Source organism: Oreochromis niloticus, linkage group LG7, assembly GCF_001858045.2.
Source record: "Oreochromis niloticus isolate F11D_XX linkage group LG7, O_niloticus_UMD_NMBU, whole genome shotgun sequence".
Classification (NCBI taxonomy): domain Eukaryota; kingdom Metazoa; phylum Chordata; class Actinopteri; order Cichliformes; family Cichlidae; genus Oreochromis; species Oreochromis niloticus.
In genome coordinates, this window is record NC_031972.2 from 47,539,847 (window position 1) to 47,684,025 (window position 144,179).

Consider the following 144,179-nt stretch of genomic DNA (forward strand, 5'->3'; position numbering starts at 1 on the left):
CCTTTGATCAGAGGTACTCTCAGATCTTCAGCAACTTCCCTGCCATTTAGACCTGTTTACACAACTCCACAACTCCTCTAACAAGCACAGGGATAATACCTGGAAGACTGGTTTCAAGACCTGGTATAGTGGGCAACTCATAATGAAGTCTGACCTGGGTTTGGCCTCTTTTTCAGTTCATTGTTAACATTGCTGTTATTCTGATTGCTGTCATGTTTGTATTCTCCTTCACTTCCTTTGTTATTAATCTATGTGAAACTGTCTGTAGTTTCATAAAAAGATAAAATAAAAATGCAGTAGCTTTCTACAAAAATATATCACTACACATGAAAAGTACCACTCATATTTCCTTTTTTGCTTTTCTGCAGTAATAATCTAACCCCACAGCTGCAAAACCACAGACTACATGACGGAAAACACAGTCCATCATGGTTCCTATCATGCTTAATACAGATTCGGCCATGTTTCATGAGCTGCAACGCTCTGGTAAATACCACCATAAAGCACATAGTCGAAGTGGATAGACAGGAGATCAGAACCGGATGGAAGCTGTGATGACCATGTGCTGAGCTCTTACAGCAGCTCACAGGTCCCCTGATGGGGGTAGAAGGCTAAATGAAGACCACCTGTACTGGGGCTAATCCCCCAAACACCATCCTCCTCCTCCGGAGGAGGACTGCTTCATGGACTCATGCCATAGGATTTACACTGTTTTGAATTTGAACCAGTCCCTTTTGCCCCCCCTTTTCTCTTCCACTTGAAGTATGGGTAAGGGTGGCGAAAGGAAGGAAGGGGGTGCAGAGCGTTTTTCTTTTGTGTCGCTGATGTCAAGCTAAAGGTCACAGCTCACACATCTGACAGAATATTGTGTTCTGTTGGAGGTAACTGATGTGTAATCATAAAATTGTTTTGTGTTCATGTGCTCAATCACCGCTATCTGTTTTGGATTACGTTGCATCTCTTAAGTTTGCTCAATAAAGGAAAAATAAAGTTTCTCATTATGAAACAATTGTTCCACGTCCTTTTGTGCATTTGCAAAAGTTTTATGTTTGTATCTGGGTTTTGTTTTGTTTTTTGCCCAAATGTATCTGTTATCAAATCGTGGGAATACTTGACACAATTGCAAGTTAAAATGAACGCATGGAGAATTGAGCGCTTCGCTGCACTGTGCGCAATCAAGATTAGATCCGCAGATTCAAGGGCTTTGAAGCTGTGTATATGATGAAGGTCGCAAACAATATCTGACATCAGATTTTAACCTTGTTGTAGCGAGAAGTGAAGCACATACAAAGCGCACACACAAACATACACACAGACAAGCAAGCACATGCACATTAAGATTACACGATTCCATGAGCTAAGGAGACTGGCTGTCTACTTGTGTTTCGAGATAACGTATAAAAAAAGGGACAGTTTCCAGGTGTTGAACGCATCCACCCCCCCCCCACCCCCACCCCTTTTTGGCTATAGGTAGTCTCAGTGTGAAAGAGAGGAAGTGATTTACAGAGTTATTATATTTTGGGGTTCTTTCTTTTTTGTTGTTGAATTTTGGCTTGAGTTCATTAAGTTTTCTCACTGGATTTACTTGTTTTAATTTATTCATTGTTTAAAAATGTTCAATATAGATTCAATACTGGCATTTAAGTACTACACATAAATATAAATGCAAGTTCTGTAATGTGCTATAGTCCTGTAGCCTAATGCTTATCATGGCCTCTGCTTTATATTAATAAAATGAATGAAAAATGGGAAGTTAATGTTATTAATATTTAAGATAGTAAAGTTGGTACATAGCCAAATGTCTCAGACACTGGATACACACAATGAATGTGCACTCCATTGGTAGCAGAGGGTTTTAATTTCAAGCTCACTTCTGTGGAGTGTTGAATGCTTGAAAACACTTGACCACTTGGCAGTCACAAGGTTATGTTAGTGCATGGTTGTAATGCTATTAGTGCTGGTAAAGTTTTATTGAGTTTGATAGCATCCTTATATTGTGCACAACTGTACGGTTGACCTGTGTGCCGTATGGTGTCTTCCTTGTTGGAGAACTCTCAGCGAGGTTTAAACAGTCTGTCTGTTATATCTCTTTCTCTCTTGCTCGCTCACAGTGTAAGATACTCAAAGAGCAGCAGAGGGTTGTGAGCAAAGTGACTACCAGTGTGCAGTGTGAATTCTCAGGCTTTCTTATCATGAAGGATTTTGATAACACTAATTTTAGACCTCCTAATATCTCAGAGACCAGGTTATCTGTGCCTGTAAGGTTCCTGGGCTCACAAAAAGCTGCCATCTTTCACTGTGAAAGAACCAGGTCTTCATCAGCGGACACATTGGCTCAGTGAAAGCCTGGTTTGACAGATTCGACTCAGGCAGACAGCGTATGTGTGTGTTTCAAGGACAGGATCCTCACAACTAAATAAGGAGAAGTACAGAAGATGTTAAGATATGTTTATAATAAACAGTTTGGCTCTGAACTTTGTTAATGCCATATCATTTTAAGCTTAGAGATTTAGTCAGAGCCAGAAATTCAGATGGGATTATAGAAATTGGGATTAAATTTCAAAATAAATGAGGTGCCGGTAGGATTTTGGGTCTTTTGCACACAGCCTGGCGAGCAGTTTACTTATGTTTCCAGTCTGCATGATGAACTGAACCAATGTATTGGTGGCTGTTGCTTTTTATTTAGTCTTTCTTTTCATTCAACTATTGTTTTAAGAATTTAGCTCAATGAAACAGTATCTTACTCTAAACTAAAATAAGTTTTTGGTCTCCGAGAAAGAAGGTTTAAAAAGAAAGAAGAAAAAAAAGCCTTGCGCATGTGTGTTTATGTCTGTGCAACACTTTCATGCTCCAGGCCCTAATCCTTCTGTGAGGGAATGAAATGAGGCGAAAAGCAAAGTGATTCTTTGTGTGAGTGCCGAATAGCAGTGAGCTCAGCGGGTGTGTAAAAGGATGAGCCCTGCTTTAGACAGACTGACACTGTCAAAGCTTACAAATGATTTGCCATGTCTCACGTACAACTCGTGGCCTTCAGTAATACCGGTATTACTTCTGAAAAAACTGATTTGAAATCAATGATTGGACTTACCAACAGTACAGATCAAATTTTAATCGCAAGTATTTTTCTTTTCCATTTTCTCATTTTATAAAGCTTAACAACAAATCCCCTGATACTAAATTTTCTGGTTGGAAGATATTTAATTATATTACACATTTAATGAAAACTTTGATCTATGATAAAGTATTATAGGCTGGTCTTCTCAGGGAGTACCTGAATTTTGCTTCATGTCATCTGGGATAAGCTCCAGCACCACCGCAACAATATTAGATGTGTTTGTTTGCACTGAATAAATAAATGATAAATCCCATTAATTACATTTACTGTTCATAAATGAAGACGATTGGGATTGTGAGGCAGACCAGAGGCAAGTCTGACAAAAACAAAGCTTTCTTTGCATTAACATTGACAAACCCTAAAACATCACTTATGGACAATCAATGCCACAACTGTGAATATCCACTTTCTCTCTTTCCTACATCAGACGTCATTGCTGCTTATTTTTGGGTCTTTCTGCATTATGTTTTGTATTTAATAACTGAACGCATGCACTGTTTGGCTGACATCAGGTGACTTTCTTGGCTATTGAAGAATATCCCATTTCTTTGCCTTGAGAAACTCTTGGGTTGTTTTTGCAGTGCTTTGGGTCATTATCCATTTGCACTGTGCAGAACTGCCTGATCAGTTTTGGTGAATCTGAACAGAGAGCACAGCTGCTGTACACTTCACAACTCAACCTGCTGATTCTGTCAGCAGTCACATCATCAATAAACACTAGTTGCCCAGGCCCACTGGCAGCCACACATGCCCATTTCATAACATTTCTTTCACCCCCTTTGACAGATGATGTGCTATGCTTGCACTTTGTGGTAATCCTATGTATTTTCATGAAGGTGTTTCTTGATTCTAGACTGTGAAAATGACGCCTACCTTCTCAAGCTTGTTCCTGACTTGGTTGTTAACCATGGAAATAATTCTGTCATCATACCCTTTAGTATATTCTTTGATCTTTTTTGGCCTTTTGGTGTTGCTGAGCAGTTTTTGCTCTGTCTGAACGGTTTATTTGCAACATTGGTGCTGTTAATTCAATTTTATTAAATTCATTTACATTTCATTTATATCATGCCAAATATAAAATATAGGAGAGAGAAAACATAAATTCACGTCATGCAAGACTGGCATAAAAAAAACACAGAAAAGTACACACAGGAAAAAGGAGGAGATGTGCTCACTACATGGGAAATCCCCCAGCAGCCTGAGCCTATAGCAGCATAAATAAGGGATGTTTAAGGCTTCCTTGATCTGGCCTTGACTATAAGCTTTGCTGAAAAGGTGTCTGTCTCCCAAATCCAAACTGGACTTGGGAAGTATCCAGTTTCCTGTCAATAAGACAATAGAGCACTGAAGCAAGCTTGGAATCTTCTTAATGTAGTGTATGTTAATGTATTTATTTTGCCAGTCAGTCTTGCCTCATCCTCCCATTTTTTTTTTCTTGTCTAACATGACAGTTTTTCTCCAAAGGCAGGTTCAAGTTTTGGCTCTTTATTATGGAAGTGGAGAACCTCCAGACCAGGCATGTTATCTATTTTCACCCCAACCTCACTGTTATTTTGGTTGCTGGTCACAAATAGTAGGGCAGTTGTCCTGTCTGTGGCTCATGGGGATTGTACTCTGTAAATTACCCTCTGCAGTTGGAATGGTCAGGATTTAGCATCCTAGTCATATTTTAAGAAAAACACGATGGTTACTGGTGAACAGTGTGGCATTCGGTCATGGTATGGTATCAGATGGCAGATTGATGGCTGCGGTAAATGTTAGCGGTTGATGCTAAAATGCTAGTTCTTGCCCACTGATCAAACAACAAGGGTTAAAAAGCTGAGTTTGATTAAATTGACCGCATCATATCAACACATTCATGCTATTTCCATTTGCCACAGTGGACAAAGACATTTTTCAGAAATAAAATAAATCAACACTGGCGTGGCCAGCTGTCAAAAGAAATCAACACCCACTATTTTTATTAAGGGGTGTGGATGCACGATTGCCTGTTGACAAGTGCAAAAAAGGGAACACATTTCTCGGTGAAATTTAATCAGAAAGACAGTCACATGACCCATGTCGCAAGTGTCATGTTGTGAGCGTGGCCACACCGGATACACCACGGGTGTGAAACGGTCGAATGCCTTCTGTTTAGATCATCATCTGCTCTCCATAACATTTATTAGTGTGATGTCTTTTTGCAGTTTAGTGACACGTCCCTGGTGTCTGATCTTTTTAAAGTCAATTTTGCCATTAAACATGATCTCACTTCACTCAGCTGTATGATTTGCCTTCTCATTTTAGCGTAATTGATACAATCATGTGAGGAATTAAATTTGGCCTTTATGGCAGCAGACCTTAACCTTGACAACACCCTTCTCCTAATTTAAAGACACATGCTTTGTCTCACTCCTGTTTGCTCAAGCTCTTTACTAGTCAGTGGAACTAGAGTGCGGAAGCAGACACTTTCTATTAATGGAAAAAAGAGTGTTAGGAAGTCAGAGACTGGAACTGGAATTAGGCTGATTGTTTCCTTATACAGTGCAGTCTAAGCCTTCCTTGTTAGGCCTTTGCTTGTCATGTAATGAGCTCAGCAGCACAGTTATAAACACAGTGTCCCAACCATGAAAAGAGGACATCAAAATACAAAATTTGTACTTATAAAACAGCAAGAATTCACCATGTTTTCACTCATTTGGCTTTGCAACCATTGCTATAATGTAAAATTAAAGCCTTTGCCGTCTGATCTATTTCAGCAAAGAAGAATCCTTTTTGGGGTTTTTTGTATAATAAGATAATTCATCAGTGAGTCAGCCCTCAGAAGATGGGTGACAGAGTGTGCTTTAACATTGTTTTACAGCTGTCTGCAGAGCTGAGGCAGACAATGCCTCACTCAGTGGGAGTATGGAAAAGGTTGACAGACTGCTGTGTTTAAACGGAACTAAGAATTCAGCATCTCATGAAGCTGCGTTGAGGAAATGGGGGGGGCTTCTTGATCAATGCACCATGAGAACCACCTGAATGGTCACAGACCGGGGATTGCATATTCAGTGTGTTATGCTAACTCTTTGAGGGACACAGTAACTCCCCTATCCACCTCCCAGTGACTTTTTTATTGAATTTTCCTCTGAGCTGATTCAGTATCGCCATGTTAATTATAGTACAGTGATAAGAGTTCATTATACGCATGCACTGCAACAGCGGACATTGCAACACTGCACAACAATAAAGGATTCTGTGGACGGTCATGGAGGAACTTATGGTCAACAATCCATTACCCTCCTGGGAGGAACGATTCTCTGTTGTCATGTTACAATCTTTGCACTTGACACTGCTTACATGTACAAATATGTGTCAAATAAAGAAGATTTTGCAACACCACGAGAAGAGGCTGGTTCAGGCAAGGCTGGGTGATTTGTATCAGAAGGTATAGATCACTGTTATGACTGCAGAGTTCAAAACCAGCGACCCATGAGAGGCACAGCGGCTCTGGAACTGCTTGAGCTTTCGAGCTTAGGCTTTGCTTAAGTTTGGGGTACAGCAGAGAGGGGAGGGAAGTTCAGACTTTGGTTGATAAATTACCTGAATTGTTGGTGAGCTTCCACTACTGTCTTTGATTAGTGTACACTTTAACTAGTACTTTGAAGAGTGTAAGGATTCTTGCAGAGCTCCAAATGTGCTAAGGATACACCAGTGCCATTTTTTCATTATTAATTCAGTTTACCGAAAGATTTTATGTTTTTTTGCATTCTTTTCCCCATAAAAACAGTATTTGACAACTTCCCCTGTAACAAATGATGAATTTTGCCACCTCAGAATATATCAATCAAGAAGTGGTTTGATGACCATTAGTATAGATACAGTGTTTTTCCAAGAACCTGGACCTATACTGTTAAGCTGATCACTAAATTATTATGTAGACCAAGTCATTTTGTCCTGGAAGCAGGTCTGAAATTACACATATTGATCAAATCAGAAAAGAGAAACGAGGTTTACCCCTGCTAGGCCTCCGAGGGCGAAAGAATTAAAGACATAAATCAGTGTCAGAACAAAATACTTGATACAGACAATGAATGACCAAGGGAAGAAACAAGAAGCACTGACATGTATAAAGAGGCAAATCATTCAATGACTTCTTTTTTTTACTGGGTTTTAAATAACAGTAACATAGACAAAGGTTTCGGAGGTACACCAACTAAACTTTCTGCATCATTTCCCACTTCCTGCTTTCGCTCCTATCTCTCTATTATCATGGAAAAGGGCAGACACTTGTAAAGGGAGTGAAATATTTAGATGGCAGTGAATATAACACAATTTTTACCTTATTTTTTTATAACCTAAATCAAGATCATTCTTGGTCATTATCATTCATTTAACAATACCTTATGCATGTCTTTCCCTTCACTAAAAAGGTAGAGTCAGGCCAGAGACCAAACAAGCAATACAACACATAAAAAACATATAATAATAATAATGATTCACGTTTAAAAAAAACGATAATAAACAATAAATAATAACCAGCAAACTCCTAACCATAACTTTTTCACACTGCAAGCAACAGTCAGGGTATCAAGAGCCAACCTCGTGTGATGCATTTTTATGAAAATGACTCTTCACAATAAATAATTCAAATAAGAAAGATGGTGTAGATGTACAAATGTATAGATGATTACAACAGAAAACTGACGTGCAGATTTTGAGCAGACCCTGCGATATCTTGGAAACTACGCAGATATTGCAGATGTTTAGCCAAAACATCTGTCTGGAATAACAAGCACGTGAGTAGCTAGACTAAACCTAAATAAGCTATTTAGTGCAGGCATGTGGCTAACTCTAAAATGCACCATAGATTATAAAAGCTGGTTAGTGGATGGGCGGATGAAGAGGTGTTAAAATGATAGCTAGAGGCACTGGCACCTGTGTGCCATACAGCGGTTGTTGCAGTATAAGAAAGCTGCACATCTGGGACTTATCGTTCTCTTCATAGAATTAAACTCAGTCTTTTCTTTCCCCCTAAAATCGAAACATATAATTAGTAAAAATAGAAGATTTAAGCACCAAATGAGTCTTTTTTATGTGGCTTTAAAGCTGAACATTTCAAATATTTCATAAGAGAATTTGTTTCTTCTGTCACTATGTAAATCTGCTTTTCTTTGCCATAACCGGTTTGTCTCAAACCCAGTTCTTTTTTGCACATACCCAGTGAAAGAGCTGGGACACTGGACAAGAGGACTGAAAAGCCTCACAGGAGGTTTGAAGAGGGAATGAATAACACATCAGGGAGGCATCAGAGGAGTTACAGTGGGGAGATTTTTACTGAAAATAACAATAACTTCATCCCAGAAGGTTGAAATTCATAATCAGATTAGACAGCCTGACTTCAACACTGAGTAACTATTCTTTTAAAATATTGTCAGCTTTTAGGAACTGGAATGTGTGAATCCTGCATTTTTATTGAGAAGTTTGACCCTGTTTCCAGATGCGTTCTTGGTCTTGTTTCATTCTTTTGTGTAAGTTTATTTCAAAAACTTTCATCATCTGAGATGCTTACATATTTAACAGAAGCCTGGACTGACTGTTAAGAAGAATATAGTTCTTTCTACTTAACATTTATTGTAATATGTGAAAAATTATGCAATTAACAAAAAAGTTGTGGTAAACCTCTGTTTGGCCTACCGCCGGCCACACCACCGCTCTGTTAGCAGATATGTGTCGATGAAATAAAAGCTCTTGGAAGAGAGGGAAAAGGAAAAGTCAGAGAGACTTCAAAAAGTAATAGCCATGACTTGAAGACTAGATGTTTTGTGTCAAAGAAAGAGCTTTTGGTATCCGAAAGTGTTTCCGGTGAGACCACTGCGTCTAATTACTAACAATGCTGTGACATCAGTCTTCAAAGGACAAGATTTCTTTCACACATCCATCAACTTTGTGGACCACTTTACGTGCCCAAATGATTAACGAGAAGCTGGTCACTTCACAGCCAAGGAAATCCACTTCCTCCAATAGATGACAGTGAAGAATGGCTCATGATGCCTTCTATCCTCATTATTTTGTGCTTTGATTTCCTCAATGCTTTTCTCAAGTTGTAACTAAATAGTCATTTTTATGGTAGTTTCATTTTAATAGAGAGAGACAGAATATCAACCAAAAATAAAAACAAAAAACACACATACACATTACTTAAATATTATACAGTAAGTGATTTGTATGTCAGTGAATGAATAAATGTTTGATCATCAAGCAAAATTAGGACTTGGTGGAGAAACTCTAGTAGGGAGCGCAGTGGTAAGACATTTGACCTGAGCTACAACCACCCCTAAATCCCCTAGATCCATCCACAACCTATCTTCAGTGATCTGGCTGAGAGTGATACACGGCCCTCAACAGATCACTGACCAATAATGTCCTTGGTGACTGTGGTTCCAACAGATCATTAAAAGCTCCCACGATAATCCATAGTTTTGGGCTGTGTTACGGTTGCTCACCTCTAGGTCGTCTCCATATTTATGTTGCGGCTTTTGAGCCAGATCGTAACAGGCCGATCCACCACCTTTCTCCCCATGAGGTAACATCTTACACGGAGCTCCTGGTCAATAGCTGGTCATTTTATTTGTCTTTCATTTTCAAATAATAATAGCAACAGTTATCCTAACAGGTCTATAATCTTGTCCCTGGTGTCTTTGGTCTTGGCCATGGTGGTGAAGAGCTTGGAATAAAAGAAACTGATTCTGTGGACAGATGTGCTTTATATACATAACGAGATGAGATCAAGAGTATGTATAATTGATTGACTGATTGTCCTACATCAGGGATGTCCAACTCCAGGCCTCGAGGGCCGGTGTCCTGCAGGTTCTAGATGTGTCCTTGATCCAACACAGCTGATTTAAAGGCCAGATTACCTCCTCAACATATCTTGAAGTTCTCCAGAGGCCTGGTAATGAACTAATCATTTGATTTAGGTGTGTTGACCCAGGGTGATATCTTAAACCTGCAGGACACCGGCCCTTGAGGCCTGGAATTGGACACCTCTGTCCTACATGGTCACACAGTCAATCTATGGGAGCTAGAATTCAAATAATTATCAAACAATTATCCCCCTTTTATATGATGCTGAATAAGTGCTTAAACTCAGGCCTACTATCACAAATGGACAGGTTCTATTTCTTCAGCAAGATGTACATACAGTATAGCTGAGCAACATAATACTAAAATGGTAGTATTACACATTTTTACTGTTGTAGACAGTGCTGCTGATACCATGGAACATGTAAGAAGCTGTATGCACTGAGTTCCTAGTTTATCAGGGATGAGTTTGCAGCTCCATAACGTGCTGTTCAGTTAACTAAGATTTAACTTCATTAATTCAGATATCACATTAATTTCACTTGATTTCTCTTACTTGTCAGCAACAATAATAACTTAATGATCTGACTCATACTGTAATTTGAGCAGTGTTTGTATATTCATAATTATCCACAGTAGGTTCTGACTGTTCTCATTCGAATATTTTTTCCTGCCCACAGACAAATGATGCTAATGGCTACAATGAGTCATTGATGATCTCTGGCTGTTTAAGCAAAGGTTAGTAATGTTGAAAGTGTCAGTCATCACAGCATAGTCTATTTTATCCCACCTGAGACTAAATCGTTTTAGATGCTAATAATATCAATGTGTAAGTTAAAAATATCTCACATATTATCCAATATGTGTTAATATTGACGTCTTTCCCCTAATAAGTACTCTTTAAAATTTGTTATTTTTTCTGAGTTAATTAAAATATAACTATTTACTCTTTTACTTTAAACTTGCAAAGCTTTTTTATTACTAACTAATTACTTTTGTTGTTGGATCTAGGTCAGTCAAGGCTCTATTAAACACACATATATCACATTCTTTGTATATCATTAGATAAAATAAGATATTTCAATTTTACCAAGCAGCCAGGATGGGGTTTTTCTTTAATGTTTGATTTTTTCTGATCATCAGCAACACAAACACTTGAACTCCGAGGAAAACCAGCTGACTGCTGGGTGTTTCTCAGTACTCGCTGACATTTGGCAGCTGAGAAAAAACAATACGAAGCATGAAGTTAGTTCAGGCAGGCGTTCAAGTCGAGCTCTGCCAGTCCTTGCATATCAGCTGATCTCGATGCCAGTCCACATTAGCTAACGGTCCAGCTCATTTCATATGGGGCATACTGTTCAGGGTGCTTTAGCCTGCACACGGCCACTTTGCAACCCACATCTGGTCGTCTGTTCATGCTGTATCTGACTTATTTTGTTGAATATCTGTTGCCCTTGATACCTGCTCTGCAGTGTGCCGGGGTTTTCTTACCTCATTCTTTTCCACATAGCTACATGCAGGGGGCTTGGAGTTCATTGAACAGAGCAATACAGATTAATATAAACTATTAATTAAAGCCTTTTTTAATGCAAAAATGGTTTATGAATTCATTAAGACCAGCCTGTATGCGCTTCTTCGTATGTGTGTGTGTGCCATAAAACCTATATATTATCAGCCATAGTTATTATCTGCTAGCATGCTGGCCTGGCCAGTATAACAGTCTGGGTTTGAAGCCTAGCCTGTAAATCCAATATGACTTCATTGTTTGGCATCTCAGTTACATCACGACTCTTTATAATAACAGCCTAATATAGAATCAAGGAAATTTAGTGCTGCATGGCACAGCTTCAAAGTGTGGCTTACTTTCCTCAGAGTGTGCCTTTGTGTGTGTGAGAGTGACAAAGCTCGAAATAGCAAGAATCACGGCTGAAAACAAAAAGAAATCACCGGACTTTCACTTCGTTTTACCGTTTTGGCTGATTTTTTGCAACATGACCGGTCTCAGCACTGCAACACTCCAGCCTGTACCTTGTGTGGTGGCCGAGGCGCACTCACTATTGGCTCGAGATTGTAGGGGCGTTGCTTCGCAGTTAGTGAGTGCTTAGGGTGCACGGGGTGTTCTAGGGATGGCTAAGGGAAAGCTTACTTGGCACTGATCCCTCCTTTCAGTATAGACTGCAATTAACATTAGGCAGCACTTTTTTCCGAGTGGGGGGGATGAATGTGTCATAAATAGTTCGCCTTTATAGAGGGCAGTGGATGCATGTTGAGCAATGCGATGAGGCCAGTGCACTTTGCAAGACTTGCGCTGCAGAGAGCCTCCACGGATCCCACGACCTGCTGCTGACAAGCCGGGGGGAAAGGAGAGGCAGAGGGGGAGCCGCTCGGAGAGAGATTGAGGGTACTGCCTTGGAGACGACAGCCCGGGTTTCTTTGCGGAGGGAATCATGCAGTTTGCAATCTGGCTGGTTGGACTAATGTGTCATCTGTCAGCTTTTGTCCGGGAGACTCTGCAATACCAGTTGCATCCGAAACAAGGTAGTGTTTTCTTTTGGCTTGCGAGTACGATTAAGTGATACTGTTGAAATGTGTTTCAACATTATTAACGGTGATTGAGCATGATTCCCGGCGAGCGGTAGGCTTGTCACCTTGCATCTGCATTTAGTCCGTTACACAGGCTCTAGGCTGTTTGTTACCGTTGCTTTGTCTCTCAGTCCCAACTTTCTCTGACTTTTTTTGAGCAGAAAGCTTCATCAAGCAGCTGTCATCGTATGAAATCGTCAAGCCGCTACGTGTGAATGACTTCGGAGAGTCGTTCCCCCACAAACTGCACTACAGAAGGAGACGACGGAGTTTAAACGATGACCTGTCCGGTTTACGGCTTCACTACAGGATTGATGCTTTCGGGGAACGCTTTCATCTCAATCTAACCGCAGACTCCAGCTTTATCGCGCCCTCTTACACGGTGACACACTTGGGCGAGGAGCAGAGCAACGACACGGACTCCCAGTCCACTGACCCCGGCGATATGCGCCACTGCTTTTTCCGTGGACACGTCAACGCCAGGAGCGAGTACCCTGCCGTCTTCAGCCTGTGCACTGGTCTGGTGAGTACTTGCTTTCCACTCCGCTATCTTCAAACTTCTTTTTTGGGAAGCTTTAATCACTCTGACGTGCTTTCTTCCATTTCAACGAATTCCATCCACGCACGCACAGCCCACAGCTCAATCATGTGTGTAAGTGTGGATCGAGAGCAAGTGTTACTGGACTAGTGACAATGGGAAGCCCTGCACCTTTGTGCCTGTGGGGATGGTGGGATGGGATGGATGTGAGGGCTGGTTGTTATGGTTGGGATTGGGGCTGATTTGACAACAAGCCACTCTGTTGAAGTGTCCGTCAGCAAACACACTAAAACCCTGATGTGGTCATAGAGGATTTTCACACAGAAATGGATTATTAGTTATTTGGTGTCATGCTTGTGCTTGCTCATGCTTGTGAAACAGAGATGCCAAACTCATTTTACAGGCCATATACAGCCCACATTGGACCAGTGAAATTACATGATAAATGTGTCAAATGTTCTGGTAGTTCATTGCCCTTTTTTGTCATTTAACTAATAGTTAATTACTCTGTTTTAGTATGAATGGCAGTGGGGAGGAGGGGGGTCTTAATCAATTGGAAAAGCTGTAAAAGGTATGAAAATACAGTTAAAAGTTCAAAATCTATTTACATTCTTTGGGCTGATTTTGGGCCCGGGCCTTAGGTTTGACACCCCAATTTTAAAGCAGTCCAGTTTTTAATTTTATTAATAAAAATGCTGAACATTTCCTTGTTCCAGCTTCTTTAATGTTTGTAATATGATACTCAAATCATCATAAGTTTGACCCATAGACAAATAGGTCTTTTGAAGATGCCACCATGTAGTTCCTGGAACTCGCTTCTCTTGTGGTCACTCTTCATAGCCTAAAGAGGCATGTTCATTAATTGACAGAAGAAAAGAAGATGCTCATTGATGAAAATGTATCACATTTTTCCGCCCCGCCAACTTTATAGGGGTGTAATGGAATAAGTGGGTAATGAGGGGGTTTATGGGACTTATATATGCCAGAGTCATTTAGTTTGCTGACTCCTATGTGAGGGAATCTGATAACTGTTGACAGCGATGACTTCATGGGTCACATAAGGTTACTGGTACAGGGGCAGGGGGTTGACCTTAGTCGCGCCAGGCGGATTCTGGCATAGACTGTGCCTGGGGATGGGGCTGGGTGGGTGAGCAGGGGTTGTTAGAGTGGACAGATAGAGTGACCATAGCCTTAAAGTCTTCCTCCTGCCTTAGGCCATTATCAGTGATGGTTATCCTTATTTTAGATGTACAGCACAAGAATAGCATGTCATATAGTTATTTGCCCATTCAGTTAAAAATCACAAGTCTTTGTATTATCACTTTGCAAGAATTGACTCACAGCAGTGCAGCTATCAAAAAATAAAATAAAGTCAAATAAAGTGTTTTTTCTGTTTATTCACCAATTTAAGACACAAGGTGTTCTCCATTTATCAGGGAAGCCTTTAATTGCCTTCTCTGATATATGACTCACTTACACAAACATGTGTGCATCCTTTTTTTCAGCAAACCTTCTTGCTTCCTTGCAACATCAGTCATTGAGAATGACAGGACAATGGATACACCACCAGAGGCTATTGGGTCATAAATGTTTCCGTGTCTGATCACTGGGGTTTAATGGCCCGGGCACATTTTGTTGAGATGAGGTCATTAAGGAATAATTAGGCCCTAAAACAAAGGAGTCATTCTGGAAAAAGCAGTTTCCCCTTTCGTCCAATGTTGCTCAAAGCTATCACCAGGGGGCAATTGAGGAGAGCTTGGGGGAGGCAGGGTTGAGGAGCTTTTGGCCTTTTCAAAGTGAGTCATGATGGGCAGAAAAGAGGAGAAATGCCCCGAAGAGGAGACAGCTGCCAATGAAGGATGCGGAGGAGACTTAAAGATTGCTCACACCGTGGGAAATTTGGGTTCCTTGAGGAGCCGGGTCTTTCAGTCCACTCACATAATAAAAGTGTAGGTTAAGTCAGGCTGTTCTGACAAATGCATCTGTTTTACTTCCAGCACAGAATGAAGCAGCTCTGCACAAAGATCAGGTCATGGCACCTTCATGCCGTAAGATATTTAACAGAGACCGACTGCAGGTGTCTGCAGCCACAGAAAATCATAGTGTCTTTGAGAGATTTCATAATAGAGCTGTGTGCCAGCAGTCGGTCCACTCATGTCATGAATGTGACCTCGCTTCAAAAAGGGGTCTCTCAGTTGTAAGGTCCAGTTCAGCACCCAGTACTGAACAGCAGCCATTGTGTCTGCCCAAACCTTTGTCAGATTTGCTGCTGAGCTAATGCTGGGAAACCCTGAATCTCTTCCTCTCCGCTGACTAAAGGGAGCATTTATCTGTTCAGCTTTCTGTTAACACTACACGAAACTTTAGACCGGATCACCCGTAATTACCTAATTAAAGTTAATTCACCATAGACAGTGATTTACAAGACACCGGCAAACATCTACCAATTTTTGCATTGTATAAATCATTCATTATATTTAGATTATGACGGCAGTGGTTTGAAAAAGGCTGCAGTACTCATATGTTGAACAGGTATATTTAAACAGAGAGTTTTATTTTCACAACCAGATGAGACGAAAGTGAATGTTTTGAGCCTGCTGTGAACAAAGAGGACATTACATCGACAGTTTGATGACAACAGAGTAATCTCCACCTGCTCAAGATCTGCACTGAAACGAACCAGAGCATGTACCAAATGAACCTTGTGCTTGGAATATTTTTTCGTAGTTCCAAGGTCAAGAATGAAGTAATATCTGACTGTTATTCAGTAATCATTTTTTGAAACACAAAGGAAAACATTCTTTGCAGTGGATAATTCCTGATGCGTTTTAGCCACATAAATTTGTTTTTTACTCGACCGTGCAAATGTAAGAAAATGTAGTCGTGTATGCCTGAGTGGATTGACTCTTATTTTGACTGCAAAGACCATTTCATGAAGACTGTTTATTCAGTATCAGCTTCTCTGGCGAGTTGTTGTCACAGCATGTTTTGTGTCTATGATGAGTGATTGGTGGACTTTAGGACTTAAAGAAAAGAGTCACATCATCTCAAAATCATTCATACAAACGCATCAGTTCATGCTGTCTTCTCTCAAATTTCACCGCTGGATTTGAAAGCTACTTCTATTTTGTTTCTGCATTGAAGAAGCAACTTCACTGGCTTCTCAGAACTGAAGAACCAGTACTGATCCAGGACAGAGGGGGGGGTGAAAATGTTCAAGTGTAAGGTCTGCTTCAACAAGTGAAGGCGTTTTTATCCTGTGCATTGTTTATGCAAGTTTGGACACTATTGCACTGAACCCACATCCATATGTTTTTGGAAAATGGCACAGTTATTCTAAATCAAAGAATTAATATGTGATTGAAGTCCAGACTCTCAGCTTTTATTCAAGCAATTAAGCAAAAGTATTGCATTAAGTTTTCAGGAATTACAGCCACTTTTATACACCCCTCCCTTATTTTCAGAGGCTCAAACTGATTTGGGTAGACTAACATAATTTTAAATATCAGGACTGTTTTTCATACTTTGGTAGGTTCTAGACTGCCTGAAGTCTCTGTTAGGCCTTTACTGTAAGCCACCTTAGATTGTTGCTTGTATGTGGGTCTCTTTGCCTTCAGCTTTGTCTTCAGAAAGTTGAGTTGACAGAGTCCTAGGTTATCTTTGCAGTATGCTTTGGGTCATTTAACTATTTGCACTGTCTGATCTGTTTTGAAGTGTTTGGCTGAATCTGAGCAGATCCTGAGCAGATCCTGCTGATTCTGTCAATAAGTCACGTTATCAATAAACACCAGCAAACTTGTTCTGTTGACAGTGATAGTTGCCCATACCATAACATAGCCTTGTCTTCTAGTCCTTCTGGTGTTGCTGAGCTGGCTGGTGCATTCCTTATTTTTAAGAATGTAGCAGACTGTTGATTTAACCACTCTTAAAGTTTTTGTTATCTCTTTAATAGTTTTATGTTTTGTTTTTCAGCCCAATGATGGCCTCATTCACCTAAACTGATATCTCTTTGACCTTCATATAGTTCCAGTTAACATCTAAGTAATGAAAGTGCAACACTTGGAATCAACTCCAGAACTTTTATCTGCCAAATTTGTTGTGGAACGACGCGGAAACAGGCCTCACTTGGCCGTGAAACTGCCTTCACATCTTGATTGGAATTGAATGACATACAAAGGCAAAAATTACACAAATTGTGCCACTTTCCAAATACCTAACTGTACAACTTAGTGCCTTTAACCCTTTTCAGGAGCTATAGTATAAACCTGCAAGGGATCTAATCCCTCACTTTTTGAAAAGTAGGGAGGAAAAGTGCAGTTCCAGTTTGTACTTGTTTTCCACGTCCGAGTTGTATCTTTTCCATTGTCAAATGTCCATCACTCGGGGATGGTTGTGGCGTAATGCTGCCTTAAAGATAACATTCCAGCCTCCAATATCCTGTTTAAGTGTGCGCATGAAATTACCATGCAAACACCAGTGTGCCTCATGGCTGAGTGAGCTAAGAAGCTTTGTGAGGGACCGAGCTGCCAAATCAATATTAGCATTCCTCTGTCAGCAGCTTGGTCCGTGTATGATGATGTCACTCTTCCCAGTGCCAGGGTTTTAAGGGAAAAAGGCATTTTGACACTTACCGGCCTAATAACCTGTGCATAAATGTGTGAAACGGTTTACTGAATTGCAACAGCGCCCTGATAAATGTATCATGCAAAAGACTTAAAATGTTTCAAAACTCGCCTTCATTGTCATGGAATGAGATTATCGGGGCTAAAACTTCAACAATAACTGACATGAAAATGGTTACGGATATTCTGTTGCCTTTTCAATCAGCATGTTCTTTCCATACACACCTGTCAAAAGAGCTTATTTAAAAGCATGGAAATAATGTGAACCCTGGTGCCAGAGGCTAGGACAGAGTGACTGCAAAGAGACCACAACCTGTGTAAATGAAACTGTGAAATAAACAGACACACATACAGTAGAATATGCACACATGCATGTGCATGCTTTGTACCGGTGACATCTCCTGGCTTTTCCCCCCTTATAGATTGGAACTTTTACGACACAACATGGCGAATTCTTCTTGGAACCCCTTTTAAACGCTGCGGGGGAGGAATACGATGAAGAACACAACAAACCTCATCTCGTCTATCGACATGAGAGGAAAAGAAACATCTCCAAAACTGACAACAATGCAGAGCCCTGTGCTGCCTCAGGTAATAGACTGCCTAAGTATTCTACCTGTAACCACAGTCTGTCTGACTTTCACCCACAAACACTTACCTCCTTATCTCCTGAATTTTCTTTCTGAACCGTGGCAATAAACACTGCCCTAAAATGTAAATTATACTCAGTCACGATCTTTGGCTTGCAGATTTCAGCCTTGATTAGTGGCTGTTACTTGTGCACTGCGTGGTGGTTTCATGCCTCTTCTGCTGGAACATTGAGTCCCAGGTCTGTAGCAGGAGCTCAGAGGGTAGGTGCGATAACTTTTTAGTTTGCAGTTGAAAAGAACTGGGGAGGTTTTCCACTTGGGAGGCTGCTGGAAAGTTCCCCCAATTTCATTTGAATTTTTATGGTTGAGGCCCTGCGGGTGGTGGAGAGGCCCTCAAGAGAAAAGCAGGGTGACTGAGTGAAGTTCACCTCGATGGAAGACCTTAAAGTTGTCCTCACAAGGATCTCCGCGGGGGGCCTTTGTTGAGTGACGCGATAAATCTTTTATATGCCGACTGCTTGATTTGTTTGTTGTCTGAACGCAGCCATTGTCGCCCGGTGGTGGCCTTTGTGTGTGGCGGTGGGTTAAAAAAACTTGGACAGGCCAGCGCCGCCTCAATATGCTCAACCCTTTCACTCGCTCAGTCTGTGTGAGGCAAACAGAGACCCAGCATTCGCTGAAAGCTTTCTGTATATATATCTATTAACCCCCTGACTTTTAATGTTTTAAGAACATCCATTTCCACCATTCAGTTTAAGTGTGTAAACCAGTTTAATGTGTAGTTAACATGAAATGAGAAGCATCCTGAAATAGCTTCTCATGACCTCTACTGTGAAATGAAATCCTTTTGTTCAGTGTACAGCAGGAGGTAGCTGGGATGTAGGTGTTTAAAGTGTTAGAGACACCTGCGGGGCCTCATCAAAGGATAGCAAGTAAACAATGAGCAAGGGATTAAAAGAAGCAGTGGGCCTGGGTTAGGACTGTGAGGTGTCCCCAGATTGTGCCATTATCAGAAAGGGCCATCTCCACATGTTGTGAAAAATTGGTTCTTTGAAGGCTTCACTGAGCACAGACTAATAGGCTTGTCCTGTCTTTTTATGACACACAGCGCAGTGCAGGTTACATATAAACACTAACTTGACGCGTGTCGTCCTGCTTCCAGAACACTTGCAGTTCTTTCTCCTGGTCTTTGGGCATTTTCCTTCTGGCTTTGGATTGAACCTCTTGCCATTTTCTTGCAGTATTTCTGCACATTGATGTCTGAGAATGCAAATTGTCCACTTAATTTTCTTCATCAGACTAAACTGACTTCTAAATATGATAAAATAAATGTCAACACACTCAGGCTGTCAGCTTGTCATCGTGTTTGAAAGATTGGAAAGCTTTATTATTGGGTTAGAGGAGAGCATAGGCATCACACAAGACCACATTTTAAGCATTTCAGGATGAGTCAAGTCTAAAACAGATCATTTTGTTTTCAGTTAAAAAGCATTTCAGTTGTTTGCTTACTATCCACAGACTCTGATTCACAGCAAGAAGCACATAGATTACCCCCCCAAAAACCTGTGATATTAGCAAGAGAGCCGATTCCAATCTGCTTTCTTTTTGACCAGCTCTAAAAGGATTCTCTGTCAAGGTCAATGCGATCTTATGACTCTGTTTTTCTCTTTGTCATTTTCTCTTCCATATTCGTGTTTTTTGTGGAGAGAACATTTGAGCCACACAGAGAAGTGTTGATGGCCTTCCAAGCAGCCACTCTGATTTGCAAAAAAAAATAGTTTTTGCAAGACATATGGTGATTTTATTCCATATCCACCCCCCTCTTTTTGCTGTTCCCTGAAGCAAAACATATTTTTGAAAACGATAAAGATGAAACAAACTGCGCTTTATCAAACACACCTTCAGGAAACAGCATGTGTATCAGCAGAACGATACCTCTGGTAAGATAAGAGTTTCCTTTAGAAATGCTGGCTCAGAATACCTCCCTCGTGCACTGCGCAGTGTGCCAGAACAACGGAGACTTCTGTATCTACTGTCTTAAGACAAGTAAGAGTTTCCAAGATCTCTGAAAGAAAAAAATGCTGAAAGGAGAGGAAAGCGATGTTTCCACATAGAAACATTTCACAAAGATGACGCTCTGTTTTGAGCTTTGAGCTTGTCATCTCCGACACGTACAAATACTTGACTTATTCATACTTGCGCTGTCACTGCTTGTGAGATGTCAGATGTAGAAGTGGACTGATAAGACTAAAGTGTTACCTTGATGGAAAATTATATTTTGTTATTTTAACAGTCAGGACACGTCTGTCTTCAGCTGCTTTTCTTCACGACATGTGTTCATGCTCTGTTGATAAAGCGAGAGGCTGTTATTGTAATGTTGTGTTGAATGGATGGAAGTTTATATGACATTTTTAAATGTAAATTCATCCTACTGAACCACTGATGCCAGTGTCTTTGATGGACATTGCTTGCAGCTGTATCAGTTTCCTTTCTCTGTCAGCCAACCTGGGTGGCTTTCCTTCTGTTTAGAATACCTTTACTGAAGTAGATAGCTGTTGAGTGGGTGATTAATGTTTTAAAGTCACAGAGTGCCTTGTTGTGCCTCGCTCTGAATTTTGAAAGCATAGAGGGAATAAAGCTTAACAGGCTCAAACCACAACACGGCTCCGACCCCTAATGACACATTCTACAGGGTATCAGTCTGTCGGCTTGCATGTGAATCCCCGTGTCATCCTTTGATAGAGATAAGTGCAGAAATGAGGGTGGCTGCAGGTAGGGGTAGATTCTTCTGTCGCTCTGCTCCCTTTGCTTTTTAAAAATCCATGTGAAGACAAGCAAAAGGCGAAGGGAAGCGGGAATTGCAAAGAATCTCTTTCACCAAGCCACTGGCTGCAAGTCCAGAGCTGTGGGGTGTCATATTTTGTCTGAATTAGAAACAGTGAAAAGACTAAAAGACAGCTTGACACCAAACTGAAACCCAACTACCCAAAGTCCTGTTCCAGCGTCGGCTCTCAAGCAGCTTGCCTGATTTCTTGATGGGTAACCGAGGGCAGCTTGGAGACCGAATTGCCTGGCGTTGATGTGGCAATACTTGGCACAGATGGCATCTGTGCCCCCTGACCCTTAGCACAATCATCGTATAGGATTCCCCTCTCGGTGCCCACTGTGTATACATGGTAGCTCAAATGCTAGCATCAGGTTTTTGGTCAATGGGTTCATTTACATGGAAAAATGTCCTCCCCCGCCTGCGGTTTGAACTAGCCGACTTGAATCGGTGCCTGCCCTCCCTTTGCGCTTTCATGTATGTGAATGGAGGCACTTGTTGATTGTGACCTCACTTCCCTCTTTGTTTGGAGTCACTCACTGGATGAGTTGATGTGACCTTGAACTTTTCCCTCCTAGAGGTGCGTGGATTCTGGGCTTGGCGGCTTGTTTGCCGGGCCTCACTTGGAACTATGTATGCATTAAACCCTTTGTTTTCCTCTGAAGCACGGCTCTTGACAGGGGTCAGGAAAGGTGGTCAGATAGGGTGTGATGGGCGAACAGCAATTACTCTGTCATCTTTACCATCTTTCTTTAGATTGTGTGGAACTTCTGGGTGTCACATGGCTCCAAAGGGCTTAGGCTTATTTTGTGGCCTTATGGCCCTTGCACTGACTCAACCTCCTGCATTCCAGGAAGTACCTATTGTGGCAAAGAATAAAAACAGAGTTTGTTTTGGGGCTTTTGTGTTCGTGTGTAAATGTGGTTTTCTTGTGAATGTGTTTTTGTGAAAGTGCATGTCATCTCCTTGGCCTGTCAGTGAATGAAGTGTCCCACTGAGTGCTCAGAATTGCTGAGCAAGAGTGGCGAGGAATGGGGAAACTAACTTCTTTCTTTGTGAGTTCTGGCCTGCACTGCATGTGCCTGTCTGTCTTGCTTCAGAGCTTGGCAGTGGCCCTTGCCTTTTCTCAAGCTCCCACTGCCTGCTTTTCTTCTTTTACACCTGCTTCTATAAAGTAGCTTTCTTACTCACTGCATTGCTGTTGGCCCTCATTTGAAAAAGACTCATTTCTCTTGTCTTTTTGAATGGCAGTTGAATATTTGTGTCTTTTGAATCACTGTGATCTGAACACTAGCCTTAAAATGTGTCAGATGAGTCTAAAAAAACCTGATTTTTCATGCATTGATTGCGAGTTTGAGCCACCACATGTGCTATTTGTGTGTAATGAGTGAGTTTTCCCTTCAGGCAGGATGCTCTGTTGAGTTACTGCCTCAAATTTCATAACACTCCATGACAGATAATGCAAGCAGCTAATAATTTGGTCCATTGCACTCGCTGATTTTAGGATAACAGATACTCCGGACAGGGCTAAGTAGGGCTGGGTACACACACAGTCTGTAACTTTAATAGCTGCCATGTGCCTACCCTGAGGCCACAGCCCTATTGAACCCAGTGTGTTGGGTGTGTTGCTCAGATTCCAACTTGAGCTATTTTCTGCCACTGAATACTGTCTGGGCATTCTTAACAGACTTGAGCTTATTCAAACAACTTGAGTGACAGTGACTAACTGCATGGTGGCATGGATGCCGGAAGAGCAAGTTTCCCACTAAGGGCAAACCCAAGAGATGACAGGGAAATCATCAGTGGCATGGCCAGGGTCGCGGGCTGTTTACTATCATAGAGGCCAGACATCCTTCAAAAACACAGAGCTACTTTTTTAATGTAAAGATCAATTATAGTTCAGTATCTAAAGTAGGGGTTTCTTTTAAAATATGGCAGACGTAATTAAGTCATCCATACTGATTGTCTTGGAGTAAAATCAACATCTCGATATTTAAATGGTTCCTTGAACAGATCTGTAGTCATTGTTGAGTCACAAATGGTCGTCTTCAAGGAAAAGAAAAATGAGGCCTTGTATATGTCCTTATCAGATAGGATTTTAACATTACGTATCAACATGTGATTGCATAAATTGCAGTGTTGAGGTTGATGCTGCTCTTTAGGAATGCGTTTCACAAAACCTGAAGATCCTGTTTAATTTGCTGCTTTGCATTTTATTAGCATCCTGTGTGTGCAAATCTCCGATTGGGCTGGTTCTGTGTACCTGTGTACATACATGTGTAAAACCAAGGTTAGTATGGCCTTCACTCAAGCAAAATGTTAGCAGTATTTATCCCTGCAAAATAAGACCTTAAAATATGCTGCCCCTTTTTTTCATAGAATAATCTACAGAAGGACAGGAAACTGTCCAGAATAGTTACTGTCGGGGAGTTTCAAAGGATCGAGAACATAGTGCTCATTGTTAATGTCTTTGCTCTTGAAGTGGCACTAGCTCTGTGTTATTGTATATACAACATTGTATATCATGTATATGTTGTGTTCACTCGCTTGTTTTGTATGTCAGTACAAGTAGAAACTTTTTATTAATGTTTAGAATGACTAAATCTTTGCCTCTGTCTTGACCAGATCACTTTTGAAAAAGGATCTTTTAATCTCAATGGGACTTTTATTTGGATAAATAAAAGTTAATATTATTAGAGACTTTTCATCAAATCTTTGACACATTTTGAAGAGCTTTAGAAAATGATGTATTTGCTCTTCATTGGCACTTCCTTGTAAAATGCCAACATCTCTCCTATAAACTATTGACTCTGTCTTCCAGATGTAACCAAATTACTGTAAGATTTGAAGACGTGTATTCAACAAAGAGGAAGGGTTGCTTCTTGCGTATCCCAATCCAAACATTTTCAACTGAATTCAAATGGCATCCATAATGATTTAATCTTTAGTATATTTGGATGAACCTCTTTAAACTAGACATCGGGAGTATCTTGGTTTGGCTAAGATAACACTCCAGGCTACTACCCGTCACAGTTCTGATCCACAAGTAGTGTTTCGTCATTTGAGGAGGTCTGCAGCCGACCACTATGCTGTCTTTATCTCTGAACTGAAAATATCAGCCGAGTGGACTGCAAGTGTACAAAGACCATACTTCTAGTGATGTCGACAGCCACGCCACTTCACTTTTAAAAGCCTTCTTCAGCAGAAGCAATTAGCTGCCTTACTTCTCCACTGTCTAGCCGCAGAATTGCACTTAATTGGGCCTCTGTCTGCGGTGGTTTCAAAGTTTTTCCCCTCTTAACTTGTATTCCAATAACCACGCTGTCTGATTTTTTTTAAGTAGCAGGCACTACCTGTACTCAATGGAAAGTGTACTGTCTGTTTAATGTGTAGCCAAAGATGACAACTCTCAGAAGGCCAGCAAAACACTGTAAAACAATGGTTATTAGTTCAACTACGTATGTGTTGGTTCTTGGCATTTGTCATGAAAGAGCAGCTCTATGTTAAAATCTCATTGAGATCCTTTTGGACAGGCTGGTATACATATATGGACTCAGACTAAAAGTCTATGCAACAGTAAAATATTTCCACGCTTTAATGTTTATGGATTAATGTAAATAAATGCTTAACTGTTAACATATGTGGCAGTTCAAACCCAATCAAAATGTCTAGATATGTTTAAAAGTGTTCAGTCATTGTGTGTATGGGTTATTTTGTCTGCAATTATTCATGGCATTGAGTGAATACATAAACAGAGTAATGTTCATTGTTTTGATTGTGTTTTGGCACAGTGATATAAAGATTTACACATCCACAAGTCAATTAGGTGTTGGAACATAGAAGTGAGTGTGTTCTGTTGGTACATTTTAGCTGTGTGTACATTGGAATCGACTAGATTATAAGTTGGAAATGCCTGCACTCATGCCATGCAGGGCCCCTTTTTAATGTTCCCGATCATGAGAAACCTCTGAAGTTCGATTTTATTGGCTAATGCTTATGACAGTTTTCAAAGTGTGAAAAGAAATAATATCTATCAGGTTCTTTTTGATAGTAAATTCCAACATGCAGAGCCCAGAGATATAAAGACCTTCTGTGGCTGATTTTTCCAGTGCCCAGTGGGTGATGTAATGTCTCTGTGCGTACAGCGGGTCAGTCACCCCTGTCTTCTCATGGTGTAAGTAGCAGCTCACTACCTAGCGAGAGGGGGATTTCAACCTAAGGCGATTTGGGAAGGTAGTGTGTGGCTAATCTGCACTGATTCAAAGGCTATTATAGCAGAAGACAATATTTTCACCTCCTCCTCTTTTTTTTTTCCATCACACACTTGCTTACTCTGAGTCTTAACACCAATTTCTGTGCTTTGATAATCCCTTTGATGTCGGACTGTCTGCAGCGATGAGTCTGTTTAAGGGGTTTAGTGCGGTGGGTTTTGGCCTTTGAGACTTTTCTTTCCCTGGAAAATACAAAGCTCCGTGCTGGCCCAGCTGCCCGGGCTGCGTGCACGGGCACAGACCGGCTTGGCGCTGGCTTGGATGCTGGTTCTGGCATGGGGTTGGGCCTCACGGCGGCAAGAGCTGTGGGCCATTGTGCCAGGGAGTCACGCTTCGCCTCGTGTGCCCACTGGGGGCATCGCTTGAATACTCACGGAGCACTGAATGAGTTTTCCCTTTCTCTTTTTTTCGCTAATCTAACAGTTACACACAATCTGTCTCTGTGTGACTGTCTGGAAAGATTGAGTTTACAGAACACAATGGAAGTCTTCACTGTAATCGGGTTATCCAAAGTCGAGGAGGATGACGGATTCCAAACTATGCTTGGATCGTAAGCACTAGTGGTCTTACTTAAAGTAATTACTCAGGCAGTGTAATTTTTTTTAGCAACTTTTGCTACATTGTGTCCCTTTTGCTGCTTGGTTTAATGGAGGCAAAAGAAAAATAGTACACCTATATGTACAAACATTTATTAAAAATTACAGCAATTTGAGTTTTGACAAAATAGGATATTGACAGTGAAATCTTTCATTGTCATTTCATAGCTATATCATCAGTGGCTCCTGATATTTTTCTCTGCTACTTCCTCTGGTCTTCTTTTTCTTCTTTCAGCTGGTCCTTTTTGGGGTGGCCACAGCAGATCATTTATTTCCATCTCACCCTATCCCCACTTCTTCTGTCACACCAACCCTCTGCATGTCCTCCTGCACTACATTCATGAATCTTCTTTTTGATCGTTCTCTTCCGCCCGCCTGGCATACGTTAAATCAATCTTTCCTCAGCAGGGCGACAGGTGAAACTGCTTTAAGCAAGCTTTCTTACACTATATCATGGATGTGCGCCAAAGCGACAGTGGAAATCAGGAGAGCATAATAACCGACCTGCATGCTCCCGTCCTGGACTTCTCACAAAATGTAGTGTAAAGTTATACAGCGCTGATTGACTGCTTAAGCCTTTTGATGTTCATAGTTGATACGTACAGTTTATCTGCCCCTCCATTGGTCATCATTTTCAGTCAGGAGAATCTGGGGACATTGCAGAAAACAAACTCAACCCTTTTTTGTGATTTGGATTGTTCCTGTAGTGTGACTGGAAAACCTCTTGCTGTTTTTTCCACTCTCTTTTTATTCAGACCTCCAGGGTTCTTATTAATGTGCAATCAACGCTACTTCATTTTCAAGTACAGCAAGTTTTTCTTGCCTTGCCTCTAATAATATAGGCAATCGGTCTGTGTCTCTGCCTCTGTGTTCCTCTTTTAACTTCACTCTGTCATGATGATGGAATCTACCGTTTGTAGCCAGCACAACACGTGCGCTTCAGCTGAGAGGAGTGAGCCATTTGAGTGTGCACAGTGTATGGCTGTCATTCTGGGTCTGAGGCTGCTGTTGGAGGCGGCGTATGAATGGAACTGTTTCAGTGTTAATGTGTTCCTTTCACCACGATTGTAACAATTTACCAAAATAATACAATGACTGGGGTATCCAGAGTGGAATACATTGAGGATTTTTACATACCTCTGCATGGCGTAAACTGAGCCTAGTCTCTGTGATTCAGTAAAGTGCTGTTAAGGGATTTCTTGGTTTGTGTGGCTTCGTTTGAGACAGGAGAATCCAGATTGCCTGAGGTAAAACACAGGCTCAAAGCTCACCAGTGACTCTGTGTCTCTGGTTCAACTTCTTTCCTGAACACTTGAATGAGACGGTTTATGGCAGGTGTCTGCCACAGAAGTCCAGTTACGTAATTGGAACTAAGCTGAGCCAGAGCACGGCACTGAACTGTAGATGTAGCTTGCTCTCTTAGGAAACACCTTTATGACATTAAGTAGTCCATTAAAGAAAAGGCTAATTACCACATCAAGAATATTTTCTTTCTTAAACAGAGAACTTGAAGAAGCCAGCCTCTTCAGAGATGAGAGGGACCATGAGAGAGGAGCTAGAATCTCTCAGAGCCACAGTAGAGGACCAACGCGTGCATGAGAACAACTCCACCAGCCCACACCCAAGATCGCCCCGCAGGCGCAAGCGTTTCCTGTCCTATCCTCGCTACGTTGAGCTGATGGTGACAGCAGATGCCAAAATGGTGCGTCACCATGGACGCAACCTAGAGCACTACATTCTAACAATCATGTCAGTAGTAAGTAAAATAATGTTTCTAATTTTTTTTCAGTGTTTAAATTTGTTTTTCCTCAGTATTATTTGCAGCATTGCCTTCCTTTATGAACATATTTACATTACTCTTTATGCTCACCTGTGTTGGGATTACATGCTACTAAAAGGTCTTTAACATACGGTGGGGTTAGTTGCTCAAGACCTTGTATGTGAGGAGAAGGGTTTTAAAATCAGCTGTTAAACCAATTTAACCAAACATCAATGACTGAAAGATTTAGAGTTTCATTTAAAATACTGAAAAGTAACAAAACAAACTTCTCAGTGTTAGCCATGATGATTGTTCACAGCAGATTTCACAAGTCATTGAATCGTTTAAATTTGAGACTTGTAGACTTATAAAATAGTCAGTTAAATTTGAATCAAATGTAGGTTGCTTGGTTGCTAAAGACGAGCTAAATGCATATTTTTTTCCAAGCAATGTTTAACTCTTTGTGGCCATGTTCTTTGGCTGTATGCTCAGCTTGCTGTTTCCCCATGTGCAAATAAGCATCTCAAACTAGATCAAAATTAGGCTTGATGGAATACACTTACAAACATTAACCTTTCCACTAGATGGATCTGATTTAATTGATGACACGTCTACAGCAGAGCTGTATTGAATTTAATGTGGTTTACACAAAGATGGAAATTTACATTGAAAACATGCATAGTCTTTTTCTAATTGTGACAGATCTCTAGAAAATGACCATTACACCCTAAGCCTTAATAAATATATGTATATATGTATATTTTTAATTCAGCCTGAAAAGTCATTTCCAAACAACTTCAGATAAGAAACTTCTTATGATGATCGTCTCCATCATGAGGGTCAGATTTTAATAATAAATCAATGACACTCATGCTATTAACCCTTTTTAAAAATGATAACCTCTGCTGAAATTAATGCAACAGAAATAAAGTGCAATCTGAGATTTTGGTCACAGTAGTATTCAGAAGCTTTTCAGTGAATGTGCCTCATATGACAACATTTTAAAAAATTACAGTTCTGATGTATACGCCACATACTCTGTGATATATTTCTTTCCACTATTAAAGCAATTGCCCAGTGTAAACTGCAGTCCAGGTCTGTGTTTTTCTAGTCTCAGATTTTACTGTTTGGCATTTTTGGTCGTTAACCCCGATGTAACCTCAGCATGCTTCTGCATATGCCAAACAAACCCTGTTAGCCTGTCCAGCACCTTGACCTCTTTATGATTCCTACTTTTGACTGTGAAGGAAGGCTGGTAATTAAGCCAGTGACACTGTGATGGACTGGGTAGTAAAACGTCTCAACTCAGGACGGGTTATTAATTGAACTGAGTCAAGTATCTGCTGTCTCTCTACACCATTACAGGCAAAATGTTTGAAACACTCATTTACTTGCAGAGGAGTAATGATTGTCAGTGGAGTGTCCTTAAGAAAGGTTGCTGGAGTATAGTGAGTGTTGCACTGGCCAGTTTTTTGTTTTTTTTTGCAAAGTTCGACAGCAAATCATGTTTATGTCTGCAGACCAGGGAGCAGCCATACACAAATGCATGCTTTTTCCCCCTGTCCTCTTTCAAATGGTTACATTTGCTCTACTTTTGCCACAATTTATCCAAACTTAGCATATTTTTTTCTATTGGTCATGCCGATAAACTGTATAGATATGAGCCCTGAGAGAGAGAGTATGCCTTACTGTTATTTTAAGAAGGTAGCTTTTAACCATGTAAAAAATGTTGCACATGTAGCAAAATATAAATTCTAAGAAGTCCAAAAAACAACATCGGCTCCTGAATGCATTTTGCAGTAATTTATGGTGTCGTCCCCCTCGCTTCTGGCTGTTAGACTGATTGCATGAGAGCATAAACTGGAGGTGAGAGTCTAATGAGCGGGGTCATGTGTCACCGTTGGATGACGTGCATACAAAGACAGCCTCGTTTTTTTTACTCAACCTGGGCAAGCCTGGGCTACGTTTTCTTCCCTCTATGTTACGATGAGCTAAATGTTTATAGTAACTAATAAGTTCCTGTCATGAGGCGTACCCTGTTTCGGGGGACTGCTGGCTGACCGTGACACGGGTGCACGAGAAACGCAAGAGTAGCAGAGGGGAAAAGAGTTGGAATGTTTTGCTGTCCTCACAGAGAGGCTGCTTCACATTTGTAGCCAGGTCCAGTTTCCTTATTTTCTTTTTCCTTTTCTATGGTCTTCTGGGTGGGGTGGGGTGGGGGTGGGGGTGGGGTGGGTGGGGGGTTGTAATTGGTTTAAATACTCTGTTGATTAAACTTACCCTCAAGGAGGCACTTTGTGCTTTCTTTTGACTTTGGTGAGCTGCTGCTATTTTGATTAAACCAAAATAGAGCTTAGCTAAAAGAGCCTTGACTGTGTGTTCCCATTCCAAGTATTTTAACTAATACATGACTCTAGCTCTGCTCTCAGGTTAGTGGAGGTTTGCATTTTTTTTGTCTGTGTGTTTTGTCTTTGTTACAGGTAGCAGCAGTGTACAGGGACCCCAGCATAGGAAACCTCATCAGCATCAAGATAGTCAAGCTTGTCATCATCCACAATGAACAGGTGAGTACGGGGTCTTGAATGCTCCGTGTACGCGGGTCATCTGCGCGTGGCTGACGTCATTGCAGGTGTCTTTGGCTTGGCTTTTTTTTCTCTGTGGGGCCTCTTTGAAAGGACACTGTCTTTCTTGTCGGGCTTATGTGGAATACAAATCATACTGTATTAAGGCTGCTAGCCACCTGCAAATGAAATGCTCTGTTATCAGTTTTTGAATAAGTAGGCATTTGCTGAGGCATTTTCTTTGGTTAGTTTGGTCACGGTGAGATTTTCCTCACGACCTCTGTTATTGAAAGGACCACAAGAAAGAACATAAGTTTGTTCCAGGTTGCAGGAAGTCACTAAAAAATGACCAATTTATGTCCTTCTTTCCAAAAATCCAGTACCTAAATCTTTAGTCCAACCATTATAATCATAATGGACAAAAACATAAGACATTAAGACAGGCTGACACATTAAAGATTCTTTCAACATGATGTTCTAATATGTCTATACCACCATTATTAAAAAAGGTTACTGTATGTAAGCCCAGTTTGCTGGTCACAACCCCATTGTTGTTTCTTGCAAAACAGGAAGGTCCCACTGTGAGCTTCAACGCTGCCACCACTCTGCACAACTTCTGTGTCTGGCAGCAGAGCCACAACGTCCAGGACGACAGCCATCCTTCCCACCACGACACTGCGCTCCTCATAACCAGGTATCTGCATTTCCCACCCCTCACCCCTCACCTCCTTTTCGAAAGGAAGTCGCTCAAGCACGCTGCCCTGTTCAGAAGGGATTTACAGGATGGTGTTTTTTCTTTTTCACAGGGAAGACATCTGCCGCGCTAAAGACAAATGTGACACATTAGGTAAAATTTTGGCTTTTCATGCAAAAATATCTGCACATAAAGTTCTTTTACAGTGAACTTTCCGCTCCACTGACCACAGCTCATGAACTGTGCTGTAATGAGTTTATGGCAAGCTGTCAGCTAATAATATTATCGTGACAGAACAGAGTGGTAGAACTGGGAGGAGGGAGATTTGGCAGTGCTAATCTCTCTTAGGAAACAGAAGTTTTGATGCCTTTAATCATCTCAAACACTCAAGCAACTAATTTTCCTCCAGACACACTTGGCTTGTATATGTTTATGCGGATCTGTGTGTTTTCCTATGTGTGCGTGTGGGTGTGTGTTGACCCTGTAGGGCTTGCTGAGCTGGGGACCATGTGCGACCCGTACCGGAGCTGCTCCATTAGTGAGGAGAATGGAATTAGTGCCTCCTTCACCATCGCTCATGAGCTGGGCCATGTGTAAGTTGCAGTTCTAAACCTGTGGCCGCACCACCACCCCCATAACTCTCACACACACACACATAGGACGTATGTCACCACTCAAAGCCAAGCTCGACTACAAAAGCCCTCTTATCAAGAGACACAGAGTGCAGCAGACACAGGTGCAAAACATAATAAAGAAAAAAAACCTTGACTTTTAATAACATGCCAGCCTACAATGCCTTACTATAGATCTCAGGACGTCAACCCTCCATTCATCCGAGCTTTACCTTGATAGCTATAAGCTCAAAGACACAATTTTATGTGGATGCCATAAAAAAACCCTCAAAAATCCTAATAATAATTGGACCTGGCATTGATGAACAACAACAAAGATTGTCTTGGAAATGGAGCAAGTACAAAGCTAAATATTGTATTTAGTACTTGGAAAGCCTTCCACCCCACCCCACCCCCACTTCTCAGCGCCAAAGACGGGTAAAACAAACTGGAGATGTCACATCGCCATCATGTGCGGCTTGCCTTCGAGCGGGTAATAGCGGGGTTATCACAACATGCCTTTCTGCCACAGAGTGTTTTCACAACAAGCAAATACTGCCACATGTGTGGAGTGAAGAAAGACTCGTACGCATAATCTGTCTTCAAATGACCGAGTCAAAACACATGACTTTATCTCTCGTATGAAGCGATGTTTATTCCAAACATCCATTTGTGGCGAAATTATGATAAATAACTCATTACCTTCTCATTCTTGCGAACGCTCCAGGTGATTTAAAACAGAGAGCTTACTTTTGGATAAACACAAGGCCTCTATCTTTGTTTTTTTTTCTTGTCTGCTTCTCTCCATCTGGGTAGTAAAAAGGCGCACTGTCAGTGTGAGCCTGTGAGGTAATAGTTAAGAATGAAAGATATTTCTTTTAGTTCCTCTGCCACGGTCACACATTTTTCCAGTGGAGAGACTGGACCAGAGCAGCAGCAGATGGACCGAACTTACACCCTCCCCTTTTTACTTCGAGTCTCATGTGGATCTGTTTATGCTAAAGTTCAAGCAGCTGGAGGCCCACTTGGCTCTGTCTCTTGGCATGGCGGATCGCTGTGTTTGCAGGCGTGAGCTCTCATGAGTGTTTAGCGCTCTGAGAAAGCCAGTGTCAGGTAATGGGACCCACTCAAGAGCACTGCAGATTAATCAGAGACTTAGGCTAATGGATGGGAGGCCTTTCTCAGATAACTGCGAGAATGTGCGATTACTAATAGGCAGCGCAGGGATTTTTAGGTGGCGTGGCATCACTTGATAGCTCCTCAAAGGTGCCATGTATGAGGACTTAAAAAGTTTGTCTGGCTTCAGATGTCCCAGATCAAAAATAAATCTTCCTGACATTTTGCAAAAAAAGTATATCAAGTGTGTAAAGTGCACACAAAAAACCCCCAAAACAGAAAGCTAATGGGATAAAATCACTGGGATTGTTAAAGATGGTTTCTTCTCGTGGACAATTCAGAGCAGCTAAGATGTGTAGTTCACAGACAGTGAGCTCTGCCTCTCTTGAAGTGCTTTTCAAAGGGTTTTAATCAAAGAAATACTTTTTTTAATGCTGAAGATCCATCAAATAGGGTGGCAGAGCAGCACGGGGACAGTGATGTGCACAGAGCGATGCAGTTATTTTGTTAAGAACTTAAAGTGAGTGGGCTCGGATGCATGTAAATCACTGAAATTGGTTCCTCTATTGATCTAGCCACAAAACTGCCTGATTTATAACCTCATTACAGTAAAAGGCTCTCATCTCAGGATTTTAAGGTTGTATTCTCATTTCTATCCTTCGGATCTGGTTCAAATAACTCATCATAGCATCCACAATTGCCGGATCACCCATCATCAAAATGACAAAATCGACTTATTTGACGCAACATATCCAGTTTTATGTTTTCTCTCCTTTTTTTTGTGAAACTCAATTCAATTCACTTTTTTTTTACATCATAAGTGACAAAAAATCTTTTGCATAATACCAGTTGATTCAGTTTGGATGTTGTGAGTATTATCCAACGGCTTGGTTTGTGTGCAGAGCTTATTACTGTGCCAGAGGCTTAATTATTTCCTGGGTGTTTGCCCTCGGGCCCTCCGTCTCCCGTAGGGTGGGCTTCATGCCAGCCATGCTAGATCTTGTTTGTGTGCTGGTATGGATTGACCCTCAGCTCCAGCCCAGAGCACAGCACTGCCCCACATCCTGGCGTAAACATCTCAAGACATCATACAGCTGCATGGGATCCTGTGTGTATAAATACATGTGCACTCACGCGTGCATGTATTTATGGGTAATGCGCCAAACCGCAGTACAAAACAGGACATCTATGCTGGAGTGCACTGTTCTGGACATGATCAAGAAAACCTGCTCTATGAGACTGCCAGCTACAGACAGCCTGGATGAATTCATTAGTTTGCAGTTTCCATGCCTCATTACGTACAGTTATTCTTTTGCAAAGACTCCCGTCTCACTGCTTGATCGCTAAAGACAAATGCTCAAACAATTAGCTGGTTAACTGATTTTTGGACTTGCAGAAAATACAGGAAATATTATTATCTCAGCAGATGTTTGTGACAATGTTATTGCAGCTTTATTGGTAAGATTGTGTAGACATCAGTCTTGTTCTCCTGTCTGTGAGAGCAACTGATGTGTGAGGTGCTATTGCCCCCGGCCTTTTCTAAGCATTAAGCCCTTTGAGAATGTGAGACGGTGAACTTTGACCTCTAAGCTGGAGGTAGATCTCACTAGCATGTTGTTCTCGATGTTGAAGCCAATAGATGTTGATAGATGGAGTGTGACATTTTAAAGACAATGTTGCACCACCTACTGGCCAGTTGGAGTTTTCTTGAAACTTTTAAAGGATTTTACTCTATAAATATTTAGCAAATAATACAAATAAGGATGTGCATGTATTTGGAAGTGGAAAACAAACAGACCAGTAGAGGAAAAGTGCAAAGTGTGAGGCATAACTAAAAGGTATTGCCGGATCTGCGGGCTGGTTGTGTTGTGACACCCTGCTACAAAAGACTGGGAGTCGATCTTAGACATTTATCCTTTTTACTGTGGCATATCTAATAATCGGATGATAACCACTTTTTGTGTTTTTGTTATATATACCCCTCACAATCTCTAAATTCCCCCTTTTTTTTGTTCTGCACCAGGTTCAACATGCCTCATGATGACAACCCCAAATGCCGGGAGGCAGGGATAAAGCACCAGTATCACGTCATGGCTCCTACACTTAACTACGATACCAACCCTTGGTCGTGGTCCAAGTGCAGTCGCAAGTACATCACCGATTTTCTTGAGTAGGTATCTGCAGCTCTCCTATCTGGTTCTAAATTGCTTCATAATCAAAACACATGACTCATTACGAGCTCTTCTGACGGGAGAGAAAGTGATGGTTTTTCCAACTGCGGCATGAACTTTTACATCTAACTGCTTCCAGTCTCCCACAGAACTCTGCAGACAGGTCAGTGTAATGTAAACTGTGTGGAGTTGTTATTGCCTTGTGTTGAAAGAGTATTTCCTGTTTGAATTTGGGGGTCTTCCTCAGCTGACCTGAGCGATGGATCTCCTGAAGTCCTTCATCTGTCTCCCTGCTCAGACAGAGCTATTTTGTAAAGAAGCTGGCCAAACAGTAATCTAGTCACTAATCCCATTTGATCACCACAACCTTGTGCATGGGGAGGTGGCTGATTCAGCTACTCCAAGCCCGCACCCACGGATGCTGATCCTGACTTCGATTTAAAATGGGAAATGTCAGTTATAATTACATCTTCCCTGAACATGACCCTTTAATCTTTGCCTCCTTTCCTCTGTTAATTGTAGAGGCCTTCACAAAGGACAGCCTTGTTGACCAGATGCGTCTCGAGAGTTAGGCGATGGCCTCATATGGAGTTTTAAGGCCATGCTCTTTGCATAGTTTCCAGCCAGCCCGGACCTCAGCATCCAGTGGTTGGAACTTACAGCCAAAGTTGAGAAGAATGTCCATCTGTCTCTTTATTGTTTGGATAAAGCTGTGTTGCTCTTCTGTTTGTATCTAATTACTACACAAAAAAACAGGAAGAGCATGACGTGAACATCAGACGCATTCATGCTAAACTGTAACATTTGTTAGTCACTTTGGATGTAACACACAGTGCAGGTATCGAGAAAGAAGCGCTGGCTTCGGTGTGGGAGCCGCAGTGGTGGGAAAGGCTCTTGAGAGTGCAGTCCAAGTGCTTTTGAAGTTTTTCGCCAGCCAACAATGAGGAGCATTGATTGAAAGTAGCACTTCTGCAGCACCACTCCTGCTGAGTGGACCGACCTGGTCAAGTATATCAGTGTTTTGACTGCCCATTCTTCCCGTAGAGTAAATTCAACCTGTAACAGTTTACAAAAAGAAAGGCCGTGCCACCTCTCAAACATCCCTTTTCAAACAGCAACGGATTCCCCAATGCGGTCCCTCTTGTCTGAATATTGTTGTAATAATATGCACTCAAGTCCCGTACCTGAAAGCTGATGAAATCTGTACTGTTGTAGTGCAGTGTCATTGTGTCCCATCTGCTGCATAAAGACACTATTCATTGCTACTCTGGCACTGTGCCATTTGATTTAACCCACAACATCCAAATATAAAATTTAAATGCAACTCTTTGACTATTCCTACCCTCTAGTTCTTGTTCATTTTGGGGAAACCCTATCGATTTCCTATGTACACCTCAAATTTTGCCTAAGCAGAAACAACTCTTATAAAGTATAATGTGAAATCATTATAAATAATCCATCAGCATCTATTTTCTTGACGAAAACTAGGAGCTACTACATCTACTTTGTGTTTATTCATATATAACTCTAATTCAAATCAATTCAATTTTATTTATATAGCACCAAATCACAATAACAGTTGACTTAAAGCACTTTTATTTTAAAGTAAAGACATGATACAGCGAAAAACTCAACAATCACATGACCCCTTTTTAGCAAGCACTTGGTGACAGTGGGAAGGAAAAACTCCCTTTTAACAGGAAGAAATCTCAGGCAGGACCAGGCTCAGGGAGGGACAGCCATCTGGTTGGGGATGAGGAAGATAAAGACAATCTTCATACAGTTGAAGACAGAATTATCAGCCTCCCCCCATGAGAGTAGTCACATATTCTTTCTTTATGATTCCTTCCACTTTGAGATGCACTTATACATCCCTACAACTTAATACCACCACTACTGTGTTTCACGCCTCTCCCGTCTTACTCCAAACATAAACACTGTCTCTTTAGTCAAACACGCAGTTTAGTCTCATTTGACCAAAGGACCCACTTCCAGTATCTTTCTCCAGGTTGTTCCTGGCATATTTAGGTCTGGCTTGAAGTGGTTTCTTCTGCAGTGAAGAGCAGTTTTGCTTGGTCTGTGAATTCAGTCCATTCCTGCACAAAGTTCTAGTGATTAACTTCCTTGAAACCACTATCCCTGACCTGACTAAATTGTTAACTAGTGTCTTGGCAGTTGTTCTGGGGTTTTTAGACACATCTCTGCCAGGCTTGTTCTGTACTGTGTGACTCTTTGAATTTCTTGATGTTACTTCTCACTATAGATCTTGACACAACGCTGTGATAAATTTGTAAATCCATCTCCTGCTTTGTGAGCATCATCTAAACTGATTTCTTTTGTTTTTGGCATGATTCGTTCTGAAGTGACAGCTCAAAACCTTGCTGATGTTTTTACACTCAATTGTAAGAGAACCTTAAGTTTTACCTTGGTTTTACAAGTTTTAAGCACCACAAAGTAAAAGCACATCTTTGCACAGCAGTAGTTTGTCCTATGGCTCAATGAAAAGGCCGTTTTTTTAGGGGATCCTGATTTTATTTTATGAAATAATTCTGTTTTTGTGTGCAAATATAAACAAATTTATACTTTCTAAAATAAGCTAGTATGTTTAGAAATGTTTTGTTAAAAAAACACTTGTAAAATGTGAACAATAAAAACAATGTCGCCCTCATCGTTAGCTTTGTATTTATCTTGCTTCATATCCTCAAGTGCAACAATAATTCATTCTGTCAGGCGAAACGCTGACATGACAGACTTGCTACCGTTTGATCGAACACTGCACATGTCATTTAGCTCTTTGTAGAAGCCTCCAATCTGTCATGAGCTGACCTCTTGACATCTTGCCTTTATGGTGTACAGGAAAACTGTTATTGTTTAGTCTCATGTGACAAGCACACAATAACCAAGTCACCTTGTAAATAAACACACTTTCAAGTCTCCCAAAGGCTTCCAGGTGTGAGAGCTCTTGTTTCCAGATGGGAATTGGCTCACCGTCTTGAATCCACACAGCTGATTTTTTTGTCCCCCCTTCCCCAGAACATAGATGTTTCATTTAAAATATGACCACAATGACCCCTTCTCCCTCGGTCTGTCTCGGTCTTAATAATAATTCCATTAAGTTCCAGTGCACCGATTAGACAGATGACCAACTGCTGAAAGACACCGTAATATGGGACTGTCTGAATGATTCCTCGACAGGCTGCTATGTGTTTTGCATTCAGTGTCTTCAACTGCTGCTGTTTTCTTCTTGAGTAATCATCCCCTCCTCTTGCCACAAGCCAGCATTTGCTACAATTTCTTACATTATGGCTGGAAATGAAAGGGTAAAGAAACAAAGTAATGGTAACGGAGGATAATCCTGTGTAATTATTGGCCTGTCACATCAGCTGGTGCTTTGTTGAGCAGGTGTTTTAGGGCTCGATCCAGGATGAAATTTGTCAGAGCAGTGCAGACATGTTGTCTAATTACACATCTATACCTGTCTCATCTGAAAGTTTCCTTTTCCCAAAGTAAACAAAGCGAGAGAAGATCCTTTGTGGCTCGCCTTGCTCTGCTAACATGTTTCATTTGTGCCCATTCACGGCCGTAAATGCTGATGATTTTATACGCAGGCTGCTGGTGGATAAGTCCAGCTGTGCTTTTGTTGTCTCTTTTATTGTGTCATGGCTCAGGGTGTGGCTCATATACGGCACAATCTGTCATTATACTGCAGCGCTGGGGCTGGTGCAGATTTATTTAACTTAATCATGGTGCTTTAGCATTCTAAATGTTCTTGTTTGCCTTCAGCAGAGGAAAATACATCTGATACAAATGTGATCAGTAAGCAGATCCCTTTTTTTGTCTCCATCAAAATACTGTTTTATTCAGTCTGTGGCGCCTAACTCCAGTTTCACAGTGACAGCGTTTGCTATTAGGCTTTTAAGGGGGAAGCGGTATCAGTCTCTCTGCTCGGTAACGTTACAGACCACCCACAAGGAAAACACATGTGAGGATGATCACAGACAGTGACACAGAGATGTTTACCTTGCTTTTATGAAAGAGATGAAGTGTGCTGATACATTTTAGGGTTGAAATTACTACATTGTTATGAAGAATTCTGTACTGTGAAAGTCTGCCTGTTGAATGTGTACATGATTTCTTTTGAATGTATTTATTTATTTTTTCATTTTTTAGCACCGGCTATGGGGAGTGCCTCCTTGATGAGCCTGTGGGCAGAACATATGACATGCCCACCCTCCTCCCTGGTCAGCTCTACAATGCCAACAGACAGTGTGAACTGATGTTTGGTCCCGGTTCCCAAATTTGTCCTTACTTGGTAAGTTGCCTTGCTATCAAAATAGATTAAAAAGCCATGGTAAAAAATGGAAGTAAAACATTTCTTTACCTGAAACATTTGAGGGGACAAAAATAAGGCCAAGGGGCCAAAACTGACCCACCGAAGGCTCCAATCTGACCCACTGGACACTTGGGCCAAAACATTTGAAGCAGGGCTTAATTTTTGGACTTTTAACTGAATTTATTTGAATTTTATAGCTTTTCTTACTGAAACTCCGACACGGCCATTCTTATTACTCAAACCTAAGTAAGATATAAAAACTTCCTGTTTTCTCACTATTTTTATAGTTTTGTAGTAGTATAGTTAATAAAAGAGGAAAAAGGTAAACAAGGACATTTTCTGTGAATGAACAAAACTTTCTTACAGTGTGTTTTAAGGAGCTACCACATATTTTTCTGTAATTTTACACACTTATTTCTTATGATTATTTCTTACTGTCATATATCTTCCATTTACTACAGCAGCATTTATTTATCATGTAGGAAAACTGTTAAAATTGCACATCTTCGTTCTTATATTAAGATATCTGAGGGATTCAGTGTGTAGTTAACCCCTTAAAGCCTGAACCATGAAGTAATCAGGAGAAAACTGTAGTGTTAATTGAACCTCCTGACAAATTAAAACAAGGAAACTAAATATCAGTTTGCATAATTGAGTTTGAATTTGTATCATTTTTGCTACATTCTTCATTTTAGTGTGATTTAATTGCTCATAGTAGCATACTGCTACTGTCTCATAGTATATATCAGGTATTTTAGGAGAAAATGAATCACACTGTTGATGTAGAGGTCTTAAAAACTCATGTATCAAATATGATAGACTTGCCATTATGGGGTCAAACTTCTTTACACTGACCGAAAGGGGAATCAGAAAAAGTCGACTACCAGCTGCTTGGATTGAAATGTTTGTAGAATTCCGTTAACATACTGGGACTACAACCACATGCTTTATCTCTCTTATGTAAGACCAATATGGCTGAAGCAATTATTTCTTCTGTTATTCAGTGTTGTTGAAAAAAATATTTTGGCATAAGAGGTGTTTTGTACGTGCTTTGAAAGCTTGCAGGATATTCACATCACAGAAAAGCTCTTTTCCTGTTAATTCCCAAATGATTTTCTGCTTGCGTTTGTTTCTTTTTCCCCCCACAGAAACAGTGCAAGAGACTGTGGTGTACGAGTGCGGAGGGGGACCACAAAGGGTGCCGTACACAGCACATGCCACTCGCTGATGGCACTGACTGTGGACATGGAATGGTAAGTCTCTCCATGTATAGATTATGTGAAATCATCTACACCAAAATGCTAACAATTTTAAGGAAGACACTTAGGGTGTCCCAGCTGATATTCAAGACTTGCCCGTTTGAGAATGTAAGTGTAGATAAAGCCGCTGCTCAACCTCTAGTGTAGGTTAAAGGTGCAGCACAGAAAACAGTCGTTGAACACTGAGCTCCGTAGGATTTTTTCCACCTTCTTGCACAGTGGAAGGAAAACACATGTCTCTCATCTAGTAAATGGACACGATTAATTACTTTGATGCAGTGAAGGCTACCAATTTGATATTTCTGTCAATGCATTTAAATTAATGACACAAGCCAAACCTCTAATGGAGTTCTGTTTTGAATCATGTTGCCTTTCCCTGCTAGTTCATTTCCTCTGCCAAGAAAAAGGAATAATTTATCATGTATTACTCTGCTGTCGCCACATTGATTGTAGAAACCTGCTCGAGTGGGTTCAGGTGATGGTCCTTGTTAGAAACTTGAAGCTGTACTCTAAGTGTTTTATGGAGACCCAACCCCCCCATTAGCCTTAGTGTTCCCCTCGCTCTGGGATGCTATGCTAATTAGGCCTGAGACGGGTCAGTTACTGAAGATATGTGGAGAAAAGGGTGAAAAAGGAGAAACGAAAATGTAAAGGAAAGAGGGAGAGAGAGCCTTGATAGGGAAAGGTAAATACATGGGCCCTTTGAAAAAGGATGCCGACCGCCGTTCACAGTTGAGTCACCTTGTTGTGAACCCACGACCCCAAAACCTCTTTAAAAGGCGGGTGATTGGGTCAGTGGTCAGGCCGTAACAGAGCCAGTCTGAGGCCAGCCAGCGCTCTCACAAAAGACCTCACATCAGTGATTCTGCTGGGCAGGAGGTGGGGAGGAGAGGGCTGAGGAAAGCAAGGAGGAGTTGAAGGAGGCTGTTATGGTGGGCTGGTGTTTAGCATTCAAAACATGCTGGAGAGGAGGAAAGAGAGGGAGTGAGAGAAGGAGGGCTCTCTTTTTCTCCTTAACCTTATGCCCTCCAGCAGTCTTGTACTGTGGACCCATGTAAATCTCGTATCCCTTGTATCCTTTCATCTTGCTCCGTCTCCCTCCTCACCATGTTAGGTCCTGGATCAGCCCAGTCTAGCGAAGAAAGGTTAACAGGGGATAGCTAACATCTTAATCCAACTACAACAACCAGACTAAACAGTAATGGTCCTGGGATTGCAGCTCCCATACTGCTCTCGACCTGAATGTGGGAGAAACACATAGAGTTCAATCAGACACGGGTTTGCTTTATTAAAATTCAACCCCTCACTGGAGCTGATTTAGCTAGATTACCACTGATGCCTGATCTTTAGTGGACACTGTAGTCTAAATCAGAATTCATTTAAGGTTTAAAGAGACTAGGTTTTTTATGCGTAACAGAGTTATACAAGAAACTACTTGACACTGAAATATACTGTATGTGTATCATGTATAGTTACATTTTAAACAGATTTAGCTGTGGTTTAATCTAGCCCACAACTAATTTCTATTTCAAACTCAAAATTACTTTGGTTACTCTTTCACTCTACAACAATAAAAGAGTCCACTGGCAACTTTGTGAAGCACTATGTAGGCATACACTGCTTTGAGCTAAATGCTTAAGATACCACCTTGCCTACATCGGCATAGGTAATAAATCTAGACACATGCTTTCGCAGGCCACTTTTGTAGGTATGAAGTACTGGAAACCACTGGAAACAATTTGATCGATGTTGACATGACAGCATCACACACATAAAGCAAATCTCCTGTTCCATTACGTCCCAATGGTGCTCTATTGGGCCGAGATCAGGTGACTGTGGAGACTATTTGAGTACAGTGAACTGTGCACTGTGGTCATACAGGGATGAATATGGTCAGCAACAAATAACCCAGGTTTTTCCCATCATCTATTGTTCCATTTTGGTGAAACTGTGCAAAGTTCAGTTTTCTAATCTGAGACTGACAGGTCCCGCTGTGGTCTTCTGCTGTTGTGGCCCATCTGTTTCAAGGGTTCCACATGTTTTGTGTTCAGTGATGCTCTTCTGCATACCTTGGACGTAATGAGTGGTTGAGTTACTGTCGCCTTCCTGTCAGCTCGAAGCAGCTTGGCCATTCTCCTCTGACCTCTGGTATCAAACAAGGCATTTTCACCCAGAGAACTGCTGCTCACTGAATGTTTCCTCCTTTTCTCTTTTTTTCTGGAATAACAAATCAGAGAAAAATGTTCTTTCATTTCTGCCTGTGTGTGCGTCAGCAGTGGCACCACCTTTGTTTGTGGTGCCGAGGCCCAGATTCATCTTCATGCAGGGTGCTCTTTGAAGTGGCGTTAGTTGAAAGAGCAGGGGACCCTACACCAACGCTCACCTGCCCACACAAGTGCTCTTTAATGTGGTGTCTGAGTGGGGTGTGCTTGTGTGTCTTTGAGCATGTTTAAAGTCTGATAATCTGCATGCCCAGATGACTCCTCTTCATTCTTTTGTGTCAGAATTGCGTTGCTCCTTCTTTACATGTCTTGGTTCTGCTTTTGCGTTGGTCCGTGGTTAGGTTCAAGTGTTAGGCTCTGCACGGGCCTTGGCTTTTAGCTGTCAGATCTGTAGGATTGCAGCTATGGTCTCTGGGATAGGGGTCAGGGTGGGGGGGTTTGGGACTGAGGAGCCCAGCTCTTTTCAGATACGTGTTTTGTTGCTTACTGTGTCGTTCTGAGCGATTCCATGTCATCTCGTAAACTAATTTTCCCTCTTGCGCTTCTGTGTTGTTTGGGAAGAAGTTTTGCTCTCTCCAGTTATGAAACAAAGTTTTGACCACATTGGGTAATTGAGGTCGGTGCCTCAAATAGTGGGAGAGTGGCATGTCCTGTAAATGAAAGAGGGAGGTGGAGAAAAACTTTGTTTGTATACTGCTCAGTTAAATCAGGGCATTGGGCAGCGCAGGGTTCATGGGTAGTTTTCTGTCTCTCTCTCTCTCTCTGTTCCCTTCTTCTCTGAATATCTCCAATCCTGCCTTTTTGTCTTCCTCCCACCCTCTCTCCCCATCTTTTGCTTTCACTGGGTGCCGGAGTGAGTAATGCGGTCACATGACCTCGTGGCCGCTGCGTCTGTCATCTGGCTCAGTGGGCCGTGCGCTAACGAGGGCATCCCATCACTTGTTGTCTATAAATACCACCACCACTCTTCCTCCCTCCTTCCCCCTCCATCCTCTCTTTTCTTGCCCTCTCTCCTTTGCTCTTCCCCGTTTCAGTCCCCTCACCCTTCAAAAGGATGCCGCTTTCACGCCTGGCTGCGACTGTTTGCGTGTGTGTTTTAATTGTGTGCTTCAATGTGTGCGTTTATTGGAGAAGTACTTGTTTTTAAGTGTGAGCAGATGCACATGTGTAGATGTGTGCATGCAACTATGTGTGTTTGTGTGTGCATAGATTAGGAGCCAGCCTGCATGGTCAATAAGTGTCAAGCTGAAGTGCAGGATTGCTTGGCCTTGTATCAGTATCCTACCCTTTGAAGATCCCAGTGCTGCTTCTCACCACGTTGTGGCTCAGTGGGTGGCAGAGGGGCAAAGGAGAGGCAACAGAGCTTAAGCTGGCTCTGTTTTTTCTGGATGAAGGTTTTGACCTAAAGCATCTCAGCAAGAAATGATGAAGTATTCAATGATTTATTTTTTTTATTTTTTTTTAATTTAACGTGGTGGGTGCTAGCCAAGTTTTTAGTGTGTGAAATATTTAAAAGAAAGATTTCTACATACTCTTGTTCGTGGCTTAATTGAACATTAGTGTAAATTTAGAAACAGGAAGTTGCTTTTGTTTGGAAAAGAATGACGACTCGCTCTGGTTTCAGCCATTTAGAGTTGAGATAGTGGGGTCTTGAAAAGTGAAGCCGGGGCAGAATGGAGTATGCTGGCGGAGGCAATGAGTGTTGGCTGGATCTCCGCTGGCAGCTTGACAGACTTGTTGTACGATGCCGGGACAGGCAGTGCGTTTGTGTGCACTCTTGTGCGAGTGTGCACGTCTGCATGGGAGCTCGGGATCGCGAGGCCAGTATCAGTGTTACTCTCAGCTAATCTCTGGGTATTTGCAGGATGTTGCCACTTTGATTTGCTATCATCGCAGACATATCTGTGGGTTTGGGGTAACAAGAGGATTGTTGTTTTCGCATTCATGCAGTTTGCCGATTGAAATACTGTGTCCGGATACCACTGAGTGGAGCTTTCATTGCATGTGTATTTGCTTGATTACGGTATAGTGTGGTGACATTTAAACCCGTCGCTGTGTGGAAGGCGATATATTCAGTGGAACTTGGAAAGAGTTACAAGATAATGGGAACACAGCAAGAAGCTGAAAATACAGCATCCGACTGTAGCAGTGATCCCACTTCCTCCACAAGCCCAAGCACAGACTTAACGTAGAAAGCCTTTATTACCTTAAGAGGAGGTCATGTTTTTGGTCGAGTTTGTGTGTCATTATTTCTGTAAACATGATAGCTCAAATACTTTGCACACAACTGAACTGCCCAGTGCACTGGGGCACATGTGTATCAAACTTAAACAAGCTTTTCTTGCTTGAGCAGGACTCAAAGCCTATGGATGCTCTATGTTACATTCCAAGTATGAGAGTCCTCAAAGTCCCAGGATGTAACTATATAAGAAGAGACATGTTGATTAGTCCATGTGCAGTCATTTTGCCAGTCAACCCTCCCTGGCTTGTACAAGGATGGTTCAGGGAGACACTTATGAGAGTATTCTCTTTGAATCACACTGACGTACACAATAATGTCTCTGGCTAACTTGTTAGCAGGCAGTTGTCTCTTTACACGTCTTACAACGACCCAACATAAGCAATCATTTAGAGTTAACATATGTGCCTAACAATTGTATTTGTAGTCTCCACCACTTCCTGAGGATGTTTGAGTTCAACTTTACTAAAAATAACCAATAAACAAATAATTGCTGACTCTGCCTGTCTGTTGTTTGGTAAGTTTACCTGATCTATTTTTGCTCACACAGATGCATGCTTCTGAGTAAAACGAGTCTGAAGTTGAGCTTGTTTGTTACAGCTGTTAGCAGGAACCTTTTGTGCATTTGTATGTAGATTGTGTAATTGTATATCTAAAACTAGGTGAGCACATATATAGGTAAGCACTCACTAGTCATGGGCTTGAGAACAGTATCACAGCCAACTATGGAAGACTGCACAAAAGTGTGTCTTGCATAGATCTTCGTTTTAGCAGTGCCTGTCCAAAGTCAGAGACATATAGAAACCGATGAACATGTGACCACTCGCTGGTAGATCCAGCTGCAGTTTCTCCGTGACCACATTTTGCCATAATGACACATGAAAACACACATATACACCGCAGCTGCACGAGTGTTACAGTAGTTACCTGGACACAGGATCTGTCGGGATTAAACAGCAAATGGTATTGTGTACTTTTATACCCTTGAGTGGCATTGTGACATTGTGGCTTTTCAGTTCTAATCACAGATTGGGTTTATATTTAAAGTTTTTTTTTCTCAAAAAGGGTGATCAATTCACTAAAATCAGGCCCTTTTTTATTACGGAAATGTTATTTACGCTCCTTGGAAAGACGGAGACCACAGTGAGGTGGCAAATGAGGACAGGAAGCTAAGAGAAGATAAAATTAGAGGTTGTTGTTTCTCCTGCTGTCTGTCACACCTTCCTCTGTGTCTTCTTATTTCTCTGTCTTGTCTTATGTTCTTTTAAGACCAAGGCCAAAGAGGAGACTCGAGGAACTGACAGTGAAAACACATGCATGGGCCAAAAAATGAGTCTGTGTGTATCGACTCTGTTAAAGCAGCTGTAAGGTGACTGATTTCCAGTCGTATGGCCAGCAAATGGAAGTGCTGCCAACAATCCTATGTTGTCATGGCTGGATAGCCTCTACAGCATCCCTCACCTCCAGGTCAAGCGATAAAACACATAAAACGTAATGACGCCATATTGAAAATCAACAGCGGTGGTCCATGCCGTCGCATTTTGAGGGGTTGCTCCAGATGTTTCTAGCATTTCTAAGATTGCAGTCTGTTTTAATTTTGCATTGTTGGGAGGAAAGGGGGCTCACAGCTGCTGGAGACAAATACACAAACCCCCAACCATCCGAGGTGAACTCCTAACCCAGAGGCATGAGAAAGGCACTGCCAGCATGAAAGGTGATGACTTTTGGAAATGGCCGTGTTAAAATGAAAGAGCGGAGTGCTTTTAAAATCAGTCCTCTACCTTCTCATTCCTCTTGTGATGTATGGCTTGGGTTCAGAAATGAGGCGCTCTCTGCAACAGTTTCCTGGCAATTACAGGGCGCTAACTTCCAAAGCAGCTGAGGTGCTCAGAGCAGATGCTGCTGTCCTTACTATTTTCACTGTTTGAGTTAGCATGCTGGCAACTGCTCTCTGTGACTCCATGGGCTACTCATTTAAACTTTATTGAGTATGTTGTTGAGGGCCAAGAGGCAAAGGTATTATGTATATTTCAGCTTGCATGATCTATATATGTACATGCATGCAATATAGGTGTATGCACATATGCATACTTTGATATGAGCTGGTAAGTTAGCTTGAACCTTTGTGAAATTTCTAATTTGAAACACATGCTAGTCACAGCTGGACGGGTTTCTCTCACGGGAACTCCAAGTGTCTCAACACATTCCCAGCTGAGGGCAAAATTTGACAATCTTTTTAGCAAAAAGAGGCTCGCCTGGTGTCCTTAATGGGGACTTGGGCTTTGCTAAGTGCGCCTTTTTATTTCAGTGTTTTCCAAATGTGTATATGCGCTTTGGTAAGAAGCTAATTGGAACTGAGTGTGGATCCCAGAAGCCTTCAGACCCAAAGCAGTCATTCTTAACACTTAATACACATTCACATTTGCACACTTATGTGTGTTTTTTTTTCTTTTTTTTTTGTTTCCACTCCCCTCCCCATTCCTCCTTCCTTTTTTTCACCACATCACCTTTTCAGGCCAAACAAAACGGATGTTAACAGAGGGTGCCAGCATGGATAGTGGAATGCCTCAGAGGCTTACACAGTCCCTGGTCCTCTGTGACAGACAGTCAGCCTTGTGTTTGACAGCTCCTTGGGTCCTGCTGCCTGTCTGCACTCTGGTGGTCTCCGCTCGGCCTTTGCAATTCACCGTGAGGGGATAAGGGGGGATGGGTAGCCCTGGAGAAGAGGGATGCTCAGGTCTGGGCTGACACTCCTCAAGTTGAGCGTGGGGGGCTGTAAGGGGAGGGGAAACTATTTGCTCTAACAAAGGAAAGCTTTTGGACTTACTGCCTAAATGTGTTTCTTTGACAATTCCATGAACCCGGTGAGCTCCAAAGTCCAGCACCTGTTTGCCTTTTTCTGTGGCGTGGAAACTATTTCCACTAATGCACATGTTTTATCAAATTCTTTTCAACGCTTTCCATTTTATTCCTTTTCTTAATTCGTTGTTTGCGCTCTAACAGAATTATCGGCGCCTTCAGTTTGCATTTACGCTGGACTCGGACTCAGGAGGAGTGAGCCCGGGAATTCTTCAAACTAGGCCTGGATTATGGAAATGTTTGTAGCTTGTTTAGTCCATACCCTGCAGCTCTTAACACCTGCCTGCCATTGTGTACAGACTTTACACTCCATCATTAAAGACCCACAAGTGTGTAAAACACACATGCAAACAAAGCCAGGATAGCAGAAGCAGCCAAATAGTACGTGCTTCCATGTGGTTCTGTGTATGCCCTTTTGCATTTGTACATCTGAGGTAATGAATACATGTTGTTAATTTGTGTTAAAGCAGAAATTAGCCAGGTCAGCCATTGCCCAGGAGCTACCTCTGATTGATTGACCGATCTCACTGGTTAATGAGCTCAAATGATAAAATTCCAGTCGAGTAAATGTTGCACAGTTTTGTTTCCATTTTCTCATGAGTCTTCAGAACATGACGCAGGGGCTCAAATGCCTCGCAGTGGAAAAAGGATTAGAGATAGTAGATTCATTTCTCAGCTGATCGGAGCTGGGGGTGGGAGTAACAGCATGGACACGAAGCTCCCATGGCAAACGGAGTGCAGTCAAAATAAACACTGTGAGGTGTCCAGAAAGAGCATTCTCCTTTTCTGGTTAAAGGATAAAGAAACTGAGCAGGAGAAGGGAGCTGCTGATGTCAGGCTAGTAATGAACTTTCTTCCTCTTGTTATCACGACTCTAGAGTTTCCTTATCATGGTGCCACTGCTCCCCTCGCCTGTGTGCCCGGACGGCGGGCTACGTACCCAGACAGACGCCGTCTTGTCCTGCATTCTTTCTGTGAACAGGACCCTCTGATATCTTAGTCACTGAGAGGAGGATTTGGTTACACACAAAGGGAAATGTGCGTGCTGTGCTTTGCTTATGAAAGCGGTATTAGCTCTTTTTGGCAAAAGTTGCTTAGAGGGTATACACTGCTTGACACTGGATGCCTTATTTGTGGGATAATTGGGTCTGTTGCATGAAAGCTCTGTGTTCCTGTATTTTGTTTTTTAATTCCGAAGATGGCTTATAAAATAGAAAGTTTGGAATACAGGGGTCAAGTTAGAGATACACTAAATCACTTTTGTGAGTGTCAAATTACCATTGTGTTCATTAAATTTCCTCTTACTATCGATTGTGTTGTGGAAATGCAATTTTCTCTTGTGGGACTAAAAATCTAATAAGCAGATGACCGAGATGGCGAAGAGAAACACTGTGCCCAGGTGTGCTGTACTAGATTATGTTGCCTTCAGTAATGCAGGGGTTGCTTTTATACATTTTAACATGCTCTCTTCTTGCTTGTGTGTGTTCCACTTCAGTATTGCAGACATGGGATGTGTGTAAACAAAGATTTGGACCTGCAACCAGTCCATGGCGAGTGGGGTCCCTGGGGGCCCTACAGTGTTTGCTCCAGGTCCTGTGGTGGAGGAACAAGAAGCACCTCTAGAGACTGCAACAAGCCTGAGTAAGAAATAATGAGACTGTTATTGACGGTCATAGCGCAAATATGTGTGTGATAACTGTGATTTGGATGTGAACAAGATGTGTAAAGATCATTTAATGTGATCTTTAAGTTCAAACTTTGCGTAGCGCCTCTGTGATCTTTAATTTTCCCGTTGTTGTAGGCCCAGAAACGGCGGTAAGTTCTGTGTGGGTCGCAGAATGAAGTTCCGCTCCTGCAACACTGAGCCATGCCCACGAGGACAGAAGGATTTCCGGGAAGAGCAGTGCTCTCAGTTTGACGGCAAGCACTTCAACATCAACGGTCTACCTCCCACCGTCCGCTGGGTCCCCAAGTACAGTGGCAGTGAGTATACCCAAACCATGCATCCAGGGCTACCCCATCGGCAATACACACGATTTAAATCCAACTGCGCATGTAGTTTTAACTTAACTTAAACATTCAACTTAAACACCACATCCCACATTTTTAAAGTGATTTTTGTTTGCATCCAATTACTCACAGTTTGCACGAATACGTAAGACAGACAATTTTTGTTAAGAAATTGGTGAATGTATGATACAAATCTACAGCAGTATCTTTTTTTTAAGGTGTCCTTATGTAAACCTTTAATTGACACTAATCAAGGGCAACATAAAGTCTTTCCATATGAACTTCCTGGCAGCTTTCTCTTACAAATGTATGTCAGGCCCTGCCTAAATAGTCTGCCCTATGAGATTACCATCTGGCAAAGTTGCTGCAAGTGATTCGTTTAGTTAATTGATGCTGTTGAAGCAACAAGCCGAGCCCCGGAGCGGGTACACTGTCAGATACCATGTGATACAATCTAAATATAAGAGATAAAGCAAGAGTCTGCTGAGAGTCACAAAGAAGTAAATTGGTTTAAGTTAATCCTAAGCATTGGCAGAATTTCACTGAAAATGTATTTTTATTGCTCAGAATTTTAATTTAATTATTTTCTTTGTATCCTTTAAGTATTAATGAAGGATCGGTGCAAGCTCTTTTGCCGGGTTGCTGGGACTACGGCATACTATCAGCTGAAGGACCGCGTCATCGACGGCACACCGTGCGGGCCAGACACTTACGACATCTGTGTGCAGGGCCTCTGCAGGGTATGTCTGCGTGCTCCTTGTTTTTCCCGATTACACTCAGAGCAATATTTGCTCACATACCCGCCGACGCCGTCAGCTTCAGCTTAGTTGCGCGCTGTCAGGAGCTTCACTCTAAAGCACACATTTCTATCTTTTCTATCTTCTGCACTTCTGCAGCAAGCGGGCTGCGATCACGTGCTGAACTCAAAGGCCAGGAACGACAAGTGCGGCGTGTGTGGCGGCGACAACTCATCGTGCAAAACTCTGGAAGGAACCTTCAATGATGCTCAGTATGGTAAGTCCCTCTCAGCTCAGATTGCACGCCCTGTCCATTAATAACTGACTGTTCCACAAAACATTCGGTATGTCAGCACATTCTGCAAATAAATAGGCTGTTATAAATTGTATATGCAGCAAACATAGACGAGCTTAGATGCGGCTTAGTTATATGCGGCTACAACATTGACATTCAATATGTTCATATTAGGCACTGATGTCATGTATGGGTATGGTTAACATATTAAGCTTGATATGAAGAACAATGTATGCTTTGGACAAATTTGGGGGGAAAAAATACATGAAAGCTCTAAAGTTTTACAAACTGTGTTCATGTCACTCGGTCTGGTCTTTTGATAGCAAACACAAACCTGACGTCATCCCCTTTCAACTGTGTTGCTTAAAGCAGTGCCTCACTGTGGGCCAACTGCTGATTACATCCAATCCTTTTTAAGTCTGGGCAGTAAAACAGGACCAGTATTAGCATAAAAAGCTATGGGTGTGGCCTCTGCCATTTGTACTGTGCTAGTTTGGCACTCAACTTTAGCATCTCTATCCATCTTCCTTTTTCTGCGCTCCTTTGACTCAGGGGTGGCAAAGTGTTTGAGGACTGTATTCAACCAAATCAGGCACTGACCTCAGCCCTGGAAATCTGGCTTAACCATAAGAAAGACAAAAAGAAAAAAGGAGTGGGAGTGTAGCCCAGGCAGGATATCCCTCTGCTCCTGTCTTGAGTCTGAGCCTGTCTTCTTGCCATTGAACCTTTTATTCTTTTTCTTTTCATGTCTCTTGATTTATTCCTTTTTTTGTCCGCGTTTCATTCATTGTGTTTACTTAGTTTTCCCCTTAATCCTTCTTCACCAGCCTACACAAAATGATGAACTGTCAAGCATAAGTCTGGTTCCTTTTACTTGTAAACAAATATCTTTATGTTCTCAATACAATTTGTATTAAACATGTTTTTGTAGCTACCACCAAGGCCTGAAAAAACTTTGTTAAAACACAGGAATTGGTGACTCACTTACATTAACTGTTGATAGTTATTTTGAATCAAGCCCCCACGCAGCGTCCACCTTTTACTGAAGTTTTCTCAATGTTCTTTACTTAAAATGAAAATAATCTGTACACAAAATACTTAAGGGATTAAAAACACAAGCTGATTTTCTTTAGCAAAGAAAATACTATATAGTATTCTTTCTCGCTAGTGTCAGAGAGTAGCCTGTACGAGGTAAACCAAATCATTCCACAAGTGCAAGTTTCTTTTGTTTTGTTTTTAACCTCAGGGTGTTGTATTTACTATTCTTTTCTGGGTCACTCTGTGGTGAGGGCTGATTGTGTGTGCGGTCAGTCGCTAAGCTAGGGGATACCACGTAGCCTCAGGGAGGGACTAGTGTTGCCTGTTCCTCATGTATTTCTGTGGGCCTGTGAGCTTATCGATCCCCAAGTGGCTCTAGGTAGTGAATGTGACATAGCACTTAAAAGCAGTAACAGTGAACTCAAAAGACAACTTTGGCAAGGTTTTTGTTTTGTTTCACGCAAATCTTTATGAGTGAAAAGTGTCAAGACAAAAAAACCTCATTGTCTGTCATCTCTGTTTGGTGCAGCTCATTTCAAATCAAGGGGAGGCAAGACTAACAGACAGAAAGAGAAAGACCTACATGTCTGCGTGCATGAATGTGTGAGATCTACAAGGCTGATGAGAAGAAGATATGTAAAACAAGTGCTGCCCCCGAGTGGCTTAAGGTGTCAGGCTAATTGTCAGATCGCATCAAACCCACCTCTTGTATTTTATTCCTTTCACTTCTCACTTGTGACTCTGTAGCTGAACCGTTATTAAAAAGGAAATGAGTAAATATTAAATCGTGTACCTTTCCACCACCTGTGGCAAACATTAGACTAAAGGCAGTCTATTAGAGAGACCAAAAGTGCAAGACAATGGTTGCGCCAAACAGCTGCTCATTATGAATGCAGTTTGGATATTTATATTAATCTAAAAATTCATATCTGTGTTAAATTAAAGTAGCTAAATGTGACACATCAAATTCTGGTCCCAGTTAAACGTTCATACCTGCATCTCGGTTATCATATTGTGGTCTTCACAGGCTCTTTCTCTTGCTCATGCTCAGTCGCCTTCTCTGTTAGTTTATCATGGGACAACAGGCCTGGTGTAGTAATTACAGGCCAAAGGTAAGTCCAGGGAATAATTACATATAATTTCACGGTCAGGCCTCTGAGACTATAACAGGGCCTCCTGCAGGTTATTTGAGATGACTAGACTTTTTTTTGTATTTTTCCAAGTGTGACATTTAAATCCCTAGTGGTTGGAACTTCCCTAAGAGGAATTTGGTGTAGCATAGTGAAGCTATTACGGAAATCACAGTGGGGAGTGTTCAGTGCATTGGTGTTATCGTAGCTACGTTTTTCCCTCTTGAAAGTTCTTAAAAATGGTCTCACTCTCTTGTTTGCCTGGTTTTGTGTCTTTCTTCTTCTTTAGGTTACAACACAGTGGTTCGGATTCCAGCTGGAGCCATGAACATTGATATCAAACAGGTCAGCTACTCCGGAAAACCAGAAGATGACAACTACCTCGGTGAGTGTACCAGTAAGAAGGTGTGGTTTTTAAAGCATTCAGTCTGAATGGAGTGGTAGTCCAAACCAGTCAGATGTGTACATTACATTTCTTCGGTTCTCATCTCATAGGTCAATGCCATTACCCCGAACATAACCATAAACCGCGCTGACTCGATGACCCAGAGCAGTAAAGGCAGACGTTAATGAAAGAGGGGTTGAACTCGAGAAACGAGCCAAGTTACTGTCAAACTGTTTTCAAAAATGAAAGGAAAATGACTTTTTTTTTCTCTTTTTTTACTGAGCACGTATATCGAGGAAATGTGAGGAGCGTTGGTTGAGGGTTCATCGGGAAAGCAAATGGAGTGTCAACCACTCAGAAAGATAAATGAGGCAGCAATAAGTGCTAATTAGATGCATGTGGAGCTTGAGCTGCATGGAAGTAGAAATAAGGGTTTTAGGGTCAGATGGATCTATTCTGTGCTTGCATGTGAGCAAGAGGAGGACACAGGAAAACAAAAAAGACAAGCAACAGAGAAGAGAGAGGGTTTTTTGCTTCATTTGTAAAGTGTACAGGCACCCATATTTCAGATGAATCAAGTTGTCTTCAGGATGTTTTAATTCCAATTGTCAGAAGAAATTTCTGGTGGACCTCTTTTGCCCTGCAAATTCTGGGAGTGCTGTGTGTATTAAATATGGTCAATGTTTGCAACACCCTTTCAGTTTTGCCACTTCAGCTGGTGCAATATGGAGGAATTTGTTTAGAGAATATCAGGGTGACATAAAAGGGTGTCAGTGGCTTTGAAGTTCAAGCGCCATTCTTCTCCATTTATTACTTGTATATTGTGACAATGTTTCAAAATACTTCAACGAAACACGTTGAAAAACAAAAATCATGTAAATACAGTGTTTGCGCTGTGCCGAGAGTCGAGAACAGCCTTTCAGAGCTGGTGAAACATCAGACGTCTCTGTCACCAGTACTCCGAGTATGCTCTGAATGAGTGCTACTTTGAATTCAGTAAATAAACATAATTGCTTTCTCATTTGGCTACTCTCATGGGTGCTATCAATCTTTCTCCCTTTTTCTTCGCTCTTTTTTTCCCCCTTGTGTAATGAAAACTGCACATTAACTTCTTTTCTTCATTGTTGTTCATTTAAGCGTACGCGATTCTGGACAGTGCACAGATTCTTCTGGTCAGGCATAAGAAATATGTGATTTGTTGCCATAAGTTATCTGCGTGCATCATTGTCAGTTCTCTCTGATTATCTGGGATCGCGCAACTTGCAGATTTAAATGCAAAACAACAAAAGTTCTTACTAGGCTTGATTAGATGCATTGTTTTGGCATGTACTCACAGACTGTAATTCAGAGGTGGTTGTTTAGGTATTTGTGTGTATTTGCAATCAGTGAAGATCCTTTGTTTCCACTCCAGTGTCAATCACCGAGGAGAGTCCCGGAGTCTGACTCCACATAAATGCAATTTAGTGTCACCGCTGTTTCAACATACGGTACCTCCTCGGACGGCAGAACAATAGGTTGGCAGCTGTCTGCCAGACTGTTTACTTTAAATGTAGGCTGAAAGTGACAAATGCCGTCTCGCGCATTCCCCAAACTTCAAATTGCGAGGGCAAAGCTTTCCTTCTTCTGTCTCTTGTGGTGAAATGTGTCATTCTCTTCGAATGTCATTTCAGCATTATCCGATAGCCAGTCCAACTTCCTCCTGAATGGAAACTTTGTGGTGGCCATGTTTAAAAGGGAAATCAACTTCAAGGGAACCGTCATTGATTACAGCGGCTCAGACACAAAAGTTGAGCGCATTAACTGCACTGACCGTATTGAGGAGGAGCTCATTCTGCAGGTATTAACAGGAAGTTTTTTTTCTTTTAATGCTTAAATCATATTTATGTTATTACTATGTCAGTTCTGCTTTGATTATTTGCATACTGTGTGTTCTTCTGTTAACGTTTCTCCTCACACCGCTTCAGTTTTCACCTCTGCGTCCTGTTCTGCAAAAGTTTGCTTTCGTTCTCACCTAGTGACACACTGATCTTAATCCCTCTTTTAAAGAGGTGAGAACTCTGTGTGGACAAAATAATAAGCATGTCAGACCTTTGACCTCGCCTTTTCCAACGTTATTCCCACAGGTCCTGTGTGTGGGAAACCTCTACAACCCAGATGTTCGTTACTCCTTTAACATACCCATTGAGGAACACAGGGAGCAGTTTGTCTGGGATCCCTCAGGCTCCTGGCTCGAGTGCAACCGCATCTGCCAGGGTAAGATCTCTTGGCTTCCAAATCTCCACACATGAAGAACAGGATCATTTTTCATTGGCTTCTGTGAATTTAAAACGACTTCAGAAATGGGGGGAAAAAAATGGACCCTTTTGAGCTGCTGGGATGCCTTCATAAATACATAAATGAATATTTTTTAAGCTCAGTGTTGTTCAAAATGTGCAATATTTGTCTTTGTGAAGAGTCAATGGCTAAACACTCCAAAAGTGTGAAGTATACAGGATCAAAATGTGTAATGTGAGCTTCAGTGCAAATAGTATTATTAATTAATATTAGATTTAATATTAGATTTTAAAAACGTACTCAATCAGCCTCTGGTTTATAAAACCCCCCTTCCTTACAACCCCAGTCTGATCCCAGGTAATCACATTAGCTGACACCTTCACCTTCGCCTGGTTTTTACTATACCCCACAAATTTCCGTTTTAGTAGCAAGGTAGTCAGTTTCCCAGTGGATCAGAGTGCACAGCATGTGTTTGAGGGGTGTGAGACCTGCACACCCCTAAGGCTGAAGGATTGAATGTTAAAAAGCTAGCAAGACTTGCTAGAGGTGATGAAATGTGATATTTTTAAGTAAAGTGACTACCAGATGTTGTACGATCTGAACGTTGCTTTATTTCACTGTTTGTGTGCGTGTGTGTGTAGGTGAGCGAAGACGAAAGAGAGTGTGTGTACGTAAGAGCGATCACCTTGAGGTGTCGGAGCAACGCTGTGAACATTTACCTCATCCCGAAGCCGTCAACGAGCCATGCAACACAGACTGTGAAGTCAGGTGTGTATTAAGGTCCCACGGTCCCACTCCCACTGCACGCCCACAATCAGACACTTCATGACAACCCTTCTCTGTCTCGCAGGTGGCACGTTGCTGGAAAAAGCGAATGTTCAGCTAAATGTGGCCCAGGCTACCGCAACCTGGATGTTCAGTGTATGAAGTACAACCTGATGAAAAGACAGAGCGAGAGAACGGAGGCCAGTGCCTGTGCAGACATCCCCAAACCTCCGACCAGAGAGCCCTGCCACGGTGACTGTCTGCTGAAGAGCTGGCAGTACAGCGCCTGGTCACAGGTACAGTCGGGGGAAATTACATTGTACATTGTGAGGGCCTAGCCCAGTTAAGGACGTTTAAGGCATCCAACCTACATGACTTTTCCATATGCAGTGTTCTAAGACATGTGGACGTGGCAGCCGGAGCAGGGAGTCTTACTGCATGAACAATTTGGGCCGTCGGCTCGTGGACAGAGAATGCAATGAATACCAGAGGGTGGTAACTGAAACCTGCAACGACCACCCGTGTCCGAAATGGATTGTCAGTGAGTGGAGTGAGGTGAGCCTGGATGCTCTTAGACATGCAGATATCACCACACAGAAACAGATATCCTAGAATAGAAATGATTTATTCCTCAGAATGAGAAGATGAGTTCAACACACCTCATAAAAGTAAGCTTCTGCCAAGCCACATGCAAGTAATAAACAATCAAATTACTGGCGTACTATATATAGTGTATATGTGATGTAATACAGGGGATACCCTGAGCCTGCAGCTTGAATTGTAACTGTTTCTCTTATAGTGTTCACACCAATGACATAAATAGGACAGGACAATTAGCATAAAAATGTGTACTCACCATCGACTGTTTCGTAGATTTTCAGTAACTTTATAAAAAGCAAACAAACCTCAACCTACAACTCTCCTACCACCAGTGCCTGGTGACTTGTGGGAAAGGGATGAGGCACAGACAAGTGTCCTGCAGCATGGGAGCCAGGGAGGAGAAGCTGAGCGAGCACCTCTGCGACATGTCCAGCAAACCCCCTGCCGTGGGAAGCTGCGAGCTGCCTGAGTGTGCATCTTGGCAAGTTGGCGTCTGGGGAGCGGTGAGTCGTGCGCACGCACACGAGTAAGACACACACACGTACACAGCGGGGCGAGGTGACTCCATTCAGTGTTTGACTAAGGAAATGGGTTGCATGTGTGAGTGCCTAGGAGTTACTCTGTGTATGTGGTTGTGGATATGTGTGTGGTCAAAGAGAGAGAATGTGGCAGTAGGAGACTTAGTGTAGATTTGTAGTGTGTGTGTGTGTAACCTGATATAGCTGCAAGTTACAGCAAAGTGTGCTTACTGTGACACCAGCTGCCATTTCCTTTATGCTACTTTCACTTTGCCCTCATATCCTGTAAGACTAAACCTGACCCACACTATTAGAGACACACATGCACATTCAAATGTACAATTTTCCCACTGTCTCTGGGTAGATTTAACTACATTTTAGTAAAGAACAAACTAAATAAAACAGGCATGAATGGGCGTTTTTCACAATTCATAGTGTAGTTTACATGTAACTAATAATGCACTCCCAGACATGTTTGTATTAAGTCAGATAGTAGTATTTACAGAGCTGGAATATATCGACTCATTACTGCCTGGGTAATTTGCAGTTCAAATAAACCTATCTTGTGGCACTTCCTGTGCTCGCGTGTGGTACCTAAACATGATGGGAGAGCCTTGTATGTGAATTAAGAACTGGGTAAAGGGTCGAGTTGTGGCTCTGGGTGTGTATGTGAATGGATGTCTGTGTGTACGTGTCAGGGTCTCTGCTGAGCAGGACCTTGACTGAGGCCCTGTCTAAGATATCAACCTTCAACCTCCAACTTCAGTAGAGTTGGCATAGGTGCGCATGTGTGTAATTTATTTTTTTCTTTTAGTGTTCAGTGACCTGTGACCATGGCTACCAGATGAGAGCTGTAAGGTGTGTGTCGGGGGATTACGGCGACACAGTAGATGACAGAGAGTGCAATGCTGCAGCGATGCCCAGAGACAGTCAGGTAAAAAGAAACCTAAGATCGTGCATCATCTTAAGTCAAGAGGAAACCATAAAGAGTCTTAATTAATAGTTTTTAAATGGATTTTACCTTAATTTCACCATAATATGAAATATTTCGCAAACAGTTGTTTTTTATGGGACTACTCCCTGAAAATATATTGTAATATGACCTTCAAATATAAACACACACACACACACACACACACACACACACACACACACACACACACAACGCTCATTACTACTGTAAATCCGGCAAGTGGCACGCACAATTTACATTACTGATGAGTTTATGTTCGTAAGCCAATTTAAAGCAGCATTAAGTAATTTCTGATTACTTTGGAGGAAGTGGAAAAAGCACTAAAGGAATCTGTATTTTGTCACCGTTAGAAACACGTCTTCTATCTGAACAACCACCAGGCATGAAGCAGTGTCACAACACAGAGTCAATCTCTTGTCAGAGCTGCAAATGAATGTTAATATATCAGCATTAAATCCAACATTAACCTTCCTGTTTTGGCTTTACCAGCTCCCAATGGGAAGTCTAGCACTTTAAATTGCTAAACGCTTTATTATGTTCCCCATCTTGTTCCCCATCTACTTGCCAACTGATTGTGGTTTGGTGCTGGTCAGGTAACACAAATGTAAAGTGGGTTTATCAGAGCCTTTTGAGTGAAAACAGCTGCCTGCTGTGGCTAGAAAGGAGGTTGACAAGAGTGATGGAACTGATCTAAACACTGCAGCTGTGGGTCAACAATGAGCTAAAAGTTGTGGTAAGGCCTGATATGGCAGATTATTTTTTTAAGATATAGACATGGACAAGTGCCGCTTTAAATCTTACTAGATTTTGCTTGAAAACTAATATAATAGTGCCTACACCTCCTCTCTAGCTAAATATACCTACTTGTTACCGACTTAATATTTACTGTTAGATACAGTTTGTTTCCAGCATCGCTTTCCCAAATCTTCTCTTCACACTAGTGCAAGTTTAGTTTGGCTTCCAAACAAGCTGAGGTCATAAATTTTGCTCAAAGGTACCCTCCCTTTACTCAGATTTTAGATGCGTATAAAGAAACTAGAATTTAGGTAGAGTCTTTTAGTGTCAGTCTTGGAACATGCATAATTCTGCAGAATGAAGGGAAACATACAGGTAACACTGACTTAAAAAACCTTTTTGATGCCTTGTAAGGGTTCATTGACAATGATGGAGACTCAAGGCATTTGACTGATCTTAAAGTTTATAGATAAGTGATCGTTTCTAGGTGTTTGATTTAAGGCTGTCTTCAACAGTACTAACTTTTAGGGTTCTAGAGCTTAGAAATGGAAAGATATACATTTTTGGGGTATATCATAACTTATTGTATAAATAACCATATTTTGCCCCAATTTGTTTCCTTTACCCTATTCCTTTAAGACAACTTAAGATCCTTGCATATTTGCTTATTAGCTCATCACAGGGCAGTTTGTTACAATGTTTGTCATTGAAGGACTGTGAGATGCCATCATGTCCACGAGCCTCTCCAGCACAAAGCACGCCTCGTCCAGACAACTCTGCGCAGTTCCTGACTCAGTGGAGATACGGCTCTTGGACCGCGGTAAGGAAATAACTTGAGGTTGATGGGTCTGTTAGAGCATATTCCAGTGAGCATAATAAACGCAGTGTTTTGTTAACTTGTAAACAAATCTTTGTACTGTTCTGTTCATCACTGTGTGTGTAGATTGAGTAAAAGTAGGACTGTAGGGCTCTGACAAAGAATGAAAAATAAGAATATTGATGGAGCAATTTGCATGTGGTTTGTGTGTGTGTGTCTCAACCACACTCAAGTCATGTTATGTGTTTATGAATATTAGGTTGACATATTCAACTTCACCGTATATCCCAACATTCCTCTAGAAATTACATACTGCACAAAACTACAATCCTCTTTTGCATTGTCTGTTTTACCCCCTGCTGTATCTACACACTCACACAGACATACAATATGCAGACACGTGCAGGCTCCAGTGTCTTGGCAAAGAGGTCCCTCCGCCTTTCTAATACTTTGCATTGTTATTCGGAGCAAATGGGAACCAGATTTCATCTAAACACGAGTCTTCGGTTTCTGAGATTGAACCCCATCTGTCAATCTGAAAAACCGGTGTGAGCTCACATGTCAGAGGCCAGCGCCAGTATGGTCTTTCAGACACACATGCTCCACATGCACATATATACATGCATGCATTCACCAAGGAGCAGAATTGCCATCCTCAGAGTGACATTGATATGAAAGCGATATTAATGTTTCTGTTTGAGCTAGAGCTGCTTGATTGCATTAGATATTCATCTCTTCAGAAATGTTTCCATGGTGTCGCGCTGAGATGGCAGAAGTATACCTACAGAGCATGATTATGAGTGCTGAGGGAGTTATGTCAGGATACCAGTGACAATGAATTCATTTGTAAGGTGAAGAAGTCACAGTATATAAGTTTCAAAAAAATAATAAAATTGCCCCTTTCCTGCACAAAAAAGCCAGATTATTACTGTAATGAAATTAGGCAACAATACTTTAAACATGGCCAAAAGATCCACATCAGTGACTTGAATTAGATGAGGTAAAGTTGAACCCTTTATCATAAGTATCATGCCATACAGCACTCCTGGATGTATTTTGTATTCTAATTCTCATCTCTCGGGAACCATTTGAATTTTCTCTCTAGCCCAAAATGGTCGAGGGGTTACAGTAAAGTGGAGCACACAAATCTAGAGCTGATTTTTCTGTCCATGTTCAAACAGCAGTGAATGCTTGTGAATGCTTTGTGCTACCAAATATCACAGTAAAGCGTGCCCTTCCTTCTTTACAAAACCATTAGAATTTTCTCTCTAGCACACATTGTAGCAGAGTTACTGTTATTTAAAGAGCGCTTATAAAATGGGCCTGCTAACAAAAGGGTTGGCACACAGCTATGCCAATAGGAGAGAATTGGTAACAATAATGATAATGAATAATACAAGTTAAATTAAATAATAAAGAAAACAAAAGAAAAATATTGACTGTCATGAAGAAGAGAAAGCAGAGACCAAAGCCTTTTTGTACCAGGCTGCAAATATGTTTGTTTCTGCTGTAAAGTTAGGCAATTTATAATGAGATTCTTTTTTAGGAAGCCTCAAGTGGCAATAGGAGGAAATGCAGTATTCAACACTCTTTTGTTTGTACTTTCAAATATTGTGTCTGACATCATATAACTAAGAAAAGATAAGAAAGATATGAGAAAAAGTATGAGTTGTTCATCCAGAAATAGTATGGTATAACTTTTGCACAACTGGTGAAAATCCAAGTTCACGAAAACGCATATTTCCCTGGAAATATAATGTGTACCTTGTATATATATATATAAATATAAATACTATATAGAGTATGCTCACATAATTGTGTGATGCAGTGGGTGGTATCGCTTTGAAAACAAGAAACAAAAAACAAACAAGGTTGAAAGATTTTTTTTTTTCAAATTCCATGTGAGAGAGCTCTGCTTGTATGTGCCTGTCCTGCAGTGCTCCGTGTCCTGTGGCAAGGGAAAGCGGGCTCGTTATGTCAGCTGCCGAGATGTCCACGGAGGAGTGGCAGACGAATCCTACTGCGCCCACCTGCCCCGCCCCGCTGAGTTTGCCACCTGCTTCAGCCCCTGTGGGCAATGGCACGCCGGTGAATGGTCACCTGTAAGTAAAACATCCAGCTGTGTCCAATAGAAACAGATGTTTCCAACAATTTTCAAATCGTGTTGAAACACAATGAGCTGTAAACAGCACTGTTCATGACGTCACTAAACCAGCATTTGCGTTGAGTCAGTGATGAGCTGTAGTTATTGCATGAATTTTCTTGCGTGAAAAACAAATTCCTTATACTATTGGAACCCAAGTGAGATTTCTTTGATTTACAGTTTATGGTGGGACCAACCTGCTAACTCTATATTGTCTGTTGATTTCTCACTCATCATGTTTTTCCCCTTTGGTCTCTACGCGCCACAGCTGGCTGAGGCGGGCGGCTGCCTTTCCTGTGCATAGTTTTGTGGGAGGATTTTCTTGTTAAAAGGGAGTTTCCCATTGTCCCCCTAATTGCATTACATTTTAATGTCACATAATGTTGATTTCTACTCTTGTTGTATTCATGTTGTTAGTCTCATGGGGACTTCCCATCAAAAGAACTCACCATGAATTACCGCAAATCTGTTCATGGGAACATCAGTGAAAACAACACTGCTCAAATGTAATTCAGAAAATGGAAAACCTCCAACAAAAATGTCATGAGAGAGATAAATTACAAAAAAAAATCTTGAAATTGATCAAAAGCAAAATTTTAAAAAAGGGTAAGCAGTCATTCACTATCCAGACATAACGAGTATATAGAAAATGTTTGGTTACTAGTGTAACCACGGTTCTCTGCTAAACAATATTCCACAGTGCTCGTGGAAGTGGAGGCATCCCAGCGATTCCTCTGTGTGGTTTATACCCAGGTGATGCCTGAGGGGATGGGTCAACCCACAAGCAGCTGGGCAAGGGCAAGACGCCACCAGTGGTTACCTGACAATATTCAGTGGTAGCAGTAATCACTAATGCTCAGCTAGCAATAGCTAAACAAATATAAAACTCAAGCTATTTGATGTGTTTCAGTTATGCAACAACCACTACTAGAAGAATATATTCTCTTGATGTAAATATATACTACAAATATAATTTAGTAGTTATTCCTGAAACTAGAAATACCCACATTAATGGTCTAGCCTTGATGGTTACATCAGCATAAGGTGGATCATTTTGGCCCAGGACTGCTGAGGAGTTCTTGTGATCTTTGTAGGGAAGAAAGCAGGAATGCATGGTTTGGGGCTAGGGGCTATTATTAAGGGGGTTCTGGGAACCTGTGTCCTTGAGGTGATTGGTCTGTCTTGGTCAGACTAGTAGTGGTGGTGGTCGTGGAGCTTCCGCAATTGGTCACACAAGACGGCGCTTCTCATAGTGCGAAGGTTTGAAAGACGACATTGAGTCTTTCTTAAGGTATCCAAAAGCCCACATTTTTCTGTCTTATGAAAACATCATATGGTTCGCAGAGCTTTGCAGAACATGCAGTAGATTTTCTTTTTTCCAAGCATTTTTTTTCTCGTTAAAAATCACAGCTCTTCATCATCTTTCACCTTTGTTTAAAACTCTTTGGCTCTCTGTTCCCTTCCCACAGTGTTCAGTGACTTGTGGTGTAGGAAGAACCACCAGACAAGTGGTTTGCTCCAACTACCCCCAGCCAGTGGACCAGTCTTTCTGTGACCTGGATGAGAGGCCCGTGACAGAACAGGAGTGTACTGCTGCACCCTGTCCTTCTGTTTACCAACGCCAACGCATTAATGACCAGCCCTACGAATATCCTCAGGATCCAGGACGTCACCCAGGGCACAGCAGCTGGAATGTGCCTTCAGCAGACAACCAATGGAGGACCGGACCTTGGGGCGCAGTATGTTCAGCATGAGATAGTTGAAGAAATAGCAGAGTTCAAATATATTTTGTCAAAGTTCCTTTTAATGCATTTGGGTTATTAATGTCTTTTTTTACGTACAAAATAAGTAAACTTTCATATTAAGGTAGAACCAGCAGTGTATATACAGACCATACCTATATAACATGTTGTTGAGAGACCTTTGTGTGTGTGTGTGTGTGTGTGTGTGTGTGTGTGTGTGTGTGTGTGTAAACACATTCTTGCGAACACATCTAGTAGGAGTGAGGTAGCAGTTGTTTTCATTTCCCAGGGCAGAAGGCCATACATGGTAAAGGACTTTATGGACAGCTTAAAAGGAATACTGAAGGCTGCAGTGTATACATAGTATATGTCATATTTCATGTCAGTGTCAGTGACTGGTATTTAGCAATACCGAAAAAACAATACGGTATCAAAAGTGTTGTTTTTGATGGTCCCATGAACAGAGTCAAAAGGTAGTGCCTTGATTCCTTGGCTGAAATTAGTTCAGCATGAACAAATCCAAATAGTTTGAGGCAGTTGAGGCTCTTAATATACTTGGCTTTGAATCGGGTTGGCCCAAATTCAGATAGAATGCCATGTTTCATTTCTTCTTTTAATCCTTTTAACCTTGTTTGGTAGTTTTACATCTGCATAGTGTTTACATGTGTGGAGGAAGGTCAGTGTAGGTGTGGTTGTCCCTGTTGGTAGTAGTGTTATTGTTAGTGTTATCTAAAAAGCACTTTTTACATGCATTTGGCATGAAATTGCTCATGTGTTTCCAACCAATTACCAGTGTGAAGCCAAATACAGTGTTACATATGGGTCACTTGTAGTCAAATTGTCCCTATTGGGATTATGTATGTACTCTTACACTTCATAAATAATGGGTGCGGTGGAGACTGAAAGTTGGGAGTTACTTCTTTAGACTCATGTAAACATGATACTGCTGCAAACAGATTCTATAAAGAGACCTTACATTTGTTTTATGTTAGATGTGAATTCAAGAGCTTGGTAGTCCAATCATTTTTAATTAATCATAATCATTGTCTGAATATAATTGCATATTTTGTGTGCTCTCCAGTGTTCCAGCACCTGCGCAGGAGGCTTCCAGAGGCGGGTGGTTGTTTGTCAGGATGCTGATGGACGCAGCAACAACTACTGTGATGAGAGGGTTAAACCTGCTGAGTCCAAGAACTGCGATTCTGGGCCATGTCCTCTGTGGAACTACGGTGTTTGGGGAGAGGTGAGACCATATTTATAGTTAGAAGTGCAGTTCGCTCGTCTCTTTTGTTTTCCATTGATCATGTATGCGATCCCCATCTGTGTTTGTGTCTTTTTTATCATACACAAACAGGGACTTGGTGTAAAAATCTGGTAGTCAAAGCAAACTGATCTGGAATCCAAAAAACAGAACATTTTGTTTGCTGTTCCCCTCAGTGTACCCAAACTTGTGGTGGAGGAAGGAGAACTCGCTTGGTGGTATGTCAAAGGCCCAATGGACAGAGGCTCAATGACTACAACTGTGACATCCTAGACAAGCCACCTGACATGGAGCAGTGCAACTTGCAGTCCTGCCCAGGCTCTGCCTCCTGGCACCGTGACCCATGGAAGCCGGTATGATAGTACTAACTAATTTACCTTCAGTGCTTATTCTTCCTCAAGAGAGGTGTGTGCTGCACTTACTTCAGATCTGCGTTCTCAGTGTGTTTTCAGCCTGAAACTATCAAAGGTTCTGAAGCAAGAGCTGGGTTATCTCGCACCACTGTTGCCTACCCAGCTCGAGCCCACCCAGATGGGCCCTGCAGTGGCATGGGGCTGATTACAATTTAAAAAAAAGGAGGAAAAACATACACAAAACAACACTGCTCCACTTAGGGAATCATTAAAAACACATGGATCCCATTTATGAGCCAAGGCTCCAAATTAAAACGTATAAATCAGGACAGTGTTGTCTAACAATGCCATATATTTCTAACTCCAGAAAATATTTATTTTATACATGAGGCGTGAAGTAAATGATTTATGTTGTTATTGCTGTCTTCACCCTGTGCCCAAAGTACACAAGTGTATATTTGTGTATAAGAGTTAATATTATGACCTTTATTGAACAGCAACAACAACGACTATCAGTGCATTTTGTGTGTGTATTTTTGTACAGTATGATGATATTTTGCAAGTAGCTGGTTATATTTAATATTTCGCTGGTGCTCTTGGTCAAACCTCTCGTGTCTCTCAATGAATACTGACATTTTGTACAGAGGAAAATATTTTCCGTCATTTGTTTTGACTTAGATTTTAATGCGTCTCTGTTGGGTTAAACTGAAAATATATGCAGTAATGTTTAAGGGAAAAAAGAGAATTTCACAAAAGGACGTAAAAGGTCGTTTTGAAATTATATTTAAAACCTAAAATTAAAATGCAAAGTTATTCAACAAGAGGCATTATAGTAAAGGTTGTTTAATATATGATATAATGTACGTCACACGGGAGAATTCCGTACTTTCCAACCACTTTCAAAGACGTGTCCCAGTTCTCACTGTGTATACTTCATCTTCCAGTTAGAAGGGGATACGTCATCATAATAAGGTGCTAATAACTTAATTTTAAATATTGATGACTTATCGGTATTGTGAAGATTGAATTTTTATCATATTTCCAGGCTTAGAAATTATTTATTTATTCTGTTTCTGGTTGATAGCATCAGTTCAGCTTAGTCAGTGTGCAGTAAATCAAAACCGTCAAGGAAAGCACGCAGATACCTCCTTTGTGTAAAATTACAGTCGATTGTTGTTGTTTCTCTTTCATCCTTTGGCCAGTTTTATTTCTGAAGGATTTCGTTCAAATGAATCATATTTATTTGTTCACAGTGCATTATTAATTGTTGCAACTTTAATATTTTGTTGCAGTTTAGACTTGTGTAATGCTTCACTTGAATTATTTGACATTTTTCACACGTCCGCCAAATAATTCTGCATTTGGAGGGTTATTAATGTCATTTTTTTTTACGTACAAAAAAAAAGTAAGCAAAGTATGCAAAGACGAAATTCTGCCTTGGTCTTTGCATACTTTGCTACACTGAGAGGCAACATGTTCAAAGAGCCACATCGTTTCCAAATTCGGCTGTCAGGTAAAAAGTATGTTATATATTAGTATGAAGACTAAATATTATTTCAGAAATATGTTTGCTGCTCTTATTGTTATAATCTTTAAAGAGCAACTAAACACCCGAACCTTGAAGCCATTTTTTCTTTAACATTTCATCTTTCGTTAGTAATGTTGAAGTGAAGGCGTGTTTGTGTCATTACAGGTGCAACTAGGCACACATTCAACCTTAATATGGATGAAAGACTTGAAATGTTTAACTAAGTAAAAGACGGCTCTTCAGTCCGGTATTAGTAACGTAAACTGTGAACACTTTGTAACTTATCCAGGTAAACACAGTGCATTTGCCATATACAGTCTGAGTATGTGTTGGACTTACACACTGTGCAGGGATTGAATCTATATTTGCAGAGTCAGGCTTCCACAAACACTTAATTACCAGTCATACACTGTAACATGTGTAAATCCTCCGAGTTACATTTGGATTAAGCCAACATAAAATTATCATGACAAATATTTCAGGTGAAGTGTTGCAGCTTGGTCTCTGTTTATGTTGGTATCCTTCCCAGTGGAGGAGGATCGCAGTCTCCCTCTTTTTGTGTTTTTTTTTTTTTTTTTTTTTGCTTCTCTCCCTGCGTATTTGTGTGAAGACTTTCCACTACAACCGAGACTCCTCACCCATGGCAGTTTCACTCCCAGTCGTTTTATTAAACTCTGTGGTGCAAAGTTGCACAAACCCAAAGGGCCAACTCTGCTTTATTTTGCATATTTTGGTACGTTGTTGTTCTTGTTGCTATTTATTTCATTCACATGCGAAATATATAAATATGTTAAATTAGCTGTTTCCAACTGTAAAGAACATTAAAGAAACATAACTGTGAAATTTGTGTTGTTTCTCACTGTAATATTTTATTGACAAACAAACAAACAAAAAAACAACACTGGACTTTAGTGAATGTCATAAGGCCAAAAATGTTGCACAAGGAACGGCAAGACAGAAAAAAACACGTTGCTTTGCAAGGGTTAAAGGTAAATAGCCACTGACTTTACAAAGAGTTTGTTTTCATGTACAGTGACTTTTTATATACAGTACATTTATATGCTCTACATACTGCGTACATGCAATACACACACAGTTTATGTACAAAGTTAACATGCAGCACCCCATAGAAAAGATGTGATCTGCAGGCCATTAGGGATATTTTGGTATTTGACCCTCAATTTGACTTTACTGTTTTGTTTTTCAGTAATCCTTTAAATAATTTAAACTTAAACTCTGCTTCTATAGTGTTTCACATACCTTGGCACATTACAGTGTAATAACACTCCAGGCCCTTTCCCTTTTATGTGTTTTAACATTTTCTTCTGTAATCTCTTTGGAGAAAAACATGCAGAGTCCAAATTAAACCGTAGCGCTGGGTGGCACATCTGTTTACCATTGTATTAATAGTGCTCTCTGTAATGCATTTGGCTGGAGACAGTGTAATATTATCTTTTTGTTTTTTAACCGCAACAATAATTGGTATTAATTTTTTTCTGGCAAGTCTTGTTTAGTTTTTGGAAAAAGGAGTAGAAATTCTGAAAAAAAAAAACCCCAAACACTATTTGCAAAATGCAGGCAATTATAATCTTTGAAGTATTGTCAAACTCTATATTTAAATTAGTATTTCAACAAAGCCTTCAAATAACCCATAATATGCCAGAATTACTAAATTCTTTAAAAGTAAATGATTATTTGACCTATTGACCCGCAAAGCACCAATGTACACAACACAATAATTATTATTGTCTTTTTCTATTCAAAATTACAATTATCAATACATCTTCTGTAATGCATAAAGTGTTATATAATATAGGAATTCGCAATGACTCAAAACGTACTTGTTGTTCATGCAAACAAACCTTTTTTGTTCAGGTGAAATAGGAGAGGCAGGTGAAATAGGCAGCGTGGTGGGGAGGTGGGGGGCAGGCAGTTGTTTTAATTAACATTTCAAATATTGCTCATGGCTTTGGATTTATCTTACCTTATGTAAAAGCATCTTACCTTTGTAATATCCACCAAATCTTTTTTTTATAATTTTCAACCTTCAGTTTTATACATATCAGTTTGGAGCAGTAGTTCATATGTTAGTTGTTATATGTTACATCATAAATCAAATATATTCAAACACCCACCTTTTTTCTGTCAAAACATTTCATAAGAGACTGTAGTATTAAAATCCTTTAATCTTGCAGAGACACCCTTAATTGCCATCCATTTTAATCAAGCCCTCTCAATATTTTTAAATCAGACTACAAACCTGGAAATAAACCTGACTGCATACTACCATCTTGAAAACATTCATAAATGAGCTCTGCCTCTCTCTCTCTCTCTGCCTCTCGATTTATAAAATCTTTACACTCTTAAACTGACTTTTCAAAACTCACCTTTTCAGATTGAGACTTGATCTCAGACACTAATCTTGCTTGTTGTGCCCTTGATTTCATTTTTGTTTTCCTTTTTGGCACCTTCTGCATATTAAAAAATATATCTTGATAAATTAAACTGTTTACTTGCTTCTTCACTGATTGACTGACTGACTTAGGTGTCTTTCCATCGATCTGTTTTAAGTAACCAGAAAGGCCTGACTGATTAGTTACTGTCAAAGCCATATTCATTTTCCCAATACACGCCATCAGAGAGTATTTTAAAAAGAGAAAAAGACACAAAACAATTACCACATTTATTGCACAGGTTCCGGATTTCAGGCACACAGTTCAACATAAACTTTTAGGAACATAAATATCCATTAGCTAATGGTAATTACCTTAAAAGCAATCTTGATGTCAGCTGGGTGTAAGGACCAGCGATACGACTGTGTTGCACCACTTATGTGATTTATGCCTGTTTGTTGTTAACAAAAACATACCATTTCCCGTCGAGTGTGGGTTTCCCATGGAGGGGGGATCACAGTAAAGCGTCTGCACGCTAATCATGCTGCTTCAAATGAAATCCACATGTAGAGCATTGACATACTTGACTCCAGTTTGAGGGCAACAGGGGGGAAACCTCTTCCAAACCTGTCACTTTGGGGTCAGTTGTTTGTGACATCATCAGCCTTGTGATTCCTTATGCTGCCCGTGTGCTAGTTGAGTTTAGGTTGTTGGAGCAGCGGCTGAAAAGTTCTCCCTGGTGCTGGTCACTAGAACAATCATTGCTGTGCTAAATTGGTATCTGAGAAAAGACTTTAACATAAAGGATCAATCACTGGGGCTTACACATTTTGCCAAACCGCTAAGGTTTAGGTGGCACTGATGCTGTGAGATGATATCAGAAGATATCTTGCACAAGTATCGTCATGATCTAGTTTAGTTTAATGAGTAGTTAGGAGAAGTCTCCTAACTACTCATTGTGCTCCTGCTGAAGCACAGTGAGTGTGTGAAAGCTACTGAAAGAAAATAAAGAGTCCATTTAGTGAGCGTAGCTGTTGTGGGTGATCCAGCTTGGGAGCTGATGCAGTGAGATGAACAGAGAGGAGACAGGGATTGAAGGTCTCTGGAAGCATTTAATTTGGTCTTCTCCAGGCTGGCTGAATGGCAGAGAACATGATCGTGTTTTCACACAGGTACAGAACATCTGCTTTTTCTCATTCCTTTAAGCGAAGCACTGTGAAGTGTTTTTAAACCCACAGGAGTTCTTCATAGACTCCACTTACATGAAAAGTCCTCTCACATGAGGCTACCACCACAGACTTAATGGGGCCTGTTCATGTTTGGGCATGTCGATGCTATCAAGTGATGAAATGAAATGGAGCTGTTTCCCCTCTTGTGGGAGCGATAATGATAGATACTGTGTTCTAGCTCAGTTTCAGAGAGCATATAGCGTTTTGCTTCAGCTTTTAGCTAAAATAAAAACCTAAATATATGTTTTTGATCAGACTGTACTGTAAATGCTATATCACCACCTTGTAGGTCTGTTTCTTTTTTTAAGTTATAAAGGATGTTAATTCCACCTCACCACATGACCCCTGCATGATGCATTTGGATTGACGGAGGAACTCTGACTATTATCTGTTCTCCTTCATTGTTGTTATTTACTTTCTGTCTTGATTCCTATTGTATTTTTCCTCCGGTGGAAAATTTTTCCTTTGCTGAGAATTGATACCATCCTTGGACTTGGCTAAAATGAGGTACAGTGTTGCAGAGCTACAAAACAAAAAGAAAATGATGGTGAAAGAGAGGAAAACAATTTATAAGGTAAACAAGGCAATCTCCACACAAAGGCTAAAAACACAACTGAATACCACTTTGAAAATATGCATTAAGAATAAGATTCCTTTGCATCAGTTCCTTGTACATTTCTTTTTCCTAGAAAAAAAGGTTCAGATCTTTCTCTTCTCTGAGCTTTTCCATACATTGCTGTTTGTAATGACAGACAGAAAAGCAGCTGCGTAACATTTAGCAGGAAGGGGAAGTTTGACTTGGCTGCCCCGTGTCACAGGTCACTACTTTATGACTTGTAACTTATCTGCTGTTTGTGTTTTTCCAAGTTGTGCCATCAAGAATTTTCTTTATTCTTATGTTTATATGAGTACTCTTCATTTTTGGCTGTGTTCATTATAGCGCTCATTGCAGGATGTTTAACAAGCTCATTGAGAAATCGCTCAGTGGAATCTTTAGAGTTGGAAAAATTGGCTGGATAGTCCATTTTTTTCCTAATGTCACTTGTTATATTCTATCTGAGTGGTGTTGACTTGAAAAGGAAACTGTGTTGGAGACTGTTGTACATGCCGCTCAACCTGCTGTTTATTTAACTCTTTATGGCAAGTTCATACTTACGCGTTTAGTCAGAATGTGCTGTTTAGTTTTAGCCGTTCGGAAGTTCAATGTGGATCTTGCGTCAGAACGTCTGTCAAAAACTGGACAGACAGAAATTATTTCCACATTATAAAGTCAACTGCATCTGTGGATGAATAATATGGCAAAATCAGCTTGCAAAATTTCAAATTCATGTTATGGCAATATATTGAACGGCAGTCTCATCTGCAGATACTGTATGTGCATTGTCATTGTTCTTATTTCAAATAATCTTATAAACTTGGTTGGAGTTGGATATTCAGTATAAATGAATGAAACTAGGATGGGCAAGTCTGATTGGTTGTTTTAGCCTGTTGGCTAGAAAAGATCTATGACTCTTGACATTCCTCTGCCCAATGACGCCACACTGACCAGCTGTTCCCGTGTTGATAACATATGTTTTGGCTTCTGTCTCTGAAACCTCCCTGAAAAACAAGACCATGAACAGAAAGTCCTGAATGTTCTGTGACACCACGTCTTCCTCTTCTCCTTATCTGAACTTGGTGTGTTCTGCTGCATGCCAAGAACATAGTTACTCGCTATGTCAACTACGTCAGCGTTTGTTCAGTTCCCACCTATTAAAAGGATCCTACCAGGTTAAGACTCTGCTGGGTTAGCATGGTTAATCAGGACAAGTCAACTTTGCTCAACTGAGTGCTACTTTATCACTCAGCCTTGACAACATGTGCTTGAGAGTATGATTCCACACTCTGTTCTTCCTCCAGGTCGGCACTGAGCTCCTTTGAAGACTGTATGCGACTACAGTTTGCCATATGCTTGGTATTACCATCCCCTTGCATTGTGAGCATGCTGCAATGTGATTGGAATGCAACCATGGTGCTCACATTTTAAGATGTGTACTCAGAACCACTTACTGTAGTCAATATACAACACCATAATTGTCCCTGTTCCTCTATTAGGATTTATATATACAAAGCTATTTTAAACGCTAAAGATATACTTTGTTTATTGTCCTATGATCCAGTTTAGTTTCATTAAAAAAAGCTACTATGATGATATATTACTCTAAGAAAAAAGCTGAAATTCTGGGATAAACCAGCATGCAGACAAATTTCGATGGATTTAGAAGGAGGTACATAATATTTTTCAGTTCCAACATAAAACAAACCTGAATTCTGCTTTTATCGCCAAACAAAACCTCTTCATCTCGTAATTATAGTTCAAGCAGCAGTAAATGTTTGCTGCTTAAGGCCATGATGACAAACTAGTCTGTCTGAGCGAGGTGGTTACTTGGTTTTGTGGAATTTTCTTTCCTCTCTGCAAGGTACTGCAAGGTCATATCCATTTATTAGCAGTGTGACACAGTTTTAAACTACAGTCAAGGTTCCCTGGAGTGTTTTAACAATTTCCATGTGTTCTGTTGGCTTACCTGTTTAGATTAAAGGAGTAGGTTGGGTCATCTCGAGGTTTCTGCCTGCCAGTCCTAGACAAAGGCATTGATGCACAAAAAGGTATCTGATATCAGTTTGATTATCCAGTTGGAGTTGCATCCATATGAAATCATAGTGTTCACTTAATCAAAATCAGAGGTCTGTATTTTGTAGTTTCGTAGCATGCAAAAAAGGAGAAAAATGGCATGAATTAGCTGGGTTTGGTTTAGCACTCAATTATGCGATTTGTGGTAGAACTGTGAATCTTGATCAACTCAAAAAGGCTGCTTTAGAGCCACTAAGCAAAATAATGAAAAGCTGTCTCTTTGTTACATGTGGCTGTAAATATTAATTATGTCTTCCTCTGGAGAAGTTTTGTTCTGCATGGGGAAAAAAAGAAAACCTGTTTAACAAAAGCTGTTTTATTTGGCTGATTTTCAACTGCCAAATCTAAAGCTGTTGAGTCGTTCCATTTTAGAGTAATCCACATTATGCCTAAATGAACCTCACTGGATTACAGTAGGCTTAGCCCGCCAAATCATCTGAAATTAATTGCTGGGACAACGTGGGAGGGCAAATCTGTCTCAAGAGGGTTTAATTTCTCTCCCGTGTGACCTGTTGATTTATACGTTTTTCCCAAGGAACTGTGAACCTGTATTCAAAACACTGCTACACCTTAGCACACCTGAATAATACTAGAAGTCCCACACTACTAATAAAACATACAGTACATAAGTAGAGGTTCAGATGAAGCAATTTTTCATCAGTAAAATGCACTAAAAACTAACATAAGTATGTGTGTTGATGTATTTTCCACCAAGAAAATAAAAAAACAGATACATTTTAAGTTTGACACTGTACAAATGCAGGATATAAAAGACAAGCAGCAGGCTGAATGATAGGGAAAATGGTCTTACCTGAGTGGGTGCTGGTGAGTGAAGCAACCCAGCTGTAGATCGCTGAATCAGAGGTCCCTGAGTCCTTGCCCTCCTCTTGCTCTCAGAGGTGAAACTGTCTTTTGGTCCCACGCGCTGTGCCAGCTCTCTGTGCTCTGTGTTATCGGCCATGATTAAGTAATGGCTGACAGATGAGGCTGGCCGGGTTGCAGGAGGAGCGCGATGCCATATAATGTCTTTTCTCTCACTGTTAAAACGCAGATAGAGTTCAGCTGGGGGAGCGTAGCTCGTATGGCTGTGATTTCCTTTTTTTCCCTACCCCTTTTTTTTTTGCCTTTCTCTTTCTTCCTGCTTCTTTTACAAGAATGAGGAGGGGCCAGCCCCACTCCTCATTCCCCCCCCTCCAACTTGTTTGCCTCTCTCTGCTCTTGTCTGAGGTAAAGGGGAGTTCTGTTTTCCTTTTTGAATGAGCGTGCAGCAGGTATGTGAATCTGCCGTGCTCGGGGACTAGTCACTCAGGCTCTGGCCCTCGGCTTTGATGTCGTCTGTCAGCTGAGCAGGCCCTGTGTTTAAAATGCCTTGATAATTACAATGTGTATGATGCGTGTGTGTGCAGTGTCAACCTCTACCCGCACCATACTTACGAAGAAAAGGCAGGATGAGGTGGCTTTGTTGAAAGTCTTTGAATGGAGCATATGATTATTAGATTGTTTAAACAGGAAAACATTCCTCTACCTCCCAGAATGTGAAGAAAAACACAAACTCCACATCTGCAAAGCCCATAGGTCACCATCTCTGAGTTATGCAATAATCTGAGATCATAATTAGAGGACAGTAAAATATAATGTTCATTATCTGGACTGGAAAAAATGCTAAGGCAAAATCTCATCTGGTGTATTTGATTCTAGCATCCCATTTTTTTGGAGTGGCTTTGTATACAGGCACTCACTCAGCAAGAAGAAATAGGCACCCTAATCGCTGTCTGTACCATCTCAGGCAAAGGCCATTTCAGATCTTTTTATTGGTGTGTCTGGTTTTTATTTTTCATGCCTTTTTTTGCGTCCTCTTGCCTCATTGTCTAAATTTCCTGAAGTGTATCTAAGTTCCTTATTGGTGCCAGATGAATGTCTCGCGTGTGCATCTACAGTGTGCTTTGCATTGCATCCCTTGTCCCTCCTTCCCGTGCCTCTGCTGCTCTAAAAGCAATCCCTGTGTTTACAGGTTCAATTGTTTCGCTGTATTCCATCAGCATGGCTGTTTAACATAAAGGTTTTTCATCACCTTTTTGGGTTGCTTAGTTAAATTTGTTTTAAATTTGTGTTCAGTTGGCCTTTAAGTGTTGGGTCAAAAGGGTGTTCTTCTGTTGAGGCCTTAAGTTCTGCATTAAGTGCAATTGTTTATGCTTATTGATCTGAGGCTATGTTCCCATTTTGATGGGTTAATTCATCCACAATACAAGAGAGCCTATTGTTAATGAATGAGATTTCTGGTTAACAGAATGTGGTTGCCTTAAAAAAATCAGTCTCTTCTGGTTTTCAGTGTGGTAACTTGTACTTAAGACTTTATTTTCAGTTGACTTACTTTTCGAGGAACTTCTGTACAGAAATGTTTACATGGTGTAATCACAAGCATGAGCGCTAATCGAGCTATGAGTTGGACTTTACTGTGTTTCACTAAACTTTGTCTTGTTCTCTGTCCAACACCCATCCCCCTTCCCTGCAATTTCCTCCCCAGTGTTCAGTAAGCTGTGGCCGAGGGACCAAACAGCGGGATGTAGTCTGTGTATATCAGAACCAAACCAAAATAGAAGAGAAGCACTGCAGTCATCTGCCCCGGCCTCGGACACAGAAGGCCTGTCGGGCTCGAGGATGCCCCAGTTGGAAAGCTAACAGATGGAGGGAGGTATGTTTGTTCTTCTTGCTATCTTCTGGGGCTTAGATAATAGCCAAAAGTCTCCGAGAGGCCATGCTGTGAGTAACTGCAGCTGAGGCACAAACACGAAATCTTTCTAGAGATTGCAGATGTAGGACATGTACACAGAGAGCACCTGTCCAATCACCACTCAGTTTGCTCTTTTTGAAGATTTATGCGTCATTCCCAAAAGTGTAAACCAAACTCTAAAGGCCAAGACTGTTTATGTACAGTACTGTGCAAAATTCTAACAAGCTTCAGAGTCAATAATAGTGATGACCACCTTCATTCCTCAACACAGCCTGAACTCTCTGAGTTCACTCTCAGCTTCTTTTATAATTTGTTTAAGAAGTCTTCAGGAATAGTTCTCAGGCTTCTTTAACGGCATTCAAAGCTCTTCTTTAGATGTTGGCTGCCTTTTGTTCCATTTTCTGTCACGATTGTCCCACACTGCTTGAATAATGTTGAGGTCCAGAATCTGGGGAGGCCAACCCATGACTGATGCTGTTCCAAGTGTGCTTGTACTGCACTGGCAATGTGATTGGGATCGTTGTGATAATGAGAAATGATGTAATACTACTGGATGCTTTGCAGATGGTGTTGTTTTTGTTTATGCCTGATATCTCATCTTTTGACCTCCACATGTCAACTTTCCTCAGTTTTTTTAAGGACAAATTGGACAGCATACCAAGATATGTCAAAGTTTGAGTTAATAGCTCTAAAGATGCTATTTCAAATTGGTTCTTAGTTTAGGTTTCTGTTATGCATAGACACAAAAGTGGTTCATCCCTTGAGTTAGATGCCTTTTTATTCTTGATCTATTCATAGGTCAGTGTTAAATGGTTCAATAAACAAAAACCAAATGCTCTGTAAATGGACAGGCACAAGGACTGGACTAAAGTGCAAAACGCAGTCAGTGTCCAAAGAAAAACTTTGAAAACATTCAAAAAGCCTGAAGAACTGTTGCTCAAGACCACTTTAAAAATGACAAGAAAGTCTGGCTTCTTGGAAGATATAAAGAAATGAGGACTGACACGAGACTTTTGTGCACTACTATAGCACACTTAGTGTAACATTTGTATTTGTGGTTTCAAATATTCAGGGAACATTTTAAAAATCCTATCTTAGAGTACAGTTGTATGGAGTTCTTCTATGAAAGCTTTTTGTCAGACCACACACTGACCATGTAAATCTGTCAAAATGAAAAGTGATAAACATGGCAGCTGATGCAGCCAAGTTTGTTGTGCATGCGCATGCAAACAGGGTGGGAAGGGGATAAATATCTGAATTACAGGAGGTTTCTGTACTAATTGGTGACTTGGACACTGCATACTTTCATAGCAGTTCATGAAAAGCCTCTCATGCATGCTTGGAAAGTATAAAATGTAAATGTAAAATCCCCAAAGGTCCTGCAAGGCTTACATTTGCTCCCCCTTCACAAGACTCCTGCCACTCCCCACTCTTTGAGCCTTTCCTCCTCCCCTCTCACTTTTTCTCTCGCTGGTGTCTGGAAGCAATCATCTTCCTCCACATACCACCAGCAACCATGAAATCCTCAACTAGAGCATAAAGACATGTTTTATATCTTAATGTCCGTGCATGTGACAACTTTGAAACCTCAGCACCCAGTGCCTGAGTTATTCTGAAGCTACCCAGCACTCTCAGTCACCTCTGACTGCGAATGTAATAGACAATATATTAGAGGAGCTGGGGAGAGGAGGGGGTGCTTCCCATTGGGAATTGGATTGGTCTTCAAGGACAGAATTCTCTCCACTTGCTATTCGAAATACCATGTTACACATGTTTATTGTAAAGTGAAGTTGAAAGGATGATTCAGTTTCTTATTTATTTGGTTGTCTTATTTTAATTTTATATTTTAATTGCATGTTTCTCAGAAATTATTGAATTATTTTGTTTTAATAAAAAGAAGGTGAATGATTTTGTTTATATGTTAAAATATATGTTTACTTAAAAAAATGATAAAGAACAAGTTTCATTTAATTCCACTATACGAAGCTTTACAGTACAGGAAAAATGCCTTTTTAAATGAAATGAACTGACCCTTTAAACTGCTTACTAAACACTGTGATTAAAGAGCGCACACTTTTTAAAGTTGGGTTATGCTGCATCACTTAACAGCAACTAGAATCACTTGAACAGCAGGTTCTATTTTCATGCTTGATGCAAGTTTTTTTTTTTTTTTTTGTTTTTTTGCTTTTTAAAGGCATATTTTGATTTGAAGGTCAGATTTCCTGCAGTGCTTTTTGTTCTTTCTCCAAACTCAAAGAGTTGAACCTTCACATCCAAGGATAAACTCTGCAATGATAACAGAAGTTGCAGCAAAGAAAAGAACGCCATAAATTGATCTGTAATTTTCAGGAATTTGATACTTTCTGGATCGTACGCTGATTTTTATGAATGTGTAATGTGTGGCGGGCAAGCTGAGAAATCAGCGTGGTCAGCTCAAATCTTACAGAGCGCTACCTTAGTATGCAGGCATGCTTCTCAAAGAACATCAAAGAGATGTCTGAGATAGATCTTTGTGTGATCCCAGATACACAGCTCACAGAATAGGAAGAAACCCATTTCTGGATTCATGAAGTGCATTGAACCGGAGCATCAAAGCAGCATATCTTAACTCGGCAGACCAAACAAACGTTATAAAAATATCGCCTGTGAGAAGCCTATGAAACTTAGGAGAGAAAAACCAACAGAATTATAAGATGGATTTTGCTGTCTCACCTAAATTACTCTGTCAACACATCTTTTCTTAGCATATTTGTTAAAATGGTAGTATGCAATACATAAGCATCTCAGAAAACAAGGGCAAATTCAATAAACCATTATCTTGTAACTGCTCCTTGTAGCAGCTGCTGCTGAGCAGACATTATATAGTCTAAATTTAAATAGGTAGGTCCATGATTTAGAGATATATGAAGCATCATATGGTCCTAAAATGCAACTCAACTGTCAGTTCTTACTACTGACCCCCAGAACTCCTAAATAGCGACTTGTTCTAAACCGTACTCACATACAATTTTAAGTCTAAATTCCAGGGCAACATACCTCCAATGACAAAATCAAGGTTAATAACGAAATGTGTTGTACAGCTGTTTTCTCATGTCAAGGAAATTGGATTTAATGTGTAAAATCAGTGTGTCTGTGTAGGTCTTCAGTCATCCAGGTCATGGTAGTCTTAAGAGTTTGAAAAATCAAGAAAAGGAGCTCTTAGAAGATTTGGCTGACCCAACTGGACCTTCATCAAATCAGAGAAATCTTTGAAATCTTTAGCCTCCACTCACATCTTACCTCAGATGACCTCAACAGATCGTGTGATAGGGTGGGGCAAGGTCACACAGTGGTTTCACCCGTAACCCCCTGTGATGGTAATGACCCCTTTTATCAGACTTTGGCTCATCTGATGACACACAGGATCAATAGTGGGTCAGCGACCCTCAGCACCACCTCCAAAGTGGACAGCCCCCACTAAAGGTTAAATGCTTGGAACTCTCCACCATTTGTTTTAAGAACCAAAGAAGCCAAAGAGGCGAAACATCTTTACGGACTTAAAGAAGTTCAGTTGCCTTCTTTTTTAAGCTTTTAAGACTGTGTGACATCAGCTTAGTGCCCCTTTAAGGTCAGCTCTACAACAGAACTGAGTTTAAAAAGCCACAAAAATGAATACTTTGCATTTATAGCCTTATTGCTGCCGGAGAAAAATAAGCTTCCTTTAGCGTCATTTCCCACTTCTTGCCATGTTTTTGAAATAAGATGTGTGTTTTGTGTGTGTTTTACTAGTGTTCTGTCACCTGTGGGGTTGGAGTTCAGAACCGCGATGTTTACTGCAGGCTAAAAAGTACGGGACGAGTCCTCGAGGATCTGTGTGACGCTCGCGTGCGTCCTCCTACTGCGCGACCGTGCCAAACTGCAGAGTGCACACGTTACACTTGGGTCGCTGATGAATGGAAAGAAGTAAGTAACTTGTTTATTCTCTTTCTTCCTATCTGTGACGACCTATTTCCTTTGCTCGCTCTCCAAGTGTGAAACAGATGTTCAGATGTTTAAGCATCTTATTAAGGCTTTTATTGGCTGCAATCTCCACTTTGTCGCTAACTCTGTCTCTCTGCACCATTAGATGGGCGTCCTGCGTACACCCTTTATCTCTCGCATCGGTCGCGAGGGCTTTAGCGTTAACCATCACAACTAAATATGATACAAATCAATGATATCCAAACTTCAGAGTACTGATGGCCATCGCCCCTTCTGTGCTACTGAACGGCACTGCTCTGTGTCACGCTAGCAGACTGTTTTCTTCCTGGCTCATCTTTCTTTAATGTGACGTGCTTTGTCCTCAAAGCGAGGCATTAAAAAAAAGGGACATCCTGTAGGGACATAGCACTGCTTGAATCTTTGCAGTGTTTAGATCTCTGTCTGTGCTGCTGCGAAAACTTTGAACCTTCTTTCTTTCACAGTGTGCCGCTGAAATCCTCTCTGTTCTTATGAAATATAAAGAAAGTGAAAAGAAAAACACATGAATTTTCAAATCCCGATCCATTTTATGACTTTTAAGCCATTACTGAAACCTGTTTTAACTTATATCTTTAACACTAACATTGTCAAGAGCACGTTTGGCATTGTGTTAGTGTTCCAGTCGTTACTCAACACTTTCCTCCATTTGTGTAAACTTTTAATAGGGATGTGCATTTATTGTCATCTGGAGGCCTAAAGGGATGCCCCCCCCCGCGCGCTTCTGTAGACTCACCAACCCTGTGTGTGATTTTTTTTTTCAGTGTAATGCAACATGCGGAGAAGGCGTGAGAAGCAGGAAAGTGGTGTGCATGGATCCAGGAATCACACCTGCTCAGGATGATTACTGTGATCCATTAGCCCGACCTCCATTGCTCCAGCCCTGCAAAGAAGCTCCTTGTCACTACATGTGGATAACAGGAGAATGGTCAATGGTAAGAACATAAAAAATATAAGGAATAAGTTTCAGTATTGGTATCAAATAATTCATAAATTTCTCTAAAATGGAAAGAAATAATTTAGTGCTTAAGACTGAAGGAACTTTGTCTCATCTTTTTCTTTTTTCAAACAACTGTCTGAACCGAAAAGGTGTTAACTTGAAAATTAGATAGAAAGGAGAAACTGTGTCTATTTAGAGCTGTCTTCTTGTTTCTCACATACAAATATTCTAATAGTCATAGAGAGATATGCTGCGTATGTACAAAAAAAGCTCACAAGATGCTGATGAAAATTTGGCATTTATTTGTATGATACGTTTCAAATTGTTCATTAAATAAAACACGAAAACGTTTGACATCTTCTGCTAATTTAATTTTCATCGTAATCAACTAATTGCTTCAAAACGTCTGCATTTCAGTAGAATCGGGCTCATTAAAATGGGGAAGGCTTTTAAACGAGCAAGGTCATAAATTCTCATCAGCAGTGCCAATGAGGCCCCGTTCTACTGCACAAAAGCTTCTTCTAAAGCCAGTGCTTTTAACCCACTCTGTGTATTTTCGTGTGGCTTAGTGCTCTGCCAGCTGCGGTGTTGGCTACCAGCAGCGTATTGTCTCCTGCTCCCTGATGCCCACCTCTCCCGCTCAGGGTGTGTACACTCAGTCCTCCTTTGCCGGCACGAATTGTCCTGAGCCTCGCCCTCCTGGCACCCGGCCGTGCCTCCTCACGGAATGCCCTCACATGTCCTACTGGAAAGTTGGCCCGTGGAGCAAGGTGAGTCAGAAAAGGCTTGTTAGACAGCAAGAAATCCTCCTCAGCTAATCACAGTTTTAACAATACATTTTGATGACTTGTGGATTTTTAATAAATCTCATTTGTGGATTTGGACTGGAGCCTTTTTGACTTTGTAAGGGAATGAGTTTGTGTATGTGTGTGTTTTTACCAGTGCTCGCAGACCTGTGGGGCAGGAGTGATGGAGCGCAGAGTGGAGTGCGTGACCTCAAAAGGACAAACGTCCAAACTCTGTCGTCTGTCAGAGAGACCTGAGTCTCAGGCTGCATGTCAGGAAAGAGAATGTGAGTGGTAAAATGTAATGGTCACTGTTGGTGCTTTATGTGGAAACAACCATATCTGATTCTAAAAACTCTGTGTCGTGCTTTGTTTTTACACAATAAACTACTTAAAGCTTCTTGGAGTGATCACTTAGAGGAACAATAAACAGACAGTCAGCAGTTTTCTGCAAATTGTGAAATGGACAGTCTGTCAGAATGCCTCAAGGGCTTCAGCTGAGCCAGGCATTATTGTGGATTTGGAAAGTGCTGTAAAACAGCAAGCCAAAGTTCACAGGGTTAATCATTCCTGACTTAGATTCTGCCAAGTCAGGCACTGATGAAATTGAAAGGATGTACTGGACAGCCAGTTCTCTGGTCAAGTATTAATCTTAAGTAGCTAATCAACTCGATATGAGCTCTGCAACACAAACAAGACTATTACAACACCTCTAGCTTGGGAAGAATAGATCCAAGTCACAATCCGCTTTAGGGAGAAGTGCTTAGTTTTTTTAGCTTTTAAAATTTTTTCAACTTTCAAAATGAGGGGCTAAATACTCCAGCTTTTAAAAACTGTCGACAGCTCCCACTGTTGCACTGAAAGCTCGTCTTCCTCACTCCCTCTCCCAGGCCAGTTGTTCAGTACGTGCCGAGAGGTCCAGATGAGACAGGGCGTGAGGATAGATGGTGAATACTATCTCAAAGTCAAATCCCGGATCCTACAGGTGTGTATGTTCTGTCAGAATTACTCCGGCACACGCCATGATTCAAGCAGCAGCAGCAGCAGCAAACTCATGGGATCTCATCCTTTGCCTCAACGTGTTTGCTCCTAGATTTACTGTGCTGAGATGCAGACTGATTTCCCCAAGGAGTATGTGACCTTGCGCAGCGGTCAGACCGATAACTACTCCGAGGTGTATGGCCACAGGTGCGTATGATGTGGAGATGACTCGCTGTATGGTTACGTAATGTGTGAAATATGGTTATTGTGCTGTTTGCACTGAGTTCCCGTATTTCTTTAAACGCACAGGTTGCTGAACCCATTTCAATGCCCGTATAACGGCAGCCGAAAACAGGACTGTGAGTGTAGGAACGACTACTCAGCAGCGGGATACACACTCTTCCACAAAGTTCGTCTGGACCTAAACTCCCTGAGGATAACAAGTGAGTAATTACTTCATGATTGCCTTACGCCGTGCACTGTATCGAGACCACACATGGGTGTTTTTTAACCCTCACACGCCTCGCTCCAAAGCGCTAATGCCACATCCAGAACCCAGTCCAAATGAAAGTCAGCCTTGCCCCACGCTCTCTCCTCCCAAATGAAAATAATGAGATTTCAGCACTGTGTGTTCGCGTCACTGGGCGAGGACTTGAAACCGTGCCCGTCAGCACCCATCCATCCTTTTGCATCAGAAATAAAACATGTCCTCACGCTTGCATGCAAGCAATCATACAATTACAATGTGCACACATGCACATCTTCAGGCCATATTCCTCTGCTCATTATTTAACACAGCTCCACCTGCCCTATTTTGTCCAAGTATGCTTTTGATTATATGAAACAATGTAGATTACTGTGCTGTTTTTTTTGTTTTTCTTTTGTCTTTGCGTGTGTGTGGGTGTGTGTTAGTGTGTGTTTTATTATATTCTCAGGGCCCAAAAGCTGAGACACAATTATACTTGTGGTTTCAGGCAGATTTGTTGGAGCCAAATTGCAGGACTGTGCAAGTTTGAGTGGCTGTTTGATTGCTAAACCTTAGCTACTAGGTTAAATTTAGAATTAGGTTATGGTGAGAATAAAGGTAATGGGTAGGATTAGACGTTCCGCTTTTAATTAGCTATAGGAATATCTAAAGAAAGGCGTTATTGCAATAAAAACAGGTAAACACAAGATGTGTCTGCATGAGTTTGCATGCTTGAGAAGCTGGATTAGTACCTACGCCATCATCCTCCCGTTTCCTTCATCTCATCTGGGTCCTTACAGCACATGTTCCCACACCCCGTCTGCGCAGCACTCATTTAGTTTTCAGGTGGTTTAAAGAGAGCCGAGGAGAAATAATGAGTTCAAGATGAGGGGCAGAATATGAAGAAGTGCTAATGTGGTGTGCCTTTTGCAATATTGTAAACGTTACTTGCATGCAGTCAAACAGTATTTGAATTTCAGTAAACAATTAGAAAATGTAACATAAAGATTTCTTATAGGTAAATGTGTTTTAAAAAGTAGGATTTTGCTAATTTGGTTTTAGATTTAAGCAAATTCACTATAGTAGGAAAAGATGTTGGAAAATATCTTCTTGCAGAAAGTAAAATCTTAGTTGTTGATACTCTACAGCCATGTGGTTACCTTCCTTTGCACGGATGTTTTCAGTCAATTTTTTTTCTGCTTGTGGTCACTGTGACTCTAAATCAGTGTCTTTGGTATCTGTTTACCAGTCACAGACCTCCGGTTTTCCCAGACACCTCTTGGTCAACCAGTGCCCTTTGGTACAGCGGGGGATTGTTATAGTGCAGCCAAATGTCCACAGGTTAGTGGAAAAAAAGAAAGACAGTTTTGCTTTTTTGGTTGTGTGTTTTATATTATTTTACCTTACCTGTTAGAGAACTTCTATGAAATAAATCTCTTTTGTGTTTTCAGGGCCAGTTCAGCATCAATCTAATTGGCACTGGCTTCAAAGTGGCTCAGGCCACCAAGTGGACATCTCAGGGCAACTATGTTTCAGTCAAAGTCCACAGATCGGAGGTAAAAACAAAACGTTCCAAGTGAACTCTTATAATGCTTGCCTTTAGTGTGGGTCATGCTGGGTGTATTTTAAGTAATGGATCACTGTTTTCATTTTGCTCGGGTGGACTGAGCCTCATGCTGGATCACTCCAGTTGTGGAGTGAGGCTGTAGTTCTGAAATGTCATCAATGTGATTCACTGAGCAGGAATCCCTTCATGACATTTATGAAGATTTCATTCTCTGCCCTTTGCCCACTTTTTCCTCTCTCATTTGTCTCTGTCTGTAGGATGGGACAAGAATCTACGGCCGCTGTGGTGGTTTCTGTGGGAAGTGCATTCCCCAGGCTCACAACGGCCTACTTCTTCAAGTCCACTGAGAGCTGTGCAGAGACCAAACCACCTAAATCTGTCTGGAATAAGATACCGGCAATAAGAGAGATTTGATCCTGCAGTCATCTGTGAGTGTCAGAGGGGGACCATTTAACAATTATTATCCCACAGTAATATCCTCAATTCCCAAACGGCAGCTAGAACAGACAGGACGCTACATATAGTGCAGTGCTACAGGGCCACCATCAGGTACTTCACCCAAACTGCTAACACTTAAGAGGAGTCAGCAGTTGTGCAGACGTCGTCATGCACTCATGCGCTTTGGAGACTAAATTATTTTGCATGTCGCTGTTATGGATTTTTTTGTATCATAACACGGGATGCAGGACTGAAAACACTGGGAAAACAAATACAGAGACGGGAGGAAAAGAAATATCCTCTCGTCTGATAAGGAACTTTTTCCAAACTTAGACAGACACAAAACACTTGGGCTCTGATCCAACTGATATGGTAGTCAGCAAGATAGTATAAAAGGAGACATGCTGTCCTTGCAATCCTACTGTGGTTAAAAAGAAGGTCTATACACAGACTATGGAAGAGTATGTAAGGAATAGTTGTGTTATTGTTTTACATTGTGACAGATTAAGAAAAAAGATGGCTACAGGAACTGGCTGGTACATATATGAGAGTGTTACAAATCTTCTTCTCAGCAACAGATGAGAAGGAATGATTCCCATATGGAAAAGAAATGGAGCGAAAGTAGTTCAGGTTCCTGTTTAAACTTATGTCTCATCCTGGGATTTACTCAGGAGGTGGCCCCTTTTCCCATTTGCGTTTTCACTTGCAACACAATAATGAGAATAACGTGTAAATCAAATAACCATTATTTTTTAACCTGAAAAATGTGAAAGGGGCCACTTGCATGAGTAATGACATAGTTTGAGACGTACAAACATTTAGGGTCGGTGGAATGAGAAATTCTTATGCTTCTTTTGTTTTTGCGGCTCAAGACTCTGAAATGTATCAGCGTGCAACTGAGTACTGATATCCTTCCAGACCTGCCTCGTGTCAGAGGTCAAACGTTAGGAGAACATCAGGAGCCTTTAGAATAACTACAGATAACGTTTTGTTTTCGTTGTCGTGTACTTTGTGAGTCTGTCTGCTGTCATCTGTTGTCAGGTATTTTTAACAAAACTACTGAAACCCGCGTAGACAGTCCACTGACTGACACTGATGCACGACTGTCAGAGTAAACACTAGTGCTGTGAGGAAATAGCTGAACTATTTCCATATTTGCTGGTGTTGAAGTACAATTTTTTCTGTTTTGTGTGTGTGCGTGCGTGTGTGTTTCATAGTTAGATTGTTATTGGTGTTTCTCTTTGTCACACGAGTTCTCGTCTGTTACACCTTGACACAGTATCAGGTGTGTGTATGCGTGCGCGTCTCACCTCACACCCTCCGTTGGGCCTACTGTAGGTGCCTGCAAAACCCTACCTCTCATAGACATCCATACTCGGTTGAGATATGTGTTGTAATATATTTATGTTTGAACATATTTATTCTGCATTGACTTGTAGATATGTTCTGTATGACGGTACAATGACTACTACCAACGGAGAAGCCATTGTCTGATATGTTTTGTCCGTTGTCTGCTAAAATAGGTATTAGCCAACTATTTGTAGCATATAACCACTAATCTTGAATGAGGATCTTTTAAAAGGTGCTTTTGAACTACTGGAATTACCTCTAATCTTGAGAAGGAAAATGGACTCGATAGGGCAGAGATTCAACTCTTTCTAGCGGACTCCCTAGGATCTCCTTATAGCGCCTGTTGTGGTCCTTTTATGAACAGAGCTAATGTTTTAGATGCAAGATTGCCCGATAAAACAGACCAGCGACTGTGCGAAGGACTCTCCCATTGAGCAGTACTTACTGTAATGCATCATATCTGGCTTTTACCACGACCGCAATTACAACTGTCAACCAACTGAACACGCGGATTCGCTAATGTTAAGCTTTAACCAAAGTTAGGCAGTAGATGCAGACTGTTTTTCTTTTCCTCTCAGACAATGCCGCTTCTTTTCATTTAAAGAATGGCTGAAAATAATAAAAGTCAGTGAGCAGCTAGAAAACCTTTGGCTGTCATTCATTTTATGATGGTCAATTGTGCTATGAGGTCTGTATCAGAAATTTAAAGAATACTTGATGCACTGTGTGCTATCAGTTTTGTAGAAATGTAATCCTGTTTTTTGTTTTTTTGTAATAACCATTAAGATTTGTAACTTATGATATATGTGTATTTGTAATATTCATACTTGAATTGCAAACTGTGTGCTAAAATATTGAACGGGCATTGGTACTGAGTAGAGAAACGGTGTGCTTGTTTGCCATGCTTTATCCAAAGATGTTTAAAAGAATCCTATGTACCTACAGTATGTATGCAGCCTGTATAAAAGAAACAAATGATTTTGGTGCTATACTAATTGTACTATTACTTGTATGTCTTGCTACTACACTAATGTTAAAGAATAAGTAAGAATAAAACTTGCTTTCCAACAGACTCGTTGATGAACAAAGTGATGGTGTGGTTCTTTATATTTGCAATTTTCAGTTTTGATACTTTGCTATTTTCTTGCTGTTTTTAGAAAATTGGATACGTGACACGTGACGTTAAACTGCTAGGAGGGTCAGATCTGGGTCTCTCACATCAAGGCTCAATGCAGTTTAAAAATATTGATTTTAAAAAGTATCAAATCCCAAATCACAGTCTATAAATATCTATACTGTAACACTATTATAGTTTTGTATTTTGTTTATGTATTTCATTTTGACTTTTTATTTTTGATTCAATTTAATTTCAGGTAGTGGAGAGTGGATTTTCTTGTTTCAGTTTAGTTTTAATTTTTTTTTAAAACATCTTGTTTAGTTTTTATGAGTTTCGATGTTTGTTTTACTCCTTTTAATTAATATGTTAGTATGATGATGGGCATGTGTTAGAGGCAAGCTCAGTACAGATATTACAATAAAAACACTTTATAATACAGCCCGCGACTACGACTGACTTGTTATACCCTTATTCTACAGTAACTACCTTTAAATATTTTTAAGTAAATATGATTACACTGTAATTTTAAATAAAATAAATTGAAATTTCATTTAATTACAGGGAATTAAGCTCTTAGTCACAAGCTATATCAATAAACACATCCATGAATTTCTAATCATCCAAGTTGCAAAACAATTTTTAACCAAACGTTGACAAAATCATTTCAATTGGTTTTCACAAGTCTACTTTTTATTTTTATTTTAGTGAACTAAAACAATATGCAACATAATTTATATAAATAATCCTTCAAACAGATCAAGTCATTGCCCTGTTTTCTAATATAATCATGTGCACATAGATTTAAACTCAAAATCTAAGGTCAAACTCCATATACATTCTGTATGCAGCAAAGTAAATATATTAAATGAAATAAGTTGGTCCTTCTCAAGGTTCAAGGTTCTTTATTATTTATTATTATTTATTATTCTTTATTATTCTTATCACTACAGCAGTTTCTGTCTGCCACAGAGTCAGCTGGTTTCTAAAGAAGGGCAGCAGGTCAGCTCTGGCTGGGTTTTTTGCTCACCACATTGTGGCTCCATGTGGATTCACTTAGTGATGCAGACTGCTTTTCCACAACATGACTTTCAAGAGTTCAGTTCCACTTAAGAGACATATAAACAGAGCAAATACCTTTTAAAACCATTGCTCACTAATATATATGTACTCTTGAGATCTAGAAACACCTAAAGCTGTCAACTCCAGAGCGAATCATCAAAGTTGTGTCAAAATCCAGGAATGAGGTAAGTTTCATGTAAACCCCAGAAAGAAGTGGAAAGGATCCTTTCCAGGGAATTATGTCACCAAATTCCCTTGGTAATAAAGGTGCAGGTACTTCAGGAAAAAGTGGAGTGCTTATATATAAGCCACTTTTCTAGGGCTCATTGCACCAAGATAGCTTTGTACATTAAATGAAAACAGATACTGCAGTGCCTCAAAAGTTGCTTTGATTTCTTGCCAAAAGCCTGCTTTGGTTCCTAAAATCTAATCTAAGGATTTGGAATAGTCCTGAAGCACGACAACAACTCCCTTCAAGAGCAGTTTTCCAGTGAAATCAAGCTGTGATGAGGTCTTTTCAGACTTCCCAGGATGTGGACAAGTTGGGAAACAACTCCTCTTGCCTTAATGTTTTCATAAACCAGATATCGCTAATGATGGAGCTGAAAAACACAAACCTTGCAGAGAATCCTCATAAAAAGCACTAATGATTGATGTTTACCACGGAGCACAGTCTGCTATGAGGTAACGGCACAGACATTCTGGTATAATCTACAGCTGCAACCTAAAGGGCATATGCCAGAATTACCTATGAAAAATAAAAATAAATCTGTAATAAAAACTTAATTTTAAATGTTTGTTTTATGTGTACTGTATGTCTCATATAGCTTATATAGTCCTTATAATACTTATTATTATTATAAGGAATGACACTCCTGCCAGCTAAGAACAGGAAAATGATGCTACAATTTTGACAGGTTCACCAAAGTTGAACAGAATACTACAAAAACATTGCCTGGTCTCATGAGTGTTGGTTTCTGCTGCAGCATGATTGTCTAAATGTCACAGTGTACCTGAGTGCTGCTGTTGTTGATCACATCCATCGCTTTATGACCCCACTGCACCCATCTTATGATGGCATTATGTCACAAAGCCGAAATAATCTCAAACTGGTTTCTTGAACATGAGTTCACTGTGCACTGAACCAGCTTCCAGTTTGGATTCAGGAGACAGACACTATCTCTACTTTTAAGATTACGCTTAAAACTTTCCTTTTTGCTAAAACATATAGTTAGGGCTGGATCAGGTGACCCTGAACCCTCCTTTAGTTGTGCTGCAATAGGTGTAGGCTGCTGGGGGATTCCCATGATGCATTGAGTATTTCTTCTTTTTCTTTTTTTTTTTTTTTTTTAATTTGTTCATTTCAGGCACAACAATAAAGTTGAACATAAAGTGCACAAAAAACAAAAACAAACAACAAAATGTACCTGAAAAGGAGTGGGATGAAGAAAACTTATTAAATCCCACCCCTATATTCACTTATCAACAGAAACAATAAACTTCCCGCAGCTACGCCCAAGCAAAACAAATAGAACCTTCATAACTGAATACAGAATATATTAATTATAAATTGCGTTACCACAGGTAACAGGCAATAATAATTACAAGTAACAAACACACATACATATACATACATACATATATATCTACACACACATGTACATATATATACATACATACACACAAACTTTTTTTTTTTTTTTTTTTTTTTTTTTTTGAATCCATACCAGCAATGGTAAGAGAACAGACATTTCAGAGCACACTAACACCATCATTGATTATACTGTGACCAGACCAACTGTTTGTAGAGAAATTTAAATCTATGAATATTTTTGCATTGTTTCAGTTGTAAACTCAGACTGTTCCAGATTTTCACACCACATACAGACACACAAAAACCTTTACGGGTTGTTCGAGTTCTGGGTAATTTGAATTGTCCAAAGCCTCTCACATTATAAGCCCTTTCTCGAATTTCAAATATAGATTGTAAATTTGCAGGTAGAAGTTTATTAAAGGCTTTGTATAAAATTATGGATGTATTGTAATTAACCAGATCCTGGAATTTAAGTAACTTTGCCTGAAGAAAGAGTTTGTGAGTATGATCTAGATAACCAGCCTTGTGAATAATACGCAGTGCTCGTTTCTGTACTGTGACTAATGGATTAGTTGTGTTTTTATATGTGTTTCCCCACACTTCCACACAATATGTAAAATATGGAAGAACCAGAGTACAGTACAGAGTACGAAGTGCATCTTTATCAAGGTATGGTTTCACTTTATTCAAAACTGCGAGGCTTCTGGAAATTTTGGTTTTTATGTGTCTGACGTGGGGTTTCCATGAAATTTTGTTATCAATTATGACTCCCAAAAATTTGTTTTCACTCACATTATCAATGGGTACACCTTCTATAGTAATTGGTAATTCTATATTATATTTTAAATTACCAAAAAACATTGCCTTAGTTTTATTTATATTTAATGATAATTTATTTATATCCATCCATTTTTTAATTAATTTTAGCTCCCTGTTTACGGTCATTACAAGATCGGTATAATCATCGCTACTGAAAAATATGTTAGGATCATCTGCGAACAGTATGAGTTTAAGTACTTGAGAAACATCAAAAATATCATTTATGTAAACATTGAAAAGTTTTGGTCCCAACACTGACCCTTGGGGAACACCACATGTAATACCAAGTTTCTCTGAATGGTAATGCCCTATACTAACATATTGTTCCCGACCCGTTAGGTAACTTTTTAACCAGTTTCCAGCTTTCCCTCGAACACCATATCTTTCCAATTCTTCAGTCACCTTTCTCACTCACTATGTGTTAATAGACCTTTTCTGCACTGAATCATACTTATTATAGTTATTAACCTCTGTGTCTCTTCCACAGCATGTCTGTTATCCTGTTTTCCTTCTCTCACCCCAACTGGTCGCTGCAGATGGCCCCGCCCCTCCCTGAGCCTGGTTCTGCCGGAGGTTTCTTCCTGTTAAAAGGGAGTTTTTCCTTCCCACTGTTGCCAAAGTGCTTGCTCATAGGGGGTCATGTGATTGTTGGGTTTTTCTCTGTATGTATTATTGTAGGGTCTACTTTGCAATGTAAAGTGCCTTGAGGCGACTGTTGTATAAATAAAATTTAATTGAACTGAATTGTACTCAAATGGTCTCTACAGTCACCTGATCTCAATCCAACAGAGCACCTCTGGGATGCGGTGGAACTCAAAATGTGCATTATGGATGTGTTACCAACTTTGTGATGCTATCATGAAAGCCAAAGAAGTTACAACCCAGTACTAGGAAGATGTAACTTACCAACTTAACCAAGTGGTTGATGAGTGTGTGAAACATTAAAAAGTTGGTTTACAAGTTTACTACTGAGGCAAAGAAAAAAGCTCCAAGTTTAAATTTAGCAGTAGAAAAGCTACTGAGAATCTGCACTGAAATCTAAGAAGGGATCATTTTCTGGCCTGAGAAACAAACATTTCCCAAACTGAGAGAACAGTGACCCCTACCGTCCACAACATAGAACTACACACGAGTCTTAACGAATGAATTATTACGTCTATAATTACGAGGACAATGAATAATTGATTACTGGGATATTTGATTGCATTTTTCTCAAGTTTTGTTATGCAAATTGGGTTTAAGTTACTTTTGAGCATAAAATAGACCCTACTGCATTGCACAACTGGAACATTTTTGCTGGCATTGTGACAAGTTTATGAATGTAGTCTACGAGAAAGTGCTGGACAGAAACAGTAAAAACAATGCAAAACCCCTTTCCTATCATTATTATTATTGTTGTTGTTGTTGTTGTTGTTGTTGTTGTTTCTTTATGTGTACAAAATGTTTTGCTAAATGTTATGTTAAACTGCCTTGGACTTGGGTTTCATCCGTGAAGACTCATCATTGTAGGAAAACAGAAGTGTTACTAACGACATCAGTGATTTTATTATTTACAGCTTTGCTCGTCCTACTGCAACATATGGTCTTCTTCAATAAGGTGAACATGGGTTACCTTATCAGTAAAAGGGGGATCTTCATGAAGAACATAAATGAGGTTTGAATATAAATATATACGACAAATATTAAATGATTGAGAATTGGTGGAAAATGTTTTAATCAAGTTATTTCATATTAAATGTTATTGCAGCTTATCTTATTTATAGTAGTTTTAAGCTGTGGTACTAAGACTTTCAACTGAGATGGACTGGGTCGGTGCAAAGCCTATAGTGCACCTTTACTGCTGACCAGCAGATGGTGGTAAAGCATTAGAAAAACCACTGGCTTATCTCATTATGGCTTACATGTGAAAGATTAACTGTAAAGTAAAGAAGCAAGAACAGTGTATTGTAAACATACAGTGCTCAGTGCAGTGTCTCATATAAGTTCAATTTCGGTTCAGTTTTACTTACATCAAAACATCACAACAGTAGTTGTCTCAAGGTGCTTTATACTGTAAGGTAAAGACCCTGCAATAATACAAAGAAAAAATATAAGTGACATATTTGTGAGGTCTTGTTTTTGATTATGCAAAGTCTTTTTTTGTCTTTTTGTATGAGTCTTCAAATGTTCATGTACTCCAGCTTTTATTTATTTTCTTTTAAATATCTGGGCAAATGCAAGGATGCACATATACTGGATAAAGAGTCGTGAGCACAAACCCAGCAGTTGTTTCCCAGTAAAAGCTTTTGCAGGAGGAGTACGAGGTTGTTTAAGCAAGCTCAAATCCCGTAAACCTCACACATAACCCCCTTTTCCACTCCTCACACACATCCTGTAGTGGAACAGTTGGCCTTGAACAGTATCAGTTTCATCTTTTGATGCACCATGTCTGTGTCAAAATCTAACAAAACCATGCACAATTTTGAAGTACTCTACACTGCCAACTGGGCCATCGGTTGTTGAGGGGTAGAAGCTGTTGGCACGTTGCCTTCTGGGCATTATAGACACTACTGTCAGGCTCTCTGTCAGCTCTTTTTAAAGAAATTGTGCCAGCTTTGACTTTAACAGGTTGAGACTGAATGAGGTCATTTTTAGGTGTTGTGTTACATGTCTAAAGTGTCCACTTTGTAACAGCTGCATGCGATGTGTGGGGGACTGCATCCTTGGTCCAGCATTGACCACCTATTCACTGGTATGCTGGGTGGTATGTTGTCAGAAACGGGCATAGTCCAAGCGAGGGGAGGGGGGTATGGAGGGGGTGGTTGGTTAGTGTTGGGGCCCTGGGGTCCTGCAAGTATGTGCCAACAGCCTATGTGCACATGTGGTGTGGTGAAAAATGGACTTGCATTGTTTGATCCATGAATGTGAGACCCCAGCGTGACTCACACATTAAGGCTAGCAGTGAACAGAACACACTCCCTGAAGGATTTCCACTTCGGTTTAGGGATCTTCGTGGCATACAATACAGCAAGGCTTTCTTTGACAGCTTTTATTTTGTAGCTCATATTGTTGTTGTTTGTTTTTTACCTTACATTTGAAGCTCAAAGTTCTCACAGTGAAGGAATTATAAAAACCTGCTGAAAGTTATTTAATAAATGCACACATTATGGCCAGTGGTAGTGTTTTTATTGTAGAAAATACTTTCCCATTGTAAAACTTGGGCTGTTAAGAAGCCTGGAAAATGTTGCCCCATGTCAGCATACTTAGAATGACTTGAGGCAAAGGCCAGACACGACTATAGCTGTGAGCTGTGGGCAGTCTTTTGTGAGTGAAACTCGACTCACGATAAGGTGGGAGGGGGGGAAGCTAATTATTTTTAACAGCTTTACAGTCCAATTAATCCGGAGACTTTTTACACACTGTTGTGGCTCATGTCACCAGGGAATATCAAACCTCTTAACAGAATGTCTCCTTTGTTTTTGCATTTCACAAGAAGTCAGTGAGAACTGCATATACAGTACAACCCACACATACCCACACATTATGTGATGACACAGAGAGCACACAGTTCAAGCAGCTGAAACTCTTTCAGATTATTGTGGCTTCAGCATCTTATGGGTTTAATGCTATATGAAGGGGAAAAGGGTGAAATGTATGTGTCTTCAATGGAAATGTTTGCAAAGGTAATGAAAAAAGATTCTGGAGGTCAAGGGGGAATTACTTTCCAGGTAGATCAGAATAGATGAGAGGCATTTTTACAAATCCAGCTGTTTTCCTCTGTATTCTAGGACCAGCGCTTTCTTCACAAATCAGTAGCAGGGTAAGCTACTTTACTTAGTTAAAGTAACTTTTTGTTATAGAGTAATCACCTGTTTTTGTTAACAGAAAAAGACAGAAAGAAAAATGGGGAAAAGGTGATTTACATGCAAACATGCAAGGAATTACAGTGTATAAGTCAAAGACAGCATTTGAAAGTCAGTATTTAGTAAGGCCACCTTCATTGTTCAACAAAGCCTGAGCTCTCTTAGAAAAGCTTTCTTGTAATTTCTTTAGTAGTCTTCAGGAATAGTTCTTCAGGCTTCAAAGCTCTTCTTTGGATGCTGGCTGTCTTTTATTTTGTTCCCTGTCAAGATGATCCCACACTGCTTCAATGATGTTGAGGTCCTGTGTTTTTCTATCCAGGTATGCTTTTCATTGCACTGGCAATGGTCTTTAGATTACTGTCTTGCTGAAACACTCATTGTTGTAACTCTCTCTCGATCTCCTCAGTGTATACTGATGACAATTTGAACCAAAAATTTCAACTTTGGATTCATTTCTCCATAAGACCTGTTTCTGTTGAGTTTAATTCCAGTTGTTGTATAACGTTGCAACTGACAGGCCAGATACATCTCTCAGGTCCTGTGTCATGTTTTTGATGGTCACTACTTTCAGATACTGTTCATCTGCTTTATATAGATTTTTAGGCCTGCCATTGCTTATTTTCTCCTCCACATCCAGTTTCCTCAGATTTTTTTTATGTAAACAGTGCATACCATGCTAAAATATGACAAGTTTTTGGGTAATAGCTTATTGGGAATGACAATGTTGGTACAAAAAGAATTTCTGCCCATCATATTGTGTTATCTTTGGCATTTATCATACATTTAACTAAAGAAATGCAACAAACGATGTGTTTTTACAACAGGCTGTTACTAGTATTTTTTCTAAAACTCTGGAAAACTACTGTGCAAACTTTAAAAGTAAGTTTTACAAAAGTTTTACAGGCAAGTCAGGCTCCTTAGAAGGAAAGTATATTTAAAAAACGAGGGGCGACTCAAGACTTGTGCACAGTAAGTTTCATAACTAAAACATTTCTTGGTTATATCGTCAGCAGCATCTTTGATTATTTTTTTTTTAATTAGGATATTCTTAGAAAAATCTATACTGTGTCTTTGCTTAGTATGAGCTAATGATGGCACTGTTGCCTTCAGCAAACATGCACTGAACTGTAGCTCTACTGCTACTAGAAAGGGAAAGCAAAGAGTGTATCACTCTGCTCTAACAGTGGTAGGTAAGACTATTTGGAACTGATCTATCGCTGGTGGTGGATTGATCCATAACTTTGCATCTGACAGAGTAATCTCAAATCAGTTCTTTCTGAATTTGGAACCAGAACTTCTTTTTTTGTGCTCATCTAAGTAATATGTTCTACTTTCTTGTACTTGAGAGACATAAACTAACCCATAAACTGAGTAAGATACAATCTGTGGACAGGAGGAAATGAGGGGAAAAAAGAATAAAAGAAAAAGTAAATAAAGAAATCACTTCTGTTGTAATTATTATTCATTCTGTCTTTGGAAAAGGATGTGACCATGTTTAACCCACAAAAAAGCACCACTATCATTGCGCTATTCATCCTTCAAAAGGCCCTCAAAACCTCAGCCGTGTCCCTCCCCCCAAAACATCTCCATCCCTTTGTGTACCTGCTCTAATTGAGAGTCACTCCAAGTGATGCTGTCTTCTTCTAAACATGTCGTTCTGTCTGGACTACAGACCACAGACTGTACGTGTCTGGGGAAGTCTTTGTGTTTGATAATGTGCATGTGCTTCACACACATTTAAATATGACCACAGTCTCTTTCCCGGACACACACACACACACAAACATCTAATCTATTAGCTTAGTAAGAGGGGCACTTATTCCAATCTTACTCGATGCTCTCAGCTGCTCAAACACAGAAAACCACTTCAGTACACCAGCATAATAGCCAAGGACAAGCTTTTAAGCTCTCCAGCCTCATTTTGCCATGTGAAAATCTTTATTTTTTTTACAGTAGAAAATAAGTACCTTCAGTTGTAGCCCATTGATATTATATTAAAGTACGTCTGCAGTAGTATACACAGTGCTCATGACACTTCACTTTGGGAAGAGGGAAAAAGGAGTGTTTAACGGGAAAGCTGGCCTCCAAAATTGTCTCTATTAAACTGGGTTTTGAAGAACAGTGTATTATAAGTATTTTGTCTGTTAGGGTTTCCTCTGGAATTTCTGCTTTACTTTCACAGTCCAAAACATGCAGACAAATTGCCTGTTTTGGGACTCTAAAATCCCAAATTACGAGCGTGAATTGTATGACTGTAAATGATTGCTTGGCAATATATATTAGCCATGGAACAGATCCTTCTGGGGAGTGCACCCAGTGTCACTCTGCATGTCTTATATTGGGCTTCAGCTGCTTGTACTTACAGTCCAAAAGGCTGCAAATCAGCAGCTATTTTATTGTCTGAAAAAGGGGGGAAAGCATCACTTAAACAGATCCAAGTTCCTTTCTTTCTTTTTTTTTTAAACAAATCGGTTGGCTTAAAAAAAAACCCACGACACCAAAACCCATAATTTTAAGTAGGGATGTGTTTTTCAAGTAATTAAACTCCTGTTTTGGGTGTGAGATGTGTAACAGATGGCTTTTTTTCCAAAACTGCAAGAACATTAAAACTCATTCTCTGAACTAAATGCTGAACCTGTTCATTAAATGAGTCTTTTGTAAGACAGTAAATAGCTCACCGAGACACAGTTTGCACTTTTCATGTACTGTTTACGTGTTTATTAAGAAACATATTCGTCATCACTTTCACTTAATCACTGAAACACTCGTGGCTGTGTTGGCAGTTGCAACCACAGGTAGCGGAAGTTCAGCAAAATTACAGCACAGATGCAATTGTTTGCACACAACAACGCAAAGTTGTTCACACTGCTCGTTACAGATTTGGTTGAGTGCGGAGGCAGCAGGGGTGATTTGAGGGTTGAAACCAGCGGTGGATGGAAATAATATGAGAGGCAGAGAGGAGAGAGTGAGAGCAAAAGGGAATGGGAGAGAAGGAAGATGAGAAGCAAATTTCAAATTTAGTAGCTGTGAGAGAAAGGGTGTTTTCGTTTACAGTTTTGGTGGATGGATGGATGGATGGATGGATATATATACAGCGATGCAAAGAGGAGAACAGCAATTGTCTTCATAGGAAAAGGGGGTACAAAAAGGACTTTGAATATCTCAGTATTGATGCATGGATGTAAAATGACACAGCAAACATGGAACAGCTCTCATTCAGCTTTTGTTAAAACTGCTTTTATTGAGATATTTGGCATATTTTCACCTTGAAAATTCTCAGCTAATGAAAAGAATAGGTTTTGGTATGTTTTGTAAAGGTGGAGTAAATGAACTTTATGGCCCTTCTGAACCAAGCAAACTACCCAGCAGTCATTTCTCTCTGATGCTTCAGGTGAATCTTACTGCTACCACTCTAAAATGAATGATTGCTACCTACCTACAATTCAAGGCTTTATTGTATTCATCTCAAAAGAACCTTAAAGCCTTGTTCCTTGGACCTCATGGTGGCATTTTGCACATGGGCAGTGTTGAGTGAGCTATAACGTGTCATGCAGTATAAGAAAGAATTAACAGTGTTTCACATGTCTTGGTAGCAGCAGGATTTATTCAGTTTTAACACTCCATATGGTTGGCTATTGTAGCTCAGCAGCATACCCCACCCAGCTGCTTGTGACACATTTTGCTGGCACAGAGTGCAGCATCAGAGGCCACTTTTATCAGACTGTCTGTCAGTTGCCATAAGGACAAGACTTGACTGAGAAGAAGGCCAAAAAGACTTGTTAGACACATAATTAGATGTCTTCTAATTAGACAGTCATGCTTCATTGTAAGATTTTACATACTAATTTGCAGTTCTTTCCTCATAAAAAGCATTTATCACAGTATAGTAGATCATAAACCTAGATATTATCTGCTTCTTTGTCCTCTGTGACCTCCCCGACAGATAAAAAGGGCACAAAAATAGGGCATATTGTTGCTGTTTTTCTTAAAGACAATCGCATGTAGAGATGACTGAATGACAGATGTGTTGTAGATATATATTTGATCCTGCTCTTGTGTTTATTTTTCTGTACATTTCTCTCAACCAGATGGTTTCCATAGCAGCAATTAATAACCCACACACACGCTGCAAAACGCACCTTTTTTTAAAGCGCTTATCTGTTGTGGTGATAAAATACTTTTCAAGACAATTTTCCAGTAATGCCGCCTTTCGAAAGTGTTTGAAGAAACTGAGGCCACACAGCGAGGCCATTGGGGTGTTGTGCTGATGCTTTGTTAGATAGTCATGCCACAGCCAAAGCAAAACCTTGTGTTGTTAGTTCTCTTTTGCACCCTTACACCTTTCTCATCTTGAACTATTGTTGCACGGGCCATCACTGACATGCTATTATTCCCGCATGAAAGAACACTGACAATAAGGCTAAAGGGATCCTTTTCTCTGAGAGGCGCTAGGCTCATAGACCAAGACAAGGGCTTCAAACTACCCAAAATCATCTCTTCTGGGTGTTCCTCAGTAGGTATAGCTATTTGGCAGACTCATCTTAGATGTTCATGCCCTGCATGTCAAAGCAGAACGTCTTACTGTGCAAAATGTACATCATAAGTACATGTGTTGATGTCCTTATTCTTGTAATTTCATGTTGGCAAATACATAACACTGTATCTCCAAGAATGTTACAGAAATGTTTGATCTTTGCATGAACGCTGAATCTGTGTGCACAAGATGCTTATTAGAGCAGAAAGTGGAATTTTTCCTCCATCTGATTTACATCAGGTGCAAGACCATGGAAGGGTAATTTCGCTGATAGAAATATTTTTATTATAGAGTTCTAGTTGTAGTGGAAATGATAGGTCTACTTTACAGCATTTGCGGACTCCAGCTTACCCCCCTTTTCTTTTGTCTACGACTGATTATCCTGGAATGTTTGTTTAGACTCATCCCCTGTATGGGAGCGTCACCTGGAATTTGTAGTAGTGCCCTAGATGAAGACGAGCTCTCAGATACACCTGGTGAGGGACAACAAAGAGAAGAGATTAACCATCCTGTAAGGGATCTTTTAACCACGGATGACATCTCTCACATGATCCACACGCAGTCGCACTGAAAGTAACGTAAGCAATAAAGATGCCAAATAGAGAAAACTCATAAAGTAAGTAAAAAAATAAAGGTTGTCATTTTAAAACAAGGACTGAAGTCAGCATTTAAAGTACTTTTTCAACTGTTTGGTTCTTGGATCACTGTTCATTTAAACCCATTTTAAATTTGTACAAAACAACACTTACTTTATGCTGAAAGTCAATTTCCAGTCAGTGGATGATTCTTAGACTAAAATAAACATGATCAGAGAAGCCAAAACAGGGTTTTGTACTGGAAAGCATTTAAAATTGTTACTCATAATGAGGAATAATTGTAAAAAGCACAACCAGGGTTTAGGTAGGTATCAAAACAAATGTAATTTAACAGACTAGTTCCGTTCACATATACTGTAGCCTCAGGGTATTAATTCATTTGCACATGTAGCTTCAGAGTATTCAGTGATTTATTTATTTATTTAGCTAGCTTTGCACGCACTCCCCTCCAAAATAAAAATATTATGTCCTAAGCTGTTCACGTGTGAAGATTCACATGTTGATATGCATGCAGATATGAGGCAGATGAAAAGAAAACAATATTTGTACTTGGAAATATTAAATATAGAATTCTTAACCATTTTTTAAATCCTGAAATTTCTTTGCTTTACTGAACTACTTGTGAACTTTTTTCCTGCGGACGGGATGCAATGTACATATTTTTTTTTCACATTCCTTCCTGAGTACTAATGCTTGTAGAGATCCTTTCTAGGTCTGTGTCTGACAAAGGGCTGTTGTTTTCCCAGCTTTTTCTCTTTTCACACGCCAGCTTCTTTGGCTCAGAACAGCTGCTGAGGCATTAGAATAAAATTAAGGGAATATTTTTTTTTCGCTCACTGCTGATGTGGTTGTAACATTGATTCTGTTCTTCTCTCCTTCCTCCTGTGTGACCTCTGTTCCTCGTTTCCTGGACTCTTACGGTATCTACTGATTTATACATGCATTCCTAACCACAGTAGATTAATATTTTTTGACTTATCTAGTAATGACTCAGTAGACATCTGTTGGGAAAGTCTGTCAAAAGTCAAACAGTCAAAAGTTACCTATGTATCAACCTTAGTTTCTTGTTAAGGCGCAAGAGGTCTGGGACTCCTATTTGTGACAGAAACACTAACCTGTGAAGTTATAACGTGCGATTATAGATATTGCACAATGACTAATATGTTACAAGTACAACCCTGGACCCAAAAAAGTTGGAATGCAGCAACATGTCTCAAAAAATTCAGATGGGGCAACAAAAAATAAGTGGTACTAAAAGGAAACAGCTGGAGGAACATTCTGCAGCTAATTAGATTAACTGGCAACAGGTCAGTAACATGACCGGGAATAAAAAGAACATCTTAGAGAAGCAGAGTTTCTCAGAAGTAAACATGGTTCACCAGTCTACAAAAATTGTGGGACAATTTTAGAATAATGATCCTCATGCCAGAAATCACTAAAAAGGACAAGGAGCATTTGCCATGTTGTCAGCGCTCATTTCAAAAGCCTGCATCTCTGATTGTACAGTATGGTGGTGCATTAGTGACTATGAAATTTGCAGCTTATATATCTGGAAAGCCAAATCAACGCTGAAAGGTTTGTGCAAATTTTAGACCAAAATGTTCTCATCCAGATCTTTTTCGGTGACGACCTTGCTTATTTCAGCAAGACAATGCTAAACACCATACTGCAACTATTACAACAGCACGGCTTCGTTAAGTGAAAATTACAACAAAGAAGACCCCAAACTGCTCATCAGTGAGAATCCTATATCAGACAAGAATGGGACAACATTCCTCTCCAAAGAAATTAAACACCTGAACTCCAAACTCAGGTGTTTATGGACTGCTGTTTAAAGACAAGGGGATGCTATGCAGTGGTAGTGCCAGTCTTTTATGTTGTTTTTTCTAACCTATAGCCCAAATTCACAAAAAAGAAAAAAAAACTAGACCTTCATGCGTGTCTGTGAACTATTTTGCCTCCAATGACAAGTTGTTTTTGGAATTTCGTCATGCTACAGTGATTTGTGAATTGCCTTTGATTAGACAGCCTCCTGAAACTTGCAGAAGTCTTTCTTGTTAAAACATTCTTTAGTTTTAAGGTAACCGAAATGGTTAAGACACGTTTTTTTAAACTAGTTTTTACAAGAATGTTGCAAGGAGCCACACACCACCTGGTGCAACCCAGTGAAGGATCATTGCTTAATGCAGCCAACATCATATTCAGATGAAAAGGTTAATTTCCCTTTAAAGACATAATCTTTTAGCGAGAAACGTGAGAGCTGGTTAGAAACACCGTGCACGCTGAGTAGTTCTTTGACATGCAGTGTATTTCGGCTTGCTGAAGTCTGGAAAGTATTCTACTTTCATAGAAAAAAAAAATCAGTTCTGCCAGATCTCTCAGCAAATTTGTAAGATTGTGTTGCACTCACCCACAGACTGTGCAGAGACAGCCAGCAAACTGCATGTGCTGTGTGGGGGAGCGAAAGTGTGAGGTGCACAGATGGAGAAGAATAACATCAATAGGACTGGTGCGCTGACAGATACTGTAAATCTGATACTTAATGAGACATTCGAATAAAGAATTTAACACCACTTTTCTCTTATGTATACAGCAAGACCACGAACTACAGTTTCTACTTACTTTACACGATGAATGATTTTTAAAGGCAGTGAGAGCAAACAAAAGTGCATTCACTTTGAGGGTTTTTTTTCTAAGAGTAATTGGCCATGTTTCCTTTTCAATAAATTGGAGCTTGATTTGAAAGACTGTGATTTCAGCTCGCTCGATGTGTTGTATACTTTACGTGTCAGTAATGGACGGAGGTCAAAGTGGGAGAAAATGGTAACAGAAGGCTAATGTTTGTGTTTTCAGAAAAATCTGATGAAAAACGCCATTGCACTGGCTGACTTTTGATGTTCTGATTTCCTTAGACTTGGCAGCCCCCGACAACAAGAGAACCTTAACAGAAATGATTTGACACAATACTTTCCAAGGGTAATTGACCCTTTTCCTGGACACACACACCAAGATCAAAAGGGTGTATCCTCTAGACTCCAAGAGCCACTGATTAAGCATAATTTACAGTAGAAGTATTTCCCTTCCACTTCCAGGGTAGACCTGGAATAGTCATATGAGATGTGTTTCATTAAACTGTATAATGGTCCCATGTAAATGACAATGCATGGTGCACATGTACGCTCGTGTGTGTTGCTTCATCTCCATCTATGTATGTTGTGCACGGTTTAAGCTGGTGACTGGATGTGGCAAGTTGCCAGCCAAGACTCAGTGTTTCTTGGGAAATGGAGAAAAAAAGGGGCATTGTTCCAGGAGCAGATACCAGCTTTACTGCCAAATTCAGCTGGACTGAAATTTTTTTGCCATGTATAGAGAGCAGGAGTGGAGCGGGACCTGACAAAAGATGACATTGGTTTGTAAGTTTTAGGCAATGACGCTCAGGGGGAATCCATTATGTGGCTGTCACACAGCATTAGGCGAGACAGCAAACACTTTCATGTGTGGATTACCATTTACCCGTTGGAGATAATAGATATTTGCCTTAGCTAATCCATTTCTCTATTGATTTTTTTTCCCCCTTTAATAACTTCTTGCAAGCAAGCAAATTTTAATAAGTGCAAGAATGCTGACATGTAAGAAGCTCGGACAAAGGGCTGTGTTTGACACAGATAAGCTGTTTAATGTAGTTTTCCATGCAAATATGTGGTACAAGATCATTTTGACAGCTTTATTTATTTCAAACAACATATACTGTTTGTAAGCACACATTGTGATTACATGTAAGATTATTGTGTGAGTGGGGTATTTTTTAAACAAGATTTCAGAAGTAGGTCAAATGGTGACTGATCATTTCTTTGACAGAAGAGGTCATTCCTCTTGTTGAAATAATTTCTAAAGCCTAATAATAATAAATCTCATGCCACAGCTTATAATATTCATGAAAAAACAAAAAGCCTGGCAATGTTCTCCTCATTTCAAAGATAAAACCAGTGGATGATTTCATGTTAGTAATTACTGTCTGTGTATCCTAATGCTGATATAAACCACTTTTGTCCTAGATCTATTAATAGAACAGTTGCTATTCCTGCTTTGCTAAAGAAAAATACATACATAAATACTGTGTAAGTCCCAACACTTTACTTCTGTTAGATAAATCTAAAAAAAACTGTTTTCTAAAATGATTTAGTAAGCTTGAAGTACCTTTTTGTGGGAGTGCCTAACAGCAAGACGATTACAGAATATTACAAGCATTATGCATCATTTCTATGATGTCAATTATGACTAGTTGCTTACATCGTCAGACTGAATTACCTCTGGAATTAGATCATTCATGATATAACAGCTAAGACTGTCAGTAATGAATGACACATTGATTTAATCACATAACATGGAATTGAAAAGGAAATAAATATCGTGTTATTTTAAGTTTTAGCTTAAAGACCTGCAAAACCAAAACATGAATATACTCGACATGTAAATAATAGTGACAATGAGTGTGAGCAAAGATAATAAGGACATTTTCCACAAACATTATTTTTGGTCACAACTCCAAAAACTCATTGTGATGTCAGGTGTTTACTTGTTGGAAGTTCCTGGTCCTTGGTTTCGGCACAGGTGAAGGTTGTGGTCTGTCAGGAACTTCGTGCACCCGTGGAGGGCTGTTTTCAGTCTGAACTTCAAGCTGAGGAACATTCTGGTAATATGTTCTTGGTGAAGGCTGTGGTTTCAGCGGTGGAGTGACAACCTCTGTTGGGTGGTTATTCTCGTGCTCTGGACTTACAGAGTGAGTCTCCTGCTTCTGTAGAGAAAGCATCCTCAGTTCGCCTTTATCCCTGGGACTCGTTTGGCTTTTGTTGCGTCTGAGTAAACAACACAATCCAACGATAACGAAGAGCAGAAAAAGAATCAGACCTCCTCCTCCTGCTAGCACTGCCATAACAGTTTGACGTTTAAAAGAAAGTAAAGGTGGACAAGTTGGCCGAACCTTGTCGCTACTCGCCTTGCTCACTTTGTTTGCCACATCACATGTGAAACTTCTCTCACCTTTCAGATGGTTAAGAGATATGCTCAGTGTTTGTTTTGTTTCACTTTTTAACGTCTCCTTATCGAGCGTCCATGAAAACACCAAACCCTCAGGTTTGGTAACGTGGCAATTAAGATTAACAGCCATAGAGCTGAAGTCACAAGTATAACTGAGCTGAGGTTTTGATACTTTGTCCAGCACGCAGAGGCGCCCAGTCCATGTTTTAGCAGATGTACCACTGGGGTGCAGTACATGTACTTGGTAAATCCCTTGACTTGAAAGCTCAATTTTCTTAAGCACGAGTGATCCATTTGAAGTAATGTCCTCTGGTTTTCCAGGTGACACTTTTCCTTTCCTGTAGAAAATGGTTTTATTGTTGTGAACCCATTCCAGGATATGAGAGTTTGTCAGTCGTTCATAGGCAAACGGCAGAGTCAGACTCTGCCCAGGAGTGGCATAGAGATCACACGTATCTTCTTTTGCCATTAAAAGGTTGATGAATCCCAAAAGAACTGCAGCACCAAACATGGCTTTAAAATATGCCATGAGATCCAGAAGTATGCCCCAGCTAGCAATTATCCAAAAGGATCAAGTTTTTGAAGTTGGGATGTTTTCCAAGCCTCGCTCCAGGACCCGTTCTACCAAAATGGGAGTGATACATTTGCAACTCAGAATTTATCTGACACATTAACAAGAAATTTGGGAAGTGAATCTTCAGTAGTGTGGAAAGAACTTCTTAAAAGTCTACTTTCAGTTCTGTAAAGCGGACTAAACGCGCTGTCAGAGTCATGTGGTTCATGTGACATGAATACGCAGCATGACGTGGTGGAGAAAGAGTTTTGGTCAAAATGCCACTTAATAAACCATTACAAAAAGTAATGCCTTTTAAATGCTATTTATAAAAGCCACAGAGGATTCACTGTTTGCATCACATAACTCCCTCTAACCATAGCTCTCCAATGAGGAACAGCTCCACACCAAAACCCCAAGATAAAGCAACTGAGGATCTCTCTTTAAGACGAAAATACAAAAAGTAGATACAAACAAGTACCAAGTAGTAGTACCAGTAATCACAATGAAGATGCCAAAAATCAATACTCAATATGTTAAACTTATCATCTGTGCTTATTTAAAAGCGTTTTTTATTTGCAGATGCAGAAACGTCACCCATACTGGAAAAGATTAGAAGACATTCAAAGAGCAACACCATCATAATAAATGACTTGATCTGTGCTCTGTAAAAAGAACACATCCAGCAATAGTATAATATTTCAAAAAGGTAATATACATGCTATATTAGATTACTGAAAATAACATGAAAAATCACCAGTAAGATATTTCCCCGCTGGCCTTTGCTTTATATATTCTAGTTATTGGTTTTTGCCTGTCGAAGAATACAAATGACTTTTATTTGTGGAGTCTAAATTGGTTTAGTCATGGCCGCCTTTTCTGATAAAGCAAATGAGTAATGAGACCACTGCCTCATGTTAATATTTGTTACAAATGCCTTTGTTTCAGTGGCTTCAGTTAAACCGCTCAGCTTGTGTATTTTGTAATTATAAATGGTGCCCCTTGAAACTATAAGTCTTTTCGAGAAGCTTTCCTTTGAGAGTAGACCTCTTCTGCAGAAAGTCACACAACAGTATTTTCCTTTGAACAGTAACAGTCTGACCTTATTTGCCTGATTAGTTTGAGTTCAACAAGTGTCCAGGTGGCACACGGCTTCAGCTACTTTCACGGTCTTTAGGTTTTTTAATTTGGTAGATGTGAAAATGAGCTGGCTTTTTTCTTTCCTCGTGCCATTAAATAAACTATTTGCTATTGAAATGCACTTCAGTCATCACAATCGAGGGAGCGCTCTGTAAATCCTCCCCACAGCATTCCCGGTAAACACTGTTCATTGTTCATTTAACGCACAACACACCTCTGTCATTCCACAATTCGTGCCATCTATAACCCTTCAAGGTACTGCAATTACTGCGGTGGCTTATGCTGCACTGGCATGAGTTCATTTTGCACCCCACAACTATAATTTCATGCCATTAGCGGTGATTCACAATCTTTCTGTAACTCTCAGCACCTTCAAAGAAACGCTTGGCGAGAAGAACACCTGTTTCTTCTAGTTTCACCGTCATTACACTTTTTCCTACCCCGAGGGAACAGATTGATGTAAAATATTAGCTATTCAACTGAGTGTGTGCAGAGGGCTGAATGCAATAAATTCCTAGTTACAAATGTTGTAAAGATTACACGTGCTTGTTTGTGTGATGAATTGAAAGCAGCAGGTTCACAGACACGGGTGAAAATAGTCAAACAAACATATGGTGTCCTTGCGTTTTATATCATAGCTGACATGAAGCAAAGAACGTGCTTATTTCAAATTCTCCACCTTTTTGATTAGTGTCTTTAATACAGTACCTGGCAACAAACACTTACGCAGAGATGTATTTAATAAAGCTGTCGGCTTGAGGAGTTTTGCAGCTTTGCTGCATTGACGGGCGTGGCAGCAATTGTGTCAGTAGGATCATCAAAATCAAGTTGCGAAAATGTTTCAGCTGAGACTTCTTGTGTTCCTGACCATAAAGGTTTTTAGGCTTTCCCATACAAACACTATAATTCCTTTTTCTTCCCTTTCCCAGAAGGTAAGCCCCACTGCAAGGGTGTTTTCAGGATTTTCTTTAAAAACAGGATGCTCAGCAATAAATACCAAATCAACTGAGAACTGTCTGAAACTTCACCAAATTCATTTAATTCTATCTTATGTGTGTCTCTATAAACATGCATTAAAAGACAAGGTTGCTCTGTAACATTTTGGCAGTTTCTCTGAAGCACAGCATTCAGCCCAGAGGTAATGGTGCTAACAAAATCTTTACAACATTTTTTTCTATTGAGTGGTAAAAGAAATGAACAATGAACATAACCTTTCCTTGTTTAAAGTAAAGGAGTCACCAAACCATAGTGAAGTATTTGGGAGGGAAGAGATTAAGTGATATATTAGATCTGTATCTGATTGTAATATTAGCATTATGTATACAGTTATGTTTTTAGGCTTTCTAATTTGTTAAGGAGCCGTTAATCATTTAAGAAGATGGATGGATGGATGGATGGATGGATGGATGGATGGATGGATGGATGGATGGGTGGATGGGTGGATGGATGGATTCAAAGAGGAGGACAGCAATTGCTTTTCTAAGAAAAGGCCACATAAGCTGTCCCTTTTCCAGTGTCTGGGGTGGAAATGTAGGTTTTATAGGGGGAATTTGCCTGCCCCTACTACACTGGTCATATGGTCCATATCATTATGAACACTCCCAAACACACTCAAAGCTGAATGTCAGCACCTTGACCACATAGCATGTGTTTCATTTCTATTTCAGTGTGCTGGAGTAGAGCCAAACAATGAAAAACATATTCGTTCTTATACTTAGACACTGCTCTGTGTAATGATAAATCCTGGACATATTATTCGAAATGTTTAACGGCACCACTCAGTGAAGTGAAAGCTAAATCAAACTTTGCCTGCATCCTGTTACATTGCAAATGATTTTCCATGTCACAGTCTAATAAGCTAGGTTAGACTGGGCCACAACTGTGATCATTTCCATCTGTTGCAAAGGCAAAAAAAATTACTTCCTGATTTCTTTTCACTTCTGCCCTTCTCTTCGTTGTGTTTCATGTCCTTGTCTCATCTGCAGAAGTATTTCTTCATAGTATATAGAAAAGTGGAAAAGAAGACAAAGTAGTATTTGATGATGTACTGACACAATGTGGCAAGTCAAAAACAGATTTTGCAAGTGCAGTATTTAGTGGTTATACTTAAAAGGTTTTGTTATTCTATAAATTATTCAAGGGAAATTTTGTTGGGGCCCTAAAATACCCACTTATTAATCATGATTATCCTTGGCATTTTTATTTAGTTGGATTATGCAGACTGTAATCACAGCCAGGGACAAAATGTTCTCCTCCAGTCGCTGTGATTTTATGCAAATGGTGTCCAGTGTTCCTGATGTCGAGTCAGAACCCAACCGTTTTATCATCTTTTGACATGCCCTCCTAATTGGCTACACAGTAAGAGCTGAATAGACCAGGCATGGGTTAATTGGCCTCAGTTTCTCATCCCTCAAGCTCTGGGGCAGGGAGCCCGTCTGCCTAGATGATGTTTAATTCAGGGGTCCAGATGGAGGTGTAACAGCCTGGCTGTGAGATCTTTGACTCACACTTTATCCAGACATGGCTGTGGCCGTGGACAGCCTCTGGGGATGGCCCCTCCTACTCGTCAATGTAGTCCCAGGGACAGTGATATCACTCTGAGCCAAGGTGTGGTCCTTTGAACTGGATAATACCAGATCATTGGAAAATAAATGAATTTATTAGGAGATTTGAGCATAAAATGAAACTTAATGAATAAAAATTTGTGGCGTAACCTCGTGGATATTAATCGTTAGTGTTGACATTTGGAAGAACTGAGAGCCAAGGAGTGCAAAAGAGAAGTCATACATTCAATTTTACATAACTAATCCACCAACAACAGTTCTGTGTCAGTTGTAAGACCAAAACAAAAAAAACCAATGTCTATTGGTTTGCATAAATCAATGCATTCTCATATACTTAGATCAATTAAAAATATATGGAAATGGGCGCCGGTTTGTGGTCTGCCATGTATGTGCTTAGCGTACGTCATGTAGCGAGGCAATTGCAAAGACACATTTTAATTTGCATCTGCACCGTCAGAGTCAAGAAGTCATGTTTTATCATCTGATTATATTTTATCATCCCTCTTATACCAAAGAAGTGAAAACCCAAAGGAAGGAGATAGCATGATTGGCATCTCAATAAAATGTAATTCTCCACCTCACCTCAAGCCTCGTCTCTTGGACTGAAGTCAGGGCTCTAACACAAAAAACTGTGCGTATACATGCTTATTTATTTCTGATAATGTCGTAATTACTAACTTCTCAACAGATTAGCCATGTGACCCTCCTGTCTTCAGAAAATGAGCTGAAAATTGAAAGCTAGAGAAACAACAACAACAGATGGTTATAAGCTAAAGTTATTCAATTCAATTCAAATCCAAATCACAGCAACACTCCCCTCAAGGCGCTTTATATTGTAAGGTGGATCGTACAAGAATACATACAGAGAAAAACCCAGCAATCATCTGACCCCCTATGAGCAAGCACTTTGGCGACAGTGGGAAGGAAAAACTCCCATTCAACAGGAAGAAACCTCCAGCAAAAGCAGGCTCAGGAAGGGGCGGCCATCTGGTGGTTTCACGAAAAAGAGTGAAAGGAGGAAGACAGGACAAAAGACAAGCAAAGAGTTTGACAGATTAAATTCTCATATCATGTGAGTTTATTTGGCAACAGTCCAACAGTGTTACATCCATTTCAAAGAAAGTTTAATTAATGGCAGCTAACAGCAGCTAAAAGAGAGAAACAGAGGCTAACAACACCTCAATATCAATATCACTGAGAAGTGAGCTTCACTGACTCATCGACTTATACTGGACTCCCTTCACAAGGTTTTACAAACTAGATTAATCTAGAAAAATACAGCAAACTGAGGGTCTACACTTACTACAGCTGACATTGTAGCTAGGATCATGTGCTTGAATTTGGAGGGATATGAAAACAGAGTTATAATAATAATAATGATAATGATAATACCTTTATTTGTACAGAACTTCTCAAAACACAGGGTTAAAGAGCATTTCATAGTTTGAGAACTCAGTTGACTGCAATCTGCAATCTACTGAAATCTAGCGGTAAGATTTTACACACTATAACTTTAAGTAAGACAATAAACTGTTAAAATCAGTGCCTTGAGTGAGAGTGAAATTGTAGACTATATTGCAGTGTAACTGTTAAGAAGTTCCTTTCTCAGTGTGCTGATTCACAACTTCACAGCTCTTTCTGAATATTCATCTTAGTTAATCCTTATTTGACTAAAGTGCGCTGGATTAATTCGAGAATAGGCTTTAAAATGTTTTACTAAAAGCTCACAGGTGACATGTGACCTGCATTTCCATAATATAAGCGTATTAGTGAACTTAGTGAACACAGTAACCAGTGCCAAAAGAGTGTAGCCTACCGCATGTGCAAACAAAAATCATATCAGCCCCTTTAATGACATAATGCCGTGTAATCCTTTGCAGAGCTCTATCCTTGTGACCTTGTAATTTTGTTTGGACTATATTAGAAGGATGGCATTACAAAAATGTATTCCTTCTCCTCTTCTCTGATACGTTTGACTTCAGGCACACACTTTGGGAAACAAATGAGCTTAAAATCTTTATGTTTTGAAAAGGATCTTATGTGTACAAATATGAACTTTTGCTTCTGGCAGACTCTGAAGAGGGATCCCTGCTTGCTCTGTTATGCATGCCTCAAGCACTGTCAGCTAAATCCAACAGGAAATTGTGCAATTGAAAGTGTTTACCTCCACTTTTTTTCCTGTATACATGCAACGTCTGCAGATTGTAAAGCCTGGAGGGTCCTTCTTAGTACACTTTCTTGTCACATTGCTGTCAAATTCTGCACCCATAAAATCAGACTTAAAAAAATCATTTTAAATATGTCTGGTTTACAGGTCCTAGTGTTTTAAAGGAGGAAGACTTCTTTAGACATTTAGATCATGCTCTTACGATTTTACAGGTCATTCGTTGCCAGTTAAAATCACACTCGCTACTTCTCCAAAATGGTTGTCGTGACGAAAGCCAGAACTCTTTTTTTGACAGGGTTCAAGAGATCGCAGTTTATATTTCCTCTTGCAGTACACGAGGCGGTAACTTGTCTGTTTTTGGTGGTGCTAGTAGTGCGGTGAGAGGACAGGTGGGGTAAAACGGGGAGATGGTAGAGTAAGAGGGTTTCGGGTGGGGGGCTTATGCACTTCAAACAATATATAGGCTGCTTATCATTGTTGACTGCAGTGGTGCCGCCCCTAAGGAGGAAGCTGCTTATATCATCTTTGTTTTGCTTGGGCCCAGCTGTTTTTGCTCACTGGGGTGACCAGCTATCTGCTAATGCTGGTGATCTTTGATGTGCACAGGGAGGCTCTGTATACAGGGGAAGCACTCTGGCACCATTCACCCCAAAACCTACCTCCCATCAGCCTGCTGGAGTTCAAGTTTAAACAAATTAGAAGGGCTGTTTTTGTTCTCCTTTTCACTTTATGACTGCAGGGCATCTGTTCTCTGTTGTCCTCCCCTGCAAAACTGAGGAGGACACTTAAGTGAGATGCTTTGTCGTTGACTATGTGCTGCAGACATAAGCAACTCTCCGTTGCATGAATGTTGCAGTGTATGACTTAGAAAAAGAAAGGCAACATTTCCTAGAAGTACCAAATCTGTCCCTTAACAATTCTTTCTTTTTAGTTCTTTATTTGTTTTAATCCAAACAGGATTTTAGGTCCAGGAAAGCCACCTCAAAAATGCTGTTAAAACAAAGTTTGTTGGACAGCTGGGAAGAATGAACAAACACTTGTTTTCTGAGATTTCGCCACAGATTATGTCATTTGTACTTGCCTGAAGGTTATCCTGTCCACACTTTGCTTTTGTGACTAATGAAACACTTAATCCTCTGCAGATGAAGAATTCACTTGATCTAGGAGTTTTCTTTGTTGTTTTCTGTATGCTAGCATGCTGCCAATTCAGAAAGCAATAACAAAGACCAGTGTGCTACATGGTGATTTTGACTTTTGATCCTTTCATCCCTTTTTTTCTGTGAGTGTGTGTGTTCTGGCCTTTGTCTGCCTATTGAGTCACAGTGTATCATTTCAAGCCCCTTGTTTTCCATTTAAAGTTATATTGTTTTTTTCCTGCTTTTACTTGCAGTATAACATCTTTATGTGTTTTTTTAAAGCACAGTTAAAATCTTTAAATTCACTAATTATCTACAAGCTGATTAAATCTGTCAAGCTGTGAATCTTGACAAACAGCAGAACTCTCAGTGGTGCAGGTTAAGGCTTGGGGTCAGTGTTAAAACCTGTGATTAACTGCTTGTTTGCCTGCTTAAGTGATTCTGTTGAACAAGTGAAAATAGTGTGCAAAACTGGTCAACATAGATGCAGACCTGGACTGTAAATCACTGCACACCATGAGGTAAGAAAGCTGGTTGAGTGTAACAGAAGTTCTTGCTGTTGTTTAAAACAGAAAGGTAAAAAAAACTCATTTTGTTTTTCTTTAAATGATCAATTATATATACGTTCCCTTTAGTTTTTCACAAGGCTAGCTGGTCAGTCAATTCAAAATCATCTGCTGTTTCATTCATGAAAAACTAGCGTACAGAGTCACACCTGGTAGCTCGCTTTCAAATGCCTGTACTCAATAATTAGTAGTGGAGTTTATAAAGAGGGCAGTTATGTGGCATCTGTTCTTTGGAGCTGAGGGGAAACGCTGGCATCCTTTCTTGAAGTAGATTTGGAGTCTTAAGTTAATAACAGTTTTGATGCAAATGCCTGTATTTGAATGGTGTTTTGTTGGGATTACTCAGAGCCGAGTACACTGCTGAAGATAGCAGCCAAGACCTGAACCCTACATCAGGGTGATGGCAGAATATAAAACAATATTACAGCTTACTTAATGTGCTGTAATTAAAATGATCAAAGCATCAGCTAGCTTGAAAAAAGCCACAGGTTTTAGCCTGTGTACCAGGTAGGAGGGTATGAGATAAACTAAGCTAAGGACAAATATTACATTGTCTCAGACAGATATCAGAACAATCAGACTGGAATGTTAGAACATGGAGGTATTTCAGTGCTGCACATCTGGCAGTTTTGCTGCTTACATCTGTATTTCAGGCCATCAATCAGTCTTCATTCCTTCCACTCTTTCCACCTGGCTTGGATTAGTTCACATGAAGACAGGATGCCATATTCTCCAGTCCTCTTTGAATAGCTCAAAAACTTTTGATGTGGCTTCAAATGTGAGAAAAGATCAAGAGATCAAAAACCCCACTTGGATCCGAGAGATAACGCTGTCGGTCATGTCTGTCATTAAATCAATAAAAAGGTTCTTGCTTTAGTGATAAGATTGCAGGGGTTTCGGTGAGTGAGGCTAGACAGTTTGGCTTAAGTGATGCTTGAGTGTGGTCCCAACTGATCAAATCCACAAACAGTTATTTAGGTACAAGAAATTCCTTAGAAAAGTGGATAAGCCAAAAGGAAGACAGTAATTCTGCAAGTCACTGTTCTCTCCTGAGATCTTTGAAGTGTTTGGCCAACATCGGCTCATGTCTTCATTGACAGGATCACAGTCATTGGGTCTTTCAGCAGTAGACTGCATGTGATTCAGCATCTTCTCAATTGCCAGCCCCAATTATTATGAATTTCCCATGTTTATGATTTAATATAAAGGAGTCTGGAAGAAACAACTTAAATTGCTTTTTCTAATTTTTCAAGTATTTCAGTTATTATCAAAGTGTTCCCAGAAACTGGAATTAGACACATTTCTGGATATTTAAATATGGAGGTTTACGTTAATGTAAAATGTCTTCTTTTCACATGAATTTATACAAAAATCTGCATGAACTCCGTGTGTGTGTGTGTGTGTGTGTGTGTGTGTGTGTGTGTGTGTGTGTGTGTGTGTGTATGTAAATACTCTTAAAAGCTAATCTACCTTTAAATAATTCTATACCATTAAGTCTTTATCATCCAATCAAAAAAGAGAAAAGATTTCAAGACTTCCTGTCGAGTACGGCTTATCTTCGCAGTCCAGAGATTCATTTAACGCTGAGCTTAACTTCAAGTGATTTTTGAGAAGGATATGGTGACCAAGAAGAAGAGGTCAGCCTTTTTCTTTTTGCCATGACACTTTCATGTAGGTCAAATAGCTTATAAGCAGCCGGTATGGGGCCCTGCCTCTCGTAGCTTGGACTTGTTGTCTGGGGACACAGAAGAGACACAGAAAGGGGGATTGAATTCAAAGCACTGTGAGTACTGTTCTCTCAATTCCTCTATAATCCTCATGCTTTCTAACTCAAGAGCTAAGACTGTTCGGCAGCATCAACTCTTCCAAAAATTCCATGTGTACTGAAGCTTCTGTGTTTCGGTTAACACAGCAAGGGTCAGTCTGCTGTACAGATTGCTTGAGAGATTATATCCAGTCACCGGAAAAAAGATAAAATAACAAAGGTTTTCCCATTTGTCTTCATGCATAATTGCTTCCATGGCTTGAAACAAAAGCATAAGGAAATACACAGGATGGCTGCGAATACAAAGAGTCAGATTGGTTTTCTTTTAGCTTGGCTTTTTAATGAACAATAAAATCTCTCAAAAAACCAAACTACATATATATATCAATCAATCAGAACATGCAAAGTCACATGCAAAGTTTGCACCTGCAGTGAAATTAGACTATAGTCATCTGACTAATACAACAGTTGCATTAGGGTCAGACAAATTAAAAATCTTATGGCACCTGTAAGATGTCAGAACCAGAGTCTGACACTGAGGAGTGTCATTAGGAAATTCAGCCACGCATTGGAAAAACTCGGTTTATGTTTTGGACAACTAGATATTAACTAACTCCTCAGGCTTGTCCACAGCATCAGCATTGCTGCTTAACTCCTACTACTAGCTCTATCTTTTTCAGTGAGTTGGGGTTTGATCATTTTTTTTTTCAGATGTTTCTGATGTGATGACAGTAAGTCACCAGATCTGTTTAATGTCAATGGAAGACACTCAGTTGAGAGTAGCTATTACCTGGTTATTCAGTGAGAGAGTTAACTTTCAAAGAAAAGAAAGCCTTTAACAACTTCTTTGAACACTGGCTAATAAACACCAAAAATCATACTCATGTGAAAATGTTGTAGCTTTGTGAACACTTAAGAAAGCCTTCCATTACACACGTTCTTCACAATTGTGTGTATTTGTGGGGTCATGAATACCTGATGAAATCAGTGCTGGCATCCTCACACAGAAGTCATGATGAAAGAAAAAAGAGGCTTGTCAAAGCGGGTTCAATCACAGCAGAGATGCAAAGATAGAATAAAATAAAATAATGATTTCTTTTGTTTATTCAAGGATTCAACCAAGGATTTTTTGTATTTTTAATAGTGAACTACACAAATGCCAGAAAAGAATTAAGCAGTTTGACTCTGTAAAAAAGTAGGTACTTATGGTACTTAGTTTAGTTCCCACCACTGCAAGAAATCTTCAGATTTTGTCATACTTGGTCCATGTCTTTACTCCAGACTGCAGATTTAAAAGAAGAAAGTTTCCTCACCTCTACTTACAGATCAGAAATCATTGATTTCTTTTGTCTTTACTTTCATTTTGGTCCTTTTCCCATCACTGTCAATGCAATTTGTTTTCTAGGATCTCCAAAATTGTAACCATTAATATTTTATGCAGATCAGAGGGGGGGGCCTAAACAAAATCCTGCTAAGGTGACTCCTACCTGACCCGTGAACCATGTAATCAATTTGTCATTGCCACGTAAGTCATTATCTAATACCTTAGTGCACTGTTATCCTACCTATAAAAATGCTCTCTCGCTTTCTCTCTCTCAATAAACCACAAGCAGGTGGACTGAAAAGAAAATGGACAATACAATGATGAAAACTTAATATTAGTGGAACTTTTTTCTGACATCAGACACAAGATACCTGAGTTCTGTTTCAAATGTTTACTTTTTCATTCCTCATTTTAAGCACTTCGATGAGACATTTGAAACCCCCAGTTTTCCACATGAGCCCAAAGCAGGCATTCAGCTTACTTACACATCAAAACAGCTCTGATGCAGATTCTGTCTTAGCAGAAAAATCCACTAAAGCTGGTAACTGGGACGTGGGAATGAACTGCTGGGCTATCAAGTAATTTAATCACAATAAATCTTTGAAATAAGGAATACTTAAATGTAATGTTAATATAATAATTTAAAAATAAATACATAAATAAAAAAAAATGTAAATATTAAATCATTGAAGAATTATGAATTAAGAATTATTAACTTCTCTACACATATGCTGTAAACTATTCCTCCTGCCATTGAGTTTAACGAAGGGAAAAACATACAGTTTAAAATGGATTATTCTTTGGGTGTGTGGGCAGAGGGGGTATTTTCACTGACAGGTGAGTGCGAACACCACCCATATTCCTCCATGTTGCAGCCTAGCAGTGTGCCAGAGGGAGGAGACGCAAATGGGATCATTTCAAAGTGGGCTGTAACTACAAATCACAGAGATAGTGGGCGCAATAGTAAATCTTGTTGATGGATAGAGAAAAAAATGTGACTCTGTCTGCCCCACTGTGGAATGCAGCATTGTCTCTGATAAGAGCGACGTCTCGTTGTAAAGCCTGAACATGCCGTGGAGGCAGAGGCCTTGGAATCATTGCTGATCTAATCATGCTACACTCTTACTTTGCATGTGTGCCAAAAGAGCTAGAAAGGGAGGGAAAGTGCGAAAATCCCCCGTAAGAAGGTGTTATTTTGGATTTTTATTGCAGAAACACTTCCAACGTGTTCAGAGAAGACTAAAAATGTCTTCTTATTATTTTACTGAGAGCAGCCAAAAGATCTTTAGTTTATTTTGTAGTTTCTTTTGGATTCAGGTCACATGAGCACTCCCACAAAGCTAAAATGGGAACTGCCATTCATGGTCAAAGCTAAGAAATTACAGAAATAATTCAAATCCATCTCTAATCTGGAATAATAATAAAAGAAAAGCCATGTGTGTGTCATAATCTACTATCAGCCACGCCAAATATAGCTTAGTAACCAGTGGTAACACAGAGTTCAAGGAAAATCTGGGGATAGAAAAGCTCTTACAAACTCTCAGCTTGCTGTGTTTATGAGAACCTTTCCTGAAACCCTGTCAAAATACCACCTGTAGTTCCAAAACCAGCCTAGAGCTATCGAAAATAAATTGCTGTTTTTCTTTGGACAATATAAAAGACCACAGCTGTACAGATACTCAAAATGCAATCATATCTGGGTTAGTAGTTAAATTCCTACATATTTTCCAACTTACACTGCTTGTTGGCGTTTTAGCAGCGAAAAGTAAAACATGTTTGTGGAAAAAAACTTCAAAGTTGGAAAGGTGTGAGAACGTCTTGATGCATTCTCAATCATCCAGGAAAGTAAATCTCCAAAAGTTGAATCTGTTCATCTGGACGTAGCGTTTTGTGGGAGAAACGTTTCGTCACTCATCCAAGTGACTTCTTCAGTCTCAGCTGACTGCAGGTTTCCCCAAACCTTATAAACAGTACATTTGCATAATGACTGAAACCAGCCCACTGAAGGAACAATGGGCTGTGAGGTCAGTTCCTTAATTATGCAAATTCCCATGACCATTGATCAACAATCACTGACCAAAACCCACTGATCAAAGAACACTGATCAATGGCCATGAGTACCATTCACAGAGAGTTGGGAATGGCTGCAATCACAGCGTTGTAAGATGGCGAAAGATGTACCCTTAGGCCCCCTCCTCGATTCAGAGATGGTTTCAACTTTTGGAGAAAGGTGTGAGAAGTTAGGTGTCTTTAACAGCATAACGTTTAGAAGCTAAATTAGAAGTCTAAAATAGTTTATCTTCACAAGACATGACAACTATTGCAAGATGTTGTCTTATGATATTCCTGATGAATCAATGTCATAAGTCAGTATTTACTTCTACTTTTGCCATACTCGCAGACTTGTTGGCTTCTGTGCGAGATCTGGGTAAAAATAGAGCTTTTATTTATGTATTTCCTGCCAGAGTCTTTATGAGCGTAACCAAAACGCTGTTTGTTTACTCACTGCTGATTTGTTTCCTCTTGATATGCACAATGTAAATGCTCAGGATGGGGATCAATGGTACTTGGCCACCTGAGGGCAATAACTCTAGAGCGAGTGGAAAACGTAGGGACTGAATAATTTTGTGGCAAAATCAGACCCAACGGAGGATTGTTAATTATGTAAACTCTGCATATTCACTGACAGACACATGTTGAGCTGGACTTTTGTAGCACAACTCAAAGATTTGGGAACTAGAGACCTTACATAGCAGAAAAACAGAACAGAAACTGATTGCTTAGAAAAATAAAGAAGACTCTGTATTGGACTTTGGTGCCAGTCCTGCAACATTTGTACAAAAAAGAAAGACTCAAAACATTAGAGCAGATAGCAGTTCCCCTTTGTCACAACCTTGTAAATTAAGACCAGCCAGCATAACAGTGACCTGAGACTCACCACTCTCAAATGTTATCAAGGTCTCAACAGAAGCTCGGCCCCTTGATCTTTTCCACTTCCCTGTTTGTAGGTACATTGACCCTGCCCTGACCTTGTGGACATTTGAGTAACCTTAGTTTACTTGTCGAGTCAATAGGGCAAAAGGAACAGATGGGTCAAAGGTCAACCTGTACATTTCATGCTCTAATTTTGCCTTTACAGGAGAAGCCTCCAGGCCTGAAAAATGAAGCCGGTGAGGAAGTGACACAAACTGCAGTTTCTCTATTGGCCACACGAGGCTGGCCCTTAAAGTCAGTCCGTCCACCTTAAGCTGTCCAACAACAGAGAAACACCAGAGCAAGAGCAAAAAAAGTGGTTTGGATCTTTAATGCTCATGTTCATGGCAATTTTACAGGCACATTTTATTTTGTTCATTTATTCTTCATACAAAACAATCAGTGTCAGAGCGCTTAGCTTCGTGTTAAATGCAAACAGTATAAGCTGCTTTTGGCTGCTCCCTTATTAGCCACTGTGAGGTTGCTATAGCAAGTATAGCATGTTTTGATTTGGAAGTTTGGGGAGGGGGGGTTAAATCCAGACAGCCTTCCTGACACAACTTCAAATGGGATTTCTGTCTCCAGATGGAATTGAACCTGTGGCCTTTCACTAACCAAGTAACTATGTAAAACTACACTGTGGAGCCACTGCCAAACAATAGATTTAAACAGTCTGTTCTCTTTGGCCATGTCCCTTTTGAATACTTAGGTATGAACTATATCGGGACTTCCTCTTTGATTTTATATCACATCCTGCTTATTGTTGGGTGGACTAAACCACACAGATAGGTGCTTGGATGGATGCAAAGTCCTTGTATAACTCTATTGTTTTAGAATAATCTACAATAAAACTAGCATAAACACTTATCAACCTAAACCTTTTTAGTTCAGTTTACTGCCTCCCAAGAACTACAGTAGGAGGGGGGAAATCAAGAAAAGCGCAGTGGAAAGATAGCATCACATTTGAAGCACATTTGAGCAGCTCTCTGTGGACATAACTACCTCACAGCCTCCGGCTTTGGCTTGCCCTGGACACTTCCTGTTGGGCCACTCCTCTCCTTTAGTTGTGTGGGTGTCAGTGGAGTCTAGCAGATCTGTACTTAGCACTAGGTGGCTTTGCTTAGTGTGACTGTGGTAGAGCCTAGACAAGAAGAAGTGAGTTTGATGTTATCAAAGGAACTGGTTGGTTGTGGTTAAGGCGGGTGTCTGGAACCAGGCGGCAGCCAACCATCCTAATGACCTTCTGTCATCTGGTAATTGTTGCTTTGGCTCCTGATCAAGACTTTGTGCATTCCAGGATCCAGCAGTCATGATCAAAGTTGTTCTTAACCTAGAAATACCTTAATCCTCTCCGTAATAAAGAAGGCCTGATGAAAAAAGGTTGCTGGGTTTCACTTTGGATTGAAGTGAAGCTTTCAAAGCTGGGCCTTCTTTACTTTCTTTAGTGATACTCTGTTTAGTGCCTTGTGTTGGACATAAAGTCAGAATTGAGGATTAACTGGCCTGGACAGATCAGCAGGGGAATGCTACCTGGATCTGAGCCCTGCTGGCTCTATCCACTTGTCACTCATGTCCTAATGACCAATCTTTGATACTCTGGTCAGCAAAAGGACTTATCAGCTTCACACAGAATCCCTCTCATTGATAAGATGAATGAATTTATTCTTCATGTCACCAAAGAAATGGCTGGACACATCCTATAAGCTGCATTACAGATCAGTGGAATCCCTCAACTTTATTGGTCCTTGTTCCCGCATTCCTCTGATTGTTGGAGGTATGGTAACGAGTTTTCTTTCTGAAAAAAGTTATGTTTGGGATTTTTTTAAAGAACCCTGACCATAATGCTCCATGGTCCGTACCTTTAAGAAATCACAGCTGTTTGGTTTTGTGAATATCCCGCCGAGTTGCAAAACTGTTTGACAAAATCTGTTCCTCAGCTGACAAGTCAGGCAAACACCTGCAAAACTATTCAAAACTGTCTTTGTAGTGCTGCAACATCATTGCATCAATACGGTTCAAGCAATTAATCATACCTATATTGGCACTCTTGAAATAGATGACTAATATCTGCAGGAAGAAGGACTGCTTTCGATAATAGTTTGCAGGCCAAAAAGGTGTAATTACCACACCTGGAGCAGTTTCTTCATCTCTATGTGATATTAAGCAGAATGTATAAAATAAAAACAGATGATTTTCTTCATTTTTATCTTCATTTCATGTTGATGCTGTAAAGTGTGGAATACCAAATTTCAAACTATTTTTCCTACTTGGCTTTGGTTTAATGCAATCCAGACTTGTTCTCTCTCATGTTTATTGCAGTGTTTTGTCGTGTCCTTGTCAAAGCAACACTGAAGGTAAAATTTTCCGATAGAGCTAATTACTGGACAACAGAAGTGGACTGGCATGTTTTGGTCATCTTTCATATTTTTGTTATTTTTTTCAGTAGAACAAGACTCATGAAATACACATGTAGCCCAAAACCTTGAAAAAATGCCAATCTTTCAAATGTAATTGAAAATATGGGGTTTCTTTGCATCATGAAACAGAAGTGGATATTGTTACCTCCACCAAGGAGGTAGTGTTTGCGTGCAGTGTTTTAATTCGTTCAGCTTTTCAAGCACGATAGCTTGGAAAGTTTTGCATGAATTCTAATAAAACCTTGTAGGGATGAAGTGGGGTCATGTTAACAAACATGTTAAGGCCAGAGTGATAATAATGGTATATAGAGCTATTTAAAACTATGTTTCTTACTGCCAGTGTTCATATTGACAATATATAGGCATATAGGGACTGATATATGATGATATACGGGGATTCTAAATATCACAATACTTTAGAGCTCTGACCGCGTCTTCAAGATCAAATAAGGTCAAACTTTCATGAAAATATATTTGACTTGTAGAACTATGTTTCACATTTTACCATCTTTGTTGTTTTGGCAGCATTTAGGAATGAAACTCATATATTCTAAATTATATATTACTCACGATATAGATGGCATCCAAATCACATTTGACCATTTCATCTCACTTTTATTTTTCACATCCACATTTTTTTTCAAGTTGACACCAAGACGTGTTATATCTTTAAAGAATATTTTGTCAAGAGAAAGATACCGAGCTGCTTAGTTAGTTAGAAATATACTGTAGTATAATATTATATGTGTTCAAGTCATGCCCAGTTATTTAAAAATTAATGCCTGGTCCTACATAATGTTTGTGTAATCAAAGTAAACATCTGTCACGCTACGGTTATCTGATTTTTAATGTGCTACTACCTTCTTAAATTACATTTAAAAGTAACAAAGAAAACAAAATTAATACATACAAAATATAGTGCTATTCCCTGAATAGTAAAGACTGGTTAGACAGTGAGCTCCTTTGGGCTTTGAGATTTTATTGGGAGATTTGGCTCTTGGAGTACTTCTTGTTTGGCTAATGTAATCCCGTTCTTTTAATCTCCCAATATACCTCTAGTGAAGATAGTTAAGAGTAATAATCAATAATGTAGAAAAATTATTTAATTCTACGAAAAAAAAACACACGCACGTGAAAAACGTATAAATTACTGACGTAAAAACACAAAAAGGACATAAACACTACCCAGTCATACTTTGCTGTGCCAAGAGAGGAGCTCTTCTTTCATTGTGTTTGCCTTCGAGCACTGACAGTCCATTTATGGCCTACAGTTCTCAGTGAGTTTAGTCCTGGTCACATGAGCCTGCTGTCACAACCATCATCACTCCAGAACAAAAGGTGTAAACAGCAAGCTCCTTGGTATATTTCTGTGTTTGAGCTCTTATGATTTATTATCCAGTTGCCCTCAAATATGTTCCAACTTGGCAGCGACTTCTGCCGAGGATTAGCAGCAGCTGTGGCTAACAGGCAATTGAATATTTATATACTGCTGAGCAGTGGCAAACAAAACTCCCTTTGAGAGTCAGCAGCTTGAGCTGTGAAATCGCTCTATTTATGCGGTTGTTTACATAACTCTGACAATATTTTCACGGAGAATTAATGCAAATGCTATCTCAATCATGACTTAGCTCGGTGGTTAAGTGGTGACAAAATGCATATGTGTAAAGTGCAGAGAGACAAGTCAGCCTGTTCTTTTCGCATAAAGGGCTTTGATGGGGGTGGTCACCCTCTGGCCAACATGGCCTTTTGTACTAGCTACAGCCTGTGAGAGAAGCAAAGGCTGCATGTTTGCGATCAACTGACCAGCTTTGAAGAAACATAGCTGGGATCTTGCTCTTGTCCCTAATCTGAAGGTTTGCATATTAAACTTTGTTTGGCTTATCCTTATGCCACAGAGAATAGCAGAGGATTAAGACTTTAACCCCTTCAGAGAGCGAGAGCAGAAAGAGCCCTTGGCCAGCGTCTCTCTCTGCTGGAGCACCTCTCTGACTCATTGTCCCGTCACGAAGGCCAGCTGTCAGTGTCCTTGAGATGATGAGATGAATGAGGAGCCCTTGAGCAGTGCGTCTGCTCCCTCTGTTTACCGAGGGGCCTCTTGCTGTGTAAATCACAACTTCAGAGCATAACCCGGCTTTACGCCTTTATCGATTTTATCATCAATGAATGAGTTTAAAACTACAAGGTTGAATAATTTATTAGATTACTGGCATGCTGTCCCATCCTCCAAGGCTATTAGAAATGATTCTAAAATTGTATTAATTGGCAATAACAAATGCATTTTGAGAGAAATCATTTTAATTGCATTTTTGTTAAAATAATTTTTAAAAAGGATGAAAAAGTACAAGATCCAATATTCATGCATAAAATATTAGGAAACTACTTAGTGATAACATATTCTTTACAATGTCTGCTCTTGCAATAAAATAACATCATCGAAAAACTTAAGTGGGGATTACACTTTCCACTGATGAGTCTGCTATGGTCCACTTGGATCCCAGTAATGTAAACTTCCAAGAGTCTGAACAGACCTCCACATGCCTGTCTGCTTTTGGTGGCTCGTGGGCTTCTCCAGAGAAGGTTTTCATTACAATGCACCAACAACACATGCACCCAGGTGGTGAACTTCACACACTAAGTATGTATAAAATCTACTAAGTAAGTATAAAGTCTAGGTTAGACTCAGTTGCAGACACGGACAGTTTCGCGAACACAGACAGTGCAGGCAGTCTTGGTACTTGGTACATTTTGTACATTTTTATTATCATTTAAAGTCTTAATTACAAACCTTATAACTGTCTGTGACTCTTTGTTTTGATACCTTGCTGCTGTTCTTGGTACATTAACGTGTCCACGTCCTGCATCTATGTGAGTGTGGTTATGTTCTTATATGGTGACAAAGGCAAATGTAGCTTATAGTGTACAGACTTTTGAGAGGTTGATAAGAAAGTGGACATTGAAGCAGTCCATTTACAAGCTAGTCCAGGGACACAAGCTCAAGTTTCCAGAAAAAAAACCCTAATTACAAAAGTGTTTACAAAAAATGCAAAAAAGGATAAGCTTGAAATGGTTATACAGTATTTTAAATAAAACACCTTACAGTTATCAACTTTAGGATTTTTAAAACTGAGCTTTATGGACATAAGTGATCACAGAAAGGTAGAGGTGCCCGGGATGAATTCACATGGATTCACCTGCATTGTTTATGAGGGACTGGGGAAGAGCTCTCAGGGAGTGCGCACTTTCAGGTTGGACCGTAGGTGGTCTGGCCCTCACACCTGCTGCCGCATCCTGAGCCTGTTAGCTGCACATCTGCAAAGTCACTCACTTAACGCCCTGTCTTAATGGCATTTCTGCGTCACAGATATTCACCTCTTGGCTTACATGATGTGGACCCTGCAGGAGTTTCACTGAGTGATCAGCAATGAAAACATGCTCACTGATAAGGGTGCTGGGTCACCAAACTGAATCCTCCCAGTCAGCTTCCTATACTTCAGACAAATTAGTGAACCAATGGAGCAAATGTGTAATGTTTCACTTCACTGCTTTGCAATTGGTGGTCTCCCCTTCCCTGTATCTCCTCCTCATCTTGCTTGTTTTCTCACCGTTCCACATCCACTGTGCCACCTGAGACCCCCCCCCGCATGAGCCTGCCTGTTCACATCTCTCATTGTGACTTAGAGTTCAAGGTACGGCCAAGGAAATACCACCAACAGAGAAGCCTGAGCATTTCTGACAAACAAAGTTCCTGAGCAATTCTTCAAGACTCTCACAGTCACCCTACAATCTTCTGAAACATAAAAGCAGCCATAGAAAGTATGAGCTAGAGACACCAGCAACGTGTCTGGGAGGTGGTTGCTCATATGGGGAGGGGGGGGTGCATTTTACAAAGTTGACTCAGCTCTTGCTAAGTGGAATGACTGATGGAGAAAGGGAGGATGGGTGGTGGATGCATGCAAGAACAGCTGTTTTCTTGCTGGTTTTACCGCAAAGGTCTGAGAACCCTGTGGATGATCCTTATCCAACCTGCTGTCACAACTGACTTCCAGGTGTCCAGATGTCCAGATGTTGATTCACCGTCATCTTGAAGTTTCACAATGACTGGCATCACCCTCTAATCACAGCAGTTTTGTGAATCAGCAACTGTTGCCTGTGGGCCAAAGCAAGCTGATACTGCATGTAATAAAGGCATCTGAGCACCAGCAGAGGTTGTCATTTAACTTTTAATTTTAATCTGAGCAAAAGTCAAGGAGTTCAGTGAAGACATGTAAGTTTTCTTCCAGATGCAATGTCTCTATGGATTTATTGCAGAAATATTACTAGAAAGGGCCTTAAGCAATGTCACTGATACGTTCTGGATGGTTAACTCCCCTCCCCCAGACTGCCTCTTTGCCCACTGTTTCCAGTGCAAGTGCTCTCCATTTGTGTCCGTGGATCAAATGTCCCCAGTAACTGCTCTGTTGATCTGCGAGCCACCTTATAAGGCCTGAGCAGAGAGCAAAGCCTTGAGAGAGCTATACCAGCTCTTTCCCTTTATTTACACAGACCCTTAGTGCATGCAAGCATGGAAAATCCACCCTATCAGGCTTTATTTAAAAGACCCAGGAATATCTTTATTGTCAAACACTCCTAACGTGGCACAACTAGTCACTGTAATTCTGTTTGATTCTTCTATGTGAACCAGAAGACAGATATTATTGCCGTCTTATGTTTAACCATTAAACAAGCCATATGAAGTTGAGATATCTTTATTGCTTTTCCATTATAAATGGTAGTAAATATACCTGTGTGGCTCAGTGGCTCAATCTATTTAAAAAAAAAAAAAAGATAAACGTATGCAACATTTACAAAGACCATAAAAAGTTAAGACTTAAAGATTTATTTTTATTTTACTGCATATGCCAAAATTCATGGACAAGATTCAGAGGGTGCTTCAGCACAGATCAAAATTCATTATGCGACTAATACAAAAATTATGGTTGCCCTTATAGCGAGTGAAAGAGGAATTTCCTGCACTGGAGGGCTGTTAACCTGAATCTCAGGGTTAATCTGTGCGGAAGACGGTAATATGACTTTTTTTTTCTGCGTAGATTTGGACATATGTCTGGTTGAGTAAACACGGAGTCAGAGAGAGCCTTGTGTGAACAGTACCTACATTCAGCCCTGCAGTCTCCCCCCTTAGGCTCTTTAAACCTTTTTCTCCAGCACATGGCAACGTAGCCTATTAACATGTAATATTTTGAGGATATTTGAGCAGATTTTAAAGTTTTGAGCAAATACGACAACTGCTTTGTTTTCCAATGTTTTCAAATGGTTAAGACTTTTTCCACATCCTCTTCAGGTTGTTAACATCCCCAAGGTCTCGTGCATACGCTGTAAGTAAATCCACTAATAGATAAAGTAAGATAACCAGATCACAGCATGGGCTTTGCAGCAGCTCGTTTGCCAGGACTTTCCATTTTAATTAGCACAAGTTGCAGTCCAACAGCAGCCAATTAAAAGTGATGCATGGGTTTGTTTGTAAAGACAAGTGTTCACACGTATGAAATGAACACCCATCAAGCTAACAACATGTTAATTTGCCATTCGTGCCAAGGGTTGGAGTGACCTGATTGGATGCTATGCTGAAACAATTTAAATCTGAAGCATAATAACAGAGCCATGTGACTAATTAACAGTACCTCAGAGCTCCTTTTTTTCTTCTCTGCTACCATAAATCATGGCTAAAATGGTTTTATTTAACCGCAACATTTTTGCTATCACATTAAGCCACAGGCGTTTTAAATGAGCCTGCCTAATTGCATGATAAGGCTGGAGATCTGCAGAAGTCATTTGTGTAGCTGGGGGAAAGAGGAGTGTAGGCTGGAAGGGTATATGAAAATGGCCCTGGAAACATGATTCTGGCCAATGCAATTAGGGACGTTTCTATTGGTTGATACAGATGATTTCCCAGCGTTTCATATGAGACCGTGTGGTAAGCTGTTCACGGAATTTAATGAATGTCATAAGAGGATCAATATCTTAACCAAATCAGTGAAGCCAGGCAAACATACTGATGTCCCAAATGTAAATTATCATAGCTGGGATGTTTGCCTGCATTGTGGAGACTTGGCTCGACTGCTGAGCGAAAGGTCTCAGACAAGCAGTTGCGCAGATAATGAGGGAGTGGAGCCGGACAGTGGACAATCAGATCTGTGTGTGTGCGGACTGGCAGAAGCCCCTGACGGTGCGTCAGTCCCGCGTCACACCTGGCAGGCAGTAAAGTCTACTGGAACCGACAGCAGCCTTCAGCAGTCAACACACCTTAATGAATGCCTGCAAGAAGCTGTAACAACCGATGTTGCAATGCACTCAGGTGATATGTCAACAATGAATTGAAAAAAAGTTCAGAACATCCTTTAAAATACCTGCACTTTTCTTTTTTGTTAGAATCTCTTTGCTTTGAGTGTGAAAGCATGTGAAGGTGAGTTGACAAGCCTTTCGTTAAAGTGATGTAAACTGGCTAGGGGAACGCATGGATGTCACAAATCTGTCTGTTAGCAAGGAAATTCAGCCAGTCAGCAAGCCAGCCAGGCAGTGAGCAAAGCCCTGAGGCAGTCTGGGTAATTACTGGCAAGTCATGAAGGCCAAATGGAATGTTTACTCTCCACCAGGGTCAGCAGGCATCAGGAGAGCGTGCTTCATAAAAGATCTGCCACTTTGTTGCTGCTGTCCCTCTTTAAAAGATCATTTGCCTGTCACCGTGACTCTGTTTAAAAGCTGTCTTAAGCTGTAGGAGCGACTTTTTATCGGTTGCCAATTAATGCTATTGTGTAATAAGGCAGCTGTTTATGACATGCAATAGGGGTCCTTTTCATTTTCCCTTTTCCTCTGTTATTTAACTGTAAAAGAAAACTTCATTTCATTGCTATTAAATATTCTCTGTATAGCAGTTGTAGCATAACTGGCTTTGAAATACATTCTGGGAGCAGGACACAGGTAAACACATGGGCCATAAACAGCTTTATTTGACAATGCTCTATGTAAACCTCACAAATCAGGTTGATGAGTATGATCTTTAAGCATAACTGTCAGCTGCAGAGGTTGTGGCCTGGCCCGGGGCTCTTGACCTTTAACCTGTACGAGTTCACTGATTTGTGAACCTTGTGGCTCTGAGGGGAGGTTGGGTTCAGGCAGACGCCTCGAGGGCCGAGGGGAGACATTAGCTTCTCTGCCCTCATGAGTCAGAACTACACAGACCTCAAGACAATTACAACAGCGAGCCTCTTTTCATCTTATGAGCTGATTATTTCGATACAACACGACGGATCAAAGGTTCCATTTGTTTCCGTGCAAATTATGTTTGTTACTGAAAGGCCAGCCAAGTTTAGTACCATAAGTTTTATCTGAGCTTGTACACAACCTCCTAAACCAAAGTCAGCACTTTATGTATTATCCAAGAAACCCTCCCTTCCAGCCACTGATTTACAGTCCTAATTTCAATTTACAATCATATAAAATGTGAAATTAATTTATTCTTAATTAAACTTGGTCAGTTAGTAGCTTGTTCCACAAGAGCCTGGGACTCGTTCAGAGTGTCAGAAGGATCTTGTTTCCTCAGCAGAGTTGCTGTTCTTGGCAGTAAACAAACCATCACGTCTAAGCCAAAGTCTGTGCGGTTATAATCATTTTCCCCTTCGTTCTGAGCTGGCACATTTGCCTTTAGCTTGTTTTCGACATTTTGTTCAAATCACAGAGCCAACTGAGTGTGTGGAAATTAATTTTTGTAGCAGGAAAAAAGTAGTTTTGCCTTCCCCTTCAAGCTTGTTTTTCTTGTATCCAACGAAAGTTAAAGTTGAAGATGGATTTTAGATGTGTCATGGTATCCGGTGTTATTCCGCAGCGTGGGAATGTTTCTACCCTCATGACTTACATTTTGCATAGTATATCATTCCATCTGCTGTCTATAAGCATATGATGTAATTATGTGAGTCACTGTTTCCTGTGCAAACAGTCAACTGATGAAATTAAATAGAGGTTAGGTTACCCTCATCATAGAGAATGATAGGATCAGCTTCCACTGTAAAGGTACGGTATAGGGGAAGCGTGATCGCACAGTAGCAACCAGTTTAGCGAATTTCATCTGAAAGCCCGTCTTGTTGGATTTCCTGCCATCATAAAGCAACATGACTGAGATCCCAGTCGGGATAGCGGCATTGTTTCCCAATACAAAAAAGCAGGTTGGAGCCTCCTATTTAAAACCCAGCATTTCAAGAAAAGTTAGGGTAGGGTAACTGAGCAGGGAACCTTTTAAAGACCCTGGATGATGGGAGGCTATTTCAGGCCTTCACTTGATGTCTCACAATTTTCGTTAGTAGAATGATCGAGATGCACAGTGGACTGGTAGAGTCTTAACCTTGGGCAATCTGCTGCTGGTACAGTGAAGACTTGTTCATCTCATATTCAAATCACACCATCACTGAGAGGAAAGGCAGCTCTGTTTCGAAAGCAATGCCCTGCTCAGGGCTGACTGTGTGGTGCTAGACCATCGTCAGTACAGCGCATCTCTCTGGTATGAGGTCACCTGTGTGAACCAGTTCACATGGGGGAAACTGCCCTACGACAAGCAGACAGACATGCATGGTCCTGGCAATGAGGTATCCGGAACGATTTATCTCTTAATCGCCACAGCAGTCACGCAAATAGTCTAATAAACACACTCACATCACAGCACAGCCCTTCACTAAGATGTTTGACTTGTCTCATGTTTGTGATGATCATTAGAGATTATGAAAACTTTATAAGGGATTTGAGCCAAACTTTTTTTCAATTTCACTCCAATGATGTTGTTTCAAGAAGATTGGTGGTTAATAACTGGTTACTATGTGATTTAAAGTTTTAAAGTTCTGTATGATTTCTGCTGGAACTAAACCATCCATAGTGGAAAGGTAATTAGAAATTACTATATACTGTAAATTAGTGTTACTTGGAATTGGTTTGACAATTAAATGTCCAAATGACAGTGAGTGTGATTTGAGCACAGACTGGCATTTTCATACTTGAACAGTTGATGTTTTGCTACCATAGCTAAGTTTTAAAAGTCAAGCAGAAATTGTATGTCCTACAATGTGAATTCTGTTTGCACTCGTTCCAGCAATATTGTGCATATAAACTGTGCAAAGAAATGTAAATGTGTGACTAGAAGTAGTTCTGTGAATGAACACATTTTTCGCACAAGCCGAATCTCAAAAGCTGTAGCGTCCATTGTTAGTATATGATGGTGCAGTTTCCTGAGGGCAGGAGGTGTTCAGTCAAGTCTGATTCCGGTAAGAGGGCTCCGGGATGACACAACTTGTTCAACTCATCTGCAGAACTGCTAGCCAGACTCAGAATATGCCACAGCATGCCAACTCTTTTTTGCTGGCTGCCCAGTTCCAGAATGTCAGAGAATGCCATCTGGATCAAAGCAAAAGGCCAAATATTCAACTCCTCTTCAAATGGTATCAAAGAGCCGTTAGCGTTAACAGGATGTGACAATATCATACCAGGCACGATGTGCATCTTTACAGAGCTGTGGTTGTAATGTGTTTATAACTCTTGTTCATGTAAAAACAGCTCTTGAAGCCAGCTTGTCTACTATGGAGTGGAAAGAGTGGAAACACTTTTCTAGAAGAAGTTTCTGTGCAGTTTTATTTAGGGAAGGATTATACTGAGGTCGAGTTTCCTAATGAAAAGCTAATAAATGAAAGTGCTCTCATGGAAGTCTGTAGATTCCAGTAATGCGGCACTCTGATCAAGAATGTTAGCTCACTTCCTTAACTTCTGTACCTGACTGTAATTACAGGCTTTGATATTTCCTGCTATAGTACTAGAGTGACGGGCCTCTCCGTAAGAAAAAAAACGTCACATTCACACAATTATTTTCTCCAGTGTGTAAAAGCTAGGGGGTGTGATAAATGTGGATTTCTTTGATAAATGAAGGATCATGAAATGTGTTTAGAAAAGCGTGTTTGTTGCCAGAATGGCTTAGTACAGGGGAAGAAATGTTTCTTATTTTTTGAGGTTCTACTGAAAATTGAAAAATGTTAGGTATCAAATGAACAGCCACAATCCAGGTGTGTGTAAAACTACATGCACTCTTTTTTGCTGGAATGTGGAGACTTGAGAAAATATTTTTTTTGTGCACCTAGCAAAGGTGGGGGAATGAAAACAACATGGAATGAATGCAGGGCCTCAGAGCTCCATGTCCGGCATGTGCTGACGAGAGCCAGAGACCAGACCTAATCCGCACTCCCGACTTCAACGAATACAGGCTCCTGCATACATGCAAAAAAATGCCTGCACGTGCACAATCATCCCAGAAATTTGTTAATGTTGCTACAAAATATTTAAAAAGTGGATTCTATTTATCCAGTGATGGAAAAAACTATTTTAAAAGTCCAAGAATTACATACAATTCTGGCAGCAACAGGGCCTATGGAATGATGAATCAAAATTTGAAATTTTTGGTTTAAATCTTCATTGATATACACTGAGGAGATCAGGAGCGTCTACACCCATCTGCAAAACACGAGGGAGGCTCTGTAATGGTTTGAGGCTGCTTTTCAGTCAGTGATGTTGGGAATCTTGCTCAGACTGATGGACGAATGAATGCAGAAAAGTACTGTCAGATTGTGATCCACCATGTAATACCACCTAAAAAACATTTGATTGGCACAGCTTTACTTTTGATCACGACAATTACCCAAAAGACAATCCCAATGCAATAAAAGCATTGTTGGATAGAAAAATCCACATTAAAACACTACCAGTCATGGATTGGAGCCCAAACTTCAACATTATTGAAACAGAGTTTACTCAAAGATGAGCTTTGAAAGTTCTTCAAGAAACTATTCCTGAAATCTTGCCCAAGAGTTCAGGCTACTTTTGCCTTAAATACTGTGTTTCCATGTATCTTTGCACATTTCAATAAATTGCTGCATTTATGTCCCGTTTTCCTTGCAAAAAATTGAGAAATGAGGGGTGATTCAAGACTTTTGCACAGTGCTTTGCACTTTGAGATCCGTCATGAGAAACTGAACAATGAGTTTAAACATTGTTCCAGCACAGGGAACATCTGCTGATAGTTTAGTGCTTTGGAAAGCATTCCAGCAAGGTGATGCTTGGATGATGACACACAAGGAACTAGAATATCCTCTGTTTCTGTAAGATGAAGTCATTAAATCACTCCCTTGCTTTCTCCCTCTATATTTACACACTATAAGGTTCAGACGAGAGCAACTGGGGACGGGTACTGGGAACAATTGCTGGTTGAAAAAACTCAGGTTTTTTCATTTAACAAGGCCACTTAGTCTTCTTTGGACCTTTCAGGTTCTTTCTCTTTGATAATAGCATTCTAGCTGTCTGGGAAAGGCTACAGTGCAACAGTGAATAACTGGCCTGAAGACCTGGCAAGACCAGAGGTCATAAACTATCCCCTTGATTCATCGAAGAAGGCTGTCCTGGGTATGAGTGGGAGCTCTGGCCAGACTACAAGAATACTAGCTGGCCTTAACTCATGTGTCCTCCTCCATTGACTTCCACATGTGCATTTTTGTACTGATGAAAAACCACTTGGTATGCAGTTTATGATAACCCGATGAAGTGCTGGGTTAGGCCGGAGATGTATGGGTCAAATTTCTCCAACACGTGGGTTATTGTGGATCTAAAACACTCTTTTTTTCCCTTCTAATTCTCAGTATAAATATTGTCCAGTTCTTGATGAGCCCCATTAGAGCAGTTCCCTCTGTTACTTTTTAGCATAATGTACTCAGATATGTGCTTCTTATTCCCAAAGTGTAGCGGTAACAGTGGTGCAAATGTAAAAGTAAGCAGACTTGGCCCATTTCAATCACTGAGCAGTTCATTAAAAACCCTCCCTCACATGGATGCACAGGGAATTCCTCTGCTCTGAGTTCTGTTGTGACCTAAATAGAAGACCACACCTACGAAAATCGAAACATGAGCTTCACAGAGTACATGTAGGAAAGTATATTCCTCAAAGTGAAACCATATGACTCAGTCCCTTGCAATTTAACTGCAACATAGCCGGTCAGGGGGAAAGGTGTTACAGAACTCAGAACTGAAAGTGTGTTATGGTCTTCATACATTTAGGCAATTCAGTCCGGACCTGTGCATCTTTGTCATTATTAATACCAGGTCCCCAAATCTCACTGTGTGGACAGATTGGGTTCAGACTAAATTCTGACTAGCCACTGGTTTCTGTGTTTACATAGTTCACAAAGCCATTGAGAGATTCCTGTCAAATGCAGTTGAGAGGCAAAGCCACCATGTAGGTTCAGCTATTGCACAAGGACAGGGAGTCTGTGCTACACGGTCCTTTAGCAAATCAAAATATCTGGCCAAAGTCTGAAGCATGTCTTCATTCAGCTGTTTTTGGAAAACATTATGCTGGTAGCTTTAGTTGTAGGAGCAATAAAGGAAAAAGCTACAATGATGCTAGGTTAGCATTAAGACTGGAAATGGGTAACTAGCTTATAAACTGTTTTAAAAGTTAAAAAAAATATGCTGAAAATGATTTCTAAGGAACTTTGCATTCAGTATTTTAAGCAGAGTTCTCTATTATTGTTCACATGCACCAGTGCATTTTGAACAATTGAGCAACAATCGCTTTTATGAGTATCTTGCCATTACTCATCTGTGGCATTCAATTTGTCAGCGTGGTACTCAGAGTCATCTATTAACGTCTGGCTGCAGATGTTGCACATCTCCCTGAGCAGGGATTGCCTGCTCTGTCTCCTCAAAGTAGACAGAATCCCTTATCACAGCTCGCTGATCTCACCTCCATTAAGATGCACCATCTGCAGCACGACATCTCTTTTATTTCAACAAGGCATTTCTTGCCGTCTATCGTCTGGCTCTGTTTGAGGCCAGATTTATGGGAAAGAGAAAAAGACTTAGACAAGCTAGATCACCACTGAGGAAGGTTTTTATTACTGCTATCCTCTCCAAACTAAGTTTAGTTGTATCTTTCTAATAAAGTTGTTTGGGGGGGGGGGTTCTGTGCTGATCAGCCTGATTCTCCAGCATTTTATGGTGATGCCTGTCTATTTATATGTTGTTTTCTAATCTAATTTTACTGCTATGAAAAATGCAAAACTCACTGATTCCTTTGGTGCGATAAATTAGCAGTATCACAGTATTGGCAGTGAAAAAAGTGTATTTCTGTAGATAAAGACATTTCAGACTAGGTTTTAAAGCAGCAAGTATCATCATGTTTTTCTACCTTTCCCTCTCTGCAGCAGCTGAGCTGTCAGGGAGAGGATAGATGGGCTCAGGGCCCCACATGTCAAAAGCAGAAGTTACTGTAGCGTGGAGAGCAAACGCTTTTGGTACACCCTCAGATGACCCACACTCTCACCCTCCTCCCAATACCGTCCTCCGCTTGTGTCTTTGAGCAGACACAAGCGGAGGGCGTGGGCTGTTTGGACACAGCTGGTGGACAGGGTTCTGACAGAGATCAGACTGAATCAAGCTTCACTGGTCAAGCCACTGGATCCCTCCCTTCACAAAACAAAGACAGCAGGATAACGTATTATTCTGCTTATTATGATTTCCTACAAGGATGACTCCATTGTGATGTTTTGGTCTTCTTCATACTGCTAAAATGTTTCAAGTGATTCATGCTGCTCTCTTGAAGTGGTACTGACCGCTTGAGGGCTTGGACCAGTCTGAGTTGTTTCAGCTGTGGTTTGTGTAGAGCAAAAGTGTGTAAATCCTCAGTGCAGGAACCCTACATAAATCTGCGCACATTCTCAAATTTGTTATAACTCCATTTTAGCCTTATGACACTGTACAGTTGGTGCTTTTATCATGAAATAATCAGGCCAGCAAAGACTATATTAATCTTAAAATAACAAAATACGACATTTTTTTGTTGTTTATTATGATACTCTACTCCACATTTCCAAACTCTGCAAGCTACAACTGGTCTTTTTTTGGTTTGGCTTTTGGTTTTTTATTCACACTATGGTTTGGGGGAATCCCAATAGATAGCCCTTATGAATGACAGTAAACACTGATGTATTCAGTTCGCACACAATCACTTCTATTGTACATGTACTCTGGCGTCTACCTTATTTTCTTTGTTCAGACTCATTTAAACAGACACTCTTCTGTTCTGCCACAATGTTGCTGACACGTTCTGTTTGGGCATAAGAGCCCAGATGGCTGCCTATAAGAAAGAACATTGAAGAAACAGTCTACAGGGTGACTCATGTCTCATTATGTCATTCATGACTCTGCTTCAATCCGCTCATCAGTGCTTATCTCATTAACAGTGACATCTGTCTGCCATTGAACTTTGGTGTCACTATAATAACAGACTGAAGAAGCACATCGTGTTTTCCTCTGATGCTTTACTGTAAGGTTCACCAGGGTTAAACTGCCCCGAGGGCAGGTTCATGAGTGCTTTTATGCAGAGTTTAACTGTAAAGTCAAAAGTATCGCTGCTAAGGTTTGTTAGATTTTTTTCTCTTCAGACAGTTTTGTGTCCATTTCATATGTTGGCATAAAGTGGATAAACAAAGCCCATCTTCTTGATGCATTCTCAATCATCCAGGTAAGTAAATCTCCAAAGGCTGATTCTGTTTATCTGGTGGTAGCGTTTTCAGTCGGAGAAACGTTTACATGAAGGAACGTTTCATAATGAAGGAACTGACCTCCCGGCCCATTGTTCCTTCATTGGGCTGGTTTCAGTCAGACTGTTGTACTGTTTGTAATATTGGGGAAACCTGCAGTCAGCTGAGACTGAAGAAGTCACTTGGATGAGTGACAAAATGTTTCTCCCACTGAAAACGCTACGTCCAGATGAACAGAATCAACTTTTGGAGAAGCCCATCTTGTAAAACCTTCAGTTTAACATTATAATATGTAACATTTGCAAACAAATATTTCAGTCTTTGTAATGTTTTGTAGGCTTACATCATCCCAAATGTCTCTAGTAACGTTAAAACCTTGAGAAAGCTGAAGTTCTCCTCAATACATGACACATTTTAATGGTTGTGTCTCTGGCATCATATCCACTTTAACCCAAACATCTACCAAGCTAACCATGAAGCTGACTTAATCTTGCAGCGTGACCACAGGTAGAACAGTAGTTCATTAATGTTATCTAGCTGTAGCTGTATGGGTAGCTGACTCACACAATAATATTTGGGGATATCACCAGAACTGACACTTTCGATGCCTTTCGAAACCAAAATTCTTAAAAAACAAGTGTTTGGGTTTTTTTTGCTTTTTTTTGTTGTTGTTGTATGGTAGGTACTGTTGTTAGCATATGTAAAATTTCAAACTTTGAAACAAATTGACACTAAACTTTGCTATTGAAACAACACTGATACCAACATAACTTGAAACAGGCACACAGCCCCTCCCGCCACTAGCAGCTGAACACACTAAAACTAATCACCTTAAACAGACGTTGTCTTTTTGAGCAATTTAGTGACATTTGTAAGACTACTGTTTCAGCAACACTGAAGCATTAAACAGTTGTCATAAATGTTAAAATATGTGCATACGTTAACATTAGCTATTTAAATATTAGCAGTTAGCCACATTAGCCATCTATTTAGTTAAGCTAGAAACTAGCATGTTAATGTTAGAGCTACACAGCAAACTGTGATACTGTTAATAGACAGGGTTAAATTCACAGGATAACATAATTATGTTTCTCTTAAAGTCTCAGACTGAAGCTGACGAAAATCTGACAGTAGCTAGATAGAAATAGTGGCAGTCTACCTTAACAATTCTATTTGATCAGCAACAAAAGCATGGTGCGAAGCCACCAGAAACACGGGGAATAAACAGGACTGCAGCTGAATATACTTGCAGCACCCAGTGTTGTTGTCATTTTTATTTAAAAAAAAATTGCACTGACAATAGTATTGATTATTTTCCTGGGTATCAAGTTGTCAGTATCAGACTCAAATTTTTAGTATAGTGACAATACTAATTAGAATAAAATTACCATAAAAAAATAATTTCGATGTTTTGACACATCATCTTTACCATAAACACATCACGATTTGCATTTGATGTGAAATCCTACAAAACCTATGACCAAAACCAAAGAAACAAATGATTCTTGTCATCTTGGTGTGACAGAACTTTGCTTGTTTGATTTTTTTTTTTTTTTTTGCTTTTTTCTGTTTTCATATAAAACTTATCCATATGAGATAATGACTGGATTGGCTGCGCTGAAGCTGTGAGCAGAACCCTGTAATCTTCAAGCATGCCCCATACAAGCTTCCTCAACCACCCAGAGCTACACCTCTACACAAATGACACAATTTGCAAAGGCTAAGTGTATAAGTTGCCACTTGCACACATTGCACCACTTTGTAGCTGACAGTTGGTCTCTAGCAGTTATTACAGTTTTCAGTTGCATAGATAGCAAGTTTCATGAACTGAAAAAAGACAATGGTTGAGCATAAATAGAAGCTGAAACAATATGAAGGGATAAACCTGTGTGGCTTCATCATCATAAGGGATTTCTTTCATATTCAACAGTCATTTAGTTCATTGTTCTCATAGAAATTTAGCATTGCAGCTTTAAAGCTTTGAACCTTTGAATGACATTTGAAAGGCAGCTTTATTTTGCTTTGTGCAATTTCAGACTAGGCACTGTATGTTTGTTCAGGAGCAGTAAGGGCATTTTCCCTTCAAACGGGTAAAAAAAGGGATGATGCATTTTAAGACTTGTTAAAAGACGAGAATGAAAGTTCCTGTTTAGGATGCATATTTTTTGCAGTCCCAACATCTCTTAGCTTGCTTTCACTCTCTAGAATAAACCACTGAATAATGTAGCCCAGAACAATATATATGTGCTGACAATGAATTATGCTCCTAGTTTATTCGGTATTTATGATCAGCCCCATTGTCTGACTCAAATGCAGTTTTACTGCTGGCTAAAAGAGGATAATATGTCTTCATCAAGAAAGGCCTGCAGAAAATACTTAAACAAGCTTCCTCCATCTGCAGCTGTGGGGAGCTTTTATTCTTCCTTCTTGGAGACATTATTTTAAATCACACCCTATTTAAATTTTGGCAGACTATGTGTTCAGTGATGGACACAGCTTTTACACTAACCATCGCCTCACCAACCTGAATATGTGTGTGTGTGCGCACATAATCCACAGATGAGAGCCTCAAATGTCTTAAGTAGGATTAAAGACAGCAATGACAACCTCTTTTTCTCCAGGCTGATGGTCATCTCACTCATTGTGTGTAAGACAGTGAAGGAGTGTCGAGTTAAATTGATGGATAAGCACTTGACCAAGAGAAAGGAGCAGATGACAGAGATGTATACACAGACGTTATGCTACACCAGCAGAGTAGCAACACCTTTTATTCCCCTGATGGATCCTCTGAATTTGCTGTAGCCAGTTATCCAATAAGCTTAAAGATTCTTGAGTGGTGGAGGACAACACCACCATCACCGATAGATCAAAATAACTGAGTGTATACGTAGTGTATCCATACATTCATAATAAAATGCTGGAAAACTATTATAGGATTTATCTCTGGGTCTGGCTCATTTTAGAGTGCAGTACACATTTGAGTTACTTGAGTTTCTTTTTTAAAAACATTATTACACTAAAAAAAAAGATTATTTGATGCTTATTGAACCAATAATTTGGAGTAAAATGTATCTAAAATGTATAAAATCAAAGGTTTGTTTATCTAAATAATTAATCATTGGGGAAAATATGCTTGTTACGAACTGAATGTATACCAATCAAGTAAATTTGACCAACTTCTGTTAAATGTAAGTTTTACATTGTGCCTAAGTAACAAAATTACATCAAAATTTTACATGTCGTCAGATTACTTAAAAGATATTTAGGACCCAAATGTTGATTTTGAGCGTGTGATTTGAACGTGACCTATATTATATTTCTTAAAAAAATCATTTTTAATGTAATAGACAGTCTCATATTTAGCTTGTTGACAGTATGCTCACATATCTTGATTGAATCTTACTGTGTAAAACTGAATATTACCACTGCATCGCATGCTTAGCCATCAAAATCAGCTTCCTAGTTTAAATGAATTAAAAAGGAATATATAAAGAATTTAAAGTAAACCAAGTGCACATGTCTCAGGCACAGAAGTCATTTTGATCAAATCTGAAATATTAGCTGAGGAAAATTAAAACCAGGGGCTGACTGATGCATTTCATCATGCCCACATGATCCCACTCTCAGTCGTAATCACCGATGTGTCATTTAACCAAAACACATTTTCACACGTGAGGCAGTTTTTGAAAATGAGTCATAAATATTCTAATGGTGTTTGTCTTTAACGTCACAGAAGACTGGCTCTTAATGGGCCAGCATGACCCTTGACTCTCTGAGTGTGCCTGCCTGCATGTGTCTGTGTGTGTAGGTGTGTGTGTGTGTGTGTGGCCACCTGCAAACCAGTAAAGCCTTCCACATGCAAATCAAAATGTGGCAAGTGTACAGGGAACTTGACACACAACAACACACACACACACGATCAAAGGTGATGATTGCTTGGACTTCAGATTCAAGTAAATCCTTTCCTGGCCCAGGTGTTGGACCATATCCCAAATTACAAAAGATTCAAGTGTGTGTGAGGTTTTTTACAAGCTCATCTCAAGGGAAAGTCCTATTTTGGGCTAATTAAAAGCTCAAAAGTTGGATTATTCCAGGCTACAGAAGTGAATTCTCTCTGGTGACACTGTTAATGAGCACAGTGTACAATAGAAGGCACGGTGGAAATGGTAATCATTAGGAGTACTGCACATGGTCCGGCTTTCTTTTATTGTTCCCACCTCATTAAATTTGAACTAAGATCATCCTGAAGGCAGCGGCGCCCAAATGACACCAGCAGACATTCACAGATACAGTGTGCCTAATTATAAGAGCGCTGACTGACAGGATAACAGTCTTTGTGAAGAAACGGTCTAGGTCAAGCCTTTGTTACCACCTTGGTGTGTGTGTGTGTGTAAAACCATATAAGACAGAGAGCAAGAGGAAGCCAAAGAGACAGAGACTGAAGAACTAAGCAATGCGATGTGTCACCCTCTATATTCAGCACTTTTTCTTTTCCAAATCACATACAGTCATCAGTCTTTGGTCAGCAAAACCAGCACTAGGACACGGTGTTCAACACAGTCAGAAAAGGAAGGCATTTAAGTGTTATGAACAGAATCAGACATTTTTTAGAAAGAGTTGAATTTGTGCAGTTGAGACCATCATCAACAACTGACAATATTTTTTTGTTCAAATAACTGATTTGTGTATACAATTTCTTGCAAAGCTATTTCCTGTCCACCAAATGATGACTTTCTCTCAGGAAGAAACAGCCAAAAAACTGAGCTTTTGACAGCATTATAATAATAAGCAGTGAGATGTGCTGAGATCTTGGGAAATTGGTTTTAAATGGAAGGGGTAATTTTGCACAACTTCAGATTTACTTCCGTCATTCTCCCTTCCTGTAACAGTGTGTGTACTATAATTCTTCTTCCTGCCCTGTTGTAAAAAAGTCACTGTGTTTCAAGATTTTTGTCTTTTCTTTTCTTTCCTTTCTTTGGCTAGAATAGTGTGTAAAAACGTTATCTTTCAAGGAGCTCGTATGGCTCATTTTGGTGTTCTGCTGTGGTTTGGTGAGGAGTATTTGTGGGAAATTATTTGAAAACAAAGAAACAGTTTAATGATTTTTGGCAAAAAGACAAATGAAATCATGCACAGTTGGTTTCAAATATGGTGTCATGTAACTGCTGCCAGTAGAGAGCTCAGATAGATTAACACTTTGTTCTCAGTGTCCTTTCCACCCTTTAGAAGGCTGCGCACCCCTGCTTCCTGGGTAATGTAGTGTAGTGGCCTGGTGAGAGCTGTTTGGATGGGTAGAACTAGTCCTCTCCTGAGATCCAACTATTAAGACTGTCCCCAGCCCATGGGGATAAAAGACAACATCTCCTGTCCACAGCCTTGAGTTTTATACACTGCTCAAAATTCTTTCCATTCTCCATCATCATTTAATCAGACCAGCGAGGACAAGTTGGAAGTTCTGTCATCGTGTCGTCCATATTTAGCTCTGTGTTCTCTGCAATGTCAGTTTTTAACTTTTGTCGGCCTTTTGCGCTTGTTTCACTGGCATTTTTTTTACCCACTTTTTCTCCTTTGCTCCTCCTCTCCTTACTTGTCTGAGGGTTGTTTTGACATTCCCGCTGTTTATATCGTCCACAGGCACAACCATCTGCGGCTGACCCTGACCACACAGTGTTGTCCCTCAGGCGCAGACCCATGTTATTATCATCCACAGGAACATTCGTAGAGTGGGGAAAAAAAGAAGAAAAAGGACCGTCAGGACCGCAGCAACACCAGTTTCGCATTAGGACTGCAGAGCTGCAGAAGGAAGTGTACACACAAATCCCTCATCCTGGCTTGGCGTTTGGTCGGTTAAATAAAACAAAGGCAAACTGCAAGCCCGTGCTGGGATGGGTCTGCTGATAAAGATCTGTTAATGGCACATTTCCACGGGACAGACTGGTTGGAAGACGGGGGTTGGAGAGGAATGGAGGGAAAAGAGAGTTTAATTGATTTCAGAGACGGCCCAAGTTTCCCAAAACTGTGCAGCAACTCCAATTGAAATGTGCTCATCTGCAGCAGGTTTCCTAGCATGGAATTTAGGGAATGGGGCAAATTCCAGTAAGAGGCTTCAGACTACCTCCCCATTCCCTCATCAGCCCATCTTGTAGAGGTGCAGACAGAGCTGCACTGGCACAGCCCCAAGTTGATGATCCTGAGGATACTGATCTACAAGAACATGAAAAAGTCTGGAATGGAAAGAGTAAATTCCACTGCCAACAAGGTACCACAAGTTTAAGTAAAATACAAAACAATCTTTGCCTGCAAATGCTGATAGCACGAGCTTGGCTGTAAATCTGGTTATCTGGCTTTTTGCAGTCTTTAACAAGTCTGTTAAAAAAAAGTAATGTATTATATGTAAAGTGTCACCCAGAAGTGCAGCTGACCTCATTTCGGTAATGTATTCTTTTTGTGGTGGAACAAAGCTGTTGATGGTATTTTAGTGAAGCAATATGACCCTGCACTGAATTCCACTGGTGCACATTAAATTACAGCCTAGTGCCCCTGAAAGCTGCGGAGGATTGCAGTTGAAGATGTACAGCCTCTGTTATGAGGGAAACAGACTATCCACTGGGTCGGCACTTTGCGAATGGTTCCCATTGCCAAGAAATGACAGGATAAAGCTGGAAAGAGATTATATACAGCAACCAAAGAATTTATGCATATAGCTTCCATCCAAAATCTTTCAACCATGGAAATTTTCAAGCTTGTTCGGGGAGTGTAAAGAAGGGGAAATGTTCATTACTTTCTCTCTGGGAAATGAAATTATGCAATACCACACATGCACTGTGTACAGTATATCTATACATGACAACTGCCACCAGCATAGTGTCAGTCTTCTCAAGTTCTTTCAACAAGAGGATAACTGCAGGCTTATGCAGGGTGAGATATCCCTCAGGACGGGTGTAGTCTGGAAGGCTGAAAGAGCAGTGTCAAAAAGCCACCAATAATGAAACCAGACACCAGAGCCGGTGTACTAGTTCTCATTGGACAAGGTCTGAAAATTCAGACAGAAAGTGTGATGGAGCAAATCCAGCACATCAGGAATCCTCAGTGAAGACAGAGGGGAAGAGGAAGGAAGGGAGACATTATGGAGACTAAATTAAAGCAGGGCAGAGTGAAAGCAGAGTTCCTCTTATGTCCCTTATCTGGGTAGCATAAGGAATCTTAATAGTAGTGCAGGTTGTGTGCTCTGCGCTATCTCACAGGCGACAGAAGACTGAACGAGGGAATGCAGCATGCCCAATGGAGCTTCAGTCCACCCCTGGGAATTAATAGCAGCGGGATTGTAATGTCTGGGATAAGAATGAAAGGCTGAGGAAGGATACAGAGATGGGGAGGAAAAAAGCAACGGAAACTAGCTAACATCATGGTCTGATCATCTGACAACGTATGCCTTGACCATAACATTTAACAGGGAAACTTAGCCACACAAACCTATATGCGCAAGTCCCCAGCCAAAATGTGGGAAAAGAGAGCTAATGCTTTAAACTTAAATCTCTCTGCTGGCATGGCACTGTGTTTGTCTTTCCTCCAGCGTTCCCAGCTGAAATTCTAAAACTCAGCGGTCCTTTTTGGCTGGGAGGTATCAACTACTTTACCTTGTGCATGCATATTGCCTCTCCAAAGGGATTCAGTTAAAGACCCACAAACTGATCAAAGACCATAAGCCCTGGTATACAGATG

At 40.3% G+C, this 144,179-nt stretch overlaps 2 protein-coding genes and 1 long non-coding RNA gene across 5 annotated transcripts; 1 reads left to right on the plus strand and 2 right to left on the minus strand.

The window, feature by feature from the left end:
* The first annotated feature begins 12,040 nt into the window (after positions 1-12,040).
* LOC100709964 (A disintegrin and metalloproteinase with thrombospondin motifs 20) lies at positions 12,041-87,711 on the plus strand. 2 transcript variants are annotated; one of them, XM_005451005.4, is made up of 39 exons: positions 12,041-12,478; positions 12,685-13,046; positions 18,106-18,274; positions 27,467-27,720; positions 30,204-30,287; positions 30,854-30,978; positions 31,091-31,131; positions 31,466-31,571; positions 34,729-34,875; positions 39,047-39,188; positions 40,358-40,462; positions 49,284-49,429; positions 49,590-49,771; positions 50,402-50,538; positions 50,695-50,812; positions 53,288-53,383; positions 55,054-55,220; positions 55,507-55,636; positions 56,299-56,425; positions 56,508-56,718; positions 56,813-56,977; positions 57,355-57,525; positions 58,355-58,474; positions 59,961-60,068; positions 62,003-62,167; positions 63,678-63,947; positions 65,032-65,193; positions 65,388-65,564; positions 75,910-76,077; positions 79,885-80,058; positions 80,877-81,047; positions 81,622-81,822; positions 81,995-82,124; positions 82,728-82,822; positions 82,931-83,025; positions 83,128-83,261; positions 84,534-84,625; positions 84,736-84,840; positions 85,109-87,711. In XM_005451005.4, exons 1-39 carry the CDS (start codon positions 12,388-12,390, stop codon positions 85,196-85,198), a joined length of 5,733 nt encoding a protein of 1,910 aa, XP_005451062.1. In that variant the 5' UTR covers positions 12,041-12,387; the 3' UTR covers positions 85,199-87,711. The 2 variants fall into 2 exon arrangements, with proteins under 2 accessions (XP_005451062.1, XP_025764898.1); XM_025909113.1 differs by lacking the exons at positions 12,041-12,478; positions 12,685-13,046; positions 18,106-18,274 and adding an exon at positions 25,236-25,330.
* Positions 67,352-74,635, minus strand: LOC102076956 (uncharacterized). 2 transcript variants are annotated; one of them, XR_003220940.1, is made up of 4 exons: positions 74,197-74,635; positions 73,279-73,332; positions 71,871-71,994; positions 67,352-71,237 (listed from the first exon to the last, which is right to left on the minus strand). It is a non-coding gene; the product is annotated as an uncharacterized LOC102076956 (long non-coding RNA). The 2 variants fall into 2 exon arrangements; XR_001224250.3 differs by having other exon boundaries at positions 71,871-71,950; positions 74,197-74,610.
* Positions 87,712-103,851: 16,140 nt separating the features above from the next.
* Positions 103,852-105,886, minus strand: LOC102076862 (T-cell surface antigen CD2). The gene has a single exon (XM_005451004.3). It carries the CDS (start codon positions 105,764-105,766, stop codon positions 104,765-104,767), a length of 1,002 nt encoding a protein of 333 aa, XP_005451061.1. The 5' UTR covers positions 105,767-105,886; the 3' UTR covers positions 103,852-104,764.
* Positions 105,887-144,179: the final 38,293 nt, after the last annotated feature.

What these genes read in the sequence shown, in the direction of transcription:
- LOC100709964 (XM_005451005.4), top strand. Translation starts at nt 12,388, where the DNA reads ATGCAGTTTGCAATCTGGCTGGTTGGACTAATGTGTCATCTGTCAGCT. An exon ending in CTTCAATGATGCTCAGTATG is followed by an intron (nt 50,813 to 53,287) that starts GTAAGTCCCTCT and finishes CTTCTTCTTTAG; the next exon opens with GTTACAACACAGTGGTTCGG. An exon ending in TAACAGGAGAATGGTCAATG is followed by an intron (nt 81,048 to 81,621) that starts GTAAGAACATAA and finishes CGTGTGGCTTAG; the next exon opens with TGCTCTGCCAGCTGCGGTGT.
- LOC102076862 (XM_005451004.3), bottom strand. Translation starts at nt 105,766, where the DNA reads ATGGCATATTTTAAAGCCATGTTTGGTGCTGCAGTTCTTTTGGGATTC.